Below are 115,000 nucleotides of genomic sequence, written 5' to 3'. Positions count from 1 at the left end.
CTAACCTAAACACACACACACTTCACTAATACACACTAACCTAAACACACACACTAATACACACTAACCTAAACACACACACTTCACTAATACACACTAACCTAAACACACACACACACACACTTCACTAATATACACATGAACCTAAACACACACACACACACACACATCAATAATACACACTAACCTAAACACACACGCACTTCACTAATACACACTAACCTAAACACACACACTAATACACACTAACCTAAACACACACACTTCACTAATACACACTAACCTAAACACACACACACACACACTTCACTAATATACACATTAACCTAAACACACACACACACACACACTAATATACACTAACCTAAACACACACACTAATATACACTAACCTAAACACACACACTAATATACACTAACCTAAACACACACACTAATATACACTAACCTAAACACACATCAATAATACACATTAACCTAAACACACACACACACACTAATACACACTAACCTAAACACACACACATCAATAATACACACTAACCTAAACACACACACACACACTTCACTAATATACACATTAACCTAAACACACACACACACACTAATACACACTAACCTAAACACACACACATCAATAATACACACTAACCTAAACACACACACACACACACTTCACTAATATACACATTAACCTAAACACACACACACACACTAATACACACTAACCTAAACACACACACATCAATAATACACACTAACCTAAACACACACACACACACTTCACTAATACACACTAACCTAAACACACACACACACACACTTCACTAATACACACTAACCTAAACACACACACACACACTTCACTAATATACACATTAACCTAAACACACACACACACTAATACACACTAACCTAAACACACACACATTTCACTAATACACATTAACCTAAACACACACACACACTTCACTAATACACACTAATCTAAACACACACACACCTACATCGGTAACCGTGGTGAAATGGTTAGCTAATTGGCGGTGCGCGATTGCAACGTTTTAAAAAGAACTCAGCGACGTCACTCGCTCTGAGACGCTCGTTCCCCTTCCTCTGCAAGAGCCGTGGCTTTTGTGGAGCGACAGGTAACGATGCTTCGAGGGTGACTGTTTCTATCGTTGTGGTTCAAGCCCAGGTTTGGGGCAAGAAGAAAGGCACTAGGCTACACACACACACTAGCCTACACACCAAAGTTATCAGCAACATACCAAACCAGGGAGCATCTTTGCTTAATAGCTGAAAACAAAACAATGAACAACACATGTATATTTTGACGTTTGGATTAATATAGCATTGGCAGCATCATTAGGCTACAATTCATCAACATTAGATTTGTGTCAAAGGAACACGTTACAATCTGTTCTTAATTAAAGATAGTCATTAGTTCCACATTGCCAGCTACTTTCCACAAAAGCATTAGGGTTTTAAATCTCCCGTGGCAGATGTCCTAGTGCTTAGTGCCAAGCAGCATATGGATGGGTGAACAACGAGCTGAGGAACTTTTCCGAACTCAATTAAGTTTTCCCGGCCCCCATACAACCAAAACATTCTGCAGCCTTCACCCTCCTCCTCCTCCTCCTCCTCCTCCTCCTGCTGTAATCTGTCAAACCAAATTAATGAGCTTTGTGAGACTTGACGATTGGATCAAGTGACTTGACTCTCATCTACAGGTCTGTGGCATAATTAAAGTCTCACTAAACATTGGAATAGCATGTCGATATAGTAGGCTAAACCGTAAGAGAAAGATGTAAGTGCTTTCAAGACGTGGAGAAGTAAGTTCCTCAACCAACTAAACCCCCAAAACTCACCCTCCAGTCTCTGCTCCTGAATCCACGCAGTCATCTTCTGTTAAATTCTTCTCCATCTCAACGGATAACAACATATTTAGTTTGCATTATTTCTCAATTGTTCAGAAACCTTTGTTGGAGCGCGGCTCTAAACAACCTTCTTCTACGTTAAAAGAAGAGAGGGAACAGAAGACGCAAGAAGAGACGCGAACCTCTACCTCTCTCTCGCAGCCCTGCAGAACATTCTCCTAATCGCTCCAGCAGCAACAGGCTGGCTCCCCACTGCGTCATCATCCGCGTTCATTTAGCAAAATGGTTGTCTTTGTCGCCAGCATGTGGTACTACGTGGTACTATCGTACCTAATGATACAAAGTACAGCATTATGAAGTTGTCGTGAAATGAGAATTACACCATTACACATTTAAAAGCAATTGGACAGTTTGATGAAAAAGCGTGAAATAAAGGTTCAAATGTAATGTCATGTGATTACGCTAAACACAGAGTCACAATGATGTACACTAGTACAGTGATATTGGAGAGTGTGTGGGGTTCTTTGGCTGTCCCCAATGGAGAATCCTTTGAAGAACCCCTTTGGGTTCCATGTAGAACCCTTTCCACAAAGAGTTCTAAATGGAGCTCAAAAGGGTTCTACCTGGAACCAAAAAGGGTTCTACCTGGAACCAAAAAGGGTTCTCCTATGGGGACAGATGAAGAACCCTTTTGGAACCCTTTTGTCTAAGAGTGACTTTAGCTTTGGAGTCTGTAGGCTCTGTGATGGTCCTGCCTCATCTTGCCTCTTCCTGCCTCTTCCTGCCTCATCCTGCCTCTTCCTGCCTCATCCTGCCTCATCCTGCCTCTTCCTGCCTCATCCTGCCTCTTCCTGCCTCTTCCTGCCTCTTCCTGTCTCATCCTGCCTCTTCCTGTCTCATCCTGCCTCTTCCTGCCTTATCTTGCCTCTTCCTGCCTCTTCCTGCCTCATCCTGCCTCTTCCTGTCTCATCCTGCCTCTTCCTGCCTCATCCTGCCTCTTCCTGCCTCTTCCTGTCTCATCCTGCCTCTTCCTGCCTCATCCTGCCTCTTCCTGCCTCATCCTGTCTCATCCTGCCTCTTCCTGCCTCATCCTGCCTCTTCCTGCCTCATCCTGCCTCATCCTGCCTCTTCCTGCCTCATCCTGCCTCTTCCTGTCTCATCCTGCCTCTTCCTGCCTCATCCTGCCTCTTCCTGCCTCATCCTGCCTCTTCCTGTCTCATCCTGCCTCATCCTGCCTCTTCCTGCCTCATCCTGCCTCATCCACCCTTTATGTTCCTTCTAGATCTGTTTTGGTTCTTCTGTTCTGTAAAGACAGAGCCTGGGTCACCATTGGGATAAATGTTATAAATACGTCCAATAGTTGTCCAATTAATAAAGAAGGAGATTGACTACCCCTTACTCTCACCACTCCTTCTCATTGGTCTGGTAGAGAGAGGGGGCGTGGTCTGGTAGAGAGAGGAGGTGTGGTCTGGTAGAGAGAGGGGGTGTGGTCTGGTAGAGAGAGGGGGTGTGGTCTGGTAGAGAGAGGTTTGAGTACCTATCTAAGATTCAGTATCTAAGATTGAGTACCTAACTATGTGTCTGTGTCCCTGTCTGTCTGTCCTTCTGTCTGTCTGTCTGTCTGTCTGTCTGTCTGTCTGTCTGTCTGTCTGTCTGTCTGTCTGTCTGTCTGTCTGTCTGTCTGTCTGTCTGTCTGTCTGTCTGTCTGTCTGTCTGTCTGTCTGTCTGTCTGTCTGTCTGTCTGTCTGTCTGTCTGTCTGTCTGTCTGTCTGTCTGTCTGTAACTTTGCTGAGTAATAGTCTATAATAAGATACAGATTAGCTCAAATATCAGATTGGTGATTGATGATTGGTGATTGATGATTGGTGATTGATAATTGGTGATTGATAATTGGTGATTGATGATTGGTGATTGATGATTGGTGATTTGTGATTGGTGATCGGTAATTGATGATCGTTGATTGGTGATTGGTGATTGATGATCGATGATTGGTGATTGATGATTGATAATTTAAGTTTTTGTAAGTGGAAATCACTGGTCCTTTGAGGGGACATAATCAGTTGACCTTTCCCCTCCTCCCTTTTAAAACAGCTTATTTTTGGTAAAAGGAATAGACTGCTGATAGAGATGGAGATACTTCTTGACTATGATCCGACCTATCAGGTCGTCCATGCTCATAACAGATCTGTTGAGTATGGTACAACAACAAGTAGGCCAGTAGCATTCATGCTGGGAGGGAGAACAATATCTACAGGCCTATAATGTGATACTGTTTTGATACAACTACTGAATGGTTAAATGCCTGTGAGAGGGAGCTGAGATTTAGCTCCTAGAAGACCAGTTGTAGCCTGTAGAAACTGGCTAAATTGGTGTTATGACTGTGTTAGCGAGTGTTGTTAGCTATTTAATGGGTTTGTTTGTCAAACCAAGGTTTCTAAAAGCAAAACTTGGTTTGCTTTTAGATTAAGGGCAGAGGACCCCACCCAGGCAAACCGGTGACCCAGGGACCCCACCCAGGCAAACCGGTGACCCAGGGACCCCACCCAGACAAACTGGTGACCCAGGGACTCCCACCCAGGCAAACCGGTGACCCAGGGACCCCACCCAGGCAAACCGGTTGCCGAGGGACTCCCACCCAGGCAAACCGGTGACCCAGGGACCCCACCCAGGCAAACCGGTTGCCGAGGGACCCCACCCAGACAAACCGGTGACCCAGGGACACCACCCAGACAAACCGGTGACCCAGGGACCCCACCCATGCAAACCGGTGGCCCAGGGACCCCCACCCAGACAAACCGGTGACCCAGGGACCCCACCCAGGCAAACCGGTGACCCAGGGACCCCACCCAGACAAACCGGTGACCCAGGGACCCCACCCAGACAAACCGGTGACCCAGGTACCCCACCCAGACAAACCGGTGACCCAGGGACCCCACCCAGATAAACCGGTGACCCAGGGACCCCACCCAGCAGAACCGGTGACCCAGGGACCCACATCCTTCATGAGCAAAAAAATCATCAGGTTAATGAATGTTAATGGAAAGAACAATTCATCAATATTTTTTTAAATAATAGATTTCATAGATAGTTTTTCATTATTTTGACTTGGAAGAGGAAGTGTAAACTATCTATAAAATATCTACTCTAAGACAACTGTCTTGAATCACAGAGTGTGAGACACCACACATTTACTCTGTCAGACAGTTTGTCAGACAGTTTATCAGAGAGTTCATCAGACAGTTCATCAGACAGTTCATCAGACAGTTCATCAGAGAGTTCATCAGACAGTTCATCAGACAGTTCATCAGACAGTTCATCAGACAGTTCATCAGACAGTTCATCAGACAGTTCATCAGACAGTTCATCAGACAGTTCATCAGAGAGTTCATCAGACAGTTCATCAGACAGTTTATCAGTGTCTGCCTGGCCATTCTCTCTCAGTGTGCCTTTGTGGTAATGCTAGATTGCCAGTGTCCATCCAGATGACCTGGACTGAATGTGACAGCACTGTGTGGTTCTCCAGGCCATGTAGTCTTTGTGTTTGACTGTAATATATTACATTGTGTGTGTTTGACTAATATATTACATTGTGTGCGTTCGGTTGTAATATATGACATTGTGTGCGTTCGGTTGTAATATATGACATTGTGTGCGTTCGGTTGTAATATATGACATTGTGTGCGTTCGGTTGTAATATATTACATTGCGTGCGTTCGGCTGTAATATATTACATTGTGTGCGTTCGGTTGTAATATATGACATTGTGTGCGTTCGGTTGTAATATATTACATTGTGTGCGTTCGGTTGTAATATATTACATTGTGTGTGTTTGACTAATATATTACATTGCGTGCGTTCGGCTGTAATATATTACATTGTGTGCGTTCGGTTGTAATATATTACATTGTGTGTGTTTGACTGTAATATATTACATTGTGTGCGTTCGGTTGTAATATATTACATTGTGTGTGTTTGACTGTAATATATTACATTGTGTGCGTTTGACTGTAATATATTACATTGTGTGTGTTTGACTGTAATATATTACATTGTGTGTGTTTGACTGTAATATATTACATTGTGTGTGTTTGACTAATATATTACATTGCGTGCGTTCGGCTGTAATATATTACATTGTGTGCGTTCGGTTGTAATATATTACATTGTGTGCGTTCGGTTGTAATATATTACATTGTGTGCGTTCGGTTGTAATATATTACATTGTGTGTGTTTGGCTGTAATATATTACATTGTGTGCGTTTGACTGTAATATATTATTATATATTATTGCGTGTGTTTGGCTGTAGTTTATTACATTGCTTCATGCTTAGATATGATTTGAGAGATTCCCCACCTCGAAATCATTGTACAATGCTAACACTCCGAGTTGACTCAGGTAAATACATGACTATGTTTGAATAACACTATCCCCTCCCCCTCTCTCCTCCTATTCAGGTGTCCAATGCTAAAACAGCAGAGCAACTCAGTCACAATACGATGCAGAGCTTTCGATTTGGCGATTCTGGTCGGCAAGGAGACATCCTCCCGCCCCAGCTTCGTTAAAACCATTGACAACTACGTACCGTTTTCAAGGAATTGTTAAATACATTTTATAACCGTTTTCGCTTTAGTATCACCTCTCGTATATTCAGAACTACTAATTTCTGATTGCTAACGTTAGCTAGCTAGCTAACAGTACACTTTAACTTGAAATGAAAATGACTTTTCTGACAAAAATAGAAACGTTTAATATCAGAAAATGTAGCCTGCTAGAATCTCGTACCCGTATACATGGGATGGACACAGATGCCATGGTTGCTCTTAGTTTGAAGATGTAATCCGGAGATGTTGTTTTATACAACATCCTTCTGTGTTCTCTTTTTCTACTCCGTCTCCATATTTGCAATCAAACGGCACAATTTTCTCCATCTCCTTAGCTGTCACACTCTAATTCCACTGATTTCAAAACTCGGTCCTCCAGAAAGTGGAGAGCAACACTTATGCAGTTCTACTATGTGATATCTTTATAAAAAAGCAATTTTTAGAAAGAATAACCTACACATACTGACCAACTCATATTATAGACAGAAGCGTGCTACCTGGCAGACCAATCCGAACTCATCTCTTGGCATGTCCAGCCCACTCATTATCTCATCCAATCATGGCTAGCGGGAAGGTTGCTGGCTTTTTCGGTGGCTGAACCAAATAGGCTCGTAATGTAACAATTGTATTCAGATTTACAGATGGTAAACAAGTTTGTTTTTAAGGCACATGAAAGTTCACATGTTCCAGAAGGTATTTCTGCCAAAAGAAAAACGCATTTTGATAAAATAAAATAAAAGTTTACGTCCTGTGAAGTAGTGACGTGTGACATACACCTAGTTTCCTGTAACAAGTCACAAATGTTGACTCTTCTACCTTCACAGGGAGTTTTCAGCTGTTATTGTGACTGTTGTATACATGCCACCTCAAGGCAAGAAAATGAACAAGCTGGCACTTAAAGTGGCAATCAGCAGTAGAAACAATAACAAAGCAGACTCCCCACCCCTGGTACGGTGAAACGCTCATGGAGAAATGTAACCTCAGAATAATAGAGCTAGAGCTCAGCATTGACCATCCATGATATCAAATGTATAGTTTTAACCATGTTTTGAGGCTTTATAATGTGTGTTTACATTTTAATTGTAAACAAACATTGGAGTAAAACAAGTTTATATATTTTGGGTTCTGATGGGGTACGACAGTAGAACTGAGAACATGAAGCATTTCTTAAAGTTAAATTCTTCAAGAATCAATGGATACTTATTATTGATTTCTAAGTCCAAAAACAGATATAGCAACTGCTGATTGTCCCCATTAATTAACTGTACGAGGCTATAAATACTGTGGACACTGTGTTAACTAACCTCCAGACGAGATGCAATGCCATACAACACTCCTTCCATGGCCTCCAACTGCTCTTAAATGCAAGTAAAACTAAATGCATGCTCTTCAACCAATCGCTGCCCCACCTGCCCGTACGTCCAGCATCACTACTCTGGATGGTTCTGACTTAGAATATGTGTACAACTACAAATACCTAGGTGTCTGGTTAGACTGTAAACTCTCCTTCCAGACTCACATTAAGCATCTCGAATCCAAAATTAAATCTAGAAGCATCCTTCACTCATGCTGCCAAACATACCCTCGTAAAACTGACTATCCTACCGATCCTCGACTTCGCGATGTCATTTACAAGATAGCATCCAACACTCTACTCAGCAAATTGGATGCAGTCTATCACAGTGCCATCCGTTTTGTCACCAAAGCCCCATATACTACCCACCACTGCGACCTGAATGCTTTCGTTGGCTGGCCATCTATTCATATTTGTCGCCAAACCCACTGGCTCCAGGTCATCTATAAGTCTTTGCTAGGTAAAGCCCGCCTTATCTCAGCTCACTGTTCACCATAGCAGCACCCATCCGTAGCACACGCTCCAGCAGGTATTTTTCACTGGTCATCCCCAAAGCCAATTCCTCCTTTGGCCGCCTTTCCTTCCAGTTCTCTACTATTAATAACTGGAACAAATTGCAAAAATCACTGAAGCTGCAGACACAGAAATCTGCGACTTCCGAGATCAGTGATTTCATGACTACTGTGAACTCACAAAACTGGGGAAAATCTTTTTTGAATGGTGATCCAGCTCGGAATTCCAGGTCGGGAACTCTGACCTCTTTCTAGCGCTCCGGCCTTTCCGACCTGAAGATCACTGACGTCACGATTTGACATCGTATTTTTCAGAGTTCCCAGTTGTCTTGAAAGCACCATAAAACTCATCCTTCTTCAGCTCATATCTGTGTGAAGCTGGATTCAGTGATCTCATTTACATCTCGTCTGCATTAAAACCAAATATTGATCCAGGTTGAACGTGAGAGCAGAGATGAGGTACACACTGTCCGACGCGCAGAATCAATTCAATTCAATTAAAGGGCTTTATTGGCACGGAAACATAATTGCCAAAGCAAGTGAAGTAGATCATAAAAAAAAGATAAATAAACCACAAAATGAACAGTAAACATTACAAACACAACATTTTCAAAGAATAAAGACATTTCAAATGTCATATTATGTCTATATGCAGTGTTGTAATGATGTGCAAATAGTTAAAGTACAAAAGGGAAAATAAATAAACATAAATATGGGTTGTATTTACAATGGTGTTTGTTTTTCACTGGTTGCCCTTTTCTTGTGGCAACAGGTCACTAGTCTTGCTGCTGTGATGGCACACTGTGGAATTTCACCCAGTAGATATGGGAGTTTATCAAAATTAGATTTGCTTTCTAAGTCTTTGTGGGTCTGTGTAATTTGAGGGAAATTTGTGTCTCTAATATGGTCATACATTTGGCAGGAGGTTAGGAAGTGCAGCTCAGGTTCCACCTCATGTTGTTGGCAGTGAGCACATGCTCACTGAGTCTGTACATAGTCAAAGATTTCCTTAAGTTTGAGTCAGTCACAGTGGTCAGGTATTCTGCCACTGTGTACTCTCTGTTTAGGGTCAGTCACAGTGGTCAGGTATTCTGCCACTGTGTACTCTCTGTTTAGGGTCAGTCACAGTGGTCAGGTATTCTGCCACTGTGTACTCTCTGTTTAGGGTCAGTCACAGTGGTCAGGTATTCTGCCACTGTGTACTCTCTGTTTAGGGTCAGTCACAGTGGTCAGGTATTCTGCCACTGTGTACTCTCTGTTTAGGGTCAGTCACAGTGGACAGGTATTCTTCCGCTGTGTACTCTCTGTTTAGGGTCAGTCACAGTGGTCAGGTATTTGCTACTGTGTACTCTCTTTTAGGGTCAGTCACAGTGGTCAGGTATTCTGCCACTGTGTACTCTCTGTTTAGGGTCAGTCACAGTGGTCAGGTATTTGCCACTGTGTACTCTCTGTTTAGGGTCAGTCACAGTAGTCAGGTATTCTGCCACTGTGTACTCTCTGTTTAGGGCCAAATAACATTCTAGTTTGCTCTGTTTTTTGGTTAATTCTTTCCAATGTGTCAAGTCATTATCTTTTGTTTTCTCATAATCTGGTTTGGTCTAATTGTGTTGCTGTCCTGGGTCTCTGTGGGGTGTGTTTGTGAACAGAGCCCCAGAACCAGCTTGCTTAGGGAACTCTTCTCCAGGTTCGTCTCTCTGTAGGTGATGGCTTTGTTATGGAAGGTTTGGGAATCGCTTCCTTTTAGGTGGTTGTAGAATTTAATGGCTCTTTTCTGGATTTTGATAATTAGTGGGTATCGGCCTAATTCTGCTCTGCATGCATTATTTGCATGCATAATTTGGTGTTCTATGTTCTATGTTGTACATTGGGGATATTTGTGCAGAATTCTGCATGCAGAGTCTCAATTTGGTGTTTGTCCCATTTTGTGAATTTTGTGAATTCTTGGTTGGTGAGCGGACCCCAGACCTCACAGCCATAAAGGGCAATGGGTTCAATAACTGATTCAAGTATTTTTAGACAGATCCTAATTGGTATGTCGAATTTTATATTCCTTTTGATGGCATAGAAGATCCTTCTTACCTTGTCTCTCAGATCGTTCACAGCTTTGTGGAAAGTTACCTGTGTAGCTGATGTTTAGGCCGAGGTATGTATCGTTTTTTTGTGTGCTCTAGGGCAATGGTGTTTTAGATGAAATGATATCCGAGTAATTTGCAATTGATATATTATTATTATGCATAGCCCCACATTAAAAGTATGTGATGATGAGTTGTGAAGACAATCAGAAATACTGTTCGATTTTTTTTTCAATTGACTGCAATAGTTGCAAATAAATAAATAAAAATGTTTTAATGTTTAAATACGAAGTAAACATTGGCTGTTAATTACGTTTTTTTTTTCACGAGGTCGCGAGAAAAAAAATGGGGTCATGGGTCAAAAAAGTTGAGGAAACCTGCCCAATGTCATATTCATAGATAATGAAATGTATGTCATCACCAAAAGTGCTATATTATGGTATGCATGGAAATAGTTCCCCCTGGTGGTCATCATAATGCAATGCATCCACATTTAATTTGCCGTCACCTTGAATCGGTCCTCCAAATATACTGCTGATCTCACTCGTTTCCATGAATGGTAAAATAAGTTGTACGTTTCCTCGCCTGTCAGTTTGTTATTAAAAACAACAAAAAAACTTGATAACTCGCTTGGGTCATTTTTAGATGTTCGTTTTGAAAATTTGTTCAGCCATTTTCCCACAGTAAAAAAGTGTCCAAGTCATGTCATGTGATCTACTAGTGGATGAACTGGGAATCAGACATGATATCTGATTTACATCAGTGGAAAGGTTATGACTTCAACTTTCTCGTCATATGTATGTAACTCATACTCATGTATTGGTACGTTGCACATGCCCTGCGCTTTTAAAATGGCTGTGTTGCTATGGCAATTTGCGCATGTTTTGAGCGCCACCGTCAGGTACAAGATATTTAAAAAAATCGATTTTATTTTATCCCTTTGTAATGGTAATTGGTGACATTTTATTTTAAAATTAGACTTTGAAATATCTTATTCCCCAACATCGGCACGATTTGGATGGGGACAATTTGGGAACCAAATTATCTCCACCCCACACCCCAAAAAACTAAAATACATATATATTTGTTTTTTGCTTTTCTTTGCCTGCACTTGCTCTGGCCCTGTAATAGTCACGTTGTTGCTGTATCAGAATCCCACAGTTCTTACCTTTCTAACATTACTAAGCATGTGTTTGTAGGACTTATAGTTTTGAAATCAAAATGTACTTGATAAATGTAGTTTACAATTTTTTGCATGTCAATCTCTCCTGGCTCAAAGTGGAGGAGAGATTGACTTCATCACTACTTGTATTTGTGAGAGATATTGACATGTTGAATGCACCGAGCTATCTGTTTAAACTACTGGCACACAGCTCGGACACCCATGCATACCCCACAAGACATGCCACCAGAGGTCTCTGCCCAGTCCCCTAGTCCAGAACAGACAACAGGAGGTGCACAGTACTACATAGAGCCATGACTACATGGAACTCTATTCAATATCAGGTAACTGATGCAGCAGCAGAATCAGAGGCCTGAGGGAACACACTTAATATGTTGTGAAATATGTTATGAATGTAAATATTTTTTAAATGTATAATCAAATCAAATCAAATCATTTATATAGCCCTTCGTACATCAGCTGATATCTCAAAGTGCTGTACAGAAACCCAGCCTAAAACCCCAAACAGCAAGCAATCCAGGTGTAGAAGCACGGTGGCTAGGAAAAACTCCCTAGAAAGGCCAAAACCTAGGAAGAAACCTAGAGAGGAACCAGGCTATGTGGGGTGGCCAGTCCTCTTCTGGCTGTGCCGGGTGGAGATTATAACAGAACATGGCCAAGATGTTCAAATGTTCATAAATGACCAGCATGGTCCAATAATAATAAGGCAGAACAGTTGAAACTGGAGCAGCAGCACGGCCAGGTGGACTGGGGACAGCAAGGAGTCATCATGTCAGGTAGTCCTAGGGAATGGTCCTAGGGCTCAGGTCCTCCGAGAGAAAGAAAGAAAGAGAGAAAGAGAGAATTAGAGAGAGCACACTTAAATTCACACAGGACACCGAATAGGACAGGAGAAGTATTCCAGATATAACAAACTGACCCTAGCCCCCCGACACATAAACTACTGCAGCATAAATACTGGAGGCTGAGACAACTGCCTTAATGTTGCTGGAACCCAGGAAGAATAGCTGCTGCGAACAGGGATCCATAATAAATACAAATACATCATTGAGTACCACTCTTCATATTTTCAAGCATGGTGGCGGCTGCATCATGTTATGGGTATGCTTGTCAGCGGCAAGGAATATAATGTTTTTTTTTTAGGATGAAAAGAAACGGGTACAGCTATAAGCACAGGCAAAATCCTAGAGGAAGTCCTGGTTCAGTCTGTTTTCCAACAGACACTATGTAAGGATCTGGGTGTAGCTGGTGCAGAGGAGTCAGGCGCAGGACAGCATAGATGAGTAACAGAAGGAACTTTACTCAAAATATCAAAATACATGAAGTAGCACCAGGTCCACAAACATCGTACCGAACTTACAATAAACAAACACGCACAAAAACCATGGGGAAAACAGAGGGTTAAATAATGAACAAGTAATTGGGGAATTGAAACCAGATGTGTAAAACAAAGACCAAACAAATGGAAAATGAAAAGTGGATTGGCGATGGCTTGAAGGCTGGTGACGTCGACTGCCGAACGCCACCCGAACAAGGAGAGGGACCGAATTCGGCGGAAGTCGTGACACACTGGGAGACAAATTCCCCTTCCAGCAGGACATTAACCTAAAACACAAGGATATAATATACACAGGAGTTACCAAGATGACATTAAATGTTCCTTTTTTTAAGAATAATGTGCAAATATTGTACAACCCAGGTGTAAAAAACTCTTATAGACTTACCCAGAAAGACTCAGAGCTGTAATCGCTGCCAAAAGTGATTCTAACATGTATTGACTCAGGGATATGAATACTTACTGTATATAAATGAGATATTTCATTATTTCAATTTTCAATAGATTTGTCAACATTTCTAAAACATGTTTTCACTTTGTCATCAACATGTATTTTGTGTGTTCAGATGCCCTGTGTGGACAAAGTCATGGAACCTTATGACAATCAGATTAAATTAACTACATTAGTCAGAGAGAAAACAACAGGAGAGGTAACAGCTATTTGGGCGGATGCCCTGTAGGGGTGTAGTTTACATTTTAGTATGGTCTGGGTGTCCATCACTTCCTGTTCCAGAGACAGTGTGCTAGGGCACATACCCAACCACTGCTATTAGTCCTCAATGACAAGGATATCTTATTTGATTGAGGTCTTTTATGGGTAAAATATTTCAATGGGATTGAAGTATGAGATGGAATTTGTTGAGATTTGACACGGGTTCTGGATCAGTAACTTTTTGGTTTACTCTCATCATGCCTCTCTCTTTATGTCCATTCTATATAATTATGACTCACTGGCAGGGGCTCCCAACTCAGGGGCTCCCATCTCAGGGGCTCCTATCTCAGGAGCTCCCATCTTAGGGGCTCCTATCTCAGGGGCTCCCATCTCAGGGGCTCTCATCTTAGGGGCTCCCATCTTCAGGGGCTCCTATCTCAGGGGCTCCCATCTTCAGGGATTCCCATCTCGGAGGTTCCTCTGTGGCCTGTTGGAGTAACATTAGTACAGCTAGTTGTGTTCATGGTTAGGTGTTGCTATGGGTTCACGGTTAGGTGTTGCTATGGGTTTACAGTTAGGTGTGGCTATGGTGCAGTTGGTTGGGCATGTACCCTAGCCCACTGTCTCTCTCTGGAACAGGAAGTGATGCCCACCAGACCATATTAGGTTGTTATTGTGTCACTCCTACAAACTGGGGAAGGACACACCAGCCTGCTACGCTCTCGAGGTCTACAGTTATATTAAACAAGTCATATTATGCCCCCTATGAAATGAAGCCTTGCAGTATGTGTATGTGCCATGCTCTGATTGGCTCCTCTCTCCTGGTTCCTTATCTGCAATTGGTCTTTTCCATGGGTCGGTGTCCATAGCTGTGGCGGTGGTGCGCTGGCTGGAAGATAACCTGGGAATCATCCGGTCTTCCTCAGAGATAGGTGAGCTCTGCTCTTCAACACACCAGACATCTAGAAGGTGTATAGTATCATGGAAATGTATTCCATAGAATGGGCCTCCCCATTCAACTCAATGGTATAATGGGTGGACTGGCAGGCATTAGCAGTGTAATATAATTATATGATGAATATTTACAAAAAGACCCTCCTCATACACATCTCCCTCTCCCCCTTTCTGTCTCTTTTTCTCTCCCTCTCTATCTCTCTCTCTCTCCTCCCCCCACTTCGCTCTCTCTTCTCCCCCCACTTCTCTCTCTGTTCTCCCCCCACTTCTCTCTCTCTTACCCCCACTTCGCTCTCTCTCGTCTCCCCCCTTTCCTCCTCTCCCTTCCCCCTTTAGGTGATGTGGGCTCATTCTATGGATGTTACTCGGCCTCCCGAGTAGCGCAGCGGTCCAAGGCACTGAATCTCAGTTCAATCCCAGGCTGTATCACAACCGCCGCACAATTGGCCCAGTGTCGTCCGGGTTAGGGTTGGGCCAGAGTAGGCCGTCATTGTAAAAAATAATTTGTTCTTAACTGACTTGCCTAGTTTAATAATGGTTCAATATAAATTGTTGTTCCTGCCTTCTCTGGGCCGTACGTCCCCTACTGGGAGTAGTGTACCTATTCACGTTGCCCCCTCCCCTCCCCTCCCCTCCCCTCCCCTCCCCTCCCCTCCCCTCCCCTCCCCTCCCCTCCCCTCTCCTCCCCACACCACTGCCACTCTCTGTTGTCTTCTATGCCTAGTCACTTTAATTAACTCTACCTACATGTACAGTTGAAGTCAGAAGTTTACACATAAACCTTAGCAAAATACATTTAATCTCAGTATTTCACAATTCCTGACATTTAATCCGAGTAAAGATTCCCCGTTTTAGGTCAGTTAGGATAATCACTTTATTTTAAGAATGTGAAATGTCAGAATAATAGTAGAGAGAATGATTTATTTAAGCTTTTAATTATTTCATCACATTCCCAATGGGTCAGAAGATTACATACACTCAATTAGTATTTGGTAGCATTGCCTTTAAATTGTTTAACTTGAGTATAACGTTTCAGGTAGCCTTCCACAAGCTTCCCACAATAAGTTGTGTAAATTTTGGCCCATTCCTCCTGGCAGAGCTGGTGTGACTGAGTCAGGTTTGTAGGCCTCCTTGCGCGCACATGCTTTTTCAGTTCTGCCTACAAATGTTCTATGGGATTGGGGTCAGGGCTTTGTGCTGGCCACTCCAATACCTTGACTAGCTGGAAATGGCAGAATTTTTCATGGAATATCTACATAGGTGTACAGAGGCCCATTATCAGCAACCATCACTCCTGTGTTCCAATGGCACGTTGTGTTAGCTAATCCAAGTTTATCGTTTTAAAAGGCTATCATTATCATTAGAAAACCATATTGCAAAAACTGTTATTCTGATTAAAGAAGCAATAAAACGGGCCTTCTTTAGACTAGTTGAGTATCTGGAGCATCAGCATTTGTGGGTTCGATTACAGGCTCAAAATGGCCAAACACAAAGAGCTTTGTTCTGAAACTCGTCAGTCTATTCTTGTTCTGAGAAATGAAGGCTATTCCATGCGAGAAATTGCCTAGAAACGGAAGATTTTGAACAAATCTGTGTATTACTCCCTTCACAGAACAGAGCAAACTGGCTCTACCCAGAATAGAAAGATGAGTGGGAGGCCCAGGTGCACAACTGGAGGACAAGTACATTAGAGTGTCTAGTTTGAGAAACAGACGCCTCAAGTCCTCAACTGGCAGTTTTATTATATAGTACCCGCAAAACACAAGTCTCAACGTCAACAGTGAAGAGGTGACTCCGGGATGCTCGACTTCTAGGCAGAGTTCCTCTGTCCAGTGTCTGTGTTCTTTTGCCCATCTTAATCTTTTCTTGGCCAGCCTGAGATATGGCTTTTTCTTTACAACTCTGCCTAGAAGGCCAGCATCCCGGAGTCGCCTCTTCACTGTTGACGTTGAGACTGGACAGAGGAACTCTGCCTAGAAGGCCAGCATCCCGGAGTCACCTCTTCACTGTTGACGTTGAGACTGGTGTTTTGCAGGTACTTTTTAATGAAGCTGCCAGTTGAGGACTTGAGGCGTCTGTTTCTCAAACTAGACACTCAAATGTACTTTACCTCTTGCTCAGTTGTGCACCGGGGCCTCCACCTCTTCCTATTCTGGTTAGAGACAGTTTGCATCCCGGATATCAGTATTAAGATATAGGGTTCACAAAAGGTCAATCAATCACATTTATTTTATAAACACCCTTTTTACATCAACAGTTGTCGCAAAGTGATTTACAGACACCCAGCCTAAAACCATAAAGAGCAAGCAATGCAGAGGCAGAAGCATAGTGGCTAGGAAAAACTCCCTAGAAGGCAGGAACCTATGAAGAAACCTAGAGAGGAACCAGGCTCATGTGGCCAATAACGCCAGATAGATATTCAAGACGTTAAAACCTTCATACATAGCCAGCAGGGAGAGATAAAAACAGCGATGGCTGTAGAGGACAAACACTTCAACGCTTCAAGATTCAATATCAGTTGGCTTTTCAGAGTCGGGCGTTCAAAGTGGATCACAAGAGTGTACAAGAGTTATCTGGTTTAGCTTTTGAGCATTTCAATTCATCCAGCAGAGCCTCCTGATTCCGGGTATTGGCGTCTCTTTCCAATTGATTCTTCTTCTTTATTTCCTCGATCTCTTGTCTCATTAGCTCAGCCTTCTCCTTATGGCCCTTCTCCAGGAGATCTTTCTGCTCCTGCATCCTGCGGTCCAGCGTCCTGTTGAACTCCTGCTGCTGTTGATTCCTCTCCTCCTCCATCTTCTCTTTCATCTCCTTCAAGTACTTCTCCTGGCCCCTGCCAATGTTCTCAATGGTGCGCTCCATCTCTGCCTTTTGCTCATTCAATGCTGCCTTCTCCTGCTCCAGCTCAGCTGTTTTCTTCTTCTCAGCTGGAAGAGCCAAGGAGAGAGAGAAATAAGTAGGACAACTGGACAACTCATTCTCTCATACAGATTCATGCACATTAAAACCTTCTAGAGTCTAATGGCACAACGGTGCGTCAATCTAAGTAACATAATACAATATACCAATTAAAATCTGTCAGTTAAAGCTAGATGTATATTTGCATTGGCCTGTGTCTCAATCCACCACATCTATCTATGTCGCCGTTCCTCATCAGAAGGTGGAAAGAGGCAGATCTACTGCCCTGTTTGTCAGACAAGGAGACATCCTGAAAATGAGTTTTCTCATTAAAACATCTGTAGTATCCGAACGGTTTGGTCTACAAACTAACATGACCACTCTATAGAAAGGGGAGACTAAAGTAGAGACTCTCACGGACATCTTGTTCCCCGTTTTGCTCTACGACCACAAGTGTGAAGGTATCCTGGTACCAGTTTAAAAAAGGAGGTAGCTTTGTGCCAACAAAAAAAATTGTTAAATATTTGTCAAAAAATACACATTTTTTATCCCCCCCCTGAGCTTATATCTCCTAGATTTAGGACAGACATTTCAGAACCTTATTACATATGATTTCATTTTTGACTGTCTTTTTTTGCCATTTAAGAGTGTGTTATTTAATGTGTTTCTAAGGCCGAATTCAATATTTGATAAAATAATTGTTTTATATATACTTTTTTGTAATTAAAGAATTAATCAAACAACAAATGGGCGAGATGATCGTTGCTGGACCAGGCAAACACATTTTGAGTTATTTTGTAAATCAACTTTATTACCCTGTAAATGACCCACAACAGCACATATTGCATGTATGAAGTTTGAAGAGGGGAGATTATTCAGTGCTTTGCAGTGGTGGACTGCTTCATAGCTATGTTCTGGTCTATTCCCCTTGATTTTAAAGAGCGACTGCCTGTAAAAAAACAGACTTCACATTTAGTTAACAGCCTATGTGGCATCGATATGAGTCCAACATTTATTCTACTATAAAATGTACTAAAAAGTGTAAATATGATCATTTTGGTCATGAAGTCAGTCTCGTACAGAACAGATGTAAATGAAGGTTGGGTTTGTTTCAATCCTGCCCACATGCCCACTGCTGGCAGCACTCAGGTAATCATCAATTCAGAATGTAGCTGCATGCAACCCGATCTCAATGCCTGTGGTAAATTTGGGTTCAATTTGGATATCCCTATGGGGCTAGTTAATCGGGCACCAGATTGGTATACAGTGCATTCAGAAAGTATTAATACCCCTTAGACTTAGTCTACATTTTGTTGTTGTTTTGTTGATTACATTTTTTTTCTCACCTACAAATAAATAAATAATAACCTACAATGACAAAATGTTTAAACTTAAAAATAAAATACAAAATACAAAAATGTCCCCAGTTCTTAACAATTACAAGCATACCCATAACATGATGCAGTCACCTCTATGCTTGAAAATATGGAGAGTGGTACTCAGCAATGTGTTCTATTAGATTTACCCCAAACATATTCATATCATTCATGACAAAAAGTGAATTTCTTTGCAACATTATTTGCAGTATAACTTTAGTGCCTTGTTGCAAACAGGAGGCATGTTTTGGAATATTTTTTAACTCTGTCAATTAGGTATTGTGAAGTAACTACAATGTTTTTGAGCCATCCTCAGTTTTCTTTTATCACAGTTATTAAACTCTGTAACTGTTTTCATGTCACCATTGACCTAGTGGTGAAATCCCTGAGCGGTTTCCTTCCTCTACTGCAACTGAGTTAAGAAACACGCCTAAGAAGCACGCCTGTATCTTTGTAAAGACTGTGTGTATTCCATCCAAAGTGTACTTTTATAACTTCACCATGCTCAAAGGGATATTCATTGTCTGCTTTTACTCATTTTACCCATCTACCAATAGGTGACCTTGTTTGTGAGGCATTGGAAAACCTCCCTGGTCTTTGTGGTTGAATCTGTGTTTGAAAAAGTCCAGGGGTGGGAATACTTTCTGAAGGCACTGGAAAAGAATCATATCATTCAAAATAGCAGATAATAGCAAAATGCTAATTCATGAAATCGAGTTGAGTTGGCCACTAATAGTACTTTTTACTCCATAATACTTAAAGTTGTATTTTTGGGCGGGGCCTGGCAGTAGGTTGTGGGGCTACTGGTCTTGTTTGCATCTTCTAAACATTAGCCTAACACAGTTGATGTTTATTTTATAATTGGAAGTAAAAAAAGATTGAGGTGTGGCTTACCTTGGATTTGTTTATCTTTTTTAGTCAGTTGTTTGTCAGCTTGCAGGATGGAGTTGGACTCTGCACTCTTGTCCTTCAGGAACTGCTCCAGAACCTCCTCAGCCTGCAGAAAACAGGCCCTATAGGTTGTTGTATTGATGTTGATTCAAACTGTAACCAGGTGACTACAATTAGTTGAAATGTTGGTCATCATTACTGATGAATGATGGATGTTTTTTGATTCTCTAAAAGACTACGTTGTTGATGTTGTTTGGTTTCCAGCTCTTACCCTGACTCCTTTGTTGGGCTCGGCCCGGTACTGTGCCACTATGTTGTCATGGTGATAGCAGTAAAGCCCATAGCCTCCTGGTGTGGCGTACGTCCCCTTATTTATCCCCTGATCCATCTGAGCAGACAGATTCTCCAGAAGAGCCTTGCACTTCTTCTCTGAGGCATCCTTGTTCTGTTTGAAAAGGTTGGCGGTGTGGTTGCTAATGGCCTCCTGAAAGATTTATTGGGAATTTTCAGATTCAGGCATATGAACCCCGGTATGCCATGTTTCTATAGTGAGTAATTGTTACATATTGGCTCCATATCTATATTAGGTTTTTATTCAATATAGTGTAATTTTTAATCCAAGATTAAAAATCTAATCTGAGCAATGATTTTCACAGTAGTGTTCTTTTGTATCAATAAGTTAATTGATTGAGGAATTGCACTGATTGGCCATATTCCACCTGGTGTCCCTGGTGTTACTGTTGATGATTATACCTTTGTTGCATAAGCTAATCAACCATGTACCAGGCACAGATCTAGAATGATGATCCATACTGCAAGAGCTTTCAAGAACTCCCCATTTTCGTCTTTGAAGGATCGATTCATGAACGCCTGTGTGGCCTGGGTCTCTGATCGAAGGTGGTTCTCTGACAGCTGATTGATGTCCACTGGGAATAAGGCCTTCACATCCTTCATTCCCTTCTGGTACACCGTCAGGCCCTCATCCACAGCAGCCTGGTTCTCAATTTTAGCCATGGCCAACACAGCAATCTCCAGACAGGGCACATTGCCTCCACATAGGTGGTGACCAAATGGCCCAGCACTGCAATCAGATAGAGATGTGAGGAAAAATTTGAATGTTTGTATTTAGTGCACAAAACATTTCAGAATTAATAACTGTATCCATTTTCACATACTGTACTGTAGGTAGATGTCAGACTCAGTCTCTCCGGTCAATGTGTGTCCCCCTATAACAGTCTTCATACGGCTCTCCTGGAAAATAAAGCGGCAGAAAGTATCTGCGACCTCTCTGAAGCGTTCAGAAAGCTCAGCCTCGTCCATGGAGTCCAGTCGGTGCATGTTGTCAGGAGTTGTAGGGGAGGGGAACACAAAACACTTGCGTGAGGGGAAGAAGTTCCGGATGCACTCTCGCGGGAGGTTGTAGTCATTCATTTTTTTACCAAAACCTGAAAGATAACATTGGCATTAATGGATTTTATAGTACATGCAGATCTTGGGTACGTCTCAATAATATCTCCTTTCTCCTCCAACCTATCAGAGCTCTTGCACTATGAACTGACATGTAGTCCACCCAATCAAAGGATCAGAGAAGGAATCAAGTACTGAAAGCATAAGCTACAGCTAGCTAGCACTGCAGTGTATAAAATGTGGTGAGTAATGGATGCAAAGAGAGAGAGCGACAATAGATTTTTAACAAATGAATTTCTTTAATAATGAAAGAGAAGTGAAAGAGAGAGAGAGGGAGAGCAATATTTAGTTGCATTTTTTTTACTATCAAATGCAACTAGCTAGATAATCCTACTCAAACATCAGGCTAAAATAGTGAGGGATGCTATGTTAGCTATCTGGCCATGGCTATCCAACACTGGAACTCGTCCAAGGTAAACCTTTGGTTTTATGAATTAAATTGTCACCGGGGCCTGTAGGTGTAACTGCTAAATAGGTTGCTGACTGTACACTGTACTGGATGATTGTAGCTGGTGTCATGATGTTGCCCTCTTTGAGTACATCGAGCACCATCCCACGCTCTCTACTTCTACAACCAGACTGCTGTGGGCAGAGTGAGGTCGTAAATTCCTAAGGAAGAGCCTGCCTCATGGACACAGTTATAGAGAGTAGTTTTTCATGGAGACAAAGGAAATCCTTCCACCTCACAGAACTTGAGGTACGAACAAATTTCATGTTCCAGAGAAAGTGTAAAAGATCGGTGAAGAATCCAGCTACGAACTGGTCCGTTTGTCACAACTTGGGAAGCTCAAGAGAGACGGTGTGGCCACATTACCATAACGCTGTTTATATGAAAGCCTCAGATATGAGGTTTACATCTAATTGCTGTATAAGATGAATGAGTGAGGATGATACTGTTTGAATAATGGTGTAATATGATTGTGGACTGTTTAATGAAGAAAAATACTCCCTTTTGATTTGAACTAAATCAGAGGACCAGCCCTGAGCCCAGTTAGGGCCAGACATCCTGGACCGCCCCTGAGCCCAGTTAGGGTCAGACATCCTGGACCGCCCCTGAGCCCAGTTAGGGCCAGACATCCTGGGACCGCCCCTGAGCCCAGTTAGGGTCAGACATCCTGGACCGCATCTGAGCCCAGTTAGGGTCAGACATCCTGGACCGCCCCTGAGCCCAGTTAGGGTCAGACATCCTGGACCGCCCCTGAGCCCAGTTAGGGTCAGACATCCTGAGACAGCCCTCTTCTGCCATTTTGAATAAAACCCCACTTTGAGAAATTATCAGTAGGCCATGTTTTTCTCCAGTAGGAGGGGGACTAAAGGTTGTGGACCATTGCTGAATCTTTTAACCATACCATGTGGTTAAACTCTTAGACTATCGATACCGACAGAATAAGAACAAGTCTTTGATACTAATTACTAGTCTGCAGCTAGGAATTCGGCATCATTGAACTCGAAGAACGACAACCGCCGAAACATCCATTCTATAAAGAATGTCACTCTGAACAATCCCCTCTAACCACAACCGAGAGAGAGAGAGAGAGAGAGACGGACAATTCTGCAAAATAAATGAACTTTTCACCAGCGATCAAGACGACACACTGAGCGTAAATATATATATTGATTGCAATTGTTCCCGACCGACTGAGTGAGCGTTCATGTGTAAGGATTAGCATTTCAATTGTTATAATTATTAACTCTGTAGTGACTTCTCAGTCGACCCCACTCCCCTTTTGGCAAACAAGCCGCGATGCTGGTTTAGCCCACTAGGGCACATTCTATCAATTCATGTAACCACATTTACCTTGTTTGTTTGTTAATGCATTTCTGTGAATTACTTAGTTAGTAATAAATAAATGATTTAAGACAATTGACGTATGGATGACTCATAGTGAAAACTGGATTCGTTCAGATAACCAACAATTTACGACATTTGGAATGAGACTAACGTGAGGTAAAATAAATAAATAATTAATCAGAAGACTATTCATCAGATATGAAAATATCTGAAAGGTTATATTGGGAAATTATAACTTTGTAATCTGAATACTTTCCTTGGTGCCCCTATTTCCTAGTTAATTACAGTTACGTGATTAATTTCTTTGATCGCGTTATACTAATTACAGGGAATCTTTGATAAAACTATGTCTTCAATTTAATGATAGTAAAGACACGACACTGGTTTACTAATGCATTAGTTCTAGTAGCTATGTTGTCTAGCTATGACGTTAGCTAATATGGTGACAATGATGTAGGCTGTGTGTAGCGGTTAGTGGTTATGATATGAAGGTTTGGTTCGAAAAAATGTATTTTTCGTCTGGTTACAGAAAGCTGATATGTTGTGTCTACTGAAGTCCACAAGTGAAGGGAAAAGGTGAGAGGAGAGCGCATAGACGTGAGAAGTAATTCTACAAGAAACAAAATGATCATGCTGTTTTGTCTGCATTTGCGTGTGGTCAGGGGTGTATTCATTCCCTTGATTCTGTTGAAAAACATTTCTTAAAAGGAAGCAAACGGAACAAAACGGGGGTAAACATACTTACATTTGCCCAATAGAAACTATCGTTTGCAAACGATTACACACTAGATCAGCTAGATGCCAGAATGTGTAAAATGGTATTGAACGTGTCACTGTCTGTCACCTTGTTTACTCAAATTTGTCTCTCGACCTGTGCACCTACGTTGTAAACTTTCATTCATAGGCTAGGTTGTAGCAACCTCATGATGGGTGTAGGGAACATTAAAGTATCATGTAGTAGCCTAAACCTATCACTGTTACATTGAACTGGTGAATGGAATATGAATGACAGTCATCCAATATGCTTTAATAGAAATAAGGCCAAGCTCATAAACATCACAGACCGTCACTGTTTCATTCATCTGCTGGATCTTGAATTGAGCTTCACAATGAAGTTTTTAACATTTTCCTTCTCAGGACAACCAGGACTACAAGTAGAACATAAACGTCCTAACGTCTCAAAGCTTGAATTGCAAATGTCAATACAATAATAAAGTCAGCCAAGCAAAAACTGTATTTAAATGAATTTTGTAAGTACAGCAATTGTTTTCTCAGTGGAAAATGAAAATCCAACTAGTCAGTGACAACTGTGTGGAGTTTGGAGTTTGTGATAGCAACTATGTGAGATTATTACAGTATTATAGACACTATGTCCTGGGATATCCTATGATCTTCTATGTAGAAGCACCCCTTACAGTATTATAGACACTATGTCCTGGGATATCCTATGATCTTCTATGTAGAAGCACCCCTTACAGTATTATAGACACTATGTCCTGGGATGTCCTATGATCTTCTATGTAGAAGAAACGCTTACAGTATTATAGACACTATGTCCTGGGATTTCCTATGATCTTCTATGTAGAAGAAACGCTTGCAGTATTATAGACACTATGTCCTGGGATTTCCTATGATCTTCTATGTAGAAGAAACGCTTACAGTATTATAGACACTATGTCCTGGGATATCCTATGATCTTCTATGCAGAAGCACCCCTTAACTTCTAACAATTATTGTGTAGCTTACATGTGTGTGTTTGTGAGTGTCTCAGCTTTTCATATTGGGGTCATAATATTCTGTACTTCAAACTGTTCGGACATTACAGAATTTCTTTTGCGAGGAGAACCGTTTTCGGCATCCGTCAAACAAACACCACTCTATCTCAGCCCCCATTAATCACACAGGTTAATGGTTGGTATCTGCGGATGAAGAAGGAATAGACACATCCAATTAAAAAGTATGTAGCTCAAAAATAAAGGGGCTGGAAGTATTAAATCACTCTGGTGTGATTGTGGAACTCAAAGCGAGATGGATAAAAAATAATAGGCCTATTGCTGATTTATCATGATTATACTGTAATTTGTAAATAGCAGAGGTATATTTAAGCAGTACAGCCTGAGAGAGTGATATATTTTTAAGCAATAAGGCCTGAGAGAGTGTGGTATATGGCCAATATTCTCACAATCTGTATGTGGACTGTTTAGGGCTTGGAGGGTTCACAAGAGGTCAATCAAGCAAATATATTTAATAAAGCCCTTTTTACATCAGCAGTTGTCGCAAAGTGCTTTACAGAAACACAGTCTAAACCCCTAAACAACAAAAAAAGCAGGAACCTAGGAAGAAACCAGGAACCTAGGAAGAAACCTAAAGAGGAACCAGGCTCATGAGGCCATGAACGCCAGATAGACTTTCAAGATGATCAAACTTCATAGATAACCAGCAGGATCAGATAAAAACATTAATGGCTATAGAAGACAAACACTTCAACTCTCCAAGACTCAATATCACTTTACTTTTCATAGTCAGGAATTCAAGGTGGAGTGGATCACAGTGGGATACAGTAAGGTCGAGTTTAAAAAGTTAATCAAAAACTCTGTTCAAAATCAGTTGGCTTTTCATAGTCAGGCATTCAAAGGATCAAAGTGGTTCACATGAGGTTACAGGCTGGGGCCTGTGGTCTATACCTGAGCTCCTCAATTAACATTGCCATCTGTTCTTTCTGTCCCTCAGCCTGCTGCTTGAATAATTCCAGCATAGCCTTCTGATTCTGGGCATTGTTCTCCCTTTCCAATTTATCCCTCTTCTTAATCTCCTCGATCTCTTGTCTCATTAGCTCAGCCTTCTCCTTATGGCCCTTCTCCAGGAGATCTTTCTGCTCCTGCATCCTGCGGTCCAGCGTCCTGTTGAACTCCTGCTGCTGTTGATTCCTCTCCTCCTCCATCTTCTCTTTCATCTCCTTCAAGTACTTCTCCTGGCTCCTGCCAATGTTCTCAATGGTGCACTCCATCTCTGCCTTTTGCTCATTCAATGCTGCCTTCTCCTGCTCCAGCTCAGCTGTTTTCTTCTTCTCAGCTAGAAGATCCAAGGAGAGAGAGAAATAAGTAGGAAATCTGGAGAATTCATTCTCTCATACAGATTCATGCACATTAAAACCTTCTAGAGTCTATTGGCACAACTGTGCGTCAATCTAAGTAACATAACAAAAAAATACCCATTAAAATCTGTCAGTTTTAAGCTAGAAATGTATTTTGCATTGGGCTGCGTCTCAATTCACCACATCCATCTATGTCGCTGATATGACTTAATTTTTGAGTATCTTTTTTTTGCCATTTAAGAGTGTTATTTAATGTGTTTCTAGAGGCTATAGTAGTAAAGGCCAAATTCAAGATTTTATTTAAAAAAAAATGTTTTATACTTTTTTATACTTTTAAGAATTAATCAAAGAACAAATGGGCGAGATGATTGTTTCTGGACCAGGCAAACACATTTTGAATTATTTTGTAATTCAACTTTATCACCACTCTAAATTACCATCAACAGCACATATTGCATGTATGAAGTTTGAAGAGGGGAGATTATTCAGTGCTTTGCAGTGGTGGACTGCTTCATAGCTAGGGCCTGGTCTATTCCCCTTGATTTTAAAGAGCGACTGCCTGTAAAAAAACAGACTTCACATTTAGTTAACAGCCTATGTGGCATCGATATGAGTCCAACATTTATTCTACTATAAAATGTACTAAAAAGTGTAAATATGATCATTTTGGTCATGAAGTCAGTCTCGTACAGAACAGATGTAAATGAAGGTTGGGTTTGTTTCAATCCTGCCCACATGCCCACTGCTGGCAGCACTCAGGTAATCATCAAATCAGAATGCAGCTGCACGCAACCCGATCTCAATGCCTGTGGTAAATTTGGGTTCAATTTGGATATCCCTATGGCGCTAGTTAATCGGGCACCAGATTGGTATTCAGTGCATTCAGAAAGTATTCATACCCCTTGACTTATTCCACATTTTGTTGTGGATTAAAGATATGTTTTTCTCTCACTCATCTACACACAATACCCTACAATGACAACATGTTTTAAACTTTTTTTTAAATGAAATACTAAAATGTCTAATTTACATAACTATTCACACCCCTGAGTCAATACATGTTAGAATCACTTTTGGCAGAGATTACAGCTGTGAGTCTTTTTGGGTAAGTCTCTAAGAGCTTTCCACACCTGGACTCCATTTTCAAGCAGATTTAAGTCCAAACTCCAACTCGGCCTAAACTGTAACTGTCTCTTCTTCAAAAGAATTTCCAGTGTAGATTTGGCCTTGCGTTTTAGGTTATTGTCCTGCTGAAAAGTGGAAAGCTGAACAAGGTTTTCCCCTAGGATTTTACCTGTGCTTAGCGGCATTCCATTTATTGTTTATACTGAAAAACTCCAAAGTTCCTAACAATTACAAGCATACCCATAACATGATACAATCACAACCTTGCTTGAAAATATGGAGAGTGGTACTCAGCAATGTGTTGTATTAGATTTGCCCCAAACATAACACTATATATTCATGACAAAAAGTACATTTCTCATTTACATCTGCGGCCTGGTCAAGATAAAGCGAAGCAGTGCAATGCAAAAACAACACAGAGTTACACATGGAATAAACAAACAAACAGTCAATAACACAATAGAAACATCGATATACAGTGTGTGCAAAGGAGGAAAGATTAGGGAGGTAAGGCAATAAATAGGCCAGAGTGGTAAAATAATTACAATTTGGCAATTAAACACTGGAGTGAAAGATGTGCAGAAGATGAATGTGCAAGTAGAGATACTGGGGTGCAAAGGAGCAAGATAAATAAATAACAATATGGGGATGAGGTAGTTGGATGGGCTATTTAAAGATGGGCCTTGTACAGGTGCAGTGATCTGTGAGCTGCTCTGACAGCTGATGCTTAAAGTTAGTGAGGGAGATATGAGTCTCCTGCTTCAATGATTTTTGCAATTCGTTCCAGTCATTGGCAGCAGAGAACTGGAAGGAAAGGAGGCCAAAAAAGGAATTGGCTTTGGGGATGACCAGTGTAACATATGTGCTGGAGCGCGTGCTATTGGTGGGTGCTGCTATGGAGACCAGTGATCTGAGATAAGGCGGGGCTTTACCTAGCAACGACTTATAGATGACCTGGAGCCAGTGGGTTTGGCGACAAATATGAAGCGAGGGCCAGCCAACGAGAACATACAGGTCACAGTGATGTGTAGTTTATGGGGTTTTGGCGACAAAAGGGATGGCACTGTGATAGACTGCATCCAATTTGCTGAGTAGAGTGTTGGAGGCTATTTTATAAAAGACATCGCCGAAGTCAAGGATCGGTAGGATGGTCAGTTTTACGAGGGTATGTTTGGCAGGATGCGTTGTTGCAAAATAGGAAGCCGATTCTAGATTTCATTTTGGATTGGAGATGTTTAATGTGAGTCTGGATGGAGAGTTTACAGTCTAACCAAACACCTAGGTATTTGTAATTGTCCACATATGCGATCGTTTGAAGAGCATGCATTTGGTTTAACTTGCATTTTTAGAGTAGTTGGAGGCCACGGAAGGAGAGTTGTATGGCATTGAAGCTCAAACTGGAGGTTAGTTAACACAGTGTCCAAAGAAGGGCCAGAAGTATACAGAATGGTGTCGTCTGCGTAGAGGTGGATCAGAGAATCACTAGCAGCGAAAGTGACATCATTGATGTATACAGAGAAAAGAGTCAGCCCGAGAATTGAACCCTGTGGCACCCGCATAGAGACTGCCAGAGGTCCGGACAACAGGCCCTCCGATTTGACACACTGAACTCTGTCTGAGAAGTAGTTGGTGAACCAGGCGAGGCAGTCATTTGAGAAAAGAAGGCTGTTGAGTCTGCCAATAAGAATGTGGTGATTGACAGAGTAGAAAGCCTTGGCCATGTCGATGAATATGGCTGCAGAGTATTGTCTTTTATCGATGGCGGTTATGATATCGTGTAGGACCTTGAGCGTGGCTGAGGGGCACCCATGACCAGCTCGGAAACCAGATTGCATAGCGGAGAAGGTACGACAGGATTCAAAATGGTCGGTGATCATTTGTAGGGGTCCAGATTTTGCAACTCTTTCAGAACATCAGCTATCTGGATTTGGGTGAAGGAGAAATGGGGCAGGTTTGGGCAAGTTGCTGTGGGGGGTGCAGGGCTGTTGACCTGGGGTAGGGGAAGCCAAGTGGAAAGCATGGCCAGCCGTAGAAAAATGCTGATTGAAATTCTCAATTATCGTGGATTTATCAGTGGTGACAGTGTTTCCTAGCCTCAGTGCAGTGGGCAGCTGATGTTACATAGACTTTACAGTGTCCCAGAACGTTTTGGAGTTTGCTACAGGATTCAAATTTGTGTTTGAAAAAGCTAGCCTTTGCTTTCCTAACTTCCCTTAAAAGTTGCATATCACGGTGGCTATTCAATGCTAATGCAGAATGCCACAGGATGTTTATGTGCTCGTCAAGGGCAGTCAGGTCTTGAGTGAACCAGGGGCTATATCTGTTCCTGGTTCTATATTTCTTGAATGGCGCATGCCTATTTAAGACGGTGAGGAATGCTCTTTTAAAGAATAACCAGGTATCCTCTACTGACGGAATGAGGTCAATATCCTTCTAGGGTACCTGGGCCAGGCCGATTAGAAAGGCCTGTTCGCTGAAGTGTTTTAGGGAGCGTTTGACAGTGATGAGGGGTGGTCGTTTGACCGCAGACCCATTACGGACGCAGGCAATGAGGCAGTGATCACTGAGATCCTGGTTGAAGACAGCAGAGGAGTATTTAGAGGGCAGGTTGGTAAGGATGATATCTATGAGGGTGCCCATGTTTACGGATTTGGAGTTGTACCTGGTAGGTTCATTGATAATTTGTATGAGATTGAGGGCATCTAGCTTAGATTGTAGGACGGGGGTTAAGCATGTCCCAGTTTAGGTCACCTAACAGTACGAGCTCTGAAGATAGATGGGGGGCAATCAATTCACATATGGTGTCCAGGGCACAGCTGGGGGCAGTAGATGGTCTATATCAAAAGGCAACAGTGAGAGACTTGTTTCTGGAAAGGTAGATTTTTAGAAGTAGAAACTTGAATTGTTTGGGCACAGACCTGGATAGTATGACATATTGCAAACAAGATGCATGTTTTGGAATAGTTCGTTCTGTACAGGCTTCCATCTTTTCACTCTGTCAATAATTATTGTGAAGTAACTACAATGTTTTTGATCTATCCTCAGTTTTTTTCTATCATAAGCCATTAAACTCTGTAACTGTTTTAAAGTCACCATTGGCCTAATGGTGAAATCCCTGAGCAGTTTCCTTCCTCTCTGGCAACTGAGTTAAGTAAGACGCCTGTATATTTGTAAAGGCTGGGTGAATTCCATCCAAAGTGTAATTAATTACTTCACCATGCTCAAAGGGATATTCAGTGTCTGCTTTTATTATTTTTACACATCTACCAATAGGTGGCGATCTTTGCAAGGCATTGGAAAACCTCCCTGGTCTTTACGGTTGAATCTGTGTTTGAAAAAGTCACAAAAAAAGTCAAAAAGTCATACTTTCTTAAGGCACTGGAAATAAAATCAGATCATTCAAAATAACAGATACTAACAAAATGCTTATTTTTAAAATCTGTCATAATTTATATGTTCTAGCCAACCACCAACAATACTTTTTCTCCATAATACTTAGAAATTGTCTTTTTGGGCGGGGCCTGGCATTAGGGCGGGGCCACTGGTCTTATTTGCATCTTCTGTATTAGCCTACCACAGTTGATGTTTATTTTATAATTGGAAGTAAAAAAAGATTGAGGTGTGGCTTACCTTGGAATTTTTTCTCTTTTTTAGTCAGTTGTTTGTCAGCTTGCAGGATGGAGTTGGACTCTGCACTCTTGTCCTTCAGGAACTGCTCCAGAACCTCCTCAGCCTGCAGAAAACAGGCCTTATAGGTTGTTGTATTGATTTTGATTCAAACCGTAACCAGCTGACTGAAATTAGTTGAAATGTTTAATTGGTCATTACTGACTAAAGATGGATGTTTTGATTCTCTAATACAGTACGTTGTTGCTGTTGTTGCTGTTGTTTGGTTTCTAGCTCTTACCCTGACTCCTTTGTTGGGCTCGGCCCGGTACTGTGCCACTATGTTGTCATGGTGATTGCAGTAAAGCCCATAGCCTCCTGGTATGGTGTACTCCTTTATCCCCTGATCCATCTGAGCAGACAGATTCTCCAGAAGAGCCTTGCACTTCTTCTCTGAGGCATCCTTGTTCTGCTTGAAAAGGTCGGCGGTGTGGTTGCTAATGGCCTCCTGAAGATTTATTGGGAATATTCAGATTCAGACATGTGAACCCCGGTATGCCATGTTCCTATAGTGATAAAGGGTTACATATTGGCACCATATCTATATAAGGCTTTTATTTAATATAATATGGTGTAATTTTTAGTCCAAGATTAAAAATCTAATCTGAGCAATGATTTTCACAGTAGTTTTCTTTTGTCTCAATAAGTTAATTGATTGAGGAATTAAACTGATTGGCCATATTCCACCTGGTGTCACAAGTGTTACTGTTACTGTTGATGATTATAATTGTGTTGCATAAGCTAATCAATCATGTACCAGGCACAGATCTAGAATGATGATCTATACCACAAGAGCTTTCAAGAATTCCCCATTGTCGTCTTTGAAGGATCGCTTCATGAATGCCTGTGTGGCCTGGGTCTCTGATCGAAGGTGGTTCTCTGACAGCTGATTGATGTCCACTGGGAATAAGGCCTTCACATCCTCCATTCCATTCTGGTACACCGCCAGGCCCTCATCCACAGCAGCCTGGTTCTCAATTTTAGCCATGGCCAACACAGCATTCTCCAGACAGGGCACATTGCCTTTGGCAATGGTCTCCACATAGGTGGTGACCAGGTGGCCCAGCACTGCAATCAGATAGAGGTGGAGGAAAAACATGTGGCACTAAATATTTAGGAAAACCTCTCTCATCTTCACATACTGTCCTGTAGGTAGATATCTGACTCACTCTCTCCAGTCAATGTGTGTCCCCCTATAACAGTCTTCATACGGCTCTCCTGGAAAATAAAGCGGCAGAAAGTATCTGCGACCTCTCTGAAGCGTTCAGAAAGCTCAGCCTCGTCCATGGAGTCCAGTCGGTGCATGTTGTCAGGAGTTGTAGGGGAGGGGAACACAAAACACTTGCGTGAGGGGAAGAAGTTCCGGATGCACTCACGCGGGAGGTTGTAGTCATTGATCTTTTTACTAGTACCTGAAAGATAACATTGGCATTATTAGATTTTATAGTACATGCAGATCTTGGGTACGTCCCAATAACATCTCCTTTCTCCTCTAACCTATCAGAGCTCTTGCACCATGAACTGACATGTTGTCCACCAAATCAAAGGATCAGAGAAGGAATCTAGTACTGAAAGCATAAGCTACAGCTAGCTAGCACTACAGTGTGTAAACGTGTGGTGATTAATTGACTAGTTTACTAGATTTTAACAAATTCATTTCTTTATAAAGAGAGGGATGCTATGTTGCTAGATATCCCTCTAGTGGTGTGGGGGCTGTGCTTTGGCAAAGTGGGTGGGGTTATATCCTTCCTGTTTGGCCCTGTCCGGGGGTGTCCTCGGATGGGGCCACAGTGTCTCCTGACCCCTCCTGTCTCAGCCTCCAGTATTTATGCTGCAGTAGTTTATGTGTCGGGGGGCTGGGGTCAGTTTGTTATATCTGGAGTACTTCTCCTGTCCTATTCGGTGTCCTGTGTGAATCTAAGTGTGCGTTCTCTAATTCTCTCCTTCTCTCTTTCTTTCTCTCTCTCGGAGGACCTGAGCCCTAGGACCATGCCCCAGGACTACCTGACATGATGACTCCTTGCTGTCCCCAGTCCACCTGGCCATGCTGCTGTTCCAGTTTCAACTGACCTGAGCCCTAGGACCATGCCCCAGGACTACCTGACATGATGACTCCTTGCTGTCCCCAGTCTACCTGGCCATGCTGCTGCTCCAGTTTCAACTTCCACCTGACTGTGCTGCTGCTCTAGTTTCAACTGTTCTGCCTTATTATTATTCGACCATGCTGGTCATTTATGAACATTGAACATCTTGACCATGTTCTGTTATAATCTCCACCCGGCACAGCCAGAAGAGGACTGGCCACCCCACATAGCCTGGTTCCTCTCTAGGTTTCTTCCTAGGTATTGGCCTTTCTAGGGAGTTTTTCCTAGCCACCGTGCTTCTCCACCTGCATTGCTTGCTGTTTGGGGTTTTAGGCTGGGTTTCTGTACAGCACTTTGAGATATCAGCTGATGTACGAAGGGCTATATAAATAAATTTGATTTGATTTGATTTACCTAGCTGGAAAAGTCTATCCAACATTGAAACTCTTCCAAGGTAAGCTTTTGGTTTCAGTAATTTATTGTCACTGGGTTCCGCCGGTTTAACTGCTAACTGCTTGCTGACTGTTAACTGTAACGTTACTGCATGAATGTAGCGGGTTTAGTAACACCTTACTTCTATTAGCTCTGTTGACTATGATGTTAGCTAATATGGCGATAATGATGTAGACTGTTTTGTAGTAGTTAGCGGTTATGATATGAAGGTTTGACTTTGATTTTTGTTTAGGCCTGGTCACAGACAAGAGGTGAGAAGGAATTATATATATATATAATATAATAATAATATAATATATAAAAAATAAAAAACGGTGATTAACTGCATTTGTCCAATAGAAACTCTCGTTTGCAACTGTTGGACTAATGATTGCACCCTTGTTTAGCTAGATGAAGGCAAGAGTGTGCAAGGCGGTATTGAATGTGCCACTGTCTGTCACCTTGATTCAACTCCAACTTGTCTCTCAACCAGTTTACGTTGTAAACTTTCATTCATAGGCTAGGTTGTAGCAACCTCACGATAGGTGTTGGGAAAATTTGAGTAACATGTAGTAGCCTAAACCTTATCGATGTTATATTAAACTGGGTGAATGTAATATGAATGACAGTCACCCAATATGCTGTAATAGAAATAATGTCACGCTCACGAGAAAAAAAATAATCGTCCCTCCCTCGTCTTAAACGTCATCGACCGACGCTATTTCATTCATCTGCTTGCTCTTATGTTTAGCCTCACATAACATAAGCATTACTTGGCTACTATTACTTGAAGTGTTTTCCCATGTTATTTTCAGGACAACCAGGGCTACAAGGAGAACAGAACAATTTGACATAAACAATTGCATTCGTGAGTTTAATTTCAAATGTTATTATTTTTTTTTAAATACGGTCCGCCTTAACAGAAACCTGATAAAATATGAATTCATAAAAATGCTGTCCAGAAGTCCAGAAATGGTTTGCTCAGTGGGAAATTTAAAAAAAACGTACAGTATTATAGACACGATGTCCTGGGATTTCCTATGATCTTCTATGTAGAAGAACCCCTTACAGTATCATCAACACTCTGCCCTGGGATTTCCTATGATCTTCTATGTAGAAGAACCCCTTACAGTATCATCGACACTCTGCCCTGGGATTTCCTATGATCTTCTATGTAGAAGAACCCCTTACAGTATCATCGACACTCTGCCCTGGGATTTCCTATGATCTTCTATGTAGAAGAACCCCTTACAGTATCATCGACACTCTGCCCTGGGATTTCCTATGATCTTCTATGTAGAAGAACCCCTTACAGTATCATCGACACTCTGCCCTGGGATTTCCTATGAACTTCTATGTAGAAGATGTAGAATTGTGCGCGTCTAAGCTTCCCATATTGGGGTCATAATGGTCATAATAATAAACACACAATGTTTAAAAGGGGTTGTGTTTGTGGGACTCAATGCGAGTCCCTACCCGGCTCCTGTGTGCTCTGTCGCCAGTTAGGGTGAGGCTGCTTGAAGAGAGAGGGCGGCCAGATTCAGTGGGTACCCCCGCTGCCTGTGTGTGCCTCGGTCAAGCACCGTTTACCTCTCTTCCCAGACATGTTGATGAACGGTCCGGTCCCACCCCAGTAAACCGTTTCCTTCCTGGACTTTTGAGACTGGCCTAATTAAACACGCACAACATTTAACTAGCTATTCCTACCTGCCCACGGTTGAGTTGCTGGGGAAGCTCTCTTGTTCAGAATATGTAGCTTAAAGTCGCTTGGTTATTCTAAATAGACTGCTTCGGTCAAAGATGCTAGCTAGCCTACCTTAAATAGACTGCTTCGGTCAAAGATGCTAGCTAGCCTACCTTAAATAGACTGCATCAGTCAAAGATGATAGCTAGCCTATCTTAAATAGACTGCTTTGGTCAAAGATGCTAGCTAGCCTACCTTAAATAGACTGCTTCCCGCAGGTTATAAAGTCTCATGGAAGCACTATGTATGTTGGAAGGTTGTCTATGTTTAATATTCCCCCCTTTGTTACCCCACGTTCCACACGGTCAACAGGGTTCAGGGGCTAAATCAATCTCTCCAGGGTCAGAGTGAGAAGTTGGGTATTTGTCCACAAGGGGGGACCCCTCCTCCTACAGGTGGCTCATTACTGAGATTCATTGCTGAACCCTGCCTGTAGCTCACTGGCATCTGGTGTCTGGTGATACAGGTTATGGTCTCTATAGGTGATTAGTTGCTGGTAGCGGAGTTGAGGGAACGAGCAGGGTTGGACACGACCTCCCTATTATCCCACACAAAGTCTCTGTGGTTCATATGAGCCCCCAAATGAGCTGTCTGTCTCCAGCTCAACTCTTTTCATTCCTGGGAATTATATTGAATTACGATTCACTCCAGTCGTTACAACAGCTGCCTGTCCCATTCCCAGGTATGTTACAAGGTATTTTGTCACCAGTAGCTATGACTGGTCTGTAGGGTAACCTCCATGATAAGGCTTTTCCCCTTGGTCTATTCTTTTAATGCATGCCTTCCAGCGCTGGGTGCCAGCCGGTTGCCAGAACGCATCTTACCGCCTAAACCGAGTGATGCTCAACACTGATCACAGGAGCCTGTGAACCCTGAGTGGGCTAGGCATTAGGCAAACCTTGGCACATGAACACAGGTTTTTCAACTGAGTTCCAGTGTTCACGGGTGTCAAGAGTGTTGTGTAAAAACTGGTGTGTCTCCCACATATGAGTTAGATGAAAAGTGTCCCATCTCCACGTTCAGACACACAGTTGTCAAGATTGGTGGAAGAATCTCTCCCAGACCCAGGATTTCATTGTCCTTGTCAGGCGTGATTGTAGATCCTCCAACCAAAGTCGTGAGAATGCGACTCCCCATAGTATGTTGTACTCCTTCAGGGAACAGTGCATCATACCGTGGTATATTGTCTGATATACACACAGCTGGAATGCTGTTTAAGCCAATCAGCATTGAGGTCTCAAACTACCTGGTTTATATGAATGAAAATCACCTTTCTTGAGCTGCAGGGAATTCTCCAGATACTGGTCTGGAGTGATTTCTCTGCCGTCAATCTCGAGCTTTAGAGTGAAATCTCTGACGGTCCACACAAAATTAGGAAAGAACTGCACAAACTGTGTGCCCTCTCCTTCCTCCTCATTGTCAGTGGAAGACTTCACCTTGATCATCTCTGTCAGCTCGTTCACATATCTGTAGGACCGGTTGAGGATTGATACAGCATTTCCCAAAGCTCATGTCAATGTCATGCACAGTTTCTGTTCAGGGACTTGAATTTCAGGGAAGTTACAAACAAACAAACAAAACAAGTAATTTTCAGTTTAGAGTTCAACTGACACAGTAACGTCATTTGATTGAAAGTCACAGACATTGCTTTAAGTCAACATCAGCTCTTAAAGTTCACAAAAGCTAAGAGTCAATCCCGCGAATCGGCATTCTGTGATTTCTCAAACCCTTCACAGTTTCCAGAGAAACAAAATGACTACGTAGCACTGATGCAACATGCATATAGTATATTTAATTAAACATATTTAGGTGGAGCATTATTATATTTAAATTCTCTACCATATCAATGATCAGGTCTAGCCTACAATTAAATCATGTTGAAAATATACATACAAATTCATGAAAATGTCCATCACAATTAGCTAGGCTACCACTAATATGGCTGAGATTACTGTCAAAAGCCTAACAAACAAGCAAACTATCATATCAAATACCACAACAGATTATGTCCACAAGAATTGAGCCACATTTTGACGCAAAAGGATACTGAAGCTTCTCCACAGCATCATTGTCAATGGTCCCTCGACTGTTGTAGACCAGAGTACTGCTTAACAGAATGGCCAGCGAGAAGATCCAGGCATCATTCTTAGAATCCCCCTGAAACAAGTATCACAACATGTATTGGATCTCTGACGACGTAATCATCTTGTTTAAATGATGAGGGTGCAGATACAGTATGTGTTCACTGTGCTTTGTTGGTAAATGAAGGAATGTGAATATGTCATGTGGATTGTAAAGAGATTGAACTTTGACCTCCTACCTTCTCCACGTCCCCCAGTCCCTCCGTATCCAGCAGCACGAGGGTGTGGTCTGTTTTTTCAGGATGAGGGACACACCACATCCAGATGCCCTTAGTCTTAGACTGGATGGTGGCTCCAAGGGCAAAACCTAAATCAACACAGATTGATGAGGACATTTACAGTATAAATATTAAACCAGCCTATAACACTGTTACAGAGCTGGATCAGAGCTACTGCAGACCAGAACTAGCTAGTTACTAGCTACGCCTTAGACCAGAGTTAGTTAGTACGGACCAGAACTAGCTAGCTACTAGCTACGCCTTAGACCAGAGTTAGTTAGTATGGACCAGAACTAACTAGTTACTAGCTACGCCTTAGACCAGAGTTAGTTAGTATCATCCAGAAGGCGAGGTCAGTACAGGTGCATCAAAGCTGGGATCGAGAGACTGAAAAACAGCTTCTATCTCAAGGCCATCAGACTGTTAAACAGCCACCACTAACATTGAGTGGCTGCTGCCAACACACTGACAATGACACTGACTCAACTCCAGGCACTTTAATAATGGGAATTGATAGGAAATGATGTAAATATATCACTAGCCACTTTAAAAAATGCTACCTTATATAATGTTACTTACCCTACATTATTCATCTCATATGCATACGTATATACTGTACTCTATATCATCGACTGCATCCTTATGTAATACATGTATCACTAGCCACTTTAACTATGCCACTTTGTTTACATACTCATCTCATATGTATATACTGTACTCGATATCATCTACTGTATCTTGCCTATGCTGCTCTGTACCATCACTCATTCATATATCCTTATGTACATATTCTTTATCCCCTTACACTGTGTATAAGACAGTAGTTTTGGAATTGTTAGTTAGATTACTTGTTGGTTATTACTGCATTGTCGGAACTAGAAGCACAAGCATTTCGCTACACTCGCATTAACATCTGCTAACCATGTGTATGTGACAAATAAAATTTGATTTGATTTGGACCAGAACTACTGCAGACCAGAACTAGCTAGTTACTAGCTACGCCTTAGACCAGAGTTAGTTACTACGGACCAGAACTAGCTAGTTACTAGCTACGCCTTAGACCAGAGTTAGTTAGTATGGACCACAACTACTGCAGACCAGAACTAGCTAGTTACTAGCTATGCCTTAGACCAGAGTTAGTGAGTATGGACCAGATCTAGCTAGCTACTAGCTACGCCTTAGACCAGAGTTAGTTAGTATGGACCAGATCTAGCTAACTACTAGCTACGCCTTAGACCAGAGTTAGTTAGTATGGACCAGAACTACTGCAGACCAGAACTAGCTAGTTACTAGCTACGCCTTAGACCAGAGTTAGTTAGTACGGACCAGAACTAGCTAGCTACTAGCTACGCCTTAGACCAGAGTTAGTTAGTATGGACCAGAACTACTGCAGACCAGAACTAGCTAGCTACTAGCTACGCCTTAGACCAGAGTTAGTTAGTATGGACCAGAACTAGCTAACTACTAGCAAAGCCCAAGACCAGAGTTAGTTAGTGTGGACCAGAACTACTGCAGACCAGAGCTAGCTAACTATCAAATCCCTAGACCAGAGTTAGTTAGTGTGGACCAGAACTACTGCAGACCAGAGCTAGCTAACTATCAAATCCCTAGACCAGAGTTAGTTAGTGCAGACCAGAGCTAGGGGGGAGGGGGAGATAGTTGCCCCATTTCAGGGGGCAAAAAGTATTGGGACAAAATTCACTTTGAATTAAATGGTAAATAATGTATTGTGTCATATTTGAGTCACTTTTGTTGTAAATAAGAATAGTATATGTTTGTAAACACTTCTACATTAATGTGGATGCTACCATGGTTACGCATAGTCCTGAATGAATCGTGAATAATGATGAGTGAGGAAGTTCATACCCCCAAGACATGCTAACCTCTCAACATTACAATAACAGGGGAATTTAGCATTTTATATCATCACTCCAAGACATGCTAACCTCTCACCATTACAATAACAGGGGAGGTTAGCATTTTATATCATACCCCCAAGACATGCTAACCCCTCACCATTACAATAACAGGGGAGGTTAGCATTTTATATCATACCCCCAAGACATGCTAACCTCTCACCATTACAATAACAGGGGAGGTTAGCATTTTATATCATACCCCCAAGACATGCTAACCCCTCACCATTACAATAACAGGGGAGGTTAGCATTTTATATCATACCCCCAAGACATGCTAACCTCTCACCATTACAATAACAGGGGAGGTTAGCATTTTATATCATCACTCCAAGACATGCTAACCTCTCACCATTACAATAACAGGGGAGGTTAGCATTTTATATCATACCCCCAAGACATGCTAACCCCTCACCATTACAATAACAGGGGAGGTTAGTATTTTATATCATACCCCCAAGACATGCTAACCTCTCACCATTACAATAACAGGGGAGGTTAGCATTTTATATCATACCCCCAAGACATACTAACCTCTCACCTTTACAATAACAGGGGAGGTTAGCATTTTATATCATACCCCCAAGACATGCTAACCTTTCATCATTACAATAACAGGGGAGGTTAGCATTTTATATCATACCTCCAAGACATGCTACCCTCTCACCATTACAATAACAGGGGAGGTTAGCATTTTTGGGGGGTATGATATTTCTGAGTCTGTATGATTCATGATTCATTCAGGACTATCTGTAATCATGGTAGCATCCACATTAATGTAGACATGTTTAGAAACATTATTTTGTAATTTACAATAAACGTGAGTCCAAAATGACACAAAGCATTATTTACCATTCATTTCCATTTGGCTCAAAATAATCTGAAACTCAACCAAAACCAACTGCAAATGGATCCAACAAGTTTGTAGCCACAAGGTTGATATAATAATTGTGTGCTAGGAATATAGGACCAAATACTAAACCCACTTTAATACACATGAATTTGTTCTAATACTTTTGGTCCCTAAAAAGGGGGAACTATGTACAAAAAGTGCTGTAATTTCTAAACGGTTCACTTGGTATGGATGAAAATACCCTCAAAATAAAGCTGACAGTCTACAGCTTAACCTCATATTCATTGTATCATGTCAAATCCAAAGTGCTGTAATTCTGCCCCCGAACAATGCAGTAAACCCACTGTTCCTAGGCCATCATTGAAAATAAGAATTTGTTCTTAACTGACTTGCCTGGTTAAATGAAGGTAAAAAAACGCAACATGTGTGTAATTGCAGGAAATGTGCTTTAAAATGGCCAACGTTTCTCACCACTGTTAAGGGATATTTGATCAATAATGACTAATTATGTATACATTTCAATCAGGACTGACTAATCAGAATACTATTATGTTACTGTGTAGATGTATGAATTTTCTTTTAATCCCAGTACTGAATATAATGTGTGTAAATATAATCAAGAATTAGAACAATGACTGTCTGTTCCTTGGTAGAAATGAATGAACTTATCGTCAGACTGGCTAGAATGCTTATCTACACAGGAAGACCTTGGCTCGGTCATAAATTATCTAAATTGGGAGAGACGATGTGGGAAGGCTTGAGAACTATACAGCCATTGTACTGGAGTGGAGATGAGACGGGATAGTACGCAAACTAATGACGTCATTTTCAGTTTATAACCTGTTGTAAAATGTTTCATGTTCAGTACTCTCGAGAATAAACGCTGCTGATTGATTTTGAGACTGGTCTTTGTCCATTTTATGCAAATAAAAGTCTTCCAAATTCTTAGAAGTGGACAGAGTGTTTAATTTAATTGGGTATTAAAACATGTGGGAATTTAATTCCAGTAACAACCACCCCATGGCAAAATGTGTAGAATTGCAGGAAATGTATTTTAACACCTAAAACATTTTTCCACTGCCAAGAGGGGTCACTAAAACATTTTGCCCACTAGGTGGAGGGGGCTGAAGACAAAGGAATTCTCCGGTTGAAACATTATTGAAGATTTATGATAAAAAATATCCTAAAGATTGATTCTATACATCATTTGACATGTTTCTATGGACTGTAACGGAACTTTTTGACTTTTCATCAGCTCGCACATCGTGAGTTTGGGTTGTGTAATAAACGCATTAACAAAAAGGAGGTATTTGGACATAAATAAATTATGGACTTTATTGAACAAATCAAAGATTTATTGTGGAACTGTGATTCCTTTGAGTGCATTCTGATGAAGATCATCAAATATAAGTGAATATTTATAATCCTATTTCTGACTTATGTTGACTCCAAAACATGGCGGATATCTGTATTGCTTGTGTTTTTTTCTGAGCGCTGTACTCAGATTATTACATGGTGTGTTTTTTCGGTATAACTTTTTTGAAATCTAACATGACGGTTGCATTAACTAGTAGGATATAGGGGGCGCTCTTTTAATTTTTGGTTTTTAACAAGATATTTTGTCATGAAAAGATGCTCGACTATGCATATAATTGACAGCTTTGGAAAGAAAACACTCTGCGTTTCCAAAACTGCAAAGCTATTGTCTGTGAGTGCCACAGAACTGATGTTACAGGCGAACTGTAGAGCATGAGGGGTTTTGACTAATTGAAAACTAACTGTACTCCTGTCTCCTGCCTGGTCATTTCTCCACAACACAAATATTACAGTGGCGACGAGGTGATTAAACTACATAAACGGACATTGCTTGAAGGAAAGACTGTTGCGTGAGAAATGAAACTCAAAATAATTATGCAATTCGTCAGTTATTTTTTATTTTCTTTCGCCAGTAGAGAAGGCTAAGCACTGCTAGCACTGCTAGTACAGTATTCAGGAGCTGCCAAGTAGCAAGACTATTGGAGTCCAGAATAGCGACACTGCCCTCTGGTGGATAACAAAAAAAAACTGTAATTGAACCCATTGGAATTAGGCGATCTCAGTGGAGAAATATTGTCCCCAAAAAAAGGAAGAAGGAACGTAACACGGTGTGTACATTATTATAAATGAGTGCAGTGAATGAAGTAATTGCAGAAACTTCTGAAGTGAAGAATTAGATGAAAATTAAGGAATACAAGGAATAATGAAACTGAACAATTAACTGTGAAAATAGCAACCATTGGTCAAGTACCAGAGTTTGAGGCTACAAAAGAGGATTTTGATTCCTATTTGGAGCGTTTTGAGCGTTGGCTGGCTGCAAATGAAATCAAAGATGAAAAGAAAGCAGACGTATTTCTCAGTGTTTTGGGTCCAATTGAGTATGGATTGCTGAAAGGTCTCATTGAACCAATGAAAGCAGTGGAGTTGAACTGCAGAACTGACTGAAACTCTTTCAAGGTATTTCAAGCCTAAGCCAATTCTCATTGCAGAACGTTTCAGATTTTACCAACGTCACCAGAGTGAAGGGGAAACCGTGGCTGACTACATCCTTGCTTTGAAAAGGCTGGCAAGTACATGTGGGTTTGCAGGATTTCTTGATGATGCTCTTCGAGACAAGTTTGTATGTGGTCTCACAGGTGAAGCATATCACAGAAGTCTTCTGTCAGAGAAGGACCTGACCTTTAAGAAAGCCTGTGATATAACACTTGGACTCGAGCTTGCCCACAGGGATACTATTGAGCTATCGGGACATGCAGAACATTAGAAAGGTGTTCACAAGGTCAGTGATGCACGTGGTGAAAAAAGCTCACAAAAGTCACACTTTTTTCAGTCCCATCCTCAAGGTTACACAAGAACAAAGCAGCCCACATCTCAAAGGTTTAAGCCAAGTTGCTACAGATGTGGGGGAGATAATCATCATCACAGTAAATGTCGATTCCAAAATGAAAAGTGCCACAATTGTGGAAAGGTTGGACATTTACAGAGAGTGTGTAAAGCCTCGAAACGCACAGCAAGAGCGCACAAAGTGTCAGATGCAGCACAAGAAGAGGAAGGTACAACTGAAACAGTATTGGAACTGTTCAGTGTACACAGCTCAACAACTAAAAGATGGAATCTATCTCAACATGGAGTTAGCGGGAAAATCAGTAAAAATGCAGCTGGACACCGGAGCGTCTGTATCTCTGGTTCCAGAGAGACTCTACAAAGAAAAACTGAAAGAGTGCCCTCTTCAGCCTGCGTCCATACGCCTTTCTTCATACACTGGTGACACTATTCCTGTGTTAGGACAGATCCAGGTACCAGTCCGGTATGAGGGGAAGGAGTGGACGCTACCGCTTGTCATTGTTAAAGGAGAAAAATCAGCCTTGTTAGGCAGAAACTGGCTACAAAAGATCAAGTTGTACTGGGGAGAAATCTTCAGTCTCAGAAATGACAAACCAGTGAGTCAGGCTACACTCACTAACATGCTGGAGAAGCACAAATAACTTTTCAAAGATGGCTACGGTGAAATACAAGACTTCACAGCAAAAGTCAGAGTGCAAGAAGGAATCAAGCCTATCTTTCACAAACCACGTCCGGTTCCCTATGCTCTTAAGGAAGCAGTAGAGAAGGAACTGGACCGCTACAGAAGAATAACATAATAACGAAAGTAGCGAGGAGCGACTGGGCCGCTCCGATTGTTGTAGTCCCAAAGAAAGACAAGACCGTCAGAATGTGCGGTGACTACAAGGTCACAGTAAATTGCTGCATACTACCAGAGGAATATCCACTACCAAACACTGAAGATCTGTTTGCCACTCCAGCTGGTGGCAGGTTTTCAGTAAGCTGTACCTGGCATTCGCTTATCAGCAACTGAAGCTGGATCCGGAGTCAGAACAGTATCTGACCATCAATACACACAAGGGGCTATTCAGATTGGCCTACGGAATCTCGACAGCTCCAGCGATATTCCAACACACAATGGATCTGATCTTGGACGGTATAGACAATGTTGTGTGCTTCATGGACGGCACCAACCATTGGAGAGCACTTTGTAGTGCTGGACAAAGTGATGTCAAGACTGGAGAAATACGGAGTGAGAATGAAACGCAGCAAGTGTGAGTTCCTCCAGGACTCAGTGGAGTATCTCGGATACAAGATTTATGCACAAGGCCTGCACCCAACCAACAGCAAGGTGGAAGGAATCGTAAACGACACCAGCACCCACAAATATCTCAGAGCTGAGGTCATTTTTGGGGCTCCTGAACTATTACGGAAAGTTTGTGGCAAACTTGTCCACATTGTTGCATCAGCTTCACCAACTGCTGCAGGCCGATACAAAGTGGAATTGGTCCCCACAATGCGAAGAAGCATTCAAGACTTGCAAACAGCGTCTGCTAAAGAGCAAGTGGCTTGCCCACTATAACACAGAGATGAAGCTGAGACTTGCGTGTGATGCATCTCCATACGGAGTAGGAGCCGTCATCTCACATGTTCTATAGTCAGGTGAAGAACACCCTATTGCATTTGCATCACAGACTCTGTCACCAAGTGAGAAAAATTATGCTCAAATTGAGAAGGAAGCCCTGAGCATAATATTCGGAGTGAAGAAGTTTCACAAATACCTCTACGGAAGGAAGTTCCAACTGCTGACAGATCACAAGCCTCTGTTGGCCATCCTTGGACCAAAATCAGCTATACCAACCCTTGCTGCACTTCGAATGCAACGTTGGGCTCTGATATTGTTAGTCTACGACTACGAGATTGAGTACAGACGATCCAGTGATCACGCAAATGCCGATGCACTATCGAGACTACCGTGCAACACTGACTCCGACAGTGAAGATGATAGAGCAGTCTTCCAGATCTCTCTCATTGATGAACTGCCCATATCTGCTTCTGACATAGCAGAGGAAACAAGGAAAGACCCAGTGCTTTCCAAAGTCTTGGACTTAACATTAGGCGGTTGGCCAACCTTCATAAATGACGATAACCTTCATCCATCGACAAGAAAGACCAGTTGTCCACTGATCAAGGGTGTGTTCTGTGGGGATCAAGGGTGGTGGTACCTCACAAATTAAAATAGGAAGAGACGGTGATGGTACGTGATTTCACACACCCTAAGTGCCTGTGGAACTCAGGTGTGATCTTGCAACGCAGAGGACCTTTAACTTACCAAGTCCAAATTGGTCATCGCCAGGTCAACGTTCATGTGGATCATCTGCTACGGTCCAACACCCCAGCAGAGACATGCCGAGAGAACAAGAACAATAACGACCCCCAGGACTATTCTCCTGACTGTGGACATACGGGAGAGACAGAGCCTGACCTTCCACCCGAACCTGGCCCACCACAGGAAGCCCAGGAGGAGTGGAGATATCCTATTCGACAGTGAAGTGCACCTCAAAAATGTGCCCTTCGCTGATGTTTAAGAATGCATTGTTCATCTATTGCATTAGTAGTTACCTAACATATTTACCTTGTTCTCTGGGAGTTAAACACTATGGGGGAGGAGTGTAGTATCTGGGATCTACATCTGTTTATATTAGTTACTGTGCTGTTACTAAGCAGTAATGCATTACGGCAGTGTTACGTTACTACACCTAATAGGAAATGCACATGCGCACTGGGGTGCCGGGAACTGTAGAGCACGAGAGGTTTTGACTAAACTTCTCCTGCCTGGTCATTTCTCCACAACACAAATATTACAATAAGATCATTTTTTTAAACATTTTTACAACCACATTTTGGGAGAGTTTGAAATGGTTATCCTTTCCTCAGGACAAGGGCATTTTTGTTCATAAAAAAAACACGGAAATTAATAAAGTAAAAAAAAATGAATATATACAGTCGAAGTCAGAAGTCAACTTACACTTATGTTGGAGTCATTAAAACTCGTTTTTCAACCACAAATGTCTTGTTAACAAACTATAGTTTTGGCAATTTGGTTGGGATATCTACTTTGTGCATGACACAAGTAATATTTCCAACAACTGTTTACAGACAGATTATTTCACTTATAATTCACTGCATCACAATTCCAGTGGTTCAGAAGTTCATATACACTAAGATGACTGTGCATTTAAACAGCTTGGAAAATTCCAGAATATTATGTCATGCTTTTCTTAAAATAAAGCGGTGATACTAACTGGATTAACATTTTTACAGATTAAATGTCAGGAATTGTGAAAAACTGGGAAGCTCTCACAGAGAAAACGGATTTACTAAAGGTGCTTTTCCTTAAGGGAACTATACAGTCCCCTCTCATGGCAGACCTTGTGGATCTGCTGCCATATGTTTGGGTTTTCTGTTTAAAAAAAGTACTGAGTGGAGGGGGAGCCAGGCCATTTAAGATATTGAATACAAGACATGCATCGGTGTATTGCACAAGATTTTCCCAACTCAGGAGCGCATGCTTTCTGAGGATGTAACAGTGATGATGGCTATTGGGCTTCCTATCAAGCACTTTGAGAGCCTGTGTGTAGACAGACTGAATAGGTCTTAATGTTGTACAGCAAGCTTGGGCCCAACTGGTCAAGCAGTATGTGTAGTTACAAAGTAGTAGGGGAAACTTAATGTACTTAGTGTTAACAAACAAATACTGAGGCACAGATGATGTCAAAACAAGTTTGTAAAGAAATATATATTTTTCTCTTACCACTTCTCTTCTGAGCCAGCTTGTTCATGAGGTAGGACTTTCCGGTGCGATACAGCCCGACCACAGACACAACTACGACTTTCTGTTTCAGTCCCATCAGGTAGTCGATGGCCTCTGGTTCTACACAAAGCTCTCCGTCAGCGTTTTTAACGAGGCACATTGGGGAGTCCATGGTCAAGTGGCTTCACAAGATCGCTTAAAAGCAAGTTAATCATCATTAATACTTATTTTACCTCTATGATGCTATTCCTTATCATGTCAATAGCAAAATACAACACATTTTGTCATCATAAACCATTTGACTTCTAATAATGGTCTGTAACAATAATAAATAGTAAATAGTTTGACAGCAACTAAAGACAAACTTCTAATGCAGGGATCTCCTGCTCCAGTCCAGTAGTGACTGGTTCTACAGGCTTCTACTGTAATCCAGCACTAACATGTCTGATTCAAAATATCAAGGTCCAGACTGAAGATCATCATTAGTAGATCATTTGACACAGGTTTGTTATTGCTATTGGTGTTTGTCTGCCAGAGTGATAATAAGACATGAGAACAATTCTACAGCCAAATCAGGGTGGGGCAGCTGATATAGATAAACTCTAAAAAATATTGATCATGAAGGAATGCCTGGGGTGACAAATGTTATAAATGTCTCTTCATAATAATACAACGATCAGAGTTTTTCAGTTTGTACAAGCAATAGGAAAGTGGTCCCTGAAATCATTTTTAAAAACACCACTGTCCAAGCTCTTATGGAGTCAATTTGTCAGGATTAGGTCAACCAGCGAATAGTTTGAAGGTAATTTCCATGACTACCTGTGGGTTTGGAAATCAGAAGAGTCAGGTTAAAGTCAGGCTTGATACTCACGTATACTCGTAGTTTCGCTGAGAGTCAAGGATCCTCTGCAAACCAATTTGGCAATGATGGCAAAAGCAGTAATCAGCAGGCTATTTAAAGGCTGCAGACACTGAAAGTGAAAGTGACCTCCTGTCTTATGAACTCTTTCATTATCGAAGTTATACAATAATCCATCATAACAGGAACTGCTGTGGGAAACTACCCCAGATTCTAAGTGCCTTATATTCATGGGGGGGAATTTTGTGGTGATAATGTTTCGTGGAAGGGGGAGGCAGACGTTTGCTTTTGCCCCTGCTACAGACTGCTATATCGATCCACTAATTCAGAGCTAGCAAAGGCACAGTGCACTATTTTTCAGAGGATTATTTCTATTTTTTTTACTAATTCTGATTTTTCTGGGGGTACTGCAACACCCTCAGCAACCTTAATTCCTTGTTGCAATGGTCCTAAGTTACTATGCGTTTTGACAAAAGGGTTTATCAAGAAAAAAGTCCTAAAATACTAATTTAAAGCAGAAAGGAGATGGAGGACTAAACAAAAACAAATACAGAGATTAATTTCTTATATGCTCAGTTTTAACCCATTGTTAGTTTCAAGAGAGGAGGTGAATAGTCTGTAGTGCTAGTAACACTAGAGTATAGGAAGTAGGAAAAAATACCTTCAGTGGTTATATCCATTACAGCTATTTAAAGGTTGCAAATACTGAAAAGTGAAAGTGACCTTCTGGCTGATGAACTCTTTCATGACCTAAGTACTACAAGAACAAATCAATACAGGAACGGCTGTGGGAAACTACCCCAGATTGTAAGGGGGAATTTTGTGGTGATAATGTTTCGTGGAAGGGGGATGCAGACGTTTGCTTTTGCCCCTGCTACAGACAGCTATATCGGTCCACTAATTCAGAGCTAGCAAAGGCACAGTGCACTATTTTTCAGAGGATTATTTCTATTTTTTTTACTAATTCTGATTTTTCTGGGGGTACTGCAACACCCTCAGCAACCTTAATTCCTTGTTGCAATGGTCCTAAGTTACTATGCGTTTTGACAAAAGGGTTTATCAAGAAAAAAGTCCTAAAATACTAATTTAAAGCAGAAAGGAGATGGAGGACTAAACAAAAACAAATACAGAGATTAATTTCTTATATGCTCAGTTTTAACCCATTGTTAGTTTCAAGAGAGGAGGTGAATAGTCTGTAGTGCTAGTAACACTAGAGTATAGGAAGTAGGAAAAAATACCTTCAGTGGTTATATCCATTACAGCTATTTAAAGGTTGCAAATACTGAAAAGTGAAAGTGACCTTCTGGCTGATGAACTCTTTCATGAACTAAGTACTACAAGAACAAATCAATACAGGAACGGCTGTGGGAAACTACCCCAGATTGTAAGGGGGAATTTTGTGGTGATAATGTTTCGTGGAAGGGGGATGCAGACGTTTGCTTTTGCCCCTGCTACAGACAGCTATATCGGTCCACTAATTCAGAGCTAGCGAAGGCACAGTGCACTATTTTTCAGAGGATTATTTTAAAAAAATCTCACAAATTCTGATTTTTCAGGGTGTACTGCAACACCCTCAGCAACCTTAATTCCTTGTTGCAATGGTCCTAAGGTACTAGAGTATAGATCAACAAAGGACCTTCTGCGGTTATGTCCACGGGGCGCAAAAGTGAAACTGAACAATTAACTGTGAAAATAGCAACCATTGGTCAAGTACCAGAGTTTGAGGCTACAAAAGAGGATTTTGATTCCTATTTGGAGCGTTTTGAGCGTTGGCTGGCTGCAAATGAAATCAAAGATGAAAAGAAAGCAGACGTATTTCTCAGTGTTTTGGGTCCAATTGAGTATGGATTGCTGAAAGGTCTCATTGAACCAATGAAAGCAGTGGAGTTGAACTGCAGAACTGACTGAAACTCTTTCAAGGTATTTCAAGCCTAAGCCAATTCTCATTGCAGAACGTTTCAGATTTTACCAACGTCACCAGAGTGAAGGGGAAACCGTGGCTGACTACATCCTTGCTTTGAAAAGGCTGGCAAGTACATGTGGGTTTGCAGGATTTCTTGATGATGCTCTTCGAGACAAGTTTGTATGTGGTCTCACAGGTGAAGCATATCACAGAAGTCTTCTGTCAGAGAAGGACCTGACCTTTAAGAAAGCCTGTGATATAACACTTGGACTCGAGCTTGCCCACAGGGATACTATTGAGCTATCGGGACATGCAGAACATTAGAAAGGTGTTCACAAGGTCAGTGATGCACGTGGTGAAAAAAGCTCACAAAAGTCACACTTTTTTCAGTCCCATCCTCAAGGTTACACAAGAACAAAGCAGCCCACATCTCAAAGGTTTAAGCCAAGTTGCTACAGATGTGGGGGAGATAATCATCATCACAGTAAATGTCGATTCCAAAATGAAAAGTGCCACAATTGTGGAAAGGTTGGACATTTACAGAGAGTGTGTAAAGCCTCGAAACGCACAGCAAGAGCGCACAAAGTGTCAGATGCAGCACAAGAAGAGGAAGGTACAACTGAAACAGTATTGGAACTGTTCAGTGTACACAGCTCAACAACTAAAAGATGGAATCTATCTCAACATGGAGTTAGCGGGAAAATCAGTAAAAATGCAGCTGGACACCGGAGCGTCTGTATCTCTGGTTCCAGAGAGACTCTACAAAGAAAAACTGAAAGAGTGCCCTCTTCAGCCTGCGTCCATACGCCTTTCTTCATACACTGGTGACACTATTCCTGTGTTAGGACAGATCCAGGTACCAGTCCGGTATGAGGGGAAGGAGTGGACGCTACCGCTTGTCATTGTTAAAGGAGAAAAATCAGCCTTGTTAGGCAGAAACTGGCTACAAAAGATCAAGTTGTACTGGGGAGAAATCTTCAGTCTCAGAAATGACAAACCAGTGAGTCAGGCTACACTCACTAACATGCTGGAGAAGCACAAATAACTTTTCAAAGATGGCTACGGTGAAATACAAGACTTCACAGCAAAAGTCAGAGTGCAAGAAGGAATCAAGCCTATCTTTCACAAACCACGTCCGGTTCCCTATGCTCTTAAGGAAGCAGTAGAGAAGGAACTGGACCGCTACAGAAGAATAACATAATAACGAAAGTAGCGAGGAGCGACTGGGCCGCTCCGATTGTTGTAGTCCCAAAGAAAGACAAGACCGTCAGAATGTGCGGTGACTACAAGGTCACAGTAAATTGCTGCATACTACCAGAGGAATATCCACTACCAAACACTGAAGATCTGTTTGCCACTCCAGCTGGTGGCAGGTTTTCAGTAAGCTGTACCTGGCATTCGCTTATCAGCAACTGAAGCTGGATCCGGAGTCAGAACAGTATCTGACCATCAATACACACAAGGGGCTATTCAGATTGGCCTACGGAATCTCGACAGCTCCAGCGATATTCCAACACACAATGGATCTGATCTTGGACGGTATAGACAATGTTGTGTGCTTCATGGACGGCACCAACCATTGGAGAGCACTTTGTAGTGCTGGACAAAGTGATGTCAAGACTGGAGAAATACGGAGTGAGAATGAAACGCAGCAAGTGTGAGTTCCTCCAGGACTCAGTGGAGTATCTCGGATACAAGATTTATGCACAAGGCCTGCACCCAACCAACAGCAAGGTGGAAGGAATCGTAAACGACACCAGCACCCACAAATATCTCAGAGCTGAGGTCATTTTTGGGGCTCCTGAACTATTACGGAAAGTTTGTGGCAAACTTGTCCACATTGTTGCATCAGCTTCACCAACTGCTGCAGGCCGATACAAAGTGGAATTGGTCCCCACAATGCGAAGAAGCATTCAAGACTTGCAAACAGCGTCTGCTAAAGAGCAAGTGGCTTGCCCACTATAACACAGAGATGAAGCTGAGACTTGCGTGTGATGCATCTCCATACGGAGTAGGAGCCGTCATCTCACATGTTCTATAGTCAGGTGAAGAACACCCTATTGCATTTGCATCACGGACTCTGTCACCAAGTGAGAAAAATTATGCTCAAATTGAGAAGGAAGCCCTGAGCATAATATTCGGAGTGAAGAAGTTTCACAAATACCTCTACGGAAGGAAGTTCCAACTGCTGACAGATCACAAGCCTCTGTTGGCCATCCTTGGACCAAAATCAGCTATACCAACCCTTGCTGCACTTCGAATGCAACGTTGGGCTCTGATATTGTTAGTCTACGACTACGAGATTGAGTACAGACGATCCAGTGATCACGCAAATGCCGATGCACTATCGAGACTACCGTGCAACACTGACTCCGACAGTGAAGATGATAGAGCAGTCTTCCAGATCTCTCTCATTGATGAACTGCCCATATCTGCTTCTGACATAGCAGAGGAAACAAGGAAAGACCCAGTGCTTTCCAAAGTCTTGGACTTAACATTAGGCGGTTGGCCAACCTTCATAAATGACGATAACCTTCATCCATCGACAAGAAAGACCAGTTGTCCACTGATCAAGGGTGTGTTCTGTGGGGATCAAGGGTGGTGGTACCTCACAAATTCAAATAGGAAGAGAGGGTGATGGTACGTGATTTCACACACCCTAAGTGCCTGTGGAACTCAGGTGTGATCTTGCAACGCAGAGGACCTTTAACTTACCAAGTCCAAATTGGTCATCGCCAGGTCAACGTTCATGTGGATCATCTGCTACGGTCCAACACCCCAGCAGAGACATGCCGAGAGAACAAGAACAATAACGACCCCCAGGACTATTCTCCTGACTGTGGACATACGGGAGAGACAGAGCCTGACCTTCCACCCGAACCTGGCCCACCACAGGAAGCCCAGGAGGAGTGGAGATATCCTATTCGACAGTGAAGTGCACCTCAAAAATGTGCCCTTCGCTGATGTTTAAGAATGCATTGTTCATCTATTGCATTAGTAGTTACCTAACATATTTACCTTGTTCTCTGGGAGTTAAACACTATGGGGGAGGAGTGTAGTATCTGGGATCTACATCTGTTTATATTAGTTACTGTGCTGTTACTAAGCAGTAATGCATTACGGCAGTGTTACGTTACTACACCTAATAGGAAATGCACATGCGCACTGGGGTGCCGGGAACTGTAGAGCACGAGAGGTTTTGACTAAACTTCTCCTGCCTGGTCATTTCTCCACAACACAAATATTACAATAAGATCATTTTTTTAAACATTTTTACAACCACATTTTGGGAGAGTTTGAAATGGTTATCCTTTCCTCAGGACAAGGGCATTTTTGTTCATAAAAAAAACACGGAAATTAATAAAGTAAAAAAAAATGAATATATACAGTCGAAGTCAGAAGTCAACTTACACTTATGTTGGAGTCATTAAAACTCGTTTTTCAACCACAAATGTCTTGTTAACAAACTATAGTTTTGGCAATTTGGTTGGGATATCTACTTTGTGCATGACACAAGTAATATTTCCAACAACTGTTTACAGACAGATTATTTCACTTATAATTCACTGCATCACAATTCCAGTGGTTCAGAAGTTCATATACACTAAGATGACTGTGCATTTAAACAGCTTGGAAAATTCCAGAATATTATGTCATGCCTTTCTTAAAATAAAGTGGTGATCCTAACTGGATTAACATTTTTACAGATTAAATGTCAGGAATTGTGAAAAACTGGGAAGCTCTCACAGAGAAAACGGATTTACTAAAGGTGCTTTTCCTTAAGGGAACTATACAGTCCCCTCTCATGGCAGACCTTGTGGATCTGCTGCCATATGTTTGGGTTTTCTGTTTAAAAAAAGTACTGAGTGGAGGGGGAGCCAGGCCATTTAAGATATTGAATACAAGACATGCATCGGTGTATTGCACAAGATTTTCCCAACTCAGGAGCGCATGCTTTCTGAGGATGTAACAGTGATGATGGCTATTGGGCTTCCTATCAAGCACTTTGAGAGCCTGTGTGTAGACAGACTGAATAGGTCTTAATGTTGTACAGCAAGCTTGGGCCCAACTAGTCAAGCAGTATGTGTAGTTACAAAGTAGTAGGGGAAACTTAATGTACTTAGTGTTAACAAACAAATACTGAGGCACAGATGATGTCAAAACAAGTTTGTAAAGAAATATATATTTTTCTCTTACCACTTCTCTTCTGAGCCAGCTTGTTCATGAGGTAGGACTTTCCGGTGCGATACAGCCCGACCACAGACACAACTACGACTTTCTGTTTCAGTCCCATCAGGTAGTCGATGGCCTCTGGTTCTACACAAAGCTCTCCGTCAGCGTTTTTAACGAGGCACATTGGGGAGTCCATGGTCAAGTGGCTTCACAAGATCGCTTAAAAGCAAGTTAATCATCATTAATACTTATTTTACCTCTATGATGCTATTCCTTATCATGTCAATAGCAACACATTTTGTCATCATAAACCATTTGACTTCTAATAATGGTCTGTAACAATAATAAATAGTAAATAGTTTGACAGCAACTAAAGACAAACTTCTAATGCAGGGATCTCCTGCTCCAGTCCAGTAGTGACTGGTTCTACAGGCTTCTACTGTAATCCAGCACTAACATGTCTGATTCAAAATATCAAGGTCCAGACTGAAGATCATCATTAGTAGATCATTTGACACAGGTTTGTTATTGCTATTGGTGTTTGTCTGCCAGAGTGATAATAAGACATGAGAACAATTCTACAGCCAAATCAGGGTGGGGCAGCTGATATAGATAAACTCTAAAAAATATTGATCATGAAGGAATGCCTGGGGTGACAAATGTTATAAATGTCTCTTCATAATAATACAACGATCAGAGTTTTTCAGTTTGTACAAGCAATAGGAAAGTGGTCCCTGAAATCATTTTTAAAAACACCACTGTCCAAGCTCTTATGGAGTCAATTTGTCAGGATTAGGTCAACCAGCGAATAGTTTGAAGGTAATTTCCATGACTACCTGTGGGTTTGGAAATCAGAAGAGTCAGGTTAAAGTCAGGCTTGATACTCACGTATACTCGTAGTTTCGCTGAGAGTCAAGGATCCTCTGCAAACCAATTTGGCAATGATGGCAAAAGCAGTAATCAGCAGGCTATTTAAAGGCTGCAGACACTGAAAGTGAAAGTGACCTCCTGTCTTATGAACTCTTTCATTATCGAAGTTATACAATAATCCATCATAACAGGAACTGCTGTGGGAAACTACCCCAGATTCTAAGTGCCTTATATTCATGGGGGGGAATTTTGTGGTGATAATGTTTCGTGGAAGGGGGAGGCAGACGTTTGCTTTTGCCCCTGCTACAGACTGCTATATCGATCCACTAATTCAGAGCTAGCAAAGGCACAGTGCACTATTTTTCAGAGGATTATTTCTATTTTTTTACTAATTCTGATTTTTCTGGGGGTACTGCAACACCCTCAGCAACCTTAATTCCTTGTTGCAATGGTCCTAAGTTACTATGCGTTTTGACAAAAGGGTTTATCAAGAAAAAAGTCCTAAAATACTAATTTAAAGCAGAAAGGAGATGGAGGACTAAACAAAAACAAATACAGAGATTAATTTCTTATATGCTCAGTTTTAACCCATTGTTAGTTTCAAGAGAGGAGGTGAATAGTCTGTAGTGCTAGTAACACTAGAGTATAGGAAGTAGGAAAAAATACCTTCAGTGGTTATATCCATTACAGCTATTTAAAGGTTGCAAATACTGAAAAGTGAAAGTGACCTTCTGGCTGATGAACTCTTTCATGACCTAAGTACTACAAGAACAAATCAATACAGGAACGGCTGTGGGAAACTACCCCAGATTGTAAGGGGGAATTTTGTGGTGATAATGTTTCGTGGAAGGGGGATGCAGACGTTTGCTTTTGCCCCTGCTACAGACAGCTATATCGGTCCACTAATTCAGAGCTAGCAAAGGCACAGTGCACTATTTTTCAGAGGATTATTTCTATTTTTTTTACTAATTCTGATTTTTCTGGGGGTACTGCAACACCCTCAGCAACCTTAATTCCTTGTTGCAATGGTCCTAAGTTACTATGCGTTTTGACAAAAGGGTTTATCAAGAAAAAAGTCCTAAAATACTAATTTAAAGCAGAAAGGAGATGGAGGACTAAACAAAAACAAATACAGAGATTAATTTCTTATATGCTCAGTTTTAACCCATTGTTAGTTTCAAGAGAGGAGGTGAATAGTCTGTAGTGCTAGTAACACTAGAGTATAGGAAGTAGGAAAAAATACCTTCAGTGGTTATATCCATTACAGCTATTTAAAGGTTGCAAATACTGAAAAGTGAAAGTGACCTTCTGGCTGATGAACTCTTTCATGAACTAAGTACTACAAGAACAAATCAATACAGGAACGGCTGTGGGAAACTACCCCAGATTGTAAGGGGGAATTTTGTGGTGATAATGTTTCGTGGAAGGGGGATGCAGACGTTTGCTTTTGCCCCTGCTACAGACAGCTATATCGGTCCACTAATTCAGAGCTAGCGAAGGCACAGTGCACTATTTTTCAGAGGATTATTTAAAAAAAATCTCACAAATTCTGATTTTTCAGGGTGTACTGCAACACCCTCAGCAACCTTAATTCCTTGTTGCAATGGTCCTAAGGTACTAGAGTATAGATCAACAAAGGACCTTCTGCGGTTATGTCCACGGGGCGCAAAAGTTCATTAAATATTGTCCAGCTGTAGGACGGATGGGGGGCGGTCTGGTTGGAGGACGGATGGGGGGCGGTCTGGTTGGAGGACGGATGGGGGGCGGTCTGGTTGGAGGGCGGATGGGGGGCGGTCTGGTTGGAGGGCGGATGGGGGGCGGTCTGGTTGGAGGGCGGATGGGGGGCGGTCTGGTTGGAGGGCGGATGGGGGGCGGTCTGGTTGGAGGGCGGATGGGGGGCGGTCTGGTTGGAGGGCGGATGGGGGGCGGTCTGGTTGGAGGGCGGATGGGGGCGGTCTGGTTGGAGGGCGGATGGGGGGCGGTCTGGTTGGAGGGCGGATGGGGGGCGGTCTGGTTGGAGGACGGATGGGGGGCGGTCTGGTTGGAGGGCGGATGGGGGGCGGTCTGGTTGGAGGGCGGATGGGGGGCGGTCTGGTTGGAGGGCGGATGGGGGGCGGTCTGGTTGGAGGGCGGATGGGGGGCGGTCTGGTTGGAGGGCGGATGGGGGGCGGTCTGGTTGGAGGGCGGATGGGGGGCGGTCTGGTTGGAGGGCGGATGGGGGGCGGTCTGGTTGGAGGGCGGATGGGGGGCGGTCTGGTTGAATAAAGAGAAAAGAATCCATTAAAAATCCATAAACATATTCCTATTCATATTTCTTGTATAATTTACATCGGTTTTCTCTTTCATTATTTTTATCTATCTGGCATGAGTGTTTAAGCCTAGATTTTAGGGCCTAATTTTACTCACACCAAATAGCCTACAAGCCAATCCCCAAATGCTTTTGTGAATGGTTGATACGAGGTAATCCTCATTAATTAATTAAATAATATTTCGTATTTGAGTATTACTTATTAAATGCCACAAATAAACCATAACACTCTCTTTCTTGTGCCAAGAGACTACATGAATGTATATTTTATTCCAACCCAGCATTACCACGATATTAAAATATTTAAAGGACGACTGTTTTGGCCACGCGCTCAGGACTGCTTTATGAGGAAAATAACATGTCTCCGTCGTTGTTTTTAAAGAGGCACATTCGGGAATCCATCCATTGGACCATCTGTATCACTGCCGGGTACTGCAACTGCACCGCCCGCAACCGCAGCGCTCTCCAGAGGGTGGTGCGGTCTGCCCAATGCATCACCGACCGGGGGCACACTGCCTGCCCTCCAGGACACCTACAGCACCCAATGTCATAGGAAGGCCAAAAAGATCATCAAGGACATCCACCACAAGAGCCACTGCCTGTTCACCCCGCTATCATCCAGATGGCAAGGTCAGTACAGGTGCATCAAAGCTGCGACCGAGACACTGAAAAACAGTTTCTATCTCAAGGCCATAAGACTGTTAAATAGCCATCACTAGCCGGCTACCACCCGGTTCCTCAACCCTGCACCGCCCTATATAGATACAGTGGTTGCTCCTTTAAAAGTTGCATCATACTGCAGCACACCTTGCGGGCTGCTGCAGCATTCTGTGGCACGTTATTTAATTGTCAGCCATTTTTTATGTTAATGCAAGTTAGTTTGACTAACAGAGGGAATCTTTGAGAAGCATTTGATAGTCTTCCATATTGGCACTGGCGCTGTACAACGTGATGTTCAGGAGTAGGCTACAACATAAGAGGATTATAGGGTTCTGAATTGTTTCCCTTCATTAGACAACTTTGTTAAAATATTTCTGTAAATCAGTGATATTTATTCCCATACTATTACGTTATGGATCCATAACTAAATCACCATCTGCATTTTGAAAGAGTAGGGTTTCCCTTTGTAGTCCGTAATAGTTTTCAAGCCCTGCCACATCCGACGAGCGTCAGAGCCGGTGTAGTAGGATTCAATCTTAATCCTGTATTGACGCTTTGCTTGTTTGATGGTTCGTCTGAGGGCATAGCGGGATTTCTTATAAGCGTCTGGATTAGTGTCCCTCTCCTTGAAAGCGGCAGCTCTAGCCTTTAGTGCGATGCGGATGTTGCCTGTAATCCATGGCTTCTGGTTGGGATATGTATTGTGGGGACAACGTCGTCGATGCACTTATTGATGAAGCCGATGACTGAGGTGGTGTACTCCTCAATGCCATTGGATGAATCCTGGAACATATTTCAGTCAGTGCTGGCAAAACAGTCCTGAAGCGTAGCATCCGCGTCATCTGAAAACGTACGTATTGAGCTGGTACTTCCTGCTTTAGTGTTTGCTGTAAGCAGGAATCGGGAGGATATAATTATGGTCAGATTTGCCAAATGGAGGGCGAGGGAAGACTTTGTATGCCTCTCTGTGTGTGGAGTAAAGGTGGTCTAGAGGTTTTCCCCTCTGATTGCACATGTGACATGCTGGTAGAAATGAGGCAAAACGTATTTAAGGTTGCCTGCATTAAAGTCCCCGGCCACTAGGAGCACCGATTCTGGATAAGCATTTTCTTGTTTGCTTATGGCCTTATAGAGTTGGTTGAGTGTGGTCTTAGTGCCAGCATTGGTCTGTGGTTGAAAATAGACGGCTACAAATAATATAGATGAGAACTCAATTAGTAGATAGTGTGGTCTACAGCTTATCATAAGGTACTCTACCTCAGGTGAGCAATACCTTGAGATTTCTTTAATATTAGAAATTGCGCACCAGCTGTTATTGACAAATAGACGCACACCCCCACCCCTCGTCATACCAGAGGAACCTTCTCTGTTCTGCCGGTGCATGGAAAATCCCGCCAGCTCTATATTATCCGTGTCATCGTTCAGCCACGACTCTGTGAAACATAAGATATTACAATTTATGTCCCTTTGGTAGGATAATCTTTATCGTAGGTCATCGATTTTATTTTCCAATGATTGCACGTTGGCCAATGCAGTGTACCATGCAGAGGGTGAATGGGAAAGGCATTTGAATGGGGTATGGTAGTAGATGCCAGGCGCACCGGTTTCAAGAACTGCAACACTGCTGTGTTTTTCACACACAACAGTTTCCTGTGTGTATCAAATCAAATCAAATCAAATTTTATTTGTCACATACACATGGTTAGCAGATGTTAATGCGAGTGTAGCGAAATGCTTGTGCTTCTAGTTCCGACAATGCAGTAATAACGAACAAGTAATCTAACTAACAATTCCAAAAAAAAAACTACTGTCTTATACACAGTGTAAGGGGATAAGGAATATGTACATAAGGATATATGAATGAGTGATGGTACAGAGCAGCATAGGCAAGATACAGTAGATGATATCGAGTACAGTATAACATATGAGATGAGTATGTAAACAAAGTGGCATAGTTAAAGTGGCTAGTGATACATGTATTACATAAGGATGCAGTCGATGATATAGAGTCCAGTATATACGTATGCATATGGGATGAATAATGTAGGGTAAGTAACATTATATAAGGTAGCATTGTTTAAAGTGGCTAGTGATATATTTACATCATTTCCCATCAATTCCCATTATTAAAGTGGCTGGAGTTGAGTCAGTGTCATTGACAGTGTGTTGGCAGCAGCCACTCAATGTTAGTGGTGGCTGTTTAACAGTCTGATGGCCTTGAGATAGAAGCTGTTTTTCAGTCTCTCGGTCCCAGCATTGATGCACCTGTACTGACCTCGCCTTCTGGATGACAGCGGGGTGAACAGGCAGTGGCTCGGGTGGTTGATGTCCTTGATGATCTTTATGGCCTTCCTGTAGCATCGGGTGGTGTAGGTGTCCTGGAGGGCAGGTAGTTTGCCCCCGGTGATGCGTTGTGCAGACCTCACTACCCTCTGGAGAGCCTTACGGTTGAGGGCGGTGCAGTTGCCATACCAGGCGGTGATACAGCCCGCCAGGATGCTCTCGATTGTGCATCTGTAGAAGTTTGTGAGTGCTTTTGGTGACAAGCCGAATTTCTTCAGCCTCCTGAGGTTGAAGAGGCGCTGCTGCGCCTTCTTCACGATGCTGTCTGTGTGAGTGGACCAATTCAGTTTGTCTGTGATGTGTATGCCAAGGAACTTAAAACTTGCTACCCTCTCCACTACTGTTCCATCGATGTGGATAGGGGGGTGTTCCCTCTGCTGTTTCCTGAAGTGTATCAAGAATGGTCCACCACCCAAATGACATCCAGCCATCTTGACTCAACTGTTGGGGGCATTGGACTCATCATGGGCCAGCATCCCTGTGTAACACTTTCCTCACCTTGTGGAGTCCACACCCTGATGAATTGAGGTTGTTTTGAGGATAAAAGAGGGTGCAACTCAATATTAGGAAGGTGTTCCTATTGTTTTGCACAGTCAGTAGGTCCACTTCAAGGAAAATCTATGAAAAGCATCGGTGGTCCTTACAGCACTTTAGGATTATTGATTTGTGTCTGAGTGGATGATATAGGTACCATGCTCTGCTGGTTATAACGGGAAGTAATGTAGTAATATAATAATGACAATGCTTTGTGAGGGATTATGATGAAAGGGGATCAATATAAAGGAAAGACAGAATAGAGTGGTATCCTGGTCCATGGAGGTATACTGGAGACCAGGAGCGCTGAACCGGCACCCTCCTTCCTGGCTGGATGCTCATTCTAGCCCGGCCAATGCGAGGAGCTGGAATATAGCGCACCGGGCTAGAAATGTGCACTGGAGACACCGTGCGCATCTCTGCATAACACGGTGCCTGACCAGTTACTGGGTGGTAAGCACGAGGAGTTGGCTCAGGTCTCCTACCTGACTCAGCCAATCTCCTCGTGTGCCCCTCCCAAAATGTTTCTTGGGACTGCCTCTCGGGCTTCCGTGCTAGCTGTGTACCCATATATCGTCGCCGTTCCTCCTGTGCTCTCTCCACCTGCTTCCATGGCAGGGTCTTGTCCCCTGCCATTACCTCCTCCCAGGTCCAGGATATTTTACCGTCCAGTATTTTGTCCCGAGTCCACAATTCCACAAAGCGCTGTTCCTCCTTATCACGCTGCTTGGTCCTTTTATGGTGGGTTATTCTGTCACGTTTGTATGATGGAGGAGAACAAGGCGCAGGGTGATGTGAATACATGATACTTTTAATAAAAACAGACACTAAACAAACTATACAAAATAACAAAACGAACGTGATGCTATAATATACTGAGTGCAAACACAGGCAACTAGACATAGACAAGAACCCACGAAATACCCAAAGAAGATGGCTGCCTAAATATGGCAACGATAAACAGCTGCCTCTAATTGAGAACCAATCTAGGCAACCCTAGACATACATAAACACCTAGATGGTAAACAACCCCATAAACATACAAAACCCCTAGACAGGTACAAAAACACATACATCACCCATGTCACACCCTGACCTAACCAAAACAATAAAGAAAACAAAGAATACTAAGGTCGGGGCGTGACATCTAAGCTGTTGTAAGAGGAAATGAATCTGTTCCATGTGTTTCATATCCCAAATGGTTATTCTTCAGACGCTGATACAGAGAAGCATGATAAGGGCTTTGGTGTTTATGATTATCATAATAGTGCTTTTGGAAAGTATACAGACCCATTGACCTTTTCCACATTTGGTCATGTTATAGCCTTCTTCTATAATTGATTAAATTAACAAAGCAAAATGACAAAGCAAAAACTGTTTTTAGACTTTTGCTCATTTTATAATAATAATAAAAATCTCATATCACATTTACATAAGTATTTAGACCCATTACTCAGTACTTTGTTGAAGAACCTTTTGGCAGTGATTACAGCATTGAGTCTTCTTGGGTATGAGGCTACAAGCTTGGCACACCTGTATTTGGGGGAGTTTCTCCCATTCTTCTCTGCAGATCTTCTCAAGCTCTGTCAGGTTGGATGGTGAGCGTTGCTGCACAGCTATTTTCAGGCCTCTCCAGAGATGTTAGATCGGGTTCATGTCCGGGCTCTGTCTGGGCCGCTCATTCAGAGACTTGTCCCGAAGCCACTCTAGGCTGTGTGTTTAGGGTCATTGTTCTGTTGGAAGGTGAATCTTTGCCCCAGCCTGAGGTCCTGAGCGCTCCGGAGCAGGTTTTCATCAACAATCTCCCCGATAATTTTTTGATGGTATTTTTTGTCTGTCAGATTATTTGATGGAATCTTTGTTTAGTCTTTTCTTGAGAAACGGGTTTGGATGCCTCCATTCTGTTATGCAAGGATGAATGTGACTTCAATATGGACGTGCTGTATGTGAATGTGACTTCAATATGGACGTGCTGTATGTGAATGTGACTTCAATATGGACGTGCTGTATGTGAATGTGACTTCAATATGGACGTGCTGTATGTGAATGTGACTTCAATATGGACGTGCTGTATGTGAATGTGACTTCAATATGGACGTGCTGTATGTGAATGTGACTTCAATATGGACGTGCTGTATGTGAATGTGACTTCAATATGGACGTGCTGTATGTGAATGTGACTTCAATATGGACGTGCAGTATGTGAATGTGACAATGCAATAAACTTTTACTTAACAAATTGTGTGTCTGGATTTTCCTACACTTACTAGGCACTATAATGGATTGATGGATAAACTAACTCTGAAGTAAATGAACTCTTCTGACTTCTTGCTCCAAATTTACTACTTAATCTATGCTGTCTCATATACAAATGTGTCGCACAATGAAAGTAACCTTGTACGCTGGTGAGATGACATGGCCTCTATAGGTAATGTAGGAAAAGCCTGTATTAGTCTGGGGAACCCCAGAATCAATTCATGCATGATTGCTGGCCTGCGATCGACTACGCTTGACAAACCTTCTTCCCAGAGACGCCACCACAGTTTCAAAATTGGTGTGGGAAAAATGTATTTTCTGTGGCCTGGAGTTTTTCCTGATCTCATGTCCTGGTCAGGTAAAATTCTGTGTCCAATTCGTAGGCTATGATAGGGTCCAATGTAAACTTTTTTCTCACTGGTCCGACCAGGCTGTTGTTCAAAATCTACTGTCCCCAACGGAATTCCAACTGGCTCGACAAGGTGTTGTTTTTAAATGCATTGGGGTCATGCAGGGTCTGTAGATTGGCTTTCTCTCTATATTCAGCTATTAATAGGTTATATTTGGTTATTATGATGTGTATTAAAAGGCTGTGTAATTTAATTGAATAGTGATGTTGGCAGGGCCTATAGATTGGCAGGGTTTCTATCTAATATTCAGCTATTAAAAGGCTACATTATGATATAAGGCTGTGTAATATACTGTAATATAACAATGTAAGTCTTGATTCTATTCTTTAGAATTGAATTATATTAATTACATTCATTTAGTTTCTAAAGTACGTGAAGATGTTTTTTACATGTCAACATGGGATGCTGACCAGGTCATAGCACCATCTCTTCTGCTTCTCTGGTTTGAAATGATGTTATTACTTGTATTGATAAGAAGAAACACTGTGCAGACCTTTTCATTGAAGTGTCTAAGGCTTTGAACACTATGGATCACTCATTACTCATTCAGAGGCTTTGTAGCTGGATTGATAATGATTTAATGGGCAGTACGCAACGTTTACTTACTGATGGTGTTAAATCAGGTTTTCTGGACACAACAAAGGGTGTCCCACAAGGATCAATTCTTGATCCGGTTATTTTCATTATTTACATGAACAATATTGGTTTATCTTATAAAAAATGTACCTGTTATTGTATGCTGATGACACTGTTGTGTATGCTATTTCCCCTACAGTTGACCAGGCTCTTTCAGAGTGTTGGGTGACTTATTATTCAAAGTAAATAATCCACGGACACTAGATAAGCTTTAACCAAGTTTATTCTTCCCAAAGGTTCTGTACAGCTGAAAACAGACAGCAAAAGATGTCAGACTTCACAAGTTTATAGTTTATATGCATCCTGCTTAAGACACTCCCCTTTCTCTCCAATCCATACATTTTATGGCTCTACAGGAAGCTAATAAAGAGGGTAACAGGATCCCTAACATTTATTATTAAGAGAATCTGTCCTCACGTCCTGACCTCAACCCCTCTTTCATCTAATACACAGATGTCCCTATGTCTCTATATCAACCCATCGCTCTCCTCTATCAAACACATTCCAAAGCCTTCTTCTTTCTTCTGAGAACCATTAACTTCTAACATAACCCAGTCTCTTTCATTTCCTATCATTCATTTAATATCTCAATACAGTATGTTGTTTTCCAAAACTCTTGAAAATGTCTGATGATTTAGTTATTTGGACCTTGGATGGTGCCCACATTGATTGTGTCCCAGCTTATTAATATCTGGGCATGTGGATAAACAAAAAGCATACAGAGATCATAGATCCATGTGAATGGCATCCAAGTTCTCCTCTGAGGACAGGTTTCAGATACTGTAGCTACCAAACATGGATATTACTGTGACATACATCTCAATAGTCATTCATCTGGGTACTGTAACAGAGAGACATTTTGTCCTCTTGACAGAGGAAGGGAGGACTGTCCCCTACAAGATTCTTTGTGTTTTGGGCCATTTGCCACGTGGCCGCAGGTGACATAGAGCACACATTTGATTGCAGGGCCTACGACATCTTAAACTAAGATGTAGGGTTCACAAAAGGTCAATCAATCACATTTATTTTATAAACACCCTTTTTACATCAACAGTTGTCGCAAAGTGCTTTACAGACACCCAGCCTAAAACCATAAAGAGCAAGCAATGCAGAGGCAGAAGCATAGTGGCTAGGAAAAACTCCCTAGAAGGCAGGAACCTATGAAGAAACCTAGAGAGGAACCAGGCTCATGTGGCCAATAACGCCAGATAGATATTCAAGACGTTAAAACCTTCATACATAGCCAGCAGGGAGAGATAAAAACAGCGATGGCTGTAGAGGACAAACACTTCAACGCTTCAAGATTCAATATCAGTTGGCTTTTCATTGTCAGGCATTCGAAGTGGAGTAAAGTGGATCACATTACCATACAGAGTCGTTCAACGACTTGTACGGGGGCCTGTGATTTATTGTTGAGCGCTGACATTAACGCTTCTATCTTTTTGCTCTGTTCCTCAGCCTGCTGCTTGTAGTCATCCAGCAGAGCCTTCTGATTCTGGGTATTGGCGTCCCTTTCCAATTGATTATTCTTCTTTATCTCCTCGATCTCTTGTCTTATTAGCTCAGCCTTCTCCTTATGGCCCTTCTCCAGGAGATCTTTCTGCTCCTGCATCCTGCGTTCCAGCGTCCTGTTGAACTCCTGCTGCTGTTGATTCCTCTCCTCCTCCATCTTCTCTTTCATCTCCTTCAAGTACTTCTCCTGGCCCCTGCCAATGTTCTCAATGGTGCGCTCCATCTCTGCCTTTTGCTCATTCAATGCTGCCTTCTCCTGCTCCAACTCAGCTGTTTTCTTCTTCTCAGCTGGAAGAGCCAAGGAGAGAGAGAAAAAAATAGGAAATCTGGAGAATTAATTTGATGTAATATGTAATGTAATGTAAGTAATGTGTTGTTGATCCATCTTCAGTTTTCTCCTATCACAGCCATTAAACTCTGTAACTGTTTTAAAGTCAGCATTAGCCTCATGTTGAAATCCCTGAGCAGTTTCCTTGCTCTCCGGCAACTGAGTTAGGAAGGATGCCTGTATCGTTGAAAAGACTGGCTGAATTAATCATCCAAAGTGTAATTAATAACTTTACCAAACGGTAAAACGGATATTCCATTTCTGCATTTATTATTTTTATTATCTACCAATAGGTGTCGTTCTTTGCGAGGCATTGGAAAACCTCCCTGGTCTTTGAGGTTGAATCTGTGTTGGAAATTCACTGCTCGACTGAGGGACCTTACAATTATCTGTATGTGTGGGGTACAGAGATGAAGGACCTTACAGATAATTGTATGTGTGGGGTACAGAGATGAGGTAATCATTCAGAAATCAAGTTAAACACTATTATTTAGGCCATAACAAAAGGGTTGAATACGTACTGACTCAAGACATTTCAGCTTGTAATGTTTAATTCATTCCTAACCCATGTTAAAACCATAATTCAACTTTGACCTTGTGGGATATTGTGTGTAGGCCAGTGACAAAACATCTGAATTTAATCCATTTTAAATTGAGGCTGTAACAAAACAAAATGTGGAAAGAAGTCAAGGAGTGTGAATACTTTCTGAAGGCTCTGTAAATAAAATCTGATTTTCTTTGATTTTAATTCTTCTTTCAAAATAGTAGATACTAACTAAATGCTTATTTGTCAAATCTGCCATTTGTATGTTCTAGTCGGCCACCAATAATACAATCCAATTTGGATATATTTGGTTATTTTTAATCCATAATACTTAGAAGTTGTCATTTTGGGAGGGGCCTGGCATTAGGGCGGGGCCAACGGTCTTGTTTGCATCTTCTGAACATTAACCTACCACAGTACCTTGGATTTTTTTCTCATTTTCCGTCAGTTGTTTGTCAGCTTGCAGGATGGAGTTGGACTCTGCACTCTTGTCCTTCAGGAACTGCTCCAGAACCTCCTCAGCCTGCAGACAACAGGCCCTATAGGTTGTTGTATTGATTTTGAATCAAACCGTAACCAGCTGACTGAAATTAGTTGAAATGTTGGTCATCATTACTGACTAATGATGGATGTTTTTTGATTCTCTAATAGACTACGTTGTTGATGTTGTTTGGTTTCCAGCTCTTACCCTGACTCCTTTGTTGGGCTCGGCCCGGTACTGTGCCACTATGTTGTCATGGTGATTGCAGTAAAGCTCATAGCCTCCTGGTGTGGCGTACGTCCCCGCCTTCATCCCCTGATCCATCAGAGCAGACAGCTTCTCCAGAAGGGCCTTGCACTTCTTCTCTGAGGCATCCTTGTTCTGCTTGAAAAGGTCGGCGGTGTGGTTGCTAATGGCCTCCTGAAAGATTTATTGGGAATATTCAGATGCAGGTGTGTAGAATAAGATTAAAGATCAGACAATTATAGAAAGACAGTTTTAGAAAAGGTTTATTACAGCATGCTAACATTGGAGAAGACAGTATAAACCACATGAGAAACACAGCAGCTGTAAGTCAACCTCGATACAATAACACGTTGTAGATCAGAATGTTCTCTAAGAAGCAACATTTTATAGTATACAAGGTCAGGTTGACCTTCAGCTGATACCAGCTTCAGACATGTGAACCCTGGTATGAACTGACACAAGCTTCAGACATGTGGATCCCGGTATGCCATGTTACTATAGTGAGTAATTTTTTACATATTGGCTCCATATCTACATTAGGCTTTTATTCAATATAGTGTCATTTTTAATCCAAGTTTAAAAATCTAATTTGAGCAATGATTTTCACAGTAGTGTTATTTTGTCTCTAGAAATGAATTGATTGAGGAATTGCACTGCTTGGTCATATTCCACCTGGTGCCCTTGGGTCCTACTGGTGTTACTGTTACAGGTGATTATCATTTTGTTGCATAAGCGAATCAATATTTTTTCTATTGAATGGCCTTGATGATGATAAAAATGCATTACCACAAGAGCTTTCAAGAACTCCCCATTTTCGTCTTTGAAGGATCGCTTCATGAACGCCTGTGTGGCCTGGGTCTCTGATCGAAGGTGGTTCTCTGACAGCTGATTGATGTCCACTGGGAATAAGGCCTTCACATCATCCATTCCCTTCTGGTACACAGCCAGGCCCTCATCCACAGCAGCCTGGTTCTCAATTTTAGCCATGGCCAACACAGCATTCTCCAGACAGGGCACATTGCCTTTGGCAATGGTCTCCACATAGGTGGTGACCAGGTGGCCCAGCACTGCAATCAGATAGAGGTGGGAGGAAAAATATGAATGTATGAATTTAGTGGCACAATACAATTCATAATCAATATATGTATCTGTTTTCACATACTGCACTGTAGGTAGATGTCTGACTCACTCTCTCCAGTCAATGTGTGTCCCCCTATAACAGTCTTCATACGGCTCTCCTGGAAAATAAAGCGGCAGAAAGTATCTGCGACCTCTCTGAAGCGTTCAGAAAGCTCAGCCTCGTCCATGGAGTCCAGTCGGTGCATGTTGTCAGGAGTTGTAGGGGAGGGGAACACAAAACACTTGCGTGAGGGGAAGAAGTTCCGGATGCACTCTCGCGGGACGTTGTAGTCATTCATTTTTTTACCATAACCTGAAAGATAACATTGACATTACTGGATTTTATAGTACATACAGATCTTGGGTACATCTCAATAATATGTCCTTTCTCCTCCAACCTATCAGAGCTCTTCCAGCAGGAACTGACATGGTATCAACCCAATCAAAGGATCAGAGAATGAATCTAGTACTGAAAGCATAAGCTACAGCTAGCTAGCACTACAGTGTGTAAAGTGTGGTGATTAATTGACTCAAATAGAAAGACAATAGTTTAACAGTTTTTAACAAATTCATTTCTTTAAAAATGAAGGAGAAGCGATCGAGAGAGTGTATATTTCGTTGTATTTTTTCCACTTTTACTTAGCTAGTGAATGCAGCTAGCTAGATTAGCATACTCAAACAACTGTCTAAAACAGTGAGGGATGCTATGTTACCCAGCTGAATGTCTTTCCAACACTGGAACTCTTCCAAGGTAAGATTTTGGTTTTATAAATTTTTTGCCACCGGGGCCCACTGGTTTAACTGCTAAACTGCTTGCTGACTGTTAACTGTAACGTTACTGCATGAATGTAGCGGGTTTAGTAACACCTTACTTCTATTAGCTATGTTGACTATGACGTTAACTAATATGGCGATAATGATATAGACTGTGTGTAGTAGTTAGCGGTTATGATATGAAGGTTTGGCTTAGATTTTTTTGTTGTTGCCTGGTCACAGACAGCTGATGTGTTGTGCACTGAAGTCTACAAGTGAAGGGAAAGGGTGAGAGGAGTAGAGTGTGTAGACGTGAGAAGGAATTATATATATTTATAATGAGCAAAATGATCATGCTGTTTGTATGTAGCTGCTATGAAAGTGAACAGTGTTTGCGTGTGATCAGGGGTGTTTTAATTCCACCGATTCTGTTGAAAAAGCCTTCTGACAATATGAGATATGTCTCCTGGGAAATGTTCTTGTTACTTACAACCTCATGCTAATGGCATTAGCCTACGTTAGCTCAACCGTCCCATGGAAGGGACACCGATCCAGAAGAAGATTTATTAGACTGGGTGAATGGAATATGAATGACAGTCATCCAATATGCTGTAATAGAAATAAGGCCATGTTCATGAAATAAAAAAGAATCGTCCCTCCCTCGTCTTAAACGTCATCCGACGCTATTTCATTCATCTGCTTGCTCTTATATTTAGCCTCACATAACATAAGCATTACTAGGCTACTATTACTTGAAGTGTTTTCCCATGCTCTTTTCAGGACAACCAGGGCTACAAGGAAAACAGAACAATTTGACATAAACATTTGCATTCGTGAGTTTAATTTCAAATGTAATTTTTTAAATTTTTATAAAAAAATGAATACGGTCCGCCTTAACAGAAACCTGATCAAACATGAATTCATAAAAATGCTATAAGTCCAGGAATTGTTTGTTCAGTGGGAAATCAATATCTACTCAGTGATAACTGTGTGGAGTTTGGAGTTTGTGACAGCAACTATGTGATCTTATTACAGTATTATAGACAATATGACCGGGGATTTCCTATGATCTTCTATGTAGAAGAATCCCTTACAGTATTATAGACACTATGTTCTGGGATGTCCTATGATTTTCTACATAGAAGCACTCCTTACCTTCTAACGAGTCTTGTGTAGCTTACATGTGTGTGTTTGTGAGTGTCTCAGCTTTTCATATTAGGGTCATAATAATCTGCAGTTCAAACTGTTCGGACTTTACAGACGTTTTTTGTGAGAAGAACCGTTTTTCGGATCTTCCCTTGTCACACAAACTCCTCTCTAGCTCAGCCCCCATTAATCACACAGGTTAATGATTGATATCGGCGGATACAGAAGGAATAGATGAATTCGATGCAAAAAAAATACGCACAAACACACAATGTTTAAAATGGGCTGAAGGTAATAAATCACACCGGTGTGATTGTGGGACTCAACCCGGCTCCTGTGTGCTCTGTTGCCAGTTAGGATGAGGCTACCCAAAGAGAGAGGGCGGCCAGATTCAGTGGGTACCCCCCGCTGCCTGTGTCTGCCTCGGTCAAGCACCGTTTACCTCTCTTCCCAGACATGTTGATGAACGGTCCGGTCCCACCCCAGTAAACCGTTTCCTACCTGGACTTTTGAGACTGGCCTAGCTAAATAAGCACAGCATATAACTAGCTATTCCTACCTGCCCACGGTGGAGTTGCTGGGGTAGCTCTCTTGTTAAGAATACGTAGCTTAAATTTGCTTGGTTATTCTAAATAGTCAAAGATGCGAGCTAGCCTACCTTGCCATAGCCCCTTTTGCTTCACGCAGGTTATACAGTTTCATGGAAACACTACGTATGTTGGAAGCTTGTCTATGTTTATTAATGTTCCCCCCTTTGAGCCCCCAAATGAGCTGTCTGTCCCATTCCCAGATATGTTACAAGGTATTTTGTCAGTATCTTTGACTGGTCGGTAGGGTACCCTCCATGACAAGGCTTTTTCACAAGGTGAATTTTTAAAGCATGCGTTCCAGCGCTGGGTGCCAGCCGGTTGCCAGAACGCATCGTACCACCTAAACCGAGTGAGGCTTGTCACTGATCGCCGGAGCCGGTGTACCCAGAGCTCACCAGGATTTTGCAAACCTTGGCACATGAACACAGGTTTTTCAGCTGAGTTCCACAGTGTTCACAGGTGTCTAGAGTGGTGGAAGAATCTCTCCCAGTCCCAGGATTTCATTGGCCTTGTCTGGCGTGATTGTAAATCCTTCAACCGAAGTCACGAGAGTGTGAATCTCCATAGTATGTTGTACTCCTTCAGGGAACAGTAGTTATAGTCATAACATTACACTTTGCATCGTACCGTGGTATATTGTCTGATATACACACAGCTGGAATGCTGTTTGAGCCAATCAGCATCTAGGTCTCAAACTACCTGGTTTATATGAATGAAAATCACCTTTCTTGAGCTGCAGGGAATTCTCCAGATACTGGTCTGGAGTGATTACTCTGCCGTCAATCTCGAGCTTTAGAGTGAAATCTCTGACGGTCCACACAAAATTAGGAAAGAACTGCGCAAACTGTGTGCCCTCTCCTTCCTCCTCATTGTCAGTGGAAGACTTCACCTTGATCATCTCTGTCAGCTCGTTCACATATCTGTAGGACCGGTTGAGGATTGTTACAGCATTTCCCAAAGCTCATGTCAATGTCATGCACAGTTTCTGTTCAGGGAAGTTACAAACAAACAAACAAAACAAGTAATTTTCAGTTTAGAGTTCAACTGACACAGTAACATAATTTGTTTGAAAGTCACAGACATTGCTTTAAGTCAACATCAGCTCTTAAAGTTCACAAAAGCTAAGAGTCAATCACGGGAACCGGCATCCTGAGATTTCTCAAGCACAGTTTCCGGAGAAATAAATTACTACGTAGTACTGATAAACACGACATATGCAACTTGCATGAAGCATATAAAATTGAACATATTTAGTTGGCACATTATTACATTTAAATTCTCTACCATATCAATGATCAGGTCTAGCCTACAATTAAATCATGTTAAAAATGTACATACAAATTCATGAAAATGTCCATCACAATTAGCTAGGCTACCACTAATATGGCTGAGATTACTGTCAAAAGCCTAACAAACAAGCAAACTATCATATCAAATACCACAACAGATTATGTCCACAAGAATTGAGCCACATTTTGACGCAAAAGGATACTGAAGCTTCTCCACAGCATCATTGTCAATGGTCCCTCGACTGTTGTAGACCAGAGTACTGCTTAACAGAATGGCCAGCGAGAAGATCCAGGCATCATTCTTAGAATCCCCCTGAAACAAGTATCACAACATGTATCGGATCTCTGACGATGTAATCATCTTGTTTAAATGATGGGGGTGCAGATACAGTATGTGTTCATTGTGCTTTGTTGGTAAATGGAATGTGAATATGTAATGTGGAGTGTAAAGAGATTGAACTTTGACCCCCCACCTTCTCCACGTCCCCCAGTCCCTCTGTATCCAGCAGCACCAGGGTGTGGTCTGTTTTTTCAGGATGAGGGACACACCACATCCAGATGCCCTTAGTCTTAGACTGGATGGTGGCTCCAAGGGCAAAACCTAAATCAACACAGATTGATGAGGACATTTACAGTATAAATATTAAACCAGCCTATAACACTGTTACAGAGCTGGATCAGAGCTACTGCAGACCAGAACTAGCTAGTTACTAGCTATGCCTTAGACCAGAGTTAGTTAGTATGGACCAGAACTAGCTCACTACTAGCTATGCCTTAGACCAGAGTTAGTTAGTATGGACAAGAACTAGCTAACTACTAGCTACGCCTTAGACCAGAGTTAGTTAGTATGGACCAGAATTACTACAGACCAGAACTAGCTAGTTACTAGCTACGCCTTAGACCAGAGTTAGTTAGTACGGACCAGAACTACTGCAGACCAGAACTAGCTAGTTATTAGCTACACCTTAGACCAGAGTTAGTTAGTACGGACCAGAGCTACTGCAGACCAGAACTAGCTAGTTACTAGCTACGCCTTAGACCAGAGTTAGTTAGTACGGACCAGAACTACTGCAGACCAGAACTAGCTAACTACTAGCTACGCCTTTGACCAGAGTTAGTTAATACGGACCAGAACTACTGCAGACCAGAACTAGCTAACTACTAGCAAAGCCCTAGACCAGAGTTAGTTAGTGCAGACCAGAACTAGCTAACTACTAGCAAAGCCCTAGACCAGAGTTAGTTAGTACGGACCAGAACTACTGCAGACCAGAACTAGCTAACTACTAGCAAAGCCCTAGACCAGAGTTAGTTAGTGTGTACCAGAACTACTCCAGACCAGAGCTAGGGGGGAGGGGCAGATAGTTGCCCCATTTTAGGCGACAAAAAGTATTGGGACAAAATTAACTTGGAAATAAATGGTAAATAATGTATTGTCATATTTGAGTCACTTTTGTTGTAAATAAGAATAGTATATGTTTTTAAAACACTTTCAATAAAAGTGACTCCAAAGTGACACAATGCATTATTTACCATTCATTTCCATTGGGCACAAAATAATCTGAAACTCAACCTAGTCAGTCGTACAACTCAATGCATTCAACTGAGATGTGTCTTCCTTATTTAAACCAACCCCCTTACATTTTTTATTTACTATGCAGTTACAATGTAACAACCTTTGCAGACAACAGACTAACCAGCAAAAAGTTGGAGACAGGAGAACATTTTTCTGTTTGACTTCTCTTTATTAAAAAGGCTTTTAAAGTTGAGAAAGTAACTTCGGAAGCCAGCAGATTTCATTCTTTACCAACAACAGCTTCAAATTCCAATGAAACAAGATCATGTTTTAAATTCACGTTCCTATCATGAATCTAGCAAATATGTTTGGGGTTCAGAGTGAGGTATTTATTTAGTTTTAATTAAGGGAGATGGAGATCATGATTGTAACCATGGTGATTTGTGTTTATTTATTTTTCTTTCTACAAAGGAAAGGGAAAGATCATTTTTAGATCTGTAAGGACATGATTTTCATGACCTATATATATATGAAAATAAAGTATAGTGTATATATATATATATATGAAAATAAAGTATAGTGTATATATATATATATATGAAAATAAAGTATAGTGTATATATATATATATATGAAAATAAAGTATAGTGTATATATATATATATGAAATAAAGTATAGTGTATATATATATATATATGAAAATAAAGTATAGTGTATATATATATATGAAAATAAGTATAGTGTATATATATATATATGAAAATAAAGTATAGTGTATATATATATATATGAAAATAAAGTATAGTGTATATATATATATATATGAAAATAAAGTATAGTGTATATATATATATATATGAAAATAAAGTATAGTGTATATATATATATATATGAAAATAAAGTATAGTGTATATATATATATATATGAAAATAAAGTATAGTGTATATATATATATATGAAAATAAAGTATAGTGTATATATATATATGAAAATAAAGTATAGTGTATATATATATATGAAAATAAAGTATAGTGTATATATATATATATGAAAATAAAGTATAGTGTATATATATATATATATGAAAATAAAGTATAGTGTATATATATATATATATGAAAATAAAGTATAGTGTATATATATATATATATATGAAAATAAAGTATAGTGTATATATATATATGAAAATAAAGTATAGTGTATATATATATATATATGAAAATAAAGTATAGTGTATATATATATATATATGAAAATAAAGTATAGTGTATATATATATATATATGAAAATAAAGTATAGTGTATATATATATATATATATATATATATATACACTATACTTTATTTTGTACTTCATATACAGTATATCACAAAAGTGAGTACACCCTCACATTTCTTTAAATATTTGAGTATATCTTTTCATGTGACAACACTTTGCTACAATGTAAAGTAGTGAGTGTACAGCTTGTATAACAGTGTCAATGAACTCACTTTTGTTGCCAGCGGTTTAGACATGAATGGCTGTGTGTTGAGTTATTTTGAGGGGACAGAAAATTGACACTGTTCTACAAACTGTACACTCACTACTTTACATTGTAGCAAAGTGTCATTTCTTCAGTGTTGTCACATAAAAATATATTCTCAAATATTTACAAAAATGTGAGGGGTGTACTCACTTTTGTGATGTACTGTAGCTTATTTACTATATCTATTTTGTTTTTGGTAATTGTCTGCTTTTTTGTGCTTTGGATTTAGTTTTCATAGGGCTATGTAACAAGAAATGTCAATGTTATACAATTCCAAAGTAGTTATTGTCTTTTATTTCATATTAGTTCACTGTTCTAAGTTTCATCCTTGTTACTTTGCAAAGGCCGCTAAACTCTCATGGCCATTGGAGAGGACCACTAAACTCTCATGGTCATTGGAGAGGCCACTAAACTCTCATGACCATTGGAGAGGCCACTAAACTCTCATGACCATTGGAGAGGACCACTAAACTCTCATGACCATTGGAGAGGACCACTAAACTCTCATGGCCATTGGAGAGGCCACTAAACTCTCATGGCCATTGGAGAGGCCACTAAACTCCGATGGCCATTGGAGAGGCTACTAAACTATCATGGCCATTGGAGAGGCCACTAAACTGTCATGGCCATTGGAGAGGCCACTAAACTCTCATGGCCATTGGAGAGGCCACTAAACTCTCATGGCATTTGGAGAGGCTACTAAACTCTCATGGCCATTGGAGTGGACCACTAAACTCTCATGGCCATTGGAGAGGACCACTAAACTCTCATGGCCATTGGAGAGAACCACTAAACTCTCATGGCCATTGGAGAGGCCCACTAAACTCTCATGGCCATTGGAGAGGCCACTAAACTCTCATGGCCATTGGAGAGAACCACTAAACTCTCATGGCCATTGGAGAGGACCACTAAACTCTCATGGCCATTGGAGAGGACCACTAAACTCTCATGGCCATTGGAGAGAACCACTAAACTCTCATGGCCATTGGAGAGAACCACTAAACTCTCATGGCCATTGGAGAGAACCACTAAACTCTCATGGCCATTGGAGAGGACCACTAAACTCTCATGGCCATTGGAGAGAACCACTAAACTCTCATGGCCATTGGAGAGAACCACTAAACTCTCATGGCCATTAGAGAGGACCACTAAACTCTCATGGCCATTGGAGAGGACCACTAAACTCTCATGGCCATTGGAGAGAACCACTAAACTCTCATGGCCATTGGAGAGAACCACTAAACTCTCATGGCCATTGGAGAGAACCACTAAACTCTCATGGCCATTGGAGAGAACCACTAAACTCTCATGGCCATTGGAGAGGACCACTAAACTCTCATGGCCATTGGAGAGAACCACTAAACTCTCATGACCATTGGAGAGAACCACTAAACTCTCATGGCCATTGGAGAGGACCACTAAACTCTCATGGCCATTGGAGAGAACCACTAAACTCTCATGGCCATTGGAGAGGACCACTAAACTCTAATGGCCATTGGAGAGAACCACTAAACTCTCATGGCCATTGGAGAGAACCACTAAACTCTCATGGCCATTGGAGAGAACCACTAAACTCTTATGGCCATTGGAGAGAACCACTAAACTCTCATGGCCATTGGAGAGAACCACTAAACTCTCATGGCCATTGGAGAGGACCACTAAACTCTAATGGCCATTGGAGAGAACCATTAAACTCTCATGGCCATTGGAGAGAACCACTAAACTCTCATGGCCATTGGAGAGAACCACTAAACTCTTATGGCCATTGGAGAGAACCACTAAACTCTCATGGCCATTGGAGAGAACCACTAAACTCTCATGGCCATTGGAGAGAACCACTAAACTCTCATGACCATTGGAGAGAACCACTAAACTCTCATGGCCATTGGAGAGGACCACTAAACTCTCATGGCCATTGGAGAGAACCACTAAACTCTCATGACCATTGGAGAGAACCACTAAACTCTCATGGCCATTGGAGAGGACCACTAAACTCTCATGGCCATTGGAGAGAACCACTAAACTCTCATGGCCATTGGAGAGGACCACTAAACTCTCATGGCCATTGGAGAGAACTACTAAACTCGCATGGCCATTGGAGAGAACCACTAAACTCTCATGGCCATTGGAGAGGACCACTAAACTCTCATGGCCATTGGAGAGGACCACTAAACTCTCATGGCCATTGGAGAGGACCACTAAACTCTCATGGCCATTGGAGAGGACCACTAAACTCTCATGGCCATTGGAGAGGACCACTAAACTCTCAAGACCATTGGAGAGGACCACTAAACTCTCATGACCATTGGAGAGGACCACTAAACTCTCATGGCCATTGGAGAGAACCACTAAACTGTAATGGCCATTGGAGAGGACCACTAAACTCTCATGGCCATTGGAGAGGACCACTAAACTCTCATGGCCATTGGAGAGGACCACTAAACTCTCATGACCATTGGAGAGGACCACTAAACTCTCATGGCCATTGGAGAGGACCACTAAACTGTAATGGCCATTGGAGAGGACCACTAAACTCTCATGGCCATTGGAGAGGACCACTAAACTCTCATGACCATTGGAGAGGACCACTAAACTCTCATGGCCATTGGAGAGGACCACTAAACTCTCATGGCCATTGGAAAGGCCACTAAACTCTCATGGCCATTGGAGAGGACCACTAAACTCTCATGGCCATTGGAGAGGCCACTAAACTCTCATGGCCATTGGAAAGGCCACTAAACTCTCATGGCCATTGGAGAGGACCACTAAACTCTCATGGCCATTGGAGAGGACCACTAAACTCTCATGGCCATTGGAGAGGACCACTAAACTCTCATGACCATTGGAGAGAACCACTAAACTCTCATGGCCATTGGAGAGGACCACTAAACTCTCATGGCCATTGGAGAGGACCACTAAACTCTCATGGCCATTGGAGAGGACCACTAAACTCTCATGGTCATTGGAGAGGACCACTAAACTCTCATGACCATTGGAGAGGACCACTAAACTCTCATGGCCATTGGAGAGGACCACTAAACTCTCATGACCATTGGAGAGAACCACTAAACTCTCATGGCCATTGGAGAGGACCACTAAACTCTCATGGCCATTGGAGAGGACCACTAAACTCTCATGGCCATTGGAGAGGACCACTAAACTCTCATGGCCATTGGAGAGGACCACTAAACTCTCATGGCCATTGGAGAGGACCACTAAACTCTCATGGCCATTGGAGAGGACCACTAAACTCTCATGGCCATTGGAGAGGACCACTAAACTCTCATGGCCATTGGAGAGGACCACTAAACTCTCATGGCCATTGGAGAGGACCACTAAACTCTCATGGCCATTGGAGAGGACCACTAAACTCTCATGGCCATTGGAGAGGACCACTAAACTCTCATGGCCATTGGAGAGGACCACTAAACTCTCATGGCCATTGGAGAGGACCACTAAACTCTCATGGCCATTGGAGAGGACCACTAAACTCTCATGGTCATTGCTTATTTGTTTGCATTGTTTGTGCTTCACTCCTTCTATGTGAGTCACTGTACAGATACAATTCAGGCTTGGTGTTTTAACTTTACGGTAATATTGTTTTGTAAATTTAGTCAACTGTAATTCTGTGTGTCTAACAACAATATATCCCTTTATTTGATTCACTACAGAGTGGAGGATGCAGAGTATTTGGATGATGACATTTGGGAGCCACCCCTCCACAACAAGCTGCTTTTTGTGAAATGGAAGGACACTAGGGAAGTTAACATGCTCACCACAAAGCATAAGGCATTCAATAACAACCATGTCTCAAGGAGGGTGAAAAGCAAGAATGTCCCCATTCCTGTTTCTGTGGAGGACTGCAATGCCAGCATGGGGGCGTGTCAACCTATCTGATGCTCTGATAGGCTACTACCAGGTCCTCCACAAGACCAGGAAGTGGTATAAGACTTTTTTTTACCACTTTGTTTACATTGCTATATTAAATGCTTTCATTGTCCACAAGCAAATGGCCAAAACAAAAAGTCAAACCCCTCTCTCCCAGCTAGCCTTCCGATAACAGCTGGTGTGGGAAATGGCTGAATTGGGGGCCCATAGCAACCTCACAACCATCACAAGACCCCCCCCCCCCTCGCCAAAAGACAAAAAAAAATAACTGCAAGCATTTCACCAAATACAGACAGGAAAAAAGGGTGAAATGCCAGATCTTCTGTCCGAAATGCCAGTTCTCATTTTGTTTCCTGGCAGAGAAGGCCTCCTTCAAAGACTATTCACGACATGCACAAGCTACGGTGAAAGTGAAATCTTATCATCTACACTTGGGATGTAAAACTAACACGGACGCCATTTTGAAATAGTTGTTGAGTTTTGCACTTTTTTTTTGTGATGGACACATGTGTAACCAAGTTGAAAAGCCATTTGGATATCCCCTGACACCACCACAACGTTTGAGAGAGGTTGGTGTTGTAGAAATTTAGTTTTAATAGTGAACAATATAGGCACATCCAGAGTGCAAAAGCAGTGCAAATACCACATTCAGACAATTTTGAAAGGTTGAAAGGGCACTTGAATGTACCCTGAATACCCCATAGTACCCTGAATACCCCATAATACCCTGAATACCCCATAATACCACCACAGTTTGAGTGAGGTTCTGCCCCTGAACACTATTCCCTGGTATGCCGTTGTTGTAAATAAGAATTTGTTGTTAAGGTAACAGTATTGCTTCTGTTCCTCTCCTAGCCCCTACCTGGACTTGAACCAGGGACCCTCTGCACACCTAGACAACAGCCTCCCACCGAAGCATCGTTACCCATATTCTCAGAACGAGTGACATCAACGATTGAAACGCTATTAGCACGCACCCCACTAACTTGCTATCCATTTCACATCGGTAACATTAACTGACTTCCCTTGTTAAAAAAAATATATATATGGTAGAAATTGTGTTTTTATATTGAACAAACAGCATTTAGGGATTACAGATATATAATAGCACTGGAATTATCACATTTACAGACATCTGCCACTTTGGAAACATCCCGTGACCACACCTGACACCACTTACTAAAACATCTGCCCATTTCTAGTTGTTAGGTCTATCAATCCCATTTTTTTCTGATATTGTTCAGATGATGTGGACGCCTTCTGATGTGTTTCCAGCTCTGGGAATCAATCATTCACTTAAAGCTTCCCAATGAAAGATGACTTTCAAAATACAAAATAAACAATTATTTTTGTGTGTGCTTGATCTTGTGTATTCTGAACTATGTAACTCCTGTCTATCTTCTGATAATTTCCTCATAATCTCCCAGATATCTTCTTTACAAATATACCAAGTTTTGGCATGTCAGAATCATCTAATTACATATGAATCGCAGTTACTTTTGCGTATGTCTAATTTGGTGGAAATCAACATTTTGCCGTTAAATCTAAGAGGTTACGCACAGATATTGCCTTCCTGCAATACAAATATTGTACGAGTTGCAAGAATCCCTGTCCTACTCTGTTTCTACAGTTATTACTGTGTAGTTTCAGAGTAGTAGGATAAACTTAATGTACAGTGTTACCAAAAAAGTCTGAGGCACAGATGATTTCCAAACCTGTTTGTAAAGTAAGATATATTTGTCTCTCACCACTTCTCTTCTGAGCCAGCTTGTTCATGAGGTAGGACTTTCCGGTGCGATACAGCCCGACCACAGACACAACTACAACTTTCTGTTTCAGTCCCATCAGGTAGTCGATGGCCTCTGGTTCTACGCAAAGCTCTCCGTCAGCGTTTTTAACGAGGCACATTGGGGAGTCCATGGTCAAGTGGCTTCACAAGATCGCTTAAAAGCAAGTTAATCATCATTAATACTTATTTTACCTCTATGATGCTATTCCTTATCATGTCAATAGAAAAATACAACACATTTTGCCATCATAAACCATTTTACTTCCAGTAATGATCTGTAGCAATAATAAATAGTAAATAGTTTGACAGCATCTTAAGACACAATTCTAATGCAGGGATCTCCTGCTCCAGTCCAGTAGTGACTGGTTCTACAGGCTTGTATTGTAATCCAGCACTAACATGCCTGATTCAAAATATCAAGGTCCAGGTTTATACAGGTTTATCAGTGCTATTGGTGTGTGTCATGAGAACATGAGAACAATTCTACAACCAAATCAGTGTGATGAATGCAGCTGATATAGAGAAACTCTGAAGAATACCGATCACGAAGGAACGCCTGGGGAAAAAAATATTATTAACCTCTCCATAAATCTACAACGATCAGAGGTTGTTCAGTTTGGTATCTTTAGTACAAACAATAGGAAAGTGGTCGCTGAGATCATTTGTAAAAACACCACAGGCCAAGTATTTATGGGAGCCAATTTGTCAGGATTAGGTCAACCAGCAAAGAGTTTGAATACCCGTGGGTTTGGAAATCAGAAGTCAGATTAAAGTCAGGCTTGATACTCACATATACTCGTAGTTTCGCTGACAGTCAAGGATTCTCTGCAAAACAATTTGGTAAAATCACCAAGCAGCAGGCTATTTAAAGGCTGCAGACACTGAAAGTGAAAGTGACCTTCTGTCTGGTGAAACTCATTCATTACCTAAGTACCACAACAATGCAGTTTAACAGGAACTACCTCAGATTCATAGTTGCTTTTATTCATGGGTGCCAATGGAACTTTACAATGTACTAAAGTACAATTCCTTCTAACAACAAGTTAGTTTGAATCCATTGTTAGTGCCAAGAGAGGAGAGGTGAACCGTCTATAGGGCGAGTAAGACTAGATTGTTGACAGTAAAGAAAAATACCTTCTGTGGTTATATCCACAGATATCCACAGATATATGAACCGCATGAAATGCGGTCTGGTTGGAGGGCGGATGGGTGGCGGTCTGGTTGGAGGGCGGATGGGTGGGGCTCTGGTTGGAGGGCGGATGGGTGGCGGTCTGGTTGGAGGGCGGATGGGTGGGGCTCTGGTTGGAGGGCGGATGGGTGGGGCTCTGGTTGGAGGGCGGATGGGTGGGGCTCTGGTTGGAGGGCGGATGGGTGGCGGTCTGGTTCGAGGGCGGATGGGTGGGGCTCTGGTTGGAGGGCGGATGGGTGGGGCTCTGGTTGGAGGGCGGATGGGTGGGGCTCTGGTTGGAGGGCGGATGGGTGGGGCTCTGGTTGGAGGGCGGATGGGTGGCGCTCTGGTTGGAGGGCGGATGGGTGGCGCTCTGGTTGGAGGGCGGATGGGTGGCACTCTGGTTGGAGGGCGGATGGGTGGCGGTCTGGTTGGAGGGCGGATGGGGGGCGGTCTGGTTCGAGGGCGGATGTGTGGGGCTCTGGTTGGAGGGCGGATGGGTGGCGCTCTGGTTGGAGGGTGGATGGGTGGCACTCTGGTTTGAGGGCGGATGGGTGGCGCTCTGGTTGGAGGGCGGATGGGTGGCGCTCTGGTTGGAGGGCGGATGTGTGGGGCTCTGGTTGGAGGGCGGATGGGTGGCGCTCTGGTTGGAGGGTGGATGGGTGGCACTCTGGTTTGAGGGCGGATGGGTGGCGCTCTGGTTGGAGGGCGGATGGGTGGCGCTCTGGTTGGAGGGCGGATGGGTGGTGCTCTGGTTGGAGGGCGGATGGGTGGCGCTCTGGTTGGAGGGCGGATGGGTGGCGGTCTGGTTGGAGGGCGGATGGGTGGCGGTCTGGTTGGAGGGCGGATGGGTGGCGGTCTGGTTGGAGGGCGGATGGGTGGCGGTCTGGTTGGAGGGCGGATGGGTGGCGGTCTGGTTGGAGGGCAGATGGGTGGCGCTCTGGTTGGAGGGCGGATGGGTGGCGGTCTGGTTGGAGGGCAGATGGGTGGCGGTCTGGTTGGAGGGCGGATGGGTGGCGGTCTGGTTGGAGGGCGGATGGGTGGCGCTCTGGTTGGAGGGCGGATGGGTGGCGCTCTGGTTGGAGGGCCTAAACTTTCAGGTCTAATTTTACGCACACCAAATGGCCGACACGCAAATCCCCAAACGCTTTTGTGAATGATTGATACGAGTTAATTCTCATTAATACTTAAATATGAAATATTTGAGTTTTAAATATTAAATCCCCCAAATAAACCATAACACACTCTTTCTTGTGCCGATTGCAAAATACAAGGCCTAGTGTTCACTATCAAGGTCTTAACATACTGGAGGCTTTCATTCCAACCAAGCACTAACACACTATTCAAATATTTAATGGACGAACATACTTCCTTATTTCACCTCGTTTTTCACCAAAGCTAATTAAGAAATGCTAGAGGCCGTGACTGAATACTGTCGTGGAAATTTCCTCTATTTACCAAATCATGGGAGCAAACCACAACACAAGTCAGAGTTAGTTATTAAAGTCCATCTTTAATTATATGAGCTCTATCACAACCCTGTGACTCTCAGATCAATTCAGTGTCTATCCATGAATTCTCTGAGAGCCCCTTCTACATTGCAACTGAGATCCTTTAATAGCAAAAAACACACATAGTCAGACAGCATAGACATAATAAATCGTTCAGCTTTGTCTCCTTACTCAAACCCAGAACCATAAACCAATCCTCCATATCAACAGGCATATATCAAACTGTCATTTAGATACAACCAATTCTAAATACAACCAATCCTGGACAAGCTCACGGGGAGCATAGAATGATTCCAGACACTGCCATCCTCCTCTCCCCGATGGGAAAAGTAGGGAGTGACTGGCACACAGACACAGTGGAGCAAAAGATATGTTTACACATGATGACACCTTGACCTCTCCCCTCTCTGCGGCCCATGCAACTTAATCTTGACATAGAACAGATAACTGCCAATGGCCACCACTATAGTACAACAAAATACATTCTTATGAGAAATAACTCATAAGCATATGATGAATATAAAACATCTTACCTATGTTACCAACCAATTCTGATTATTCCCCAACAATACCCTGGCAGGTTCTGTTGTTTGTCCCTCCTGAGTCACCGTAGCATCATAGCCACTTCCTCAAAATAGTGACTCCCTCAAAATAATCAGAATTATTCTAAGGTGCATAAAGAAATCTGTAATTAATTTATACTTTTTTACCGGCTAAATCTTAGTCGTGCAATTTTATATCTAGCTAAGATGTTGGGTGCAGTATTTCTCAAGTAAAAACATTTGCATGAAAAACTAGTCAGTGTACTGCGTATAGTCTATGGAGTCAGGAAAGTCTGGCTCAGGACTGCTTTCTGAGAACAATAACATGTAATTGTTTTTAAAGAGGCACGTTGGGAAATCCATGATCAAATGATCACTAAAAAAGCAGCTAATGGTTGATACAAGTTAATCATCATTGATTCTTATATTAAATTCCCATGATAATGCACTCCACTCTCTTGTGCCAAGAGACAAATGGTATGTCTATTTTATTCCAACCCAGCATTAGCACGATATTCAAATATTAAATGTCCAGATTTAAGACCATTATAAGTAGAATATTTGAAACAGGCGTGTTAGTGCAGATGTGGAACAAATACTTGGAGATGCCTAGGAAGAATATGGCAGAATTCAATCTTGAGATGCATACGCAAAGCAATTGTTATTGATGGGAGTTTGCCATGATAGATTGAATTGAAATAAGGTTAGCCTGCAGATCTAAAGTTAGGATTCAGCACATTGGATCCCTGAAATCCTGATACTCATGTAGACTCGTATTTTCTTTGCCAGAAACATTCAAGGACCCCCTGCAAACCCTCATCCCACCATCTATAAATGGCAAACACTACACAGCAGGCTACTGAATGTGAAAGTAGCCTCCAAGACCATGGTGTCATAAGCCCAAATGTTATGTGTCACATGCTTTGTAGACAACACTGGGTCAATTGTGTGCAGCCCTATTGGGGCTGTATGGGGGCTGTATTGGGGCTGTATGGGGGCTGTATGGGGGCTGTATTGGCGCTGTATGGGGACTTCCAATCACGGCCAGGTGTGATACAGCTTGGAATCGAACCAGGGTCTGTAGGGACACCTTTAGCACAGAGATGTAGTACCTTTGTCACGCCCTGACCTTAGAGAGAGTTTTATTCTCTAATTTGGTTAGGTCGGGTTGTGACTAAGGTGGGTACTCTAGTTTTTCTATTTCTATGTTGGCCTGGTATGGTTCCCAATCAGAGGCAGCTGTCTATCGTTGTCTCTGATTGGGGATCATATTTAGGCAGCCTTTTCCAACTGGGTTTTTGTGGGATCTTGTTTTTGGTTAGTTGCCTGTGAGCACTCCATAGCTTCGCGTTTCATTTGCTGTTTATTGTTTTTGTGAGTTTCATCTGAATAACTCGGCTGGGTGATCTAGTGTGTTGATTTCTATGTTGGCCTGGTATGGTTCCCAATCAGAGGCAGCTGTATCATTGTCTCTGATTGGAGATCATATTTAGGCAGCCATTTCACCACTGTGTTTTGTGGGATCTTGTTTCTGTGTAGTTGCCTGTGAGCACTCCATGACTTCACGTTTCGTTTGCTGTTTATTGTGAGTTTCCTTTATTAAACATGTGGAACCCAAATCACGCTGCACTTTGGTCTGAGTATATTTCCAGTTCGTACGACGATCGTGACAGTTCCCCCTGATGCTATTGGACCAGGTACCTATTGGAAAAGAGATGTTATCTCAATGAGAACCTGTATAAATAAATGTAAAATAAAAGGGAAAATAAAAAAAGTTGCTGCCCTCCAGGAGAGACTGTTGGGGAATAATCAGAATTAGTTGGTAACATAGGTAAGATGTTTTATATTCATCATATGTTTGTAAGTTACTTCTCATCAGAATGTGTTTGTATAATACTGTGGCGGGGTTGCAGTATCTGTTCTCTGTCAAGACTAAGTTATTTGGGCCTGAGAGATTGGAGAGGTCAAGCGTGTATCTCTTGGCTCCGCAATGTCTGTGTGCCAGTCAATATGTCTCTGTGATCTTGTCAAGGAGGTGGATTTGATATATGCCTGTTGATATGGAGGATTTGTTTATGGTTCTGAGTTTATTATAGTTTCCATTTCCTCACACACTGAGACATCAAATGTTCCCTCCTCTGGCCATTTAGTACCCATTTTCCTAGTGCGCTTTTCCCATTTCTTAGACATTTCTATTAGTTATTTTTTTGCCTAGCGGATGCCTAGCGCTCAGAATGTCTACTGCCAATTTACTCATTATTGCGGCCTGCATCTTTTTGGTGTTCCTACTGTCAGTCTAAGTTGTTTACCTTTTTCTGTGTCTGCGAAGTACTAGTATTATCATTTATATTAGTTTATAGACCATTGATATTTTTATTATTGCTGCTCTTTCATGTAATTTTCCTTATCTATTCTAACGCTATGGATATTCTTGTTTCCGGGTTTATTCTCAGTTTATTCATTTAACTTCCTGTGATATTCGTATTTTTTTCCGTATTTATTCTTTCTTTGCTATTTTTGTTTTATTGTGCTTATTAAAACCACTTGTTCTTGTTCTTATAGTCCCTACAGATCCAGAGCTAAAAACTTTTACGGCCTCCCAATGGGAGATTTCCTGGGTGTATGGACATCCACGTTATGTTAGAACACATCCATGTTATGATGGAACACATCCACGTTATGTTAGAACACATCCATGTTATGATGGAACACATCCACGTTATGTTAGAACACATCCACGTTATGATGGAACACATCCACGTTATGTTAGAACACATCCACGTTATGATGGAACACATCCACGTTATGTTAGAACACATCCATGTTATGATGGAACACATCCACGTTATGTTAGAACACATCCACGTTATGATGGAACACATCCACGTTATGTTAGAACACATCCACGTTATGATGGAACACATCCACGTTATCTTAGAACACATCCACGTTATGATAGAACACATCCACGTTATGATGGAACACATCCACGTTATGATAGAACACATCCACGTTATGATAGAACACATCAACGTTGTGTTAGAACACATCCACGTTATGTTAGAACACATCCACGTTATGATAGAACACATCCACGTTGTGTTAGAACACATCCACGTTATGATAGAACACATCCACGTTATGTTAGAACACATCCACGTTATGTTAGAACACATCCACGTTATGTTAGAACACATCCACGTTATGTTAGAACACGTCCACGTTATGATAGAACACATCCACGTTATGTTAGAACACATCCACGTTATGTTAGAACACATCCACGTTATGTTAGAACACATCCACGTTATGATAGAACACATCCACGTTATGATAGAACACATCCACGTTATGATAGAACACATCCACGTTATGTTAGAACACATCCACGTTATGTTAGAACACATCCACGTTATGTTAGAACACATCCACGTTATGTTAGAACACATCCACGTTATGATAGAACACATCCACGTTATGTTAGAACACATCCACGTTATGTTAGAACACGTCCACGTTATGATAGAACACATCCACGTTATGTTAGAACACATCCACGTTATGTTAGAACACATCCACGTTATGTTAGAACACATCCACGTTATGATAGAACACATCCACGTTATGATAGAACACATCCACGTTATGATAGAACACATCCACGTTATGTTAGAACACATCCACGTTATGATAGAACACATCCACGTTATGTTAGAACACATCCACGTTATGTTAGAACACATCCACGTTATGTTAGAACACATCCACGTTATGATAGAACACATCCACGTTATGATAGAACACATCCACGTTATGATAGAGAGAGAGAGAGAAGTACAGAAAACATGTCTCCTAGACAAATTCTAGGTGTACCGTGATTCACCTTCAATGAATGAAATCGCTGTCTCTCTCACCCTTGGGGTATGTGTGAGGCCTGGTTGCATGGGTGGTGGCAGGTTACAAACTGTGGGGTTACAGGCAGGCAGGCAGGCAGGCAGGCAGGCAGGCAGGCAGGCAGGCAGGCAGGCAGGCAGAGATTACTTGTTAGATATTACTGCACTGTCGGAACTAGAAGGACAAGCATTTCGCTACACTCACATTAACATCTACTAACTATGTGTATGTGACCAATACATTTGATTTAATTTGATAGCAGCATGTAGCCTCATATGTTTATTTTACCATAATGTAGAACTCCTAAATGTCTTTTTGCTTTGAGAAATATAACACTGTGCCTTGCGTGAAAGCCTGTTTTTTTTAGATGATTGTGTGATCTTGCTCTCCATGGCCGATGTGAGCAAAACATTTAAACAGGTTTACTATCACAAGGCCGCCAGGCCAAAAAGAAATACCAAGGCGCGTTCTCAAAACATGCTCAAACCAGTTTGCAAGTGTCTTCACAGACATTTTCAATCTCTCCTTGTCCCAGTCTGTAATCCCAACAGGTTTCAAGCTGACCACCATTGTCCCTGTTTCCAAGGTAACCTGCCTAAATGACTATCGCCCTGTAGCAATCACATCTGTAATTATGAAGTGCTTTGAAAGGCTGGTTATGACACACATCAACATCATCATCCCAGATATTCCTAGACCCAGTCCAATTCACATACCGCCCCAACAGATCCACAGATGATGCAATCTGAATTGTACTTCACACTGCCCTCTCCCACCTGGACATGAGGGGATATAACTAATGTGAGAATGCTGTTCTTGGACTACAGCTCAGTGTTCAACACGATAGTCCCCTCCAAGCTCATCACCAAGCTACGGACTGTGGGACTGAACCTCTCTCTCTGTAACTGGATCCTGGACTTCTTGATGGGCCGGCTTCCAGGTGGTGAGGTTAGGCAACAACGTCTCTCCTACGCTAACCCTCAACACCCTCAGGGGTGTGTGCTTAGTCCCCTCCTGTACTCCCTGTTCCCCCACGACTGCGTGGCCACGCATTAATCCAACACTATCATCAAGATTGCTGATGACACAATGGTGGTAGGCCTGATCACCGAAGGTGATGAGACAGCCTACAGGGAGGTCAGAGACTTAGCAGTGTGGTACCAGGACAACAACTTCTCCCTCAATGTCAATAAGACCAAGGAGCTGATCGTTGACTATAGGAGAAGGAGGGGAGAGCATGCCCCCATCGATATCAACAGGGCTGTTGTGGAGCGGGTCAAGAGCTTTAAGTTCCATGGCGTCCACATCACTAAGGACTTAACATGGTCCACACACACCCGCACAGTCATGAAGAGGGCACAGCAGTGCCTCTTCCCCCTCAGGAGGCAGAATAGATTTGGTTTGGGCCCTCAGATCCTCAAAACATTCTACAGCTGCACCATCGAGAGCATCTTGACTGACTTCATCACCGCTTGGTATGGCAAATGTACTGCCCTTGACCGTAAAGTGCTACAGAGGATGGTGGCGGCCAGACCAGTACATCACTGGGTCCGAGCCCCCTGCCATCCAGGACCTCTATATCAGGCGTTGTCAGAGGAAGGCCAGAAAAATTGCCAAAACTCCAGCCACCCGTGTCATAGACGGTTCACTCTGCTACCGTCTGGCAAATGGTACCGGAGCATCGGAACTCGGACCAACAAGCTCAGAGACAGCTTCTACCCCCAAGCCATAAGACAGCTAAATAGTCAATTATTGTTACACAGACTATCTGCAATGACTCTCTGGCACTGACCCTACACACTAACTCACAAACACTACATTGTCACTCCCCTTTCAAATCCCACACACATTCACAACATACGCACACTCAAAACCAAAACAACACAAACATATACTTTACACACACAAAACCTTTACACTCATTTGCTGCTGCTACGCTATTCTTTATTTTACTCTTATCTATCCTGATGCCTAGTCACTTTACCCTGCCTTCATGTACATATCTACCTCAAATACCTTATTATCTATCCTGATGCCTAGTCACTTTACCCTGCCTTCATGTACATATCTACCTTAAATATTTTATTATCTATCCTGATGCCTAGTCACTTTACCCTGCCTTCATGTACATATCTACCTCAAATACCTTATTATCTATCCTGATGCCTAGTCACTTTACCCTGCCTTCATGTACATATCTACCTTAAATATTTTATTATCTATCCTGATGCCTAGTCACTTTACCCTGCCTTCATGTACATATCTACCTCAAATACCTTATTATCTATCCTGATGCCTAGTCACTTTAGGTTTTGGCCTTTCTAGGGAGTTTTTCCTAGCCACCGGGCTTCTACACCTGCATTGCTTGCTGTTTGGGGTTTTAGGTTGGGTTTCTGTACAGCATGCTGAGATATCAGCAAATTCCTTGTACCTCTGCACATTGACCTGGTACTGGGACTTCCTGTATATAGCTCCACATTGATCTGGTACTGGTAACCCCATACATAGCTCCACATTGATTTATACAGGGGGTACCAGTACTATAGCTCCACATTGATCTGGTACTTCCTGTATATAGCTCCATATTGATCTGGTACTTCCTGTATATAGCTCCATATTGACCTGGTACTTCCTGTATATAGCTCCACATTGATCTGGTACTTCCTGTATATAGCTCCATATTGACCTGGTACTTCCTGTATATAGCTCCACATTGACCTGGTACTTCCTGTATATAGCTCCACATTGATCTGGTACTTCCTGTATATAGCTCCATATTGACCTGGTACTTCCTGTATATAGCTCCACATTGACCTGGTACTGGTACCACCTGTATATAGCTCCACATTGACCTGGTACTGGTACCACCTGTATATAGCTCCACATTGACCTGGTACTGGTACCACCTGTATATAGCTCCACATTGACCTGGTACTGGTACCACCTGTATATAGCTCCACATTGACCTGGTACTGGAACCACCTGTATATAGCTCCACATTGACCTGGTACTGGTACCACCTGTATATAGCTCCACATTGACCTGGTACTTCCTGTATATAGCTCCACATTGACCTGGTACTTCCTGTATATAGCTCCACATTGACCTGGTACTTCCTGTATATAGCTCCACATTGACCTGGTACCACCTGTATATAGCTCCACATTGACCTGGTACTTCCTGTATATAGCTCCACATGAATCATTGATATGTTGGATACATGTCTCCATCTCAACCAAGAATCAACGTTAAAGGACTAAATCAAATCAAATACATTTTCCAGACAGTTCCCACTGACTTAGTCTAATACGAAGACACAGTACATCTCTTTCAAATGTTGATATTTGGTTGAGTTGACAACCAAACACAATTCAATATCCAGTTTGTCTACAAATGAATAATTGACATGTTGGTCTACATCTCAACCCCCCAAAAAATGATGAAGTGAATTGAAGGACTTAATCTAATCTTAAATTAATTTTAATTTTGATTTAGTCCTATTCTTGAAATTTAGATTTTTGGTTGAAATGGAGACGTGAATTCAACAGTAATGATTAACTTGAAGATTACATTTGAAATCAACCAATTCTTGAAAGCCTAAGCCTATATGTATTGTCTATTTCTAGTTGAACCCTGGATTGAATAGAAACAAATAGCTGCAGATGCCTTCAGAAAGAATTCAAAGCCCTTGACTTGTTCCACATGTTGTTGTGTTACAGCCTGAATAAACAATAGTTTCAACTTTCACTGACTTACACACAATACCCCATAATGTCAAAGTGGAATTATGTTTTAAAATGTTAAAATTAAATGCTGAAATGTCTTGAGTTAATAAGTATTCAACCCCTTTATTACAGCAAGCCTAAATAAATTCAGGAGTAAACATTTCCTTAACAAGTCACATAATAAATTGCATGGACTCACTGTGTGCAATAATAGTAATAAAAAAGAATCATGGTAAACACCCCACACATACAATTCTCTGTAGGGTCCTTCAGTCAAACAGTGCATTTAAAACACAGATTATCTCACAAAGACTAGGGAGATTAGGGAGGTTTTCCAATGCCTCACAAAGAAGGGCAACTATTGGTGGATACATTTTTTTAAATAAAATACATTGAATATCCCTTTGAGCATGGTGAAGTTATTACACTTTGGATGGTGTATCAATATACCTATTCATTACAAAGATACAGGCGTCCTTCCTAACTCAGTTGCCGGAGAGGAAGGAAACTGTTCATAAGGCCAATGGTGACTTTAAAAGAGTTTGAGTTTAATGGCTGTTATAGGAGGCAAAACAAATCCCTGCTAGGGGGAAATGCAGGTTTTAACTAATTAAATAACAAATCATATGATACACATGATCAGTCTCTGTGTTTAAAATAAGTGGCTAATATGAACCTAAAAAACTGCAAATGACACTACAAGTCTTGAGAAAAAAAACAATACACTACATGTTTACCTTGTCAGCTCAGGGATTCGATCCAGCAACTTTTTGGTTACTGGCCCAACGCTCTAACCACTATTGCAGTTAGCCATGACAGCCTTTGTAATAGAACGCTTGTGACCACACACACACACACACACACACACACACACACACATCTAAATATTTCACTCGGGGAAAAAAAATATCTTAAGTTCATCGATCAAATGCAGAAGGCTACATGTGTTGAAAAAATAACATTCACTGAGTAAAACACGTAATAACCCCCCTCACTCACACGTTACTGTCAAGGTCAACACAACAAAAGCAATATCTTTTGGCTACACTGCAGGTTATTAAAATTGTACACTTTCTGCCTGTGGACATCTGTTCTACAATGTGCCAGCGGAGCATGATACCCTTTGGGAAAAAATTAGTTCATTAGCTAGTTGACATTTCACAGATTGCAGTCCAGTCAGCAACTAACACGTTATAACGGCAAGGAGTCGTATAACATTACCAGTTAACACTATTGCGAATGTGTTATTTTATTTATCTGTTATTTTACCAGGTAAGTTGACTGAGAACTTGTTCTCATTTACCTCAACAACCTGGGGAATAGTTACAGGGGAGAGGAGGGGGATGAATGAGCCAATTGTAAACCTGGGATTATTAGGTGACCATGATGGTTTGAGGGCCAGATTGGGAATTTAGCCAGTTAACACCCCTACAATAAGTGCCATGGGATCTTTAATGACATCAGTCAGGCCACCTGTTTAACATCCTATCTGAAAGACAGCACCCTACACAGGGCAGTATCCCCAATCACTGCCCTGGGGCATTAGGATGTTTTAGACCAGAGTAAATAGTGCCTCCTACTGGATCTCCAACACCACTTCCAGCAGCATCTAATCTCCCATCCAGGGACTCACCAGGACCAACCCTGCTTAGCTTCAGAAGCAAGCCAGTAGTGGTATGCTGCTGGCTAAGGTTAGGTGACAGTCATTAGCTGTCTGACTTTAATAGGCAGCTAATTTTCACACCATAAATTCTATTTGGTCAGTTAAGTTGGCTAATGTTGCTCAACATTGCTCTGGCTAGCTAACAGATAAGTGTCTTACTAGCTCGATCGAATTAACAACGCTAACAATACTGGTTCCACCACACATTCTCCCTCACCTCAAACTTTCCAAATGCCAGTTGTTTTTCAGTTACAGCTCATGAAGTATGCTTCATCACCTTGTCTTCGTGGTCAAGCTTCTCACCTACCTCGTCGATATCATTCAGGAGACTCGCTGTTGTAAATTAATAACTGCCAAATTGCCAACTAAAAACAGACTGGAGCTAACCACAGGTCTGGTTTAGTCTGCTTTCCACCAGACAATGGGAGATGATTCACCTTTCAGCAGGACAATAACCTAAAACACAAGACCAAATCTACACTGGAGTTGCTTACCAAGAAGACAGAGAACGTTCGAGTGGCCGAATTACAGTTTTGACTTAAATCTGCTATAAAATCTATGGCAAGACCTGAAAATGGTCGTCTAGCAATGATCAACAACCAATTTGACAGAGTTGAAGAATAAAAAAATATTGTACAATCCAGGTGTAGACTTACCCAGAAAGACACACAGCTGTAATCACTCTTAGAGACTTACCCAGTAAGACTCACAGCTGTAGTCACTCTTAGAGACTTACCCACAGACTCACAGCTGTAATCACTCTTAGAGACTTACCCAGACAGACTCACAGCTGTAATCACTCTTAGAGACTTACCCAGACAGACTCACAGCTGTAATCACTCTTAGAGACTTACCCAGACAGACTCACAGCTGTAATCACTCTTAGAGACTTACCCAGACAGACTCACAGCTGTAATCACTCTTAGAGACTTACCCAGACAGACTCACAGCTGTAATCACTCTTAGAGACTTACCCAGTAAGACTCACAGCTGTAATCACTCTTAGAGACTTACCCAGTAAGACTCACAGCTGTAATCACTGCCAAAGGTGATTCTAACATTTATTGACTCAAGATCTATTTTCTTGTGTTTTATTTTTATACAAATGCAAAAAAACAACAACATTACAGTTGAAACAGTCCTTAGGATAGTGGGCACTTATGGAAGCCAGTTCCCTGCTGAGGAGAAAGGTCCACAGTAGAGTAGTAAGGACTGTCTGTGGGTCAGCTGTCTTTCTTCTTGGCCTTGAGGAAGGGCTGGTGTAGCACGTCATAGAGACGTCTGGCCTGTAGGACACAGCCAACACACACCACTCAATAATGCAAGGAGACTAACTAAGGAAAACTGACACTGTTCGAGGATATATTTTCCTAATAATGCAAGGAGACGAACTAAGGGAAACTGACACTGTTCAAGGATATATTTTCCTAATAATGCAAGGAGACTAACTAAGGGAAACTGACACTGTTCGAGGATATATTTTCCTAATAATGCAAGGAGACTAACTAAGGGAAACTGACACTGTTCGAGGATATATTTTCCTAAATTGGTTTGAAATAACCATCAACGTTTGGAAATAAATCACACTGAATTATAATAATTAAAATGTTGAAGGTCATATTTAAAAATTCAAGGGAACACTATTCCCTCTCTTTCTGTCAAACACCCTCCATCCCTCTACCCACCCATCCCTCCATCCCTCTACCCATCCCTCCACCCCTCTACCCATCCCTCCACCACTCCACCCATCCCTCCACCCCTCTACCCATCCCTCCACCACTCCACCCATTCCTCCACCACTCCACCCATCCCTCCACCCCTCTACCCATCCCTCCACCACTCCACCCATCCCTCCACTCCTCTACCCATCCTTCCTGCTCACCTTCTGGGGTCCCAGTCCAGGACAGAGAACCAGGTCCTCTTTAGTTGCAGTGATGATCCCCTCTAAGGACTGAGAAAAAAGACCATCTCTCAACTCAAGACAATTCATTTGAGTACATCAGCATGGTTCATTTCAATATATAATGAAAGCCTCTTACAGAGAAGGTTGACAGCAGAGTGATCGAGTCAGTCTTGTTGACAGACTTCACAGTGGTCAGACAGTCCGTCACCTGTAAAACCACTGCTAAGATGTTACTGAGTTACAGTTCCTATGAAAGGAAATCAGTCAATTGAAATAAATGAATAAATACATTCAATTAGGCCCTAATCTATGTTTGTCACATGACTGGGAATACAGATACGCATCTGTCGGTCACAGATACCTTCATAAAAATATAATAATAATAATTCTGAAAACCAGTCAGTATCTGGTGCGACCACCGCCTCATGCCGTGCAACAACTCCTTCACATATAGTTGGATCAGGTTGTTAGTTGTCCCACTCTCCTTGCTGGAATATTGGTGTGAACTGGAACACGCTGTCGAACAAGTCGATCCAGAGCATCCCAAACATAATAAACGGGTGACATGTTTATTTAAACAACGGGTGTTATCGGTTATCTCTGCGCATTCAAAATTGCCATCGTAAAAAATGCTATTGTGTTCGTTGTCCGTAGCTTATGCCTGCCCCATACCATAACCCCACCATGGGGCACTCTGTTCACAACAATCAGTTCGCCCACACAACGCCATACACGCTTGTCTGCAATCTCCCCGCTAAAGATGAAACTGGGATTCATCTGTGAAAAGCCCACTTCTCCAGTGCCCAGCAAAAGTGAGCATTTGCCCACTGAAATCGGTTACGACGCCAAACTACGGTCAGAACAAGACCCTGGTGAAGATGACGAGCACACACATGAGCTTCCCTGAGGCAGTTTCTGACAGATTTGTGCAGAAATTCTTTGGCTGCGCAAACCCACAGTTTCATCAGCTGTCCGGGTTGCTGGTCTCATGCGTTTACGCAGGTGAAGAAGCTGGATGTGGAGGTCCTGGGTTGTCGTGGTTACACCTGGTCTGTGGTTGTGAGGCCAGTTGGACGTACTGCCAAATTCTTCGAAACGATGTCGGAGGCGGCTTATGGTAGAGAAATTAACATTAAATTATCTGGCAATAGCTCTGGTGGACATTCCTGCAGTCAGCATGCCAATTGCACAATCCCTTAAAACATCTTTTGTGTTGTGTGACAAAACTGCACATTTTAGAGTGGCCTTTTATTGTCCCCCAGCACAAGGTGCACCTGTGTAATAATCATGCTGTCTACTCAGCTTCTTGATATGCCACACCTGTCAGGTAGGTAGATGGATTATCTTGGCAAAGGAGAAATTATCACCCGACAGGGATGTAAACACATTTGTGCACAACATTGAGGAGAAATGCGATTTTTGTGCATAAGGAACATTTCTGGGAAATTTAACTTCAGCTCATGAAACATGGGACTCTTTACATTTTGCGTTTATATTTTTTGTTCAGTGTATTAATATGACTGTTGGTTATTGCCATAATGGCTCAGACCTTCGACAGGTAGTCTTTCTCCACATGTTCCTTCAGCAGATCAGCTGGTTTCTTCTCATAGGACTTGTACGTCTCCAGGTAACGCCCCGCCTCCTCTGGACTGTTAACAAAAACAAGTTACAACTTAGAATCTTCACTCTCAAACATTGTCATTACATAGTAAGGAATGGAGAGGGTTACCTCCATGCCAGGGGTGAGAGGGTTACCACCAGGGGTGAGAGGGTTACCTCCAGGCCAGGGGTGAGAGGGTTACCACCAGGTGTGAGAGGGTTACCACCAGGGGTGAGAGGGTTACCTCCATGCCAGGTGTGAGAGTGTTACCACCAGGGGTGAGAGGGTTACAACCATGGGTGAGAGTGTTACCACCAGGGGTGAGAGTGTTACCTCCAGGGGTGAGAGTGTTACCTCCAGGGGTGAGAGTGTTACCTCCAGGGGTGAGAGGGTTACCACCAGGGGTGAGAGGGTTACCTCCAGGCCAGGATGAGAGTGCAGTCAGCCATGATGCAGATACGAGCCAGCTCTTTCAGAGAATGGTGAGGGTCTTTCTGCAAAACACCACCAGGGAGAGTGGGGACGGGAGAGGGAGTGGGGACACGGGAGAGGGTGGGGAGACGGGAGAGGGTGGGGAGACGGGAGAGGGTGGGGAGACGGGAGAGGGTGAGGAGACGGGAGAGGGTGGGGAGACGGGAGAGGGTGGGGACGGGAGAGGGTGGGGACGGGAGAGAGTGGGGAGACGGGAGAGGGTGGGGACGGGAGAGAGTGGGGAGACGGGAGAGGGTGGGGACGGGAGAGAGTGGGGAGACGGGAGAGGGTGGGGACGGGAGAGAGTGGGGACGGGAGAGGGTGGGGACGGGAGAGAGTGGGGACGGGAGAGGGTGGGGACGGGAGAGAGTGGGGACGGGAGTGGGTGGGGACGGGAGAGAGTGGGGTATTAGGCAAATCTGCAATGTGTAAACTGAAAAATGATCAGTATAAAAGTACTTTTACACTATAATCATGACCTCTAATTAAATTCATCAATAAATGAGGAGAAAAAAAACTATTTTCTAGTCTCACCACATCAACTAACACCAGTAGAACCCTGAGGGTGAAGGTCTGGCCCAACAGTTTGAGACGGTCGTGAATGTAGTTGGGGTTGAGGTTGTGGTACCTCAGACTGCCGGTCCAACAAGGAGCAAGAACAGTACAACGGAGACAACACCAACAGGCCAGGACAACACCAACAGGCCAGGACAAGATCCAACAAGCACGGACACAAATACAAGAGGGAGATACTATGAGAACCTCTTCCATTAGAACATGACTAGCAAATGTCACCATTGTTTGTTCCAGAGAAGTCGTTACATAGCATAGCATAACATAGTATAACATAGCATAGCATAACATAGTATAACATAGCATAACATAGCATAGCATAACATAGTATAACATAGCATAACATAGTATAACATAGCATAGCATAACATAGCATAACATAGTATAACATAGCATAGCATAACATAGTATAACATAGCATAGCATAACATAGTATAACATAGCATAGCATAACATAGCATAGCATAACATAGCATAGCAACATTTACGTGAAGGTGTAAAGGTTCACAGAATAAAACAACAAGAAAAGAACAGAAGTGGCTAGCGGCTAACTCACTAACTAGGTGAGAGGTGAGCATGTATAACAGGTTTCAGTGGAACAGAAAAGGCCACATCACACACACAGAGACCTGAGGAAGAGAGCGCAGGTCGTCTGTCCCAGAACATAGTCGGGGACCACCTCTCCAAACTCCCACGGCACACTCCTCACAAATTTCAGAATGGTGTTTCCTCTCTGCACAATAAAAACCAAGGTGTGGAGATTCATTAGTAAGACAACACTTCAAAGCTTTCCTCAGTTATCGGTAAAGGTCTCTCTGAACAAAGACATTAAACTCAATTATTATGTTGGTAAGACTGTTACATCCATCACTCTTACCTGTCTGGGGCTGACTATGATACTATTACCAGACCCCACTGGTTTAGGATGACCTAGGATGTTGCTGCCCTCTGACCCTTGACCCTCCCCCTGCTTCTGCTCAGTCCCAGCCCTCTGCCCCTCCTCTCCCTGTGTAACCCCTGGTGGTCCACCAGACCCCGGATCCTTTGTCCCCTGGGCCCGAGGCCTCTCACACCCCACAGAGGACGATGACGTCATATCAGGCCCACCTTGTGCTCCTTGACTGGGACCCTGCTTCAAACTACCAGTCTCTGTATCTATCCCTGTCCCCGTTCCTGCAGCAGCCCTGGACAGCTCCACTCTCTGTGAAGCTGAGGGGACTCGCTGAGGTGCATGGCCTTTGCTCTGGACAATGAACTCTGCGTAGGATAGTGGTTGGCCAGCAGACGACGGGGGTGCAGGCTGAGCTTTGGTCTCAGAGGTGGTTGATGATGATGATGATGATGATGATGCACTCTGGCCTGCCTTAGAGGAGGGCTGGAACAGGGGTTTCACCTGCAAGAGAAACCAGGTGGGTGGCTTTTTTAACCATGTGCCCATGCAGTTCTCCAACATGTGACATATGCAATGTGTATTGCAACGCTCTACAATCAAAGCCAAGATGGAAAGTTATGAATATTGTATAGAGGTCCAAAACCCTACAACGGGAAAACTATTTTTCAACCACTTGCTACCTTCAACCTTCCTTGTAGGTGTAACTACAATAACAATTAACGTTACATCTTAGTAATTTAGCGAGCTGACTTTACTTTACTAATGTCAAAAAGACTAGCTACGCCTGAGGTTTGAGGGATTGGTTGTCTGTCTGCAACCAAATAAAACAATCTGGACAGAAAATAGACCCGTTTCCAGAGTGTTTCAGGACACTAAATATCTCTACTGTAGCTTTGGTCAGCACTACTAACTTAGCTAGATCGCTAACAAGACTAGGATAGTCCCTTTTTTGTACTTGAACCATTTGTACATCGTTATAACACTGTATATATATATATATATATATATATATATATATATATATATATATATATATATATATATATATATATATATATATATATATATATATACCGAATTACATTTGTAATGTCTTTGTTCTTTTGTAACTTCTGTGATGTTTACTGTTCATTTGTATTGTTTATTTCACTTGTGTACATTCCCTTCACTTGTTTTGGCAATGTTAACACATGTTTCCCATGACTATAAAGACCCTCTGAATTGAATAGTTAGTTAGCCTACACCCTTGAAACATAGCTGGTGATTAACTAACTCATTCATTAGCGATTTACTTACCGGGGCTCTTTCTTTTGTGAAGGCAGAGTCGTCTAGGTTGATATTAAACCTCTTTTTGTCCATATTTGAATCAAGTACATGCCTGTAGCTATCCACATAGCTAACTGTCGCTCTGGTTCTGACGTCCACTGCGGAGCGTCGAAAATGTCAACCAGGCATGACTTTCTCCTGTTGATCAAAGAGTAATCGATTCCACTACCGGTATTTCCATTATCTGTCAGCAGAGGATGCAAGAGTTCCACATCAGGAATAGGGTTCGTCGACCTGAACGCATTTCTGATGGTGTGTTTTGAACATTGTCAGAGCATTGCAGCCCCAACCTCCGAAAGTACTTTTTTTAAATAAGGAAAAGAGACTGGAGGAAAATCCCTTGAGAAACGACAGCTAAGTAACAGAAGTGTGCCAACATCTTCAATTGTAGGCTACTAAGGAAAGAGACAGACACCAAACCTGTATGATTCCTTTACCGAAGGATAATGAAGTGGAGCCCCATGACTGTCACTCTGTGGGGTGTGAAACCTCAAGACGCAGGAGTCAGTCACAGGCAGGAGCAAGCAACACAGGGTGGTGGTTGACTTTGAGATGGTAGGCCTATGAAACTCTGCATGATCTTCCAATTTTACTCATCACTATTTTGTGGTCGGCCCAAAAATGAATGTTCGTCATCGATTCATTTTATTTTTTATTGTATTTATTTATTTTATTTTATTTATTTTAATTCATTTTCACCAGGTAGGCCAGTCTTAGAACAAGTTCTCATTTGCAACTGCGACCTGGCCAAGAGAAAGCAAAGCAGTTCGACACATAAAACAACAACAGAGTTACACATGGAATAAACAAACATACAATCAATAATACAGTAGAAAAATCTATATACAGCGTGTGCAAATGAGGTAATAACAATGAGACAGTCAGTGTCTATTAATGAGTGTAGGCTATTGTGTAATGCTTGTGAATATAGCCCTTTTTTGTGTGGTACCGGTTCAAAACAAACTATTAATCAGTGACACTAGCCACATGCCTGTACGTGCACATTCCCCTTTGCCTTTACTGTGCCCTTTTGGGTGGTGGTAAATTGGTTGAGAGAATACCAAGAGTGTGCAAAGCTGTCTTCAAGGCAAAAGGTGGCTACTTTGAAGAATTGCAAATATAAAATATATTTGTTTAACACTTTTTTTGTTACTACATGATTCCATATGTGTTATTTCATAGTTTTGATGTCTTCACGATTATTCTACAATGTAGAAAATGGTAAAAAATCATCATAAAGAAAACCCCGAGTAGGTAGGTCCGAACGTTTGACTGGCACTGTATATAGTATATATATTTTTGTCGTAGTTGTTCTGCCCAGAACTCGTCCTTAAATTCTCATCTACGCTTCAGAACCAAAAAGTTGCTTGTCTTGATTGTTGACCAGTCATCAGCACTGGCGTGCAAAGGCGTGCGTGCACATCCAGATTACTGACAATAAATCATGTGTTTAATTTCCTCCCGTTTTGCCTGGCACAAAAACAGAGTAGGCTTAAATTTATCGTCCACATAAAATACAGTTAAGCATTTTAATACTGACTCCTTTTAGCCAGAACAATAGTCAACCTGGCGATTCGATTGAACCATTTTTATATTTCAAATAGTCCTAGTGTGGGTGGCAACTAAATGTTTCTGTAAAGATTAAACAGCTGTAACATCGCACTGCCTTCAATATTATGGAATGAAGATGTAACATATTCAGGCTAATTTATTACGATATAAAGAACAGTTCTACCTGGCTGGCAACGAGTACTCTGCAGGCAGGGTGCCTTCCAACGCGATGGTGCGGTGCAGACAGAGCGTCCTTTCCATCCGATCCTGAAACCCCACTACAAGCAGGTTGGCAGTCGCGGGAAAAGTACCCAATTGTCATACTTGAGTAAAAGTATAGATACCTTAATAGAAAATGACTCTGGTAAAAGTAAAAGTAATCCAGTAAAATAATACTTGAGTAAAAGTCTAAAAGTATTCTGGTTTGAAATATACTTAAATATCGTAAGTCAATAGTAATTGTTAAAATATACTTATGTATCAAAAGTAAACGTGTTAATCATTTCAAATTCCTTATATTAAGCAAACCAGACGTCATCATTGTCTTGTTTATTTTAATTTATGGATAGACAGGGGCACATGCCAACACTCAGATATAATTTACAGATAGCCAGGGGCACATGCCAACACTCAGATATAATTTACAGATAGCCAGGGGCACACTCCCAACACTCAGATATAATTTACAGATAGCCAGGGGCACACTCCAACATCATGCAGATAGCCAGGGGCACACGCCAACACTCAGATATAATTTACAGATAGCCAGGGGCACACTCCCAACACTCAGATATAATTTACAGATAGCCAGGGGCACACTCCAACATCATGCAGATAGCCAGGGGCACACGCCAACACTCAGATATAATTTACAGATAGCCAGGGGCACACTCCAACACTCAGATATAATTTACAGATAGCCAGGGGCACACTCCAACACTCAGATATAATTTACAGATAGCCAGGGGCACACTCCAACACTCAGATATAATTTACAGATAGCCAGGGGCACACTCCAACACTCAGATATAATTTACAGATAGCCAGGGGAACACTCCAACATTCAGACATAATTTACAGATAGCCAGGGGCACTCTAACACTCAGACATCATTTACAAATGAAGCATGTGTGTTTATTGAATACGTCAGATCAAAATCAAATCAAATTTATTTGTCAAATGGTTAACAGATGTTAATTTATGGCTGTAATGACAGGTAAATGTTTGTGTGTGCAGACATGTGCGTGGGTGGGTGGGTGGGTGCTTGAGTGGGTGTGTGGGTGGGTGCTTGAGTGTGTGTGGGTGGGTGGGTGCTTGAGTGGGTGTGTGGGTGGGTGGATGGGTGCTTGAGTTTTATTTTTATTTTTTTATTTCACCTTTATTTAACCAGGTAGGCTAGTTGAGAACAAGTTCTCATTTGCAACTGCGACCTGGCCAAGATAAAGCATAGCAGTGTGAGCATACAACAAAGAGTTACACATGGAGTAAACAATTAACAAGTCAATAACACAGTAGAAAACAAAGGGGGGGTCTATATACAATGTGTGCAAAAGGCATGAGGAGGTAGGCAAATAATTACAATTTTGCAGATTAACACTGGAGTGATAAATGATCAGATGGTCATGTACAGGTAGAGATATTGGTGTGCAGAAGAGCAGAAAAGTAAATAAATAAAAACAGTATGGGGATGAGGTAGGTGAAAAGGGTGGGCTATTTACCAATAGACTATGTACAGCTGCAGCGATCGGTTAGCTGCTCAGATAGCTGATGTTTGAAGTTGGTGAGGGAGATAAAAGTCTCCAACTTCAGTGATTTTTGCAATTCGTTCCAGTCACAGACAGCAGAGTACTGGAACGAAAGGCGGCCAAATGAGGTGTTGGCTTTAGGGATGATCAGTGAGATACACCTGCTGGAGCGCGTGCTACGGATGGGTGTTGCCATCGTGACCAGTGAGCTGAGATAAGGCGGAGCTTTACCTAGCATGGACTTGTAGATGACCTGGAGCCAGTGGGTCTGGCGACGAATATGTAGCGAGGGCCAGCCGACTAGAGCATACAAGTCGCAGTGGTGGGTGGGTGGGTGGGTGGTTGGTTGCTTGCGTGGGTTTGTGGGTGTGTGGGTGGGTGCTTGCATGGATGGGTGGGTGCTTGCATGGGTGTGGGTGTGGGTGGGTGGGTGCGTTGGTGGGTGCGTGGGTTAGGGTTAGGCTTTGTAGGTCTACAACTCCTTTTTTGAGGGTCGCAGGGTCAGAGTTTGAAAACCACTGGGATACATGTTAGTGGAAACCAATGGAGTTGTGTTGGATATAGTCATGGTAGGCTACAGTATTTATTACAATCTTCTATTGTTGGCTGGACTTGTGCTGGTCATTGTTAATAAGGGAAGCGTTTATTCATAATAGTTAAAAAAAATACTCATCAGATTGTGCTGCTTTCCCCTCTTGCAATAATTGCTCAATGAGGTTGTGGGCAAAACTATTTATTGTTTGACCACTGATGCTTAAAGTTAATGAGGGAGATATAAGTCTCCAACTTCAGAATTATGCAATTCGTTCCAGTCATTGGCAGCAGAGAACTGGAAGGAAAGGCGGCCAAAGTGGGTGTTGGCTTTGTGGATGACCAGTGAGATATACCTAATGGAGCGCGTGCTACGGGTGGGTGTTGTTATGGTGACCAGTGAGCTGAGATAAAGCGGAGCTTTACCTAGCAAAGACTTATAGATGACCTGGAGCCAGTGGGTCTGGCAACGAATATGTAGTGAAGGCCAGCCAATGAGAGCATACCGGTCGCAGTGGTGGGTGGTATATGGGGCTTTGGTGACAAAACGGATGGCACTATAATAGACTGTATCCAGTTTGCTGAGTAGAGTGTTGGAGGCTATTTTGTAAATAACATCGCTGAAGTCGAGGATCGGTAGGATAGTCAGTTTTACGAGGGTATGTTTGGCAGCATGATGCTTTGTTGCAAAATAGGAAGCCAATTCTAGATTTAATTTTGGATTGGAGATGTTTAATGTGAGTCTGGAAGGAGAGTATACAGTCTGAACTGTCCAGAGTAGTGATGCTGGACGGGCAGGCATGTGCAGGCAGCGATCGGTTGAAGAGCATGCATTTAGTTTTACTTGCATTTAAGAGCAGTTGGAGGCCACGGAAGGAGAGTTGTATGGCATTGAAGCTCGTCTGGAGGTTGGTTAACACAGTGTCCAAAGAAGGACCAGATGTATACAGAATGGTGTCATCTACGTAGAGGTGGATCAGAGAATCACCAGTAGCAAGAGCGACATCATCGATGCATACAGAGAAAAGAGTCAGCCTGAGAATTGAACCCCTTTGCACTCCCATAGAGACTGCCAGACGTCCAGACAACAGGCCCTCCGATTTGACACACTGAGACGCACTGAGAAACCAAGGCTGTTGAGTCTGCCGATAAGAATGTGGTGATTGACAGAGTCGACAGCCTTGGCCAGGTTGATGAATACAGCTGCACAGTATTGTCTCTTTCCGATGGTGGTTATGATATCGCCGAGATCCTGGTTGAAGACAGCAGAGGTGTATTTGGAGGGCAAGTTGGTAAGGATGATATCTATGAGGGTGCCCGTGTTTACGGATTTAGGGTTGTAGGTTCATTGATAATTTGTGTGTGATTGATGGCATCTAGCTTAGATTGTAGGTTGGCCAGGGTGTTAAGTATGTCCCAGTTTAGGTCACCTAACAGTACAAGCTCTGAAGATCAAGCTCTGAAATCAATAAACATATGGTGTCCGGGGCACAGCTGGGGGCAGTAGGTGGGCTATAGAAAGCGGCAACGGTGAGAGACTTGTTTCCGGGAAAGGTGGATTTTAAAAGTAGAAGCTCGAATTGTTTGGGTACAGACCTGGATAGTAAGACATAACTCTGTAGGCTATCTCTGCAGTAGATTGCAACTCCTCCCCCTTTGGCAGTTCTATCATGTCAGAAAATGTTATAGTTAGGGATGGAAATTTCAGGATTTTTGGTGTCCTTCCTGAGCCAGGATTCAGACATGGCTCGGACATATGGGTTGGCAGAGTGTGCTAAAGCAGTGAATAAAACCAACTTAGGGAGGAGGCTTCTAATGTTAACATGCATGAAACCAAGGCAGGAGTCAACAAATGAGAGCATCTAGGGAATGGGAGTGGCTAGCTCCAGGTTAATTGGTGCTTGCTTCGGGACAGAGACGTTATCCAGGAGTAGCCACTTGGGTGGCAGCTAGCTAGCTGTGATGATCCAGGTGGAAAGGTTCAGAGCTTGTGGTAGGAATCCGGAGATTTGGAGAAAAAGAAGTCCGGTATGCTCTGGGTTGAATCGCGCTGTGCAGACTGGCAGGAGTTGCCCGAGCTAAAGGTTGGCTCATCACCTCTAGCAGTGGCTAGCTGACGACTAGCTAGTAGCTAGTTAACTGGCTAGCTTCTGTTGAGGGTTCCAGTTCTAAAGTAAAGAAAATAGCAGATCCATACGACATTGGGTGGGGCGGGTTGCAGGAGAGCATGTTGAAGTTGAGGTTAAAAAAATATTTAAAAAATATATACGCAGAAAATGCGAAGAAAAAAGATATATACACGGGACACGACAAGACGAAAACAAAGGCGCCTGACTGCTACGTCATCTTGGAAAATAATGTCTTTGAATGGCTCTTTCAAAGCCCAGACCTCAATCCAATTGAGAATCTGTGGTATGACTTAAAGATTGCTGTACACCAGCAGTACCCATCCAATTTGAAGGAGCTGCAGCAGTTTTGCCTGTATAGCTTGCACTGAGCCTCGATAATCACAGGTGAATACTATATAGACTGCACTGAGCCTGGATGACCCCTGGTGTATACGAAATAGCCTGTATGACCTTGCACTGAGCCTGGATGACCCCTGGTGTATACTATATAGACTGCACTGAGCCTGCACTGAGCCTGCACTGAGCCTGGATGAACCCTGATGTATACTATATAGCCTGCACTGAGCCTGGATGACCCCTGGTGTATACTATATAGACTGCACTGAGCCTGCACTGAGCCTGGATGAACCCTGATGTATACTATAGAGCCTGCACTGAGTCTGCACTGAGTCTGCACTGAGCCTGCACAGAGCCTGCACTGAGTCTGTACTGAGTCTGTACTGAGCCTGCACTGAGCCTGCACTGAGCCTGCACTGAGCCTGCACTGAGCCAATGAGTCGATGTCAGCTCCACCATAAGGAGCCTGTCTCTCTGAAGTGCTCCGTTAGATCACACAGTAATCCCTCACTTTACCCCCAGCAGCCCTGTGGCCCTGACTGTTAACTAGTTAACTAGTTAATGAGGGACTGGCCCTGTGGCCCTGACTGTTAACTAGTTAATGAGGGACCCTGTGGCCCTGACTGACTCTATGGTAGAGGGGTAGGTGAGGGGTAGGTGGAGGCCAGGGTATGGTGTAGGTGGAGGGTAGGGGGTAGGTGTAGGCCAGGGTAGGGGGGTAAGTGGATGGTATGGGGGTAGGTGTAGGCCAGGGTAGGGGGGTAAGTGGATGGTATGGGGGTAGGTGAATGCCAGGGTAGGGGGGTAAGTGGATCGTATGGGGGTAGGTGTAGGCCAGGGTAAGTGGATGGTATGGGGGTAGGTGTAGGCCAGGGTAGGGGGGTAAGTGGATGGTATGGGGGTAGGTGTAGGCCAGGGTAGGGGGGTAAGTGGATGGTATGGGGGTAGGTGTAGGCCAGGGTAGGGGGGTAAGTGGATGGTAGGGGGGTAGGTGTAGGCCAGGGTAGGGTAGGGAGTAAGTGGATAGTAGGGGGGTAGGTGTAGGCCAGGGTAGGGTAGGGGGTAAGTGGATAGTAGGGGGGTAGGTGTAGGCCAGGGTAAGGGGGTAGGTGGATGGTAGGGGGGTAGGTGTAGGCCAGGGTAGGGGGGTAGGTGGGGGCCAGGGTAATGGGGAATGGAGGGTGGCCAACACCGTGCCAGAAAAACAGCGGGGCCCACAGCCAGATGGTGCCAGGCGGCGTCCCCTCCGTCCGTAGCTCTGTCCGTTGGCACGCTTGTGACCGCTAAAAATACACCAAGCCCTGATATGACCCTCAAGTCCATCACTAGCTAAACGGACCTGTCAGAGAGAGAGAGAGCACCAAGTCCAAATATCACACGCATGCACGCACGCACACACACACACACACACACACACACACACACACACACACACACACACACACATGCACACACACACGCACACGCACACGCACACACACACACACACACAGAGACACACACGCACACACACACACACACAAACACACACACACACACACACTTCTGTTAATAACACAGTGTAGCGTGTACTGGATTCCTCTTTCTGAGAAGGGCGGACGTGACAAGAATAGTTTCAGTTTTAAACTATTCAAGGGGTTAGACAGTTCAATCCCCCTGCAGTACAGCATGGGATTCTGGGTAGAGAGGAGGCTACACCTCTTTTCTAAGCTGATACCATAATATCTCTTATCTTGATGATTGTCCGTTGTAGCTTGGTCTCCAATGTGAAGAAATGCTAGCTGGTTTCAACAGAAAACCAGGTTTCCTCTTCATAAAGTTTGTTGCATGGACAGCTGTTGAAGAACTCAGTCTTCCTTCCACTACCTCCTACCTACCTGTCTAGGCTGATCCTCTCCCAGATACACACTAGCAACGCTCATCCAAATTGTTCAACACGTTTTCAAAATAGTTCTAATGAATGCAAATGGATTATGACGGGGAAGTTCGGCTCTTTTTACTGACTCAGATCTGTTCGAACTCGTTCAGTCAAAAGAACAAATCTTTTGACTCATTTCGTTAATTTTGACTCAGCATTGCCCAGAGCACGCAGGACCCGCAACCAGCGAACGATTAACAAACCCCCCAAAAATTAAAAAGTCATGATTCTACAAGCCTCTCTTATGTCGATCACCATACAGTCAGTGGCTTATGGGAGCTGTCATTTGTGACAGACTTGTAAACGTGTCTTTAAACAATATACATTTGTTGATTGCAATGCTTACAAATAAGATTATTTCTTGTTACATTTGAAACGAGGTCTAGCATTCTAGCATTCTCTTTCTAGCATTCTAGCATTCTCTTTCTAGCATTCTAGCATTCTCTTTCTAGCATTCTAGCATTCTCTTTCTAGCATTCTAGCATTCTCTTTCTAGCATTCTAGCATTCTCTTTCTAGCATTCTAGCATTCTCTTTCTAGCATTCTAGCATTCTCTTTCTAGCATTCTAGCATTCTCTTTCTAGCATTCTAGCATTCTCTTTCTAGCATTCTAGCATTCTCTTTCTAGCATTCTAGCATTCTCTTTCTAGCATTCTAGCATTCTCTTTCTAGCATTCTAGCATTCTCTTTCTAGCATTCTAGCATTCTCTTTATAGCATTCTAGCATTCTCTTTATAGCATTCTAGCATTCTCTTTCTAGCATTCTAGCATTCTCGTTCTAGCATTCTAGAAAGCTGACCCCACCCCAATATTCAAGGTGCTATGTCATATCTGCCCCCCCATTACTCAAGGTGTCATGTCACATCTGACCCCCCCCATTACTCAAGGTGTCATGTCACAGCTGACCCCCCCCATTACTCAAGGTGTCATGTCACATCTGACCCCCCCCCCATTACTCAAGGTGTCATGTCACAGCTGACCCCCCCCCCCATTACTCAAGGTGTCATGTCATATCTGCCCCCCCATTACTCAAGGTGTCATGTCATATCTGCCCCCCATTACTCAAGGTGTCATGTCATATCTGACCCCCCCATTACTCAAGGTGTCATGTCATATCTGTCCCCCCATTACTCAAGGTGTCATGTCATATCTGCCCCCCCATTACTCAAGGTGTCATGTCACAGCTGACCCCCCCATTACTCAAGGTGTCATGTCATATCTGACCCCCCCCCATTACTCAAGGTGTCATGTCATATGTTACCCCCCCGTTACTCAAGGTGTCATGTCATATGTTACCCCCCCGTTACTCAAGGTGTCATGTCATATGTTATCCCCCCCCATTACTCAAGGTGTCATGTCATTATCTGACCCCCCCAATACTCAAGGTGTCATGTCATTATCTGACCCCCCCCATTACTCAAGGTGTCATGTCATTATCTGACCCCCCCATTACTCAAGGTGTCATGTCATTATCTGACCCCCCCATTACTCAAGGTGTCATGTCATTATCTGACCCCCCCCATTACTCAAGGTGTCATGTCATTATCTGACCCCCCCCATTACTCAAGGTGTCATGTCATTATCTGACCCCCCCATTACTCAAGGTGTCATGTCATATGTTATCCCCCCCATTACTCAAGGTGTCATGTCATTATCTGACCCCCCATTACTCAAGGTGTCATGTCATTATCTGACCCCCCCATTACTCAAGGTGTCATGACATTATCTGACCCCCCATTACTCAAGGTGTCATGTCATTATCTGACCCCCCCATTACTCAAGGTGTCATGTCACAGCTGCCCCCCCCCATTACTCAAGGTGTCATGTCATATCTGCCCCCCCATTACTCAAGGTGTCATGTCATATCTACCCCCCCATTACTCAAGGTGTCATGTCACAGCTGACCCCCCCATTACTCAAGGTGTCATGTCATATCTGACCCCCCCATTACTCAAGGTGTCATGTCATATGTTACCCCCCCGTTACTCAAGGTGTCATGTCATATGTTACCCCCCCGTTACTCAAGGTGTCATGTCATATGTTATCCCCCCCATTCCTCAAGGTGTCATGTCATATGTTACCCCCCCCCATTACTCAAGGTGTCATGTCATATGTTATCCCCCCCGTTACTCAAGGTGTCATGTCATATGTTACCCCCCCGTTACTCAAGGTGTCATGTCATATGTTACCCCCCCCGTTACTCAAGGTGTCATGTCATATGTTATCCCCCCCCATTACTCAAGGTGTCATGTCATTATCTGACCCCCCCATTACTCAAGGTGTCATGTCATATGTTATCCCCCCCATTACTCAAGGTGTCATGTCATTATCTTCCCCCCCCATTACTCAAGGTGTCATGTCATTATCTGCCCCCCCCATTACTCAAGGTGTCATGTCATTATCTGCCCCCCCCATTACTCAAGGTGTCATGTCATTATCTGCCCCCCCCCATTACTCAAGGTGTCATGTCATTATCTGCTCCCCCATTACTCAAGGTGTCATGTCATTATCTGCCCCCCCATTACTCAAGGTGTCATGTCATTATCTGACCACCCCATTACTCAAGGTGTCATGTCATTATCTGACCCCCCCATTACTCAAGGTGTCATGTCATTATCTGACCCCCCCATTACTCAAGGTGTCATGTCATTATCTGACCCCCCCATTACTCAAGGTGTCATGTCATATGTTACCCCCCCCATTACTCAAGGTGTCATGTCATTATCTGCCCCCCCCCATTACTCAAGGTGTCATGTCATTATCTGCCCCCCCCATTACTCAAGGTGTCATGTCATTATCTGCCCCCCCATTACTCAAGGTGTCATGTCATTATCTGACCCCCCCATTACTCAAGGTGTCATGTCATTATCTGACCCCCCCATTACTCAAGGTGTCATGTCATTATCTGACCCCCCCATTACTCAAGGTGTCATGTCATATGTTACCCCCCCATTACTCAAGGTGTCATGTCATTATCTGACCCCCCCATTACTCAAGGTGTCATGTCATATGTTACCCCCCCATTACTCAAGGTGTCATGTCATTATCTGACCCCCCATTACTCAAGGTGTCATGTCATTATCTGACCCCCCATTACTCAAGGTGTCATGTCATTATCTGACCCCCCCCCATTACTCAAGGTGTCATGTCATTATCTGACCCCCCCATTACTCACGGTGTCATGTCATTATCTGACCCCCCCATTACTCAAGGTGTCATGTCATTATCTGACCCCCCCGTTACTCAAGGTGTCATGTCATTATCTGACCCCCCCATTACTCAAGGTGTCATGTCATATCTGATCCCCCCGTTACTCAGGGTGTCATGTCATTATCTGACCCCCCCATTACTCAAGGTGTCATTATCTGACCCCCCATTGCTCAAGGTGTCATGTCATTATCTGACCCCCCCATTACTCAAGGTGTCATTATCTGACCCCCCCGTTACTCAAGGTGTCATTATCTGACCCCCCCATTACTCAAGGTGTCATGTCATTATCTGACCCCCCCATTACTCAAGGTGTCATGTCATTATCTGACCCCCCCATTACTCAAGGTGTCATGTCATTATCTGACCCCCCCATTACTCAAGGTGTCATGTCATTATCTGACCCCCCCATTACTCAAGGTGTCATGTCATTATCTGACACCCCGTTAATCAAGGTGTCATGTCATTATCATGTCACGTGTGCGTTCTCTAATTCTCTCCTTCTCTCTTTCTTTCTCTCTCTCGGAGGACCTGAGCCCTAGGACCATGCCCCAGGACTACCTGACATGATGACTCCTTGCTGTCCCCAGTCCACCTGGCCATGCTGCTGTTCCAGTTTCAACTGACCTGAGCCCTAGGACCATGCCCCAGGACTACCTGACATGATGACTCCTTGCTGTCCCCAGTCTACCTGGCCATGCTGCTGCTCCAGTTTCAACTTCCACCTGACTGTGCTGCTGCTCTAGTTTCAACTGTTCTGCCTTATTATTATTCGACCATGCTGGTCATTTATGAACATTGAACATCTTGACCATGTTCTGTTATAATCTCCACCCGGCACAGCCAGAAGAGGACTGGCCACCCCACATAGCCTGGTTCCTCTCTAGGTTTCTTCCTAGGTATTGGCCTTTCTAGGGAGTTTTTCCTAGCCACCGTGCTTCTCCACCTGCATTGCTTGCTGTTTGGGGTTTTAGGCTGGGTTTCTGTACAGCACTTTGAGATATCAGCTGATGTACGAAGGGCTATATAAATAAATTTGATTTGATTTGATTTGATTTGATTATCTGACCCCCCCATTACTCAAGGTGTCATGTCATTATCTGACCCCCCCATTACTCAAGGTGTCATGTCATTATCTGACCCCCCCATTACTCAAGGTGTCATGTCATTATCTGACCCCCCCATTACTCAAGGTGTCATGTCATTATCTGACCCCCCCGTTACTCAGGGTGTCATGTCATTATCTGACCCCCCCGTTACTCAAGGTGTCATGTCATTATCTGACCCCCCCATTACTCAAGGTGTCATGTCATTATCTGACCCCCCCATTACTCAAGGTGTCATGTCATTATCTGACCCCCCATTACTCAAGGTGTCATGTCATTATCTGACCCCCCCATTACTCAAGGTGTCATTATCTGACCCCCCCGTTACTCAAGGTGTCATTATCTGACCCCCCCATTACTCAAGGTGTCATGTCATTATCTGACCCCCCATTACTCAAGGTGTCATTATCTGACCCCCCCATTACTCAAGGTGTCATTATCTGACCCCCCCGTTACTCAAGGTGTCATTATCGGACCCCCCCATTACTCAAGGTGTCATTATCTGACCCCCCCATTACCCAAGGTGTCATGTCATTATCTGACCCCCCCATTACTCAAGGTGTCATGTCATTATCTGACCCCCCCATTACTCAAGGTGTCATGTCATTATCTGACCCCCCCATTACTCAAGGTGTCATTATCTGACCCCCCCATTACTCAGGAAGTAGCATGAAGAAAGTTGTATGTTAAACTTTGAAAGATGTGTTTTTTGTTTTGGCATCCATTTTTAAGTAGAAAATCGAGTCTCAGCGCAATTCCGTTATAAACTTTTAGAATTTTTCAGACTTGGACTGAACTATATCACCTGTAAAAACACTTTACTAGCACAGACACTGAATGAATATAGTTCAGGCATTTTAGTGTGAATTCAGGTATTCAATTTATTCAAAATTGTACGTTTTTCTTATAATGCACTCATATATATATATATACATTTTATTTGTAGATCAGGTATTTTTTTTAAATACTTTGTGATAAAATAATGAAAATATACAGTATGTGCCTACTTTGCATATATACACTGGGTGTATTTGCAGACTAATACATTAACATAAAGTGGTGGACAAAGGCTTTAACCACCAAGAACGTACTCTGTCTTTAGGCGTACTCCTGCGCTGTCTAGACTTCCTCGTTAATTATTCATTACTGTTGTTGTTATGTTCTGTTACATACTGTTATTCAACAAGTGTGTCAATAGCAGGACACCTCAGATTAACAATCAACAGTTTGGCTGTAGATGACATGGCTCTACACATACTTTACATTGTGAGATTTAGATTCACAATTTCACTATCATCCCAGTGTTCGATTTTCAGAAGTTGCTTTCAGTTCCGCTTCTAATTTCCAAACATTTTAACTGTATTAAATAATCACTTTTTACAATTGCGCACAAAAACAAAATTCAACACCCATTGAAAAAAAAAGTTATCTTTCTTCTCTTTCTCGTGATGTATCTGTCGAGACGGCGTGTTAAGTCCCTGACGAAGGGTTGTCATAGATGTAACGGAAAGCCATTTCAGCCATTACTGGTCACAGGTCAGAGGTCATCTCAAACGTTTCCACAGTTGTTCCGCAGTACGTTAACGCTAAAAGAACGAATGGCACAAGCAAGAGTTGAAAAGGTACAAAATCCACTTGTCACTTAAATCTCGCTGGATTGATGGCTTTCATTTTACTAGTGACTCTGCTCAAACAGGAAATAGATGGCTGAAAAGGAGAGATCCTCAGGTTCACCCCTCAAACAGGAAATAGATGGCTGAAAAGGAGAGATCCTCAGGTTCACCCCTCAAACAGGAAATAGATGGCTGAAAAGGAGAGATCCTCAGGTGGGCGGAAGATGCAAGTTGCTTGTGTCTCACACACATGCACACACACACACACACACACACACACACACACACACATACAGTTGAAGTCGGAAGTTTACATACACTTAGGTTGGAGTCATTAAAACTATTTTTTTCAACCACTCCACAAATTTCTTGTTCACAAAGTTTTGGCGAGTCAGTTAGGACATCTACTTTGTGCATGACCAAAATTCACCCAACTTATTGTGGGAAGCTTGTGGAAGGCTACCCGAAACGTTTGACCCTAGTTAAACAATTTAAAGGCAATGCTACCAAATACTAATTGAGTGTATGTAAACTTCTGACCCACTGTGAATGTGATGAAAGAAATACAAGCTGAAATAAATCATTCTCTCTACCATTATTCTGACATTTCACAATCTTAAAATAAAGTGGTGATCCTAACTGACCTAAGACAGGGAATTTTTACTAGGATTAAATGACAGGAATTGTGAAATACTGAGTAAATGTATTTGGCTGAGGTGTATGCAAACTTCCGACTTCAACTGTATATATATATATCTCTTTACCCCCCCTCCTCTTTCTCTCTCTTTACCCCCCCCCCCATCTCACTAGCGGTGAGTTGGCAGTGTGCCTGGACTAGGAAGCCGCCTGCCTGTCAGTCTGCCCGGCGCTGTAACAGCCACCTCCAGACCTGCTGCCCTCCTCCCCACCTCGGCCCCATGCCGTGCAGGCTGTGTTGAGCTGTCAGACCCCGGCTGCGGCCTGCCAAGCGGCACGTCCCGCCCAGAGGGGCAGAGGGGCAAATGGT

The 115,000-nt window shown here is 42.6% G+C and overlaps 4 protein-coding genes across 7 annotated transcripts in view; all 4 read right to left on the bottom strand.

The window, feature by feature from the left end:
• Positions 1-2,112, bottom strand: part of fam124a (family with sequence similarity 124 member A) — a 66,183-nt gene extending 64,071 nt beyond the window's left edge. The window contains exon 1 of the mRNA XM_031806029.1: positions 1,869-2,112. Within this exon, the coding sequence (XP_031661889.1) occupies positions 1,869-1,942 (74 nt within the window). The 5' untranslated portion in view covers positions 1,943-2,112. The remainder of the gene's footprint in view (positions 1-1,868) is intronic.
• A 14,708-nt stretch (positions 2,113-16,820) lies between these two features.
• On the bottom strand, positions 16,821-56,337 carry LOC109888175 (guanylate-binding protein 1). 4 transcript variants are annotated; one of them, XM_031806315.1, is made up of 12 exons: positions 54,736-56,337; positions 53,872-54,066; positions 47,784-47,883; positions 46,913-47,107; positions 37,432-37,559; positions 37,159-37,268; positions 36,382-36,578; positions 32,021-32,263; positions 31,639-31,919; positions 19,979-20,191; positions 19,711-19,813; positions 16,821-17,469 (listed from the first exon to the last, which is right to left on the bottom strand). In XM_031806315.1, exons 4-12 carry the CDS (start codon positions 47,082-47,084, stop codon positions 17,093-17,095), a joined length of 1,824 nt encoding a protein of 607 aa, XP_031662175.1. In that variant the 5' UTR covers positions 47,085-47,107; positions 47,784-47,883; positions 53,872-54,066; positions 54,736-56,337; the 3' UTR covers positions 16,821-17,092. The 4 variants fall into 4 exon arrangements, 3 of the variants coding, with proteins under 3 accessions (XP_031662175.1, XP_031662173.1, XP_031662174.1); XR_004205694.1 differs by lacking the exons at positions 16,821-17,469; positions 19,711-19,813; positions 19,979-20,191 and adding exons at positions 25,457-26,038; positions 30,816-30,918; positions 31,093-31,357 and having other exon boundaries at positions 54,736-56,320; XM_031806313.1 differs by lacking the exons at positions 16,821-17,469; positions 19,711-19,813; positions 19,979-20,191; positions 47,784-47,883 and adding exons at positions 23,973-26,038; positions 30,816-30,918; positions 31,093-31,299 and having other exon boundaries at positions 54,736-55,084.
• Positions 56,338-64,069: 7,732 nt separating this feature from the next.
• LOC109883383 (guanylate-binding protein 1) lies at positions 64,070-81,485 on the bottom strand. The gene is made up of 10 exons (XM_020475402.2): positions 81,381-81,485; positions 80,550-80,744; positions 72,346-72,473; positions 72,076-72,185; positions 71,307-71,503; positions 68,165-68,407; positions 67,762-68,042; positions 66,937-67,149; positions 66,669-66,771; positions 64,070-65,664 (listed from the first exon to the last, which is right to left on the bottom strand). The coding sequence occupies exons 2-10, from the start codon at positions 80,719-80,721 to the stop codon at positions 65,222-65,224; spliced, it is 1,890 nt and encodes a 629-aa protein (XP_020330991.1). The 5' UTR covers positions 80,722-80,744; positions 81,381-81,485; the 3' UTR covers positions 64,070-65,221.
• Positions 81,486-94,142: 12,657 nt separating this feature from the next.
• Positions 94,143-100,391, bottom strand: ercc1 (excision repair cross-complementation group 1). The gene is made up of 9 exons (XM_020475403.2): positions 99,829-100,391; positions 98,518-99,033; positions 98,270-98,373; positions 97,602-97,701; positions 97,014-97,090; positions 96,546-96,645; positions 95,133-95,204; positions 94,976-95,044; positions 94,143-94,379 (listed from the first exon to the last, which is right to left on the bottom strand). Exons 1-9 carry the CDS (start codon positions 99,889-99,891, stop codon positions 94,317-94,319), a joined length of 1,164 nt encoding a protein of 387 aa, XP_020330992.1. The 5' UTR covers positions 99,892-100,391; the 3' UTR covers positions 94,143-94,316.
• Between the last annotated feature and the right edge of the window lie 14,609 nt (positions 100,392-115,000).

This window comes from Oncorhynchus kisutch, linkage group LG26 (genome assembly GCF_002021735.2).
Source record: "Oncorhynchus kisutch isolate 150728-3 linkage group LG26, Okis_V2, whole genome shotgun sequence".
NCBI classification, from domain to species: domain Eukaryota; kingdom Metazoa; phylum Chordata; class Actinopteri; order Salmoniformes; family Salmonidae; genus Oncorhynchus; species Oncorhynchus kisutch.
Note: the sequence above shows the minus strand (reverse complement) of the source record. Positions and strands in the feature narration are given on the sequence as shown.

Coding starts and splice junctions, on each gene's coding strand:
- ercc1 (XM_020475403.2), bottom strand. CDS start 99,891: ATGGACAAAAAGAGGTTTAATATCAACCTAGACGACTCTGCCTTCACA. Junction 97,702..98,269: donor ACCTGCGCTCTCTTCCTCAG/GTCTCTGTGTGT, acceptor TTGGACCGGCAG/TCTGAGGTACCACAACCTCA. Junction 94,380..94,975: donor CTGGACTGGGACCCCAGAAG/GTGAGCAGGAAG, acceptor TGTGTCCTACAG/GCCAGACGTCTCTATGACGT.
- LOC109883383 (XM_020475402.2), bottom strand. CDS start 80,721: ATGGACTCCCCAATGTGCCTCGTTAAAAACGCTGACGGAGAGCTTTGC. Junction 72,474..80,549: donor GCTGGCTCAGAAGAGAAGTG/GTGAGAGACAAA, acceptor GTGTTGATTTAG/GTTTTGCCCTTGGAGCCACC. Junction 68,408..71,306: donor TTCCCTGCAGCTCAAGAAAG/GTGATTTTCATT, acceptor GTTATCTTTCAG/GTTATGGTAAAAAAATGAAT.
- LOC109888175 (XM_031806313.1), bottom strand. CDS start 47,084: ATGGACTCCCCAATGTGCCTCGTTAAAAACGCTGACGGAGAGCTTTGT. Junction 32,264..36,381: donor TTCCCTGCAGCTCAAGAAAG/GTGATTTTCATT, acceptor GTTATCTTTCAG/GTACTAGTAAAAAGATCAAT. Junction 31,300..31,638: donor AATTCTTGAAAGCTCTTGTG/GTATAGATCATC, acceptor ATAAATCTTCAG/GAGGCCATTAGCAACCACAC.